At 43.1% G+C, this 113,940-nt stretch overlaps 1 protein-coding gene and 1 long non-coding RNA gene across 3 annotated transcripts; both read right to left on the bottom strand.

Moving 5' to 3' along the window:
* Positions 1-9,169: 9,169 nt before the first annotated feature.
* Positions 9,170-79,105, bottom strand: GFOD1 (Gfo/Idh/MocA-like oxidoreductase domain containing 1). Of its 2 annotated transcripts, XM_013194354.3 has the most exons (3): positions 54,796-54,907; positions 48,068-48,213; positions 9,170-16,615 (listed from the first exon to the last, which is right to left on the bottom strand). In XM_013194354.3, exons 2-3 carry the CDS (start codon positions 48,081-48,083, stop codon positions 15,696-15,698), a joined length of 936 nt encoding a protein of 311 aa, XP_013049808.2. In that variant the 5' UTR covers positions 48,084-48,213; positions 54,796-54,907; the 3' UTR covers positions 9,170-15,695. The 2 variants fall into 2 exon arrangements, with proteins under 2 accessions (XP_013049808.2, XP_047931535.1); XM_048075578.2 differs by lacking the exons at positions 48,068-48,213; positions 54,796-54,907 and adding an exon at positions 78,695-79,105.
* On the bottom strand, positions 63,867-78,686 carry LOC136790108 (uncharacterized). Its single transcript, XR_010829376.1, has 2 exons — positions 69,456-78,686; positions 63,867-69,422 (listed from the first exon to the last, which is right to left on the bottom strand). It is a non-coding gene; the product is annotated as an uncharacterized lncRNA (long non-coding RNA).
* Positions 79,106-113,940: the final 34,835 nt, after the last annotated feature.

Raw genomic sequence — 113,940 nt, 5'->3', positions numbered from 1 at the left:
GAGTATAAATGCATTTGTATTTTCTAGTGATAGGTCTGTATTGCAAAAGTGAATTACTCACTGACATATAAAGTCACATGAGAAGTAAGCCAAAAGGGCATTGCTAATGGTTTTCTTTCTTGCAAAATATGAACTGTGTTGCGCCCATGGTTCTTGAAAAGTAATGCTTTTGCTCTTAAAGCTGGAATAATTTGATGGGAGTTTTGTGCTGTTGAATCTTGGAAGGTGTTTTGGGCTTTGTTCTCTCATGTATGCCTGACCTATCTGAATTGCAGATGGTTACTGGAAGCACACCTTATTGTGTGAAATTACCAAAAGAAGATGAAAATGCAAAGCAATGGAACATTGATTTTACACAGCACAGAGGTCCATATTTCTATGTCATTAAATGCATACTGTAACATACAAAAAATAAGCAAAGTTTTCAGGTGAATTTCATTTGCTCTGAACTAACTGAAGATTCACTTCTTTCTTTTAAGGACACTTGGCTGAGGACATCTTCACTGTATATCAAAACGAGTGCATACTTTCAGTCTGCTGATGCACCATCCCTTGTTCCTATTGTAGTAGGACATGATTAATGTTTTGGAATGGAGTTATAAATTTGGTAATTTCAGCTTTTCTAATACACAATCTCCTGTTTCTTCAGGAGCCTGATCAGTTCCAGATGGTGAGTAGGGCTGTGTTAATGGAAAGGACAATTTACTTACACATTCACAAAACCTTTTCATTATGACCATCAGCAGATCGAGAAAAGCTTGGCCCCATTTCCTGGCCAAAACAGCATCATTCTGCTGTGTACATTCTACCTGAGAGAAGAATGCAAATGTTGGAGCTATAAATGTCTCCAACTCAATCCCTCATTGAAGTGAGATGAAAAACAAAACAAAACAAAAACACTCTGGGGTAAAAAAATATCATAAAACACTTTGGCAGCAAAAGGGAACCTGGCCTTTCATTTCAGCATGGCAGCACCAGGTCTGTCTCCAAGCAGACCAAACACTATCTCTGTAATCATGAATACACATCCCCAAATGGCAGCAAAGTAAAGACCCACAAGGCCAAAAACACCTGATGAGCAGCTGAACTGGGAAAGCTGAGTGCAGATGTGTCCTACTTCTCTGTTTTCCCTTTCTGTCATAGAATGAGAGCACTTCAGAGAAGAAATGCTTTTGTCTGAAGAAATATGAAAACTGCAAGACAATTACTAAGGGAATAGCAAAATGCAGTTGCTCACTCCAGTAGTAAATGGATTTGTTTTAAGATCATGTTAGTGATTTTTTAGGATGTCTTCTGGATTCCAATCATAACTTGGATATTTTGCTTAACCTCAGATATCAACTGTGCATGCCCTGATTCTTCTACACACCTGACTAGTAGCTGAGTTCAAAGGATGTTATTGATGTTTTTGACTGAAAAAAGGGTTGTGAGTTTTTAAATAGTAAAAAAAAACATGCTTTGTTCTGTCAGTTAGCATGGCATATTTGGGGCACAACGTAATAACAAATAATTGAATAGTCCCAAATAATCTTTTCTCTGTTTGGTTTCTCTTTAATTCAGATAGGACAATGAGATGATAATGAGACAAATGTTGGTCAGTTTAGGCACATGGGGAAAATTAAATGACAGGCCTTGAGAGTCTTAATGAAGAGATCATGCATACAGATCATGTATAGCTATTATGATTACGCTATATGGCCAGAGATGGAGCAAAAACTGTGGCAATGTGAAAGTACTTGCCACAAACATGAGACAGCAAGTTGGAGTTAGGACCATGTTTTATCCTTACAGCACTTCTCCTTGTATCAAAGCCAGAAGTGTGCTTAGAGGCTAATCCAAGGTCACCAGCTGGCTATGGAGGTTGGATCTGCATTCCTCATTCAACCAAGCGCTCCCAAAACTTTAGGGCCTGGACAAGCTGCACAGTGCAGTGGACTGAAGGAGGAGTTACAAAGGGTTTGACTCCTCTTGAGTCCTGTGACCCAAGATGAAGGTGGAGACAGTTTGTTTCAGTCCCTGGGAAGATCTGAAGCAGACATTCTCTACTGCGAGCACTTGGCCAGGGTTTCAAGGCGGCATTTTAACAGCCAGGTCCCAGCAGTCAGTGTCGCTCAACCATTACCACCCTTCTTTGCCAGCACCCACAGTGAGAGCAGCACTGGGTGACCATGCTTGAGGATTTGGCCATTGAGTTCAATAGCCCGTGTTATCTGATAGCTCTAATATAACATTAAAAAAATAAAAATCAAAATAGCTCCAATCTGCTCCCTAGGGTCAACAGCAAGAACCTAACCCAGTGACTTCGCTGGGATCACTAGTGAGGGGTGAAAGGCTCAGATCCAACCAAAGCCACACAGCATACCCAGAAGTGGTACCCCCAAAGAGTAATTTGTCACTTAATCACCTTCTTTCAAAAAGCCTGCCTACCAAGGCGGGTGGGGAACCTTGTACACAAGCTAGCTTTTGATCTCGGTGGAGCTCAGAGGACTTTGCTAGCACACTCATTTAAAGGATTGAGCAGCAACTAATTAATTACTCTAAATTATATCAGTCATGGTTTTGAGGCTTGTTTTAACACATGAAGACAAGCTGTTAAACCGGAATGGGTGAGTGGTGTTTGTTTTGTGATAAGACAAAATAGTCTCCACCTCCCTCCTGATCACGGTTTTCTCTCTCAGCCTTCTAGGTCCATTTCTCATAGTCACTAAAAGTAGTGCCAATGTCCTGCTTTCTGGTTGCTGTCACGGGGAATAATGGAAAACTGTAAAAAACACTGAACAATTTACCTCATAAATTCCCAAATTACACTGGGATGATTGTCTTCTGCCTCTCCAGGTGATGATTTGCTGCTATTAGCGCTGAGAATTTACCAGTGGAAAATAAAAGGAATTACCTACGAAGATGTTTTTTTTTTTTTAAACCAGAAATCCTTGCCAAACTGAGCAATGTGAACTGTAGGGTTAACACCCTTTCTTGAAATGTCCAACAGAACTGTGGAGTGACTTGGACTTTTCCAGGTTGATTCATTGTTTTAGTGATTTCCTGGTGAGCACATAGATCTGCTGCTGATTTTATAAGCTTGGTTTTAAAATCAATGCTTAGAGAGAGCAGTGTCTCTCACCTTCCCCTCCACAGATAGGGCTGCATAAAATATATTCACTTAGATAAAGCTGCTGGTATTGGCTTTGGTGTTATTAGCAGTTTTATAAACTGATGGATTTGAACTTAGACTGTGCAGACAACACTAGCTTATTTGGCATTCACAAACCACAGCAGCTAATTAGACATTAATTATATATGACTGTATTAATTATAATGTATGAGAATTATATTAAGCTTAAGAACTATTTAAAGGGAACTAGAAATTAAAGCAGCAGGATCTAGTATCTGAATGTCATAGATGTGCTCTGTGTGGCCTTGGAGAGCATGGTTTACCATTTTGTCTCTAGTTTTCAAAAGACAAGGTTAAAATCATGAATGGTGTGTACCTCCTTCATAAAACCACTGAGATCCTGTTACAAACACAAATATCTCCATACGTATTTTAAAATAGCAGCTTGCGATTTCAAAACTTCCAGTTTTAAAATCTTTTTTAATGCTAAACAATTCAGACCCATCAGTCCATAAAAGGAGAAAAAAATAACTACAAAAAATGCCATTAAAAATACTAAGAAGCTGCAAGTAAATAAAAACTGGTTTTAAAAAGAAATAGTATTTGCAAAACTATTTCCAAGCAAGCTGAAATTCCATAAAGACCTAAACTCCTACCCGGTCTACAATGAGAAATTTTACTCTTGGACATTTGGAGGGCCTTCTGACAGCAACATTTCAAGTCATGGGTTCAGCCACAGGGAGAAAGCAAATCTAATTCAGAAAAACAAAAGAAACAAACAAACAAACAGGAAATTAATAGAAAAGAGAAATTCTTCAGAGACATCCCACCAACTTCACCTCTGCCTCCACCTTGCCAGCTGCAAAATGGAGATAATCACAAAAGCTCGTTTTGTGGGGACTTGTTAATGTTTACAAGGTACTTCAAGCATGTGAAAACAGTAAGCTTTTAAGGAAGCAGTTTGCCAAATGTGGGTGGGTAGTTGTGAACTTTGTCTAATCAGCAAGTGACTCAGTCCCTTTTCCATGGAGGCCCTGTTCCTTCTGTAGTCCTAAACAGAAATTATTCAGAGCTAGCAATTTCTGTAGCCAGAAGGGCAGGGTGTCCTATGGGAAACTGATTCCGCTGTTATGGAAATGCAAGCAAAAGGCATAGAACAGGAAATGGAAAAATTGTCTATTTTAACCAAAATACGTTCTGCTGAAACAGCTCAGCATAGTTTATAGCTGAACTTCCTAGCTCTGGGACAGAGATAGACTCATTTTTAATGCAGTAGTTTTCTAATACCAACATCCTCCAGTTCTTCCAATTAGCTCTCACATCTAAGCTACATCCATAGTAGCAGATAAAGTGGCCTGGGGCCACCTCTCTCTGGCACCAAGGCCAATTCGTACAGAATGGCCCACATCCCTATTATTAATTTCATAATCTCCAAAAGGGGGTGGTTACAAGCAACTTGCTTGGTGGGAATAGTCTCTGCTGTGTGCTAACTTCCAAACAGTGACACAGGAATGATACAGAAAAATATAAAGTGATCTAAGCCAAAAATCATGCTTGGAATGTTTCTAAGAATTTGACAGGACAGAGAAATAGTCGTCAGCACCTGGGAACGTTTGTGTTTCTTGCATTTCTTGTGAATCTGCCCGTGTGATTACCTTCCCTCTTGATCTGGCGAGTTTGTCACGGTAAGGAGTGTCGTCCTTTTTCTTTTCTTTTTTTTTTTTTTTTCTTAAACCAGATACTTCAGAAGTTATAACAACTAGCACCACTGAAAAGAAATGTTAAAAAAATAAAACCTAGCAATTTAGGAGCAACAGTAGGAAAAAAAAGCCATCAAACAAAATGCATTATGCGTTTTGTAAGTTAAGCTCCATTTCCAGCTATCTCTGCATTCTTGAGGACTGAAAAGTAGGTGTGAGCTTTTTCAGGTTCAGCTGAAATGCTGGGTAAAATGTATTTGCACAAGCAACAAAGCCAGTTGCGTTCAGAGGCAGTCATCATTGCCTGGATGCGATATAATTTCTGCAAAAGCCTTTAGTGTGCAAGATTTGATTGACTGTAAAAGGCAGAGTTATTAAAACAGATCAGAGCAGACTCTGAAAAGCTTCTCTGAGACTCTGTATGTACACCACTTCTGCAGCATAGATAACTGTGCATCAATGTCTGGAGGAGAGGGCCTCCACTTTCCTAGGAAACATTTGCTTATATGTATACCCTTTCTTATGGAAATGCAGAACCTAAAATTTTTTTCACAGAATCGTCTAGGTTGGAAGAGACCTCCAAGATCATCTAGTCCAAACTCTGCCCTAACACTAACAAGTCCTCCACTAAACCATATCACTAAGCTCAACATCTAAACGTCTTTTAAAGATCTCCAGGGATGGTGACTCAACCACTTCCCTGGGCAGCCCATTCCAATGCCTAACAACCCTTTCAGTAAAGAAGTTCTTCCTAATATCCAACCTAAACCTCCCCTGGCACAACTCTAGCCCATTCCCCCTCGTCCTGTCACCAGGCACGTGGGAGAATAGACCAACCCCCACCTCGCTACAGCCTCCTTTAAGGTACCTATAGAGAGCGATAAGGTTGCCCCTGAGCCTCCTCTTCTCCAGGCTGAACAATCCCAGCTCCCTCAGCCGCTCCTCGTAAGGCTTGTTCTCCAGACCCCTCACCAGCTTCATTACCCTTCTCTGGACTCGCTGGAGCACCTCCATGCCCTTCCTGTAGCGAGGGGCCCAAAACTGAACACAGTACTTGAGGTGCGGCCTCACCAGAGCCGAGTACAGGGGAAAAATCACTTCCCTAGTCCTGCTGGCCACACTGTTTCTTATACAAGCCAGGATGCTGTTGGCCTTCTTGGCCACCTGAGCACACTGCTGGCTCATATTCAGCCGACTATCAACCAGTACTCCCAGGTCCTTCTCTGCCAGGCAGCTTTCCAACCACTCATCTCCCAGCCTGTAGCGCTGCTTGGGGTTGTTGTGCCCCAGGTGCAGGACCTGGCACTTGGCCTTGTTGAACTTCATACAGTTGACCTCAGCCCATCGCTCCAGCCTATCCAGATCCTCCTGCAGAGCCTTCCTACCCTCGAGCAGATCGACACATGCACCTAACTTGGTGTTGTCTGCAAACTTACTGAGGGTGTACTCGATCCCCTCATCCAGATCATTGATAAAGATATTATAGAGAACTGGCTCCAGTACTGAGCCCTGGGGGACTCCACTAGTGACCGGCCTCCAACTGGATTTAACTCCATCCACCACAACTCTTTGGGCCCAGCTACCCAGCCAGTTTCCAACCCAGCGAAGCGTACGCCAGTCCAAGCCAAGAGCAGCCAGTTTCTCGAGGAGAATGCTGTCGGAAACGGTGTCAAAAGCCTTACAGAAGTCAAGATAGACCACATCCCCATCCTTTTTTTTTTTTTTTTTTTGGACTTGTTTATTATTCTACAGTTACTATACTGAATCTTTCATCCAATGGGGGGAAAATAAAAATCACATTTCTGGCAGTCAGGCAACCTGGCAACCTGGTTTCTATTTACATTCTGTTATTAAAGTGATCTGTCATAAATTGCTGTTGATAATGAATCAGATCAGGGAACAGATCTGCCTAAAATCTAATCCAGTGAAAAAACACGTTTTGGGTTTCCAGCTAAATTGGATCACATGAACCATATGGCTGCACAGACACTCTCTGGTGCCAGTACTCAGGGAAGGCAGGAACAAAGCTGGGGCCAGGAGCGAGGACTGGTGCTCTCCATCTGCCAGCAGCCCAGTCTCATCTCTCGGGAACCAGCTCATGGAGTTGTAGCTGCAAGTAGAATGCCACAATTGTTCATTTTATAGCAAAGATGTGGGGCCACACCAAGATTTGTGGTGCTCAGTTCACTACTTGGAGCATTCCCAAGGGGAAAATATATTACAAAAAACAATAAATATGCAGGTGATGAGCATTAGCCAGTATTAGTGGGCCTCCTCCTGGGGCTGTGTGATGGAGATTTTCTTCTTCCACGCTGAGCTTGATGGCAGCAGCAGTGACCAGCACAGGCATGTGGGCCTGAGCAGGCCAAGCAGGAGGTGCTGTGGGTGCTGCTGGGCTGTGGCAGCCGTTTCCCCGGCCACCAGCCTCAGGACAGGCTGCAGGAGGCACAGCCATGCTGTCCTTCCTCCGTTGGAGCCAGTCTGGAGTATTACATGGGGCAGAGAAGGCCCTGTTGTCCTGTCCATCCTTTATGTCCGCACTGAAATGCCGGTATCACAGCAGCAGCACAGCATTACAGAGAGCTTCATGGCCACCCACCACCCGACAGCAATCAGTCATGAAGGTGTTCAGTGCTGCTTCTCTTTGGCACAGCAACATTTTTTAATAATCCCTGCCACAGCAAATTTTTCATTCCCAAAGAGGACAATGCAATGCATTTAACATTTGCCTGATTAATGCTTATGGCTACAAGCCACCCATTGTTTTTACCACAGAGTTGCTCATCAGCAGGGGCTCTGGAAAACAGCAGAAGAAGCTGGTGGGACTGTGGAAGCCTCAGTTCACAAAAGCTATGGAAAATGGCAAGAGGTTTCCCTCCCCACATACATTTTCACATTTTACCTACGTTTAATAGCAGAACTCTTACCTGGGTTCATAAATCTACACATACATATCTCACTATACTGACCCACATTTGAAAATGTTTACCTTCATGTTTCTATAGCCTCATTAGTGTGGTATTTTTATACCCGCTGTCACATTTGCACTTACCTATATAGTTAAGTACTATGTGTGCTGAAACTGGGTACTAGTAACCCCACTGTATCTCTGACATTTTCTTTCATAGGAATTGTTCCCCTAGGTGCTGTTTTCCAAATATTTTTATGTTTTAGCTTTTGAAATAGAAGTAGGCCTGGTGTTACTATGAAGTTGACTGGAAAGAATATGCCATAAAATTTGGCCCTGTTCTATTTCAGTGGCTAATTTATCAGTTGGAGACGCTGGTCTGGAAGCCTGACTGAGCAAGGTTATGCTCAGTCTTTCTGGGCACCAATTCTTCCTTGGCCTCATGCTCTCCTCCTCTTCAGCCTAAGAAAACAATCTGTATGAAAACTGATAAAAGCGCGTTTTATGTGTATATAAACATTGGTACATTTTAAAAATATTATAGGTGCTATGGTAGTGGTAAAAATTACAACCAAGCTGCATTTCTGGGTTGAAGTAAATGCTATACCCTCTCTGTTTATTTTCATATATGTAAAAGTATATATATATATATATATATGTACTGTTCACAAGATCGTGTGATATGGGGGTGTGGGGGTGCATTGTAAGTGGTTGTGATTTCCCCCCCATTCACAGTTTGGTGCCCCAGACTCGCTGTACTGTCCTGGTGCCTACGAAATGAGTGAGCACTGGCACGAGCAGAACCCGATGTCATTCTGCACGCTCTGCTGTAAAACAGAAAACGCAGCATAAGGAATGTTGTGGCCTTTTACAGTCAGTAATAAAGGCAATGAATCCTTCCTCAGAGCCTAGAATTTCCCACTGCTTCTTATGATCTTCTGCTTTGTACTTGGTGAGGTTTTATCCAGCATCAGAGGAGTTAAAAAGGCTGGAGTTAAAAGCTCCTTAGGAGGTATGGGAGTGAGGGCTGGGTAGGCATGGGGAAGTCACTGGAGGCAGCCGAGGATGAGGAAGGCAAAAGCATCCCAAGACACCCATGGGGAGGTAAGGAGAAGGGCCCTGAAACGATCTCCAGGCTGTGCTCTTTAGGGGTGTACTACACCCCCATTTTGCTATGCCACTGGATGCGCTGCCTTTGATGGCACCCTTTGGCAATAAAACAGGCTGTCTCCCCAGGACATATCACGTAGCAGGCATTAGTTCAGGCCTTGCTGTAGTGTTAAGCCCTCAAATAGCTCAGTGCTAATTCTGTCTTCCCTCTTTCCTTCCACCACAGCCCCCACCCCCAAACACAAAGACTTTTTTCTCAGATGTGCTGAACTTAGAAAGCTGGTGAAAGTGATGGTTACTACCAATACAACTGCGGGGAAAAATGACAGGCAGCTTGGATCACATCCTTTTATGTCTTTATTTGCCAGTTAAGATCCTTTTAATCCATCAATGTAAATATGCAGAACACCAGAAAACCATGTTTTAAGCAGCGCATACCAGTTGGCTGAGAATAAACTAACTACATTCCCCAAGCAATGTAAAAGTAACGATGCACATCATCTTCCAGAAGAAGAAACAAACAGATATTGCAGCTGAGAGGCACAGCAGGCAGCTTCCGTACAAAGTAGTTTGGCTATTTAAAATGCTAGAACCAGTCCTTGTCCATTTCTCCAACCCCACCCCCCGCCCCCAAAAGTCCTACTATAATTTAAACACTTTTTTTTTCCTATCTACATAATATATAAAATATAAACTCTGTTTACTTTTAACACTTATTTTTCTTGATAAATAGCTCTTTAAAATATCTACTGTACATATGCCCATGCGTTGACATTTTATATATATAGTATTTATATATATGTCTGAAAAACAATAAATATATACTTAATATTGACACAGCAACAAACTGAACATACTTCCATTTTCAAAATCAAATAAAAGAAAACCAGTACAGACAGAAACAGTGAGTGTAATTTGTGAAGTACGACACAGCAGGGAGCTTTGATTCCTGCCCTAGCTGGGCATCAGGTATGCCATGTACTTGAGTGGTTTGCGTTGTCGACATCTTTAATGAGTTTGTATTAGCAGTTACTTCAAGTCATATGTCAACCACCCTGTATGCCATGTGTAACACAGACTGAGAGTAAACCTAGTGGGAAACAAGAGAGACCCGCCTCATGACTTGCAATAGAAAGAAAGAAGGGGGAGGCAAGCAAGTCTGACGGATGATGTAAAAGGAAAAGGGAGTAATGGATGGTAGCACACTTCTGCAAGGTCATAAATGACCACAGTAAACACATTAATAGATTTAAGTGCTTTTAAAGACGATGGCTGGCACTGCTGCAAAAAGTTTTTTGATCACCTACAGCCAACACCGTGTAATGAACCAGTTTTCCCTCTGCCACAAGAAGACACAAATGAAACCCAGATGGCCAAATTCAGATGCTGGAATGGGGTCACTGCGTAACACCACAAGACTGCAGGTTCAGAGCCGAACCTGCCCAAGGGCAGCTGAATCCACTGAACGTGGATGGGATTTTTTAAAGTGTGAACTTAAAACAAAAAACCTGCAACCCCAAATGGTTAATTTCACACATGCCAAAACGTAAAATGGATTTTTTTTTAAACTTCATTTCAAAAGAGTAATCTTTAAAAATGGTACTTAATCCCAAAAGAAAAAAAAAAAGAAAAAAGACCACCTACAAACATGTTTTGTGTTCAATTTTGGATTGACTATAGCAATTTTGTTTACTCATTTAACTGAAAATGATGAATAGAAGCTATTTCAGTTTGACCTAAGCTGATACCCTTCACTTGCCAACCCCGTTGCTTTGTTTGGCAGATTTGAGAAAGTCATTACTTGCCTGGGCTCTGGCTTCATACGCTCAGTAAGTCATGAGGTTATGACAAAGGATCATGAATGCAGCATTAGGTATAGTCCCGTCTACTGAAAATTTCTTTTCATGAGCAAATGGAAGTGGGCAGTTATTGTTAAGGGGAAATTGTTTTTATTGGACAGACTTCACCAGCAGCTCAAGAGAGAGGAAATTTAGAAGCAGAAATGACTGCCAATTATTATTCAGTCATACATCATCTCTAAAATTTACAAGCTTTGCTCCCCACAAGTAAAAACTTCAACAACGAGAAACTGCCGTCCTGAATAATCCTGCCATTTCACAACTAGTCCTAAATACCCTGAGAGCACTACAGAAGTCAAACAGTCCAGTGTTGTTTCATACGTACTTAAAGGTACTTCACTAGGTCACTGGAGCATCAGGCCAATGTGTTGGGTATTTGCACAAAGCCCAAAATCTACTGGATGCTTTTAAACCATTGTAAATACAGAACAGTGAAGAGACTTTGTAATTTGTGATACTTTACACTGAAGGTAATAGATAAAAGTCAAATCCAAAATTTCTCAGCAACAAGAAATTGTCATCAGCAATTTCTGAATCTCTGTGAAGACACAATACTATGTTTATCTTTACCCATGAAATAAAATCTGCTTTTTTTTGGTAGTCATTTTCAATTGTCTGGGTCTTTTCCCCTTTGTATGGACACAGAAATGAACAAGGTAACAAAGAATTGAACTATCTTTGTGCTGTGACCACACAGAGCAGAAAAGCCTCTTTTTTTGAATGGCTGAATTTCCAGGACAGCTGTTAACTCATACAGTCACTGTGATTCAAAAGCTATCCAAAAGAAGGAAACACTAAGAACAAAGTGGAGAGTGCCTCTGATTGCCCTGTGTTGGCTGGGCAGGAATTTGTCATGCTTTCAGCCAAAGCAAAGGACGAACTCTGCAGCAGTCCATCCTGAGCCTGAATTTGTCTATGCAAGCCCTGATTCTCTGCCTTATAGGCTGCATGGGTAAGGACCTATCGTCTCTACTCAGTATTTTGTATCTAGACAGCCAAAGTACTACTAATTTAAAACATGCAAGATATTAGATATAGGAAACCCTAAAGCTCTTGCAGAGTTCTTCATCTCCACGTGGAACTTGAACGAGGTCAGCACTGAGGATGTGCATGCATCTACCAGGAGCACAGGACAGATGCTGCTTCGCTAAGGGCAGGTCCCCTCCTGGGGCTCCCAAACACAGAGGTGGAGCAAGGCTGCTGCTCTCACCCTCAGGCGGAGCAGATCTCACCCTCAGCACCACCAGCGCATTTTCCCATTTGGCATGGGCACGTAGGTACCAGGCTGCAGGCACACCTTCCCTCTACTCGCCACTGCAACTACCGTTCTCCCTGTTGCACCTGGAAGAGCTTCAGCTCTCCCCTGCTGTTGCACAGGGACACAGTGAAGGGCTGCCCTTCCCCTGCTGTGGAGCCCATACAATTCCCACTGAAACTAGGACATCATCTCTCAGCTGACCATCCCAGCACTGGAAGAGACCTCTGCAGAGCAGCAGAGCACTTCACCCGGGCTCTCCCCTTTGGTTCTTTTTGTCTTTGGCAACAGACCATAATGTTCAGTATACAATGTGCACAGGTAGATGGCAAAGGAAAGAGCCTCTCAACAGGAGCCCTAGGAAAGAGGAACGAACATTTCTCATCTAGTGTATGAACATGCTCGCTTGGGGGCTACTGTAAATTCCAGCAGTAGCCTCAGTTTGGCTATTAGGCCTGCACCAGTTCTAGCAGCATTCATCTCAAATCTTGTGGCACTGCATTAACAAACAGCCTTAAAAGTGCAATTCCAAATATATGCTCCCTGGTGTGGTACCGCTTTTGAGTTCAATCAAGTACATCTCTTCTAACTCCTGCTCAAATTCTTAAACCCAGCGTGAACTCCAGAGGCTACTTAGGGCAATTCATGTACTTTCAACTTTACCAAAAGGGCAGAAGTTTCATACTGCCAAGAAAGATCCCAGACTGTAAAGTAACATTTATTTTTAGAATAGTAATACTTGTTCTTTAAATAAACCAAGTCCTTGCTCCTCTTAGCCAGGTGGAAGTTTAGTATCTTCACAAGCGACACTATAGCACTTTCACCTCCTTGAGAATGGAAAAACTGTCATACAACCCTGAACGTATGCAGTTACTGCTGCCGTCCCAGTGAGGTAACAAGTTCACCTAAATCTAGCGTAAGATCTATGCTGCTGGCAGAAGAGGAGGTCCCACCCTGCCCCTGCTCATCCTGGGAGCAGCACTGTGCTCACAAAGGGAGTTGTACAGGATTTGATAAGCCGGTACTAATACCAGCATCAGATGGCTATGTAAGCAAATCATTAGATTTTATTTCTGCTAAGCAGCAATATCTGCATGGGTAAGTCTGTACAGGGGATTGATGATGTGTGTCACCTAAAGCTTTGGATCCAGGACAGAAAGGTCAAGCTCAGTAGTACTATCCCTATTCTCTGCGTTTTGCCTGGGTTCACTGCAGAGGGGTTGTCTATGATTCCAGCGTATCTTCTTCCAGCTGGCATCACAAAACCCAGAAAGACACAGAAACAAATAAAATGCAGATAGGAAAAGCTGTCCACATTTGTGAACCAAAACAAGGTGTGAGGACACGAGCAGCAATTCCAGCACAATGGCCAAACCACTAAGAAGCAACATTCACTAATATTTTGGTCCATGCTTAGTTCCAGTTTGGGATGATATTTAACTAGACATATGTTTTCTTATTCACCGGGCTTAGATTCATGATTTGAAATTGCCAGCATTTTCAATAAAGGGTTTGTGCCTTACAATATAAAAACTCTCCCTTGATCCCTTTGGTGCTAATTCAATTTTTCGGGAGAGAGAGAGGATTTCTTTATCGAATTTGATCTCCTGTATTTTTCTGTGCATTTTTAAGAGCTAGAACTGTACAGCATGGTATACCATGACAATTACAATGGGAAATTCTAGTTGGCACAGACACTACTACAGGAATTCTCAGAGAAATCAATTCTAGGAGAAACATCCAAACTTGTCAAGAGCTGCTTCCAAGAAGGAACGATGAAAGCTTGCCCGAGGCCTTAGCAGAAGTGGTGTGCCCCAGAGACAAATGCTAGAACTGGCAGAACAATATGGGTAGAAGCAATTCTCCGTTTGGTTGTGGTTTTGTTGTATCACATCATTTCTTCTTTAGTCATGTCCTTACACTTCAGGGAGTATTTAATGAAAAGTCACAAGTACACACCCTTTAAAAATTAAGCACACATTAATAATTTTGGGGTGGGATTCAAGTTTCCTGATTTGCAGCACTAAAAGTCAGAACAGGACAGGCAGGAGGATACAGCAATCAGAGGAAGTCATTTGAAGGAGCTCTTCAGAAGCCCTTAGTGCTCCTAAAAATACTAAAACTGTTAGTGCTTTTTAAAAAAAATCTAAATTATTCTGGTTGTTCTCTTTCTAACCTAAGATGGCAACAGTAATCTAATGACCTTGAGAAAGAGAGTCATATTTTCTCTTTTAATTTACTGTTCATTCAAATGTTTTCCTCTTTTCCCTAGTCAAAATTAACAAAAATAAAAAATACAAACTGAAAAGGTTTTCATCAATTTTAAAATGATTTAATGCTATATACTTTTTCTACTTCTTTCCTATCTGAAGACTTAGTGCTGTACACACATAAGCACAGGAGCAGCTTTATGCAGAACAGCAGTATCCCCATTTACTGGGATAACACATGTGCCTTTCACTATATTCTTTTAAGAACTGAAAGAATATATTCTTTCATGACTGCAATCTAAAATATTAAAAAGAAAGACAGGTCAAACATATCAGAAGAGTTTGTCCACCCCTGCACTGATGACAGGGAACAATTACTACAGTACCAATAGCTAGCTACTTTAAGCAGGTAGAGAAGTGAGGGTCTTAAGTAATTGTTTCCCTGGAAATGACAGGAAATCTCCCCCCCCCCCCCCCCCCTTTTTTTTTTTTGACTCACACCACTTGGTGAACATGAAACCTCCTGGGTTGAGCTATGTGAAATTAATTGTTGGTGTAAACGTCTCAAGTGAGAGTTCACAAAGCTTTAAAAGAACTGTCTAAGCATCAAATGGTTTTCTGTTGGATTTCTATTTTCTGTTTTCCACCTAAAACCGAAATGCGAGATGAATTCACTCAAAAGTGAGTCCCAGACACAGGAAATTGAGTGTAAACCTTCATAAGACCAGCCTGAGTTCAGCTGCATAATAAAACCCACCAGCACTACTGTTTCATGCCACCTGATATTCACGAAGGTTTTGCACAACCCATTTTCATCAGCAAATCTGCACAGTTAATGCTGCAGCTTAATGTGAGCTCACAGAAGAACCTCGCTTCCTCAACACCAGGGCATACGCACTGTGGTTGAGGGCTGCTTTGTAAAAGCCACGTTTTTCTACTTAATTGTGCTTTAAAAGAAATGACAAAACAACTAACTAAACCAACACATAGAAGCTCCTAAAAAGCTGTATGAAAAGTGAGCTGCCAAGATTTTCTATATCACCCAACACTTTCACACCAAGTCCAGGTACTCTGTGTGTTGGTTAGAGGTGCAGTAGTACAGCATGGTGGTGTCAGCTGTCATGGTAGGAACCATTCATGTCAGACACTACAGAAAATTTGATGACATGACAGTACCTTCACAGCCCTCTGGTACGTCAGGAAAATCTAAAAGGACCTTCCCAACCTTTCACAGTAAACACAACTGGATAATCTGAAGCACCTGCAAGCAGGAGATGAGTCCATGATTTATCTTTCCAATCAGACAGCTAATACTGTTATTAAAACAGTTATGTCAGCTCTTAACTCTCCTATCCATTTTGGGCATTTCTTTCTTACCACTTTGGCATTTAGCCACCAACAGGTTTAGTTGATCCAAACACCGTATTTCCTCCCCCCTGTCCTCAGCTGTTTGCAAGATGCCCAAGCCCTTCACAAGGGCTGAGTTACCATTTCCTTTAAGAGCTGTCTGGTTCCTATCCTCTCCTAGGAGCTGAGTGGAGCTAGCAGTACAGAGACATCCTGCTCTTCCGCATGGCTTCACTGATTAAGTATGCTGGACTCAGTTCTGGCTCCTCGGTCATGATTGAAATGTTCTGCCACTCCCCCAGCTGGTTTGACTTTTTAATGGTGTCCACCACACACAGGGCATACAGACAGTCGTCAAAGGTGGCAGCCATTGTAAGAGGCCTCCCGTCCCAGGTCCTCCTGTCGTCCTGGTCCTCAAATGCCTGCCGGACAGCTTGAACCATCTTAATGGTGCCTCGGAGGTACGGGGATGGGATGTCACTGAATGCTTTCTCTGGAAGTAAGGAATTGCTGACCGGCGTGGAGTCCTTCAGCAGGAGCTCCCGTTGAGGAGAGCTGTTGCTCTGTCCATAGAGATCAGTGCCTATTACAATCAGCCGGCCTGCCGAACCCACCACAATAATGTCTTGTTTGAACTCCCCAGGGACATTGAAGTTGAGCGTCACTGTGCAGCACACGCCACCCTCCAGAACCATCTGAAACGTACAGAAGTCATCACTGGTGATCTGCCGTATTCCCTTGATGTGGTCCGTCTGCTTCACGAAAGTCTTGAGCAAGCCATGCACCTTCACGGCCTTCTGGCTGGTGAGGAAGGTCAGAAGGTCAATAATGTAGGTGCCAACTGAGTGCAAACCTCCGCCTCCCATCAGGTCATCACAGCTCCAGTTGTACTTTTTGCCCAGCAGGCTTCCACTGTGAACCTGCACCTCGCACACCAGCAGCTCCCCCACATAACCCTCCTGGATCAGCTGCTTCATTTTCACAAAGGCGGGCAGGAAGCGCAAGACGTTCCCCATGATGCTCATGAGCTTTGGGTAATAATGAGCTGCAGTCATCATCCTGAAGGCATCCAGGGGAGTTGCTGTTCGGTCACAGATGACATTTTTTCCAATGCCTGAAAAACATTTACAAAAAAAGTCAACAACAAAAATATACTGATTGAGTAAACTCAGAGAATCACAGCTACTCTTAAAGACTAAGTCAAGGAGAAAGATCCTAGGAATAAAATACTTCAATATTGTGCTAAAGGTACAAAGATTCCCTCTGGCATGCATGTAACAGTTTCTTTAGCACCACAGTGAAAATGCATTCCTTTTTGTTCTTAAAATGCACTCCTGCCTAAAAATAGCATGAAAGCAAGGGTCTGGACAGATAAGAAAGTAAGCTAAGATAAAGTGGACTACTACTCCACATTTGCCACCTTCTGGGAGCTGGCACAAAACTAAATCCCTCAACTCTGCCATCTCACAGATGTCTCTTCTGTGATATCCTGCCTATGAAGGGTGCTTCCAGGAGCTGAATCTGAGCTTCACATTCAAAACCCTGAGGCATACGAGTCACACAACCTCATGTCCACAGTAATTTAATGTAGGTACACTAAAAAGTCTGGGCTGGTCTTCTCAATGGTCTTGTTCCATCATCCTTTCCATTCAGACTGCTTAAGATGCTCTCACTGGAGACAGGGAGAGGTACTGGACTTGTTGCATGATTTAAAATTTTAAACTTTCTTCTTACAAAATGCCGTGCTATTCTGACAATGGCAGGCCTTTTTTTGAAGGAGTTCTGCTAAAATGTCATCAATGCATCCACAGTGCCACGGGAGAGACACAATTGCTTTAAAACAGGTCAAATATAGCTATGACAATCTGTTCCCTCACAGAATTGCCCATATGTGCACAGTGTTTACTGAAGCTTGCACAGTGATCCTGTTCTATCTGACCATCAAGGTGTGCAGTTGAATGCAGTGCAGGCTGAGATGCCTTAATAATGGTTTTATTATTGATTTTTCCTTGTCAAATACTTTCATTCTGTACCCATACGCACACACAGTGACAGAGAAGCAAAGTAACAGCCACAGGCCTATAGTAGTAACTAGCTTGCAGAGAGCAACATGGGATGTGACCAAGGACAAATTACTTTGCACCTTCCCAGGTTCAGCATTAATTGACCAGAGGCATCAGACCAGGGGCATCTGTCACCAGCATAAATGAGCAGTGTCTTTATATAAGGCCTGTACTTTATTTAAGGCTTTTGACATGGCATAAAAGAAAAAAAAAGTTTTAAAGTCTCCACTTGCCTTTATACTTGCATATGTACATCTTTTTTTTTTTTTTTTGCTTAATGAGCAATATTATGTGAGCCATACAACACCCTACAGCATTAAATATGATCTTTGCCTTGGGAACCTGGGGCTATAGCTGGGCCTGACATTTAGAAGGGCTGAATTTGGATCCTGTCTGCTGGAGTCCAGATTAATGAATCTGGTAAATCACTAAATCTTTGTGTTTCGATTCCTTTTCCCTTAAGACAGGGGAGAAATTCCATTTTCTTTAAAGAGATGTCGTGAGGATAAAATTTTTCATGTTTTGGAGCTGTTTGGATGAAGTCATATAAATACAGACGGATGGCAAGGATCTGTCTGAGCCCGCTTATATGAATATTTAAAGCCTGACTGCAAGAAGAAGGGGGTCACAGTCCAAACATTCAATAACCAGCTTATCCACACTGCCTAATTCCCAGTCTTTGTCTGCTCCTATTTGAGTAGCTGAAACTGGAGTGAGGGCTTTCACCACTGAAGTGGCACTCACATCTAGTAACAGACAAAAAGGGAAAAATCTTCCTTCAACTTGCTTCTGTTTACCTTCTACATAATCAGATAAGTACAAAGATACTCACTTTCCTCTCATACTAAATAGGAATCCTCTACTCAACGGCCATGGTCTTCCTTTCTCACTTTTCTTTCTCATCTTTACAGACTACTATTGGTGACTGAGTTGATATTTTCAGTCTTCTAGCACTCTTTTTCCTGCTCCTGAATAATATTTTTCTGCATGTCTTTGATATCAGAGACTGCATTCATCCACCTGCCCTATATTCCCCTGATAGCTCCAGCTATGCCAGGATACAGATCACTAATATAATAGTCTTCCTCAAGTTACAGACTCTTTGCAGAGAGATTTTAGTCTGGCAAATTAGTTATCAAAATAAGAGAAATCTTAGGCAGTCAAAACTTGCCTACAGTCAAATCTTCCTGAAATAGCTACTTGTTCCCAGAGAACCCCCACACCCTACAGCATGATCTGACCTGTTCACTGCTGATCCACACATGCAACTTTCTGCTCCAGTGCAGCTTGTATCATACTGCTTCTGAGATGTCTCCCACATCTCATCTGTGGTCTATGCAGGCACTCACCTCTCAAGATATGCAGCTCTACACGTGCATGTGAGGAAAAGGGTGTCCTTTCACTGGGCACTGGAGCCTAGGGACAACCTTTTGCTGTGTGCTCAGTATCATGCACAGTGGGGGCTTGGTCCTTGACTGGCAGGGAACACTTGGGGCTGTCATAATCTAAGTACCGAATTATGATTATAATGATAATAATTATAATTATAATGATTATAAATATGAGAGAAAAAAAGAAAAAAAAGAGAAGCTTATGGGATTTCACTTTCCTTATATTCAAGAAAAATTGTTGTTAGGATCAATGTAAGTCAGGCACACGTGCAAAGAAAAGGGAAGAGCCCTAAATATTTCTATGGAGACAGGGAAAACGTGGAGTTCTGTATTTACTCCTTCCACCATTTCAACCTTTTTGAAAAGGTTGAAACCTGTTAATTACAGCAAATCCAAAATGCAAATGTTCCTAGAGCCTGTGCATATGCTAATAATACATGCTGTGCTCTCATCCCTGTCAGGGATTTAAGCAGACTTTTGCTTGGTGCCCAGAAAGCTTTTATACTCCATTAAAGCTTGTGCAAGGCTCTTCCAGCATGACACTGTTCAGCACTTGAGCATGTGCACACTACAAATCTTTGTCTTCTCTGTAGCTGCAAATCTGAAAGCAGACACATTATCTTTCTTGAAACATGGAGAGAAGATGAAAGGTTTGCTTAATTTAATTTACAGGAATACTCTGGTGTTTTTATGCAACTAGACTAAGAAACAGGATGATCAAGTCGCCATCGTTTTTTTGCTCTCCTCTCTGTGCTCCCTTCACAAAAGGAGAAGGAAAAAAGGCACCTTCCCTTTGAGCAACTCTAAAGCAGCCACATGCAGACCAGAGAGCAGTGTGAAAGGAAAATCACCCTTCTCAATGCTGACAGCCTGGTGCAAATGTGTGATTCTGCCTGCAGGTTCTGAAGGAGCATTCTTGTGCAATCGACCTAGACACAATATCCACACTCCCATTCTCCTGGCCTAGGGTTGGGGTATAATCCTGGCCACTTCTGGACAAGACTTCCTAAGAGAGGTGCAATTGTTACCACCTGTCATTCTGTAAATGTGTTTTGCCATTTCACACATCTTTGACAATCACGCTAGAGCAGACAGAAAGAACATCAGTTACATAAGAGCAGGGAAGTGCAGTCAGCTTGTTTCAGCAAGAAAGCACAATATGTTTATCCATGGTGATAAGCAAGAGAGTCAAAAACATCTCATTGTATGAAATGATACACATCCCTTTCCTATGCATTAAGAAATACAGTCTGGGATGCGACATTTCTCTATCAGGAAACTCCTGAGTTGATTTCTCGAGTTCTTAGGCTAACTGAAGAAGAAAAATAGCCTAAGTAAATGTTATTCCTGTTGAGTGCTCTGCATACCCTTCACCTCAGTCTCTCTGCTTGGCCATCCTTCAAAAAGAGACAGCGCAGTGCCAGCCAGGTGGTTAATGTGACATGGGACTTCTCTGATGTGGCACCAAACAGGGGAGAGCTCACTCCTGCGCCCAGCCTGAGTCCAAAGATGCAGTTGGGGAATGTGGGGAACTCCTATAAAAGTTCCCAGGAGTGCAGGTTGACTCTCTGAATCTACATGGCAGCTGTGCCTGGACTTATTAGCCTCAGACACTCTCCATCCCCTGGTGCTCCAAGCACAGACAGCCAGAAATGTAACGAATCTGCATTAACAGATCTTTATCAATGACATAGACAACGGGTCAAGTGCACCCTCAAAAAGTTTGGAGATGACACCAACCTGAGTGGTACAGTTGATATAACAGAAGGAACAGAAGCCATCCAAAGGGACCTGGACAAGCTTGAGAAGGAGGAGGTGTTCAAGACCAGGTTGGATGAGGCCCTGGGCAACCTGATCTAGTAGGTGGCATCCTGGTCATGGCAGGGGGGTTGGACTGGGTGGTCTTTAAAGTCCCTTCCAACCTGAGCCGTTCTATGATTCTATGATAACAGGCACCATCCTGTGGTGCCAGTGAGCCACATGTGCCCACATGCGAGGGGTCCATGAGATGGGAACTATATTTGCCCCAATAGCACTGCTCCCCTGAGACCCTCCAGCAGCAAAACAGGAAAAAGGGATCTGGTCCATCCATGAGATAGACCAGATCCCAAAGCCAATGACTTAGGTACAATGTGCTCTCACAGTCCTTAAAGATGTGGAAGGACGTGAGTTTGAGCAAAATGACACAGGAGAATTTGACTTGTAAGTCTGACGACTGCTTGGTTCCTTTTTAAAATGAGCTAAAGTTTCCAGAATAGGTCCACACTACAAAACCATTACTAACATTAGTATTTTCTCTCTTCTCAGTGTCTCACAAGGAAGGCTAAAGGCTAAATGGCCCACCTTGACTATCCTTGATCTTCTAAATAAAACCTCAACAACTTATACACCAATCTGGATTTATTTTAAGAATATTATTTAAGAACAGTGATCTCTGAAGGCGTGTATCCAACCAGTTCTCTAGAAGCAGCTAAAAAACAAGAAGAAAATTTTCTATGTTATCATTGCTGCTACCATTGTTTTGAATGAAGATTTATCTAGCATCTTAGGCTGAAAAGTCAGATTTTATCAATTATCTAACAGTTTGTCACCCACCTCACAAAAATAATTTTTGTCAGGAAGTCATGTGATTATTTGCAAATTTCAGCCTTCATTTCAGAAAAAGGAAGCCCTTGTGATGTGGAGATAATTTTGAAAGCCAAACAGCCCACAAGTGAGTGGCAAGTAGATACAGGCCGGGGCAGCAGTAGTTGATTTTTTTTTCTATGCAAGTACAGGGAAGAGTAAGGAGTTAGATTAGAAATTTAAATCTAGATTTTGAAATGCCTGGGGTCTGCAATTCCTCATTTCACAGAAGGCTCTAACCCCTCTCAGCTGCCAGCAGCCCAAGCTGCTTTGTCCCTATCATGCCCCCATGCTATAGAGCCTAAAAATGAGCAGAGCTCCTGGGCCCAGGACTCGGAGGGGCGTACAGCACTTCTATGAGGCGCAGACTTCACCAGATCTGCAATCTGCAGTGTCAGCTTGTTTCCCCTCTGCTCTGATTGCTTCAAATAAGGACAGCCCTATTTCCACAGCAAAATAATAATTAAAGTGTCCACCACTGTCTGGAGCAAGGCTACTTCTCTATCTCTTTGGCCCAGGACATGAGGCCCCAGTACAGTATTTTTTCTTCCTCCTATTGACAAGAAAATCAAAAAGGACTTTATTTGGAGTCTGGGCATATAATCAAAACCTTCACCAACACCAGAAAGATTCATCAGTTAGCAGTTGCTACCTATTGCTCTTTGTCAGGATGGGACTGAGAGAGAAAGGGGAAAACAAGGTCTTGCTGGCCTAAGCTAAATTAGTCAGCACAAAAATACATTTATAAAGCTAAAGGAGAGCTGTTAACACTCAAGCAATAGTCTGAGAGTTTCAGCAAATATAGGAGTTGTGGAAGAGCATGCTTACCAGCTTATTTCAAATGGATGATTTTAAGCATTTATATCGGATTATAGCATCTTCTTTAAAATGTTTTTGTTCATTTGTTTTTAAAAAGCTAATTCAAAATTGCATTCCAAAGAGTGACAATCCACATTATTATTACTACAAACTATTGATATGGTTTCAATAAAGAAATATGGACACATTTTTCTTCACAGATTTTGCCCATTATAGATGCTGTTGCCTTCGGCTCCTATGCAGAATCAGAGGGAAAATCACTTTTGGCACTCAGTTCTGATCACAGCTTGTAAGACACGGTACAGTGATATGTGTTATATTATTAGTACACTTATTATTAGCCGTAATCAGATCACAGTTTCAATTCCAATGCACTTTAACGTGGTTTGCAAATACAAAACAGTATCACCTAACACATGAATGAGGAGTAACTCATTTACATTTTTCCAGCATTGTACTATTGACTAATTAAGCTGAGATATACAGCTGCTTTTATAAATGTGCCCAACTTAGCAAACAAAAAGCAGAAAACCTAGTTAAAAAGCTCTACTTTGCTGTAAATCAGCGGTTTGGGCCATATTGATGAAAGACCTTTCCTTGGGAAAACATCAAAAATCATTGTCAAAACCAATGACTTAAATCAAAAGTCACTACTTCTCATTTGAATTGTTGATTTACAGCAATTTGCTCTTCTGCACAAATGTACACATATTGTCAACTCTGTGGTTCTGCACACAAACCATCTCAGAAGCCACATAAGGCGCCAGGAGCCAGTGCATGGAGCCTGCACAAACATCAAATTGATGTTTGATACAAGCTGAGCATCAGTAGAGCCGTGTATTTTGCATATTCCCACATAAGACAGAGATCTGTTTGCAATTCTAATCATGCTAGTGTACTGTGCTACTGCAGCCCCCTTAGATATTCAGAGAATGCCTTTCCATTTCTACCTTGCATAAAAATTAAATAAATTCTGGCATATACCTACACACAAAAACATTCAGAATTGATTTTTCCCTAGATAATGTCTTCAGAAATCCTCACAGCTATTTAAACCATTGCCTTCTATTCTTTTCTTTCAAATTTGCAAATACAACATTTGACAGCTGTAATTTAGCCAGGACCTCAGAAGTCCTTCTCAGCTACCTACATTGACTCATGAAAATACTTGAAGACTCTAAATAAAAGCAGGGGTTGTTAGTGAAAAAATTCTCTTTCCCTCACAAATCCATCACATCCTAAGACATTCAGCAGACGGGGGAAGTGACCTGAGCTGCAACTGCCCTGAACTGTTGCCCCCAGAACTGAAAGCAGATGAGAGCAGGTTATTTTTGCTGTTACAGACCTGTCTTCAACAGAACCTCAGAACCATGCTCCCTTTCATCTGAAGCCAGAACAAACCAGTTCAGTACCGATCTGTATTTCTAGCACAGGTGTACCAGAACGACACACAACATTCAGATTGCCTCTTGGAAATTGTATGCAAATACAGAGTTTGGAAGCTGTGGCTTTTACAGCCACTTTTCATTTACTGTAAGTTTTGATATCTGGGCAGGCTCTTCAGTCTCTGAGATACGGTAATCATGTAGTCAGTTTAACATGCTACATGCACACTAAACCATAAACTACTACATTAGCACTGATTAGCACATGATTTTCTGATGTGCTCTTCAATCATTGCAATGCTACTTGGTGAGCATTACCCCCTCTTAAATACAAATCTGCAAACTGCCCAGTGCCAGTACTCTTTCCCCACTGAGCTGCAGATGCTGGCCATAAGGACACTTTGGCCCCTGTTGAAAGTTTCTGGAGTCAGACCAGATGGGCTGCAGGGGATGCAGCAGATTCAAGCAGGAATGGGAACAGAAGGAAGGATGCTACAAGGTGGAAAGAAGGATGCTGGAAGGGGATGGGAGAGGCTGCAGCCAACAGCGCAGAGGAGTTCCGGGCACTCCAGGCACACAGCATGCCCGAGTGGTATCAGCAACATTCCCAGTCATCAGCGGTGCATCCTAAAAGGCTCTCCTTCAGTGCAATGCTCATGAGAGTCCTGGTAGCATCTTTTCTGCAGAAAAAATAACAGTGGAGCAGGAAAGAGGAGATTGCAGAGAAAACAAGAACCCTTCCGGACAAGAGGAAGGGATGATGACTAAAAAGCTATCAACATTAAAATGCTGATACATGTGCTAGTTAAACTATTGCCCAACACATGCATCACACTAGGGGAATACAATATTGGGACTGGTTGTTCTATGGGGCTGATACTCTTTTCTGATGTATTAAATGTGGGGATGAATGAATCACATACTGTAAAGTGATGAAAAGCTTTTGAATCCCTCAGAAAATGGTATAAATAAATGTGGGTATGTACATTTCTAGCAGGAGCAGTGGCGAAACTACTAGATTGCTGATCTGCCTTTATAATGAGGACTGCATTCTAGGCCTCCTCATGAAAACAATCAAGCAAGGTTACTGCACAGCTAATTCAAACGCCTTTTCACATAGGACAAGGATTTTTTCTTACACGTATAGGTGTCTCCGCTCCTATTAGATGCTGCCGCTGTCGATATTGTGATACAGTAAAAATTACAGTGACAGTAATAACAATGGTTGTATTTATCATATTCAGTGCACGATCTGTCACCCAGTTCCTTAAATGGCTCAGAAAAAAAACATTTATTTCAATCAATAGATCTGCCAGGGGAAAATTGATGGCAAGACAATGTCTCTTTGAGGAAACCTTATTTAACAAAACTTTTGACTAGGAGATAAATCTGGATGATGAATGCCTAAGACTGGCATTAGTCACAGCTCTAACATTGGCTAAGACGATTTTTGTTAATCACAGATATGTATAGCTGCTGCAAAAGAATCAAGTTGCTACAGCATAATGAGTCATAGCTCATGAACTGATTCATATTAACAGGACATGTGTGTATTCCTCATCTGCTCTAAGTGTGAGGTAAAATAACAGCAACTTAAGGAACATATTTTACTTTGCAAGTGAAACAGGCTGTGAATGCACACAGAGTAATACACCTCGCCACAGACAAGCAACAGCTCTTTTGGACATAGCAAACCAATTGCTTCTGCAGCATTTACAAACCTTGAATCTCTTCCTCTGCATCAAAATGTTATGATGTAAATAAACACCTGCACTGTTATATTTCATAGACGACTGGGATGAGACGCACTCCACAACTATTAGGTGAAAGATTATATACAGTAAATGTATATAATGTTTATACATGTCCAACCTGTGCACACCATCACCAGAGCCAGGGTCTCGGTTCACGCCTCTCCTTCTGACCCTGGTGATTCTGACACTGTGATTCCAGGTTTCAGACTCTAGGTTTATCCTCACTGCTATAACCTCTTTTCCACACAACTGCACTGAAGACTAAAACCTACGTATTCAAATAAACAGAGTAAAACTGCTTGTGACTGCCTCTGCCTCGGCTGTGCTGCATCCATATGTTAAACCAAAGTCCACTCAAGTGACTACGTGCATGGTAAAAAGGAACACCTTGCAGAAACGGAGCAGTTGCTGCTGCTAGTGACACATGGCTGGCATCTCAGCCAACAGCTTAGGTGTCACCCAGCAAAGGAGGCATGCACAGCCCACATGAACAGTGCTCCAACATGAACAGCAACACAGCTGCAAACAGTCTTGACAAGTAAAAACGTTCATCAGCTGTGAGTTTGCAGAAACGGTATCAGCGGGGTTAGTGGTCTGCAAAACCAACCTAGGAAAAGTGAAGAAAGAGAGGAGATTGTTTTTTCTTGGAATAAAAAAGAGATGCTGGGATCTTTGTAGGTAGCTGAGGAAAAGTGTGGTGCCTCAGCTGGGCAAATATACCTGCTGGCCCCAACAGATTGTAAGGATGCCTTCAGGAAAATTAGCACCATCTAAGCAGAAGCAGGATGAGAGAAGATCATAACGATGGTATCAGTCTTCATCATGTATTAATACCAGTACCAGCCTTCATTTGCACAGAGGTAGCAATTAGGATATGGATTAGGGCAATGTCTCTGCATATGTTGCTGTTGCTGTAGGTACAAATGCTGCTGTAGCAGTGCTCAAGGATCTTTGAAACAGATATGGTCCATTTTGGGACTGATGTTGTACAAGCACAGTACAGATATGCGACCTCCCCTCCAAAGACCATATGTATCCATACGATTGTGACACTGCGCTGACATGAATTTAAGTTTTCTAGTAAGTCCACAATAATTTTGATTGCTGTTAACATGGTTAGTCATGGACTTTTCAACTACAGCCTTTGACTTGGGAGTATAAAGCATGTGCATCACTGAATCCATAGGCAGCGTACTTGAGAGCAAGGAAAGCAACCAAGTCTAGCATTACTACGTATGTCAGCACACTTGGCATGGCAAAGCAGAAGTCTCCAGCTCATTCCTAACATTTAGGAACAAGAGTTTAACACTTGAATCACAGCCCACCCAGCCTGTCATTCTGATCACTTCTCTGCAGACATTTATGCAAATAACAGCAAAGGAGACTGAAATGAATGAAGCACTCCATATATTTTTAACTATATACAAAACTTGAACTGCTAGAAAATTTAGAGAAGTTACAAATACACCCTGACAAACTAACTAGTTGCACACCACAAAGAAATGCTCCCAGCTTGAGATTACCCATTTAGGCATCTGAAATATGCTCAGACTTACACTCCCTGAGCCCTCCTTCCATGCTTTCTGTGCTCGCATGTGCACTTGGGAAAAAGTATATGGGACAAACCATGCTGGCTTTCCCAAATTTCTGCTCAATTTTTATGCATCCAAACCCCCACCAAAACTGCTGAGTACTCACATCCCTTTTGAGAATTTCCCTTCACAAAAAAACCAAAAAAGACTCCCCTACATACTGAGATAAACTGAGAAAGGAAAACCATTCTACTTAGACCTTATTCAAGCAAACACTGATTAATTTCTATGGGATTTTAATTGTCTAAATAAAAAACTCAGTGAAAATCTCTGTATTTGGTCCTTTACTTGTTCCAATTACTCTAAATTCCTCTATTCACCTTCCAGAACAAAATGTATGGCATCAGTCCAGCACATTATAATACCCTTCTCTTCCATGGTAATGAAGTCACAGGGCAATCACAGCCCATGCTCGATTGCTATTCTCACGAGGCATTATTATCTGTCTTTAAATAAGTTTCTTTTTGCATTAGCTTACAATAGCTAAATGCCCAGCTGTTGTAAAGGTTTTGGTAGGATTAGAAAATCAGGCAGTTCAATTTTCTCTCAGCTTTCCTTTCCATCACAGAATTGTTTACGCTTATTGAGTCGGATAAACTTATGGCTGATAATTAGAGTTAATTTTCTTTATGTTTCTCTTTCCTACCCTTTCTACCCCCAATAAAACTAGCAAGTTGTAATCGGTGTTAAATGAGAAACTGACAAAAGAGAAACAACAGACTAATGTCTGCAAGTAATTAATGCAGCCATTATTTTGGCAGTTTTTACAGGATTTGGGAGGCTTTAAGAACATTGGAAAACTACATCTTGTCAGCCAGGTGATGGGAAATGTGTCAGGAAATCCAAGTTTTAAAAAAAAACAACAAGTTGTAGCATCAGACCAATCTGTATCTCACACAGCATCACTATGCAGCACAGCATCCCCCTGCACCCTCCCTGCACTTGGCATTGTTTTTCTTCAGTAAGCATTCAGTGACACTGTGTGAGATGCATTGCAGTTTCTAGTATGATTCTTGCTACGTGGTGATTTTATAGAAAGCATGAGCTTTGCTACCTATAAAACCCAGAACATTTTTCCTAACCTTATTTCTCTCCAGTATTTTTAGCTGGAGTATTTCTACTTCTTGCACAGTGAAGTTTGAAGGACCTCTGTGCTGAAGCAAATCAAATGTGTGTCAGTCCTGCAGTGTTAGGTGAATGGAGCATGCATTTGACCTAATTTTCTGATTTGACTGGTTAAGATAAATTCTAAAATCATTACTCGCTTTCGTAAATAATGTGTTGACTACAGGCACCAAACTGCCCAACTACAGAATGGGATTGGCTATCTTGGCTAGACACATTTGCAAACTGCACTCCCTCCACACTTCTGACTTCGGTATATATGCATGTACAGACACAGACACACATGTCCAGAGAAAGGAATGGAAAGCAGAGTTCTTTACAAATTCCGAGATACACATATATGCCAGGTGGAGGTGTGCAGTACTGTTTCTTCTGCTCAGTGATGAGTACACATAGTATAAAACAGCAGAAATTGAAAATGTCAGTTTACAATTATTGGCCAAATATTCCTAGAGCCCATCAGACTGTGCCTAGCAGTGGAACCAGATCTTCTGGAGCAATCTTAGTTACACAGGGATGGGAGTGCCAGGTTGCACAACGTGTCTTATTGAGGAGAATAATCTCTCATTTGCTTCTCACTCATCAAGTCAGCAGTTCCCCTCTCTGCTCACTGAGTGGCATTAGCATCGGGACTGGAAAGGCTGGCATGACTGCTCCTCTCAAGAAAGGCTGCAGCAGAGGGAAGACAAAAGCTGGGAAGCAAAAGGCATCCAGATCAGCTGGACCAGCTTCCCAACTTCACCCAAAGGGCTGAAGGGTGCCTTTTGTACCTCTCCTTGTTTCTGGTATGCCATTTCACTGGGATCTGGTAGATTACAACAGTGCAACCACACCAGTCCGGATGTGAGACAGAATTTTCCAGAATGTCACCAAAGTTTGCCTAAAACTATTTATGAATGAGGCCATGGCTTGATTCTTTGGGGCTTCTCATTTTTGTTTCACAGTCTAAGTGATCTGGGCCAGACCAGTGGTGGTTTCTACGTCTTTCCAAAGAGAAGAGACCACAATGATCAGGACTACAGAACACACAGATGAAGAAAAGTTAGCTTAGCCCACAAAAGAAGATTGAAGTAGTTTAATTAAAACACTAACTGTAACAAAATCTCTCTTTTGGGATGCTGTCAAGCCAAAAGACGTGTTCACAGAAGTTGATGTTGACAAACACTGTTCTACCAAAGTAATTCCAGGCCCACTTCTGTTTTGATGTTAGTGAGAATTTTGATAACGTTTCCAGTGGAGTTAGCACCAGGCCTTACCAAGCTTTGTGTCAGATTTACCTCAGCTCTAATCCCCTTAATTAAAGTAGTCATGCTGTCCATTAATTTGGCTCTTCAAGCAACATGATCAATGGAACAACAAAGAAGAGATTACAGGCAACCTGTGGTTTAAACTAACTGCACCTTCATCAACTTTTCAGCCAAAGCTATTTCATAATTAAGTTATCAGGTTTTAAAAGACTTCTAAATAAATTAAAAGTCGCTCCCCCTCCCAAGACAGTGGCCTTAGAATAGGGGTATATTTTTGGTTAAGATCTTATTCCTGCCAGAGGGAACTAAGCACTGTTAAACAGAACCCATTCTGAAAAGCAGAAGCAAGGATGGATCAAAGTGAATCAGCAATTCTAAATACGTGAGACGCTGACATCGTGCTTCCCTGGCTCCAGCCCTGGATCCGTAAGAAAGATGGATGCTTGATAAATTACTCCCCAAGCTGCAGAGCTTACACAAGAGGACTCAGCCACAGCCCAAACAGCTGACTCAAAGAGCAGCAACTCATCAGGTTCAACCTGCCTGGATTCCAGATTGCCCTATCTGCAGTCAATCTGCAGGCTAATCCTCCCAAAAGGGTTTCTTGGAAAATGTCATTCATACTCCTGCTGGCTAAGTGTGTGCTGGACAAGACACGGCTATGCTACAGTAGCAGCTCAAACCATAATTCACTATTTTTTTTCCACAGTTTGCTCTAATGGAGAGTGGGAACTCTTTCCCACTGCTGTAAATCTGCTGAAAACAAGTCAATGCTGGAACATTTATCTGTTGTGTTCAGCAGGCTGGATCCAGCCAATTATGGTAGCCCAGCTTAAGGTGCTCTTCATCATCAATCTGGCCATCATCCTCATCACCTGCTTTTGATGTATTTACATTGTAGGAAACCCTAGGTGCTCCACAAACACACAGTGGAAAACAAACCCCTATTCACAATGGGCTTTCTTTTACCATATAGGTGCTGAATACCCACACCAGAATGAAGGGCCAACACAGGCAGTTCCTCTTGCTGTGTCACCTGCAGACAGACTTTCTGCTATGGGAGAACTATGGTTCAGGTTGCAGGGCTGTATGCAACCTTGTTGCGATGTAGTCATTCTGACCTCATCCCTCTGAAGCCCCAGGAGAGTTTGAAGCAGTAGTCCAGGGGTAAAAACTTATGGGGATGAGCCCTCCTGTACATCTTAGCCTGTGCCGTGGTGGGTGAAAGAAATGAAGTTTGTACCCAGCTATACTCTGGCAAGTACGTATCTGACTTGATGAAAAATTAAACACCTGTAAAGTAGGTCAATAATGCTTAGAAAGCACTTGCACTGACGTTTCCTTTCAGAACCTGCATAACACTGATCTTCAAGGAAAAGAAAGGCAGAAAGGACAATTCATTTTCAAGTGAGTAAGAATACCTTTTCTTCTGAACCAGCAGTATCCATCTAGAAGCCTAAACCTCTTCGACTATTACATTTTTTAGTCACAGATCTTGTCAGTTTGGCTCAAATTCCCATGAAAACAGCCGTAGATTTTCAACCTAATATCATTTTCCCCAAATAAATGTCATTTTCTAGCTGTAGCCCCTACAAAAGAATGAACAAGAGCTCAACGAGAAGTCTCAGGGCATAAACAGTTTTCTCTACTAGTCCTACTGAGATGTTAACTCTGACTGATCTTTTCACACAGAAAACTCACTATGACCAGGATGCCCAGGGTTGGGATGCTAGAAAGAAGCTTAGGCTAATTAATTGCATTTCTTTTTCTGACTGCAATGTTTTTTTGCCCTGCTGGGTAATGTACTCAAAGGCCAGCACTGGTTCCTCTGATTAGCAGTACCCCATTATGAAATCAAAAGAAAAGCTGCAAGCTAGAGAAAACTAGATTTTTGTTAGCATGGATTTACTCTTGGCAAATAATTATAACTGACAATGTTAAAAGGAGATTGAATTAACTACAGCAGACAAAATAAATTTGGAGAAAAGCTTTCAATAATTACAGTGCATATGTCAAATGGAAATGACTCCAATTTGCATAGCTCTGCAGCCACATTGTGCAATATTTCAAGTGGCTTCACAACAATATGCTTGTATCTTTAAGATCATTTAATATAGTCCAAGGTTTTAATAACCCAAAGACATGTCAGTCACTACAGACTAAAAGCTAGCCAAGGTTTATTCTTTTTTTTTAGGCTGTATCTACAAACAGTCTGTTATTATTCTATAATGATGCATTAAAAAACCGTACCATCCCCACCTCCAAGCATACATATGGTTTTACTGTTAAAATGTATTTTATAGTGGTTTGGCTCATTCCTATACGTCATCTTTATACCAGTAATACCAGCCATGTTAGAAGCTGTACCACCGTAACTCTGTATGTAGAACATCCTATCCCACATCCTATACCAGGACTGGTTTACATGCAGGTCAGACAAGAAGCTCCTTGGGAAGCTTGTATTATTTGGTATGTCCTTCCGTCTGGATGAAGTTTCCAGTTAGAAACCGAAACGCAACTGCTTGTGGGTGGATTTAGACAAGAGCTTTGCTACGAACTCCAACTGAAGAGCACAAGCTTTTGAGATATCAGAAAGGACCCCTCTGTGGCCTGTGACACAAGGGTCCCACTCAGGCTTTGTGTGTTGAGCTGATTCCAAATTCCTTGTTTGCTTAGGAATGGGGGAAATTTAATAAAACCACCCCTTTATTTTTCCCTTCTGAGTCCAGCCTATTTACCCTTGAACTGGGAGTCCACATATATCAAACAGAAGGCTCTCTAGGACACTCCAGAACTGAGCTTTTTTACCTCTCAGTGTCATCATCAACATCTACCTTTACTGTAAGTTTGTACCTGCACCTGCTGCAGAAAAAATTGGAGTTGGATTTGTTCCTTTGCAGGAACAATAACAACCAACGAGCAACTATAGTACTATTGAAAGCAATCCTGGGTCAGTTATGGACTACAGTTCACCCACAGATTTCAAAGCACTCCACAAAGCTCAGCAGGTACCATCCCTCCATCATAAAACAGAGGAAAGAGCAATCAAGATGTTTGATGATTCCTTCCAGTACAGATAGTGTGAAAGTGGCAAAAGCAGCAATCATATCTAACCTCATCCTTCCCTAGTAACCTTCCTACACCTGAAGGCATCATGCCATCCTACCCAGTCTCACAACCTTGCCATCATTTCCACTCTTCTTGAAAAGAAGCAAAATCTGCACATATCTCAAATTTTTATCTTAGAAATTGGTTTCAAAACCAAACCTTATGATTGTGGAGAAAAGCTTGAAATGTGATGCTACTTTACCAAAGAAACTAAAAACACAGCATGTTTGAAGAGAACTTCTAATCATTTCAATTCATTTTTTAACATCTGGGAGTCAGATTACTGCAGATGGAGGGCACAGTTAAAGGTTCGTAATATCTGAGCCACCTTAAGAGAAAACTTGTCATTAAAAATGTGCTGGCCAAAAAAAAAATTGTCCACTCCACTTACTCCTTTTACAAAATAACACTTCTTATCACTATGTACTTTCTTTCCTCCCTCTCTAGAGCCCTGCTGCAGGCAGAAAAGCATGGCAACATCTCTGTAAATACAGGCAATGTACTACACAAGGGACTAGCACATGAGTTGCGAGGAATTAGGAGTTGCAACAGAAATCCAAAATTCTCAGTTATGCTGCTGCTGAAAAGCCCCTCTTTAAAGGAAATTACCAAAACTCCCTAAAAATATAATAGAAACACCACCAGGCCGTGGTTATAGCCATGCACAGACCACCAGTCCATCAGAGCAGCCTCTGCCTTCCTGTGTCATGGCAGATGTCACATGTACATGTTTGGAGAGCCAGGCGCAGGGTGCAAAAGATTTATTTGCAACATACTTTTTCTTCTTCCATTTTCAGCTGAGAGTTAATATTTACCCCACCTAACTAGAAGCAGAATGCCAAATGCAGGAGAGGCTGATTTCTCTGTAGGCAACTCACTGCAGGCAAAAGCTCACCCTAGTGACTCAGTGCACCACGAGGTAGGTGCCAAAACAACTACGTGAGCTTTCATTAGGAAAGCTTCAGGAAAAAAGCAGCATGTGGGGAGCTAGGCTGTTCAAGCAGCAGCATACAGCAAAGGGGGGTTTTGATTGCAGCAGTCAGCATCTCCTACCAAACACTACACTGCCCCTGCAAACACCTACATTTTCTGCCAGGGACGTTACAAGAGCTGGCTTTGCCTCCAAGGCAGTACACGCTAGCAGAATTAAGGGAAGCACCCAAACAAGTCCAAGTCAGTTTTCCAGGGTATGCCAGCTGAGCTATTTTACCAAAGGTGTCCTTACCTTCCAAGGGCATGTCAACACTAAACAAGATGTGTTTCTTCCCTCCCATTCTTTGGAGAAATATCTGCTCATAGGTCTCCATCTTCTTAAAGATGATGGAAGAACAGATCAGAGAATGCAAGGTCAGACATGGTAGATGGATGAGTATTTCTCACAGGAAAATACAGCCAGAGTACCTTTGCACCACGTTATCTGTTTACTGAGTGCTGCTCGCATTGTTTGCACTGCTACCTTGGAAGAAACTTGACCTCATGGATCTGAACAGAGATATATCCTGCAGCAGGGATCCGGTGGTGAGCAGAGGCTGGAGCAAGGACTAGAGACAACACGCTGCTTGACCTTTAGGGATTTCACATCTACTGCCAAATAACTGCATGCATGCTGTGTGCTCACTGGATATACAGATTCTATAAGAGAGTTTTTGTCCACTGTAAATATATTTAGTTTCAAAAATGCTTTTCTCTAAACTGTTCATCTAGTATTTGTCCTTGAGACACAGCAGAACATAAAACTTGGCAACATGCTGTGACAGGCTTTCTGCTGCAAGCTTCATTTTGCACCAAAGCAACCCATTTAACAGAGTTTTCCATTTCTGTAGGATGTCATCACACCAATGCAAATCTCTCTAGCTCGGACAGGTCTTTACTGTTATAGGTGTGGTTTCCCTATAATAAAATTACATTTAGCACTAGAATATTTGAGGGTGAACAAGGCACATGCCTGTGCTGACGCCAATGTTTTTTACAACAGAGCAGGTTTCAGTTGGCTCTACGATGCTGAAAAGAAGCTGGACTTCACAGAAATTTGGATGGTTCCCTCCTGAGTCACATCCACTTGGGCTACCCTTTGGAAAAAAAACATGTTGTCTGTTCTCAACAAAACAGACCCTCCTAAGTCTACAGAGAATATTTTGTACTCCAACTGTTTGGTCCATGGCTTCTGTTGTTGCTGGTTTTGGTTTAGTTCATCTAAAATAATCCCTTCCAAAGTGAGAATCAACAAAACACAGGAATCCAGTCACCTGGTCACAATACCCTGCTGGTGGTAGGCAATGGCAGCACCTCCTCATCTCTTGCTCTTCTGCTTCCATTTCAGAAAAAACTCTGATGCATCCTCTCGTTTACAGGAAGCAAACATTGCCAGCGTTTGCGTTCACTGCAACACTGAAGAGTTTTCGTTGCCATGCAAATAACCCTCTAAAGCACAATAAGCAATGATCACATCCAGACAAAATATCAGCTGCAATATGCCTTCGTTTATCCACATCTGCTTCCTGAGCTGAGTCAGTAGCCTAGGAAAAATTGAGGGTAGGCAACGAAGCATCCATTGCAGAGAAGGTAGGAAGGCAATAAAGAAGCTGGTTTCCTGGCTTCTGGCAGTACTGTACAAAGCCAGGAAAAAGTTGATGATATTATATATTATATCAAACACAGAAAATGAAAAAAGGATCAACTGGGGGGGTGGAAAAGTTTGATTTAATACAGTCTCTAACTTAGGAGCAAGTTTTTTTTTATTATTATTTTTTTCAAAAAAGCCTGACAATTTCGCTAGTCATGGAGAACAGCTAAAAGGAGGAAACATATCAGGCAACAGCTGTCATTCACAGCAAGGACCTAGCAAAGGCTTAGCATTCCTGCACCTCCTGTCCCAGTGACAGTTCCAGAACAGCACACCTCCAGCTGTCAGATGGAAGCAATTATTAGTGTGAGCAAAGCTCCTCCTAGGAGGAAACAAATGAGCCTCAGGCACAACCTGATTAATGACTGCCCCCATGCAAATATGTAAACAGCCACATATTTGCTACCTCAGCTTAGCAAAACATTAAAGCTACGTGATTTTTATCCACTTGTTTATGCTGTTCTACCAAGCACTGGAATTACAGAGGGGATCTGGCCTCCCATTGAGGCCTGAGGGTGGCTGCAGAAGCAAAAAGCACAGAGCTCTGCTGTCCAGCTCTCCCCACCTAACTGTATTAAAATGCAGTGTCTGTCAGGGTTTCTTGTTTACTTGCTAGATGTAATTGGTTTACGCCCTCCAGTCCAAATTGCACATGAGAAGTATATTACTGCCTTCTCTACAGTGAATATACCAGGCAATGCTAGTGGCTTCTGCCTCCAAGTATCCCAAAATCCAAAAAATCATTTTTACTGATTATGGATACAGGAGAGATCTCTGCAAGGATCTGAGACGGCTTTACTTACGCGCAGTTGGAGGAACTGTTATTTGTACTTCCCAGAAGTGCATCAGGAAAAGCTTCTATTAAGATACCTCAGTTCCCTAATAGATGGGAACTGAGCGTGCTTCACTGTTCCCAGGAGGATTTCAAAACTCCAGCTGGTCTGAGCTTGGAGCATCCCTCCGGTTGTCCAAAGGAGCTATAAAAACCTCCACTGCATACCACAAGGAGTTTTAATCTCAGCCCTCTCCATCAAGAAAACCTTTCAATGCAGGTATGGAAACTTTGGTGTCTGCCCTTATACTGCAGTCCCTTAGGGTTATCCTGGACCTGCATCAGGAGCACTCAGAATTTCCCCCGAAGGAATTACATGGTTAAGTCCTGTCTTCAGCACTGGGCTTTTTCCCTCTGTAAAGCATTTCACTCAGATCTGGAAGTTTCAGCTGGGCAGCCCTTATCCGCTCTGTGGCTATTTGTCACAAGCAGCCACTGTGATTTCTCTGACATTCCCAGTGAAGCTAACACGGAAGACCACCTCAACACAACACATGCAAGATGTCCTCAGGCAGAACGTGAGTCCCAGCATCACAGAGGCAGAGGTCCAGAAGGGGCCATCTCACCGCTCCTTGGGCAAGAGCCTGCTCCAGTTGCTTTGCTAGGGCTTCACTTGACTTCCCAGACAAAATTACCCACAGCTTCTTCTCTTCACTGCCCTCTGGAAGAGCTGCTTGTCCCCATTTGCCCCACCACTGTCACTTCAGATCAAAATTAGTGGCAATGAGAACTCTGATGCATGCAAATGTGACTTCTGGCTGCTCAAGGCTTTTATGCTGCCATTCGGGGCCAGCTGAAGCCTTCACTAACCTCTTTGGTGCATATAAATGTATGTGGGCATAGAAAAGGGACAAAGCTTCTCCTCAGACCAGAGAAGAAACCATACAAGCAGGGACCTCCAAAGTCGCATGACGAGAGTGTGATGTATCAAGCACTGGTTTGTCTCGGCAGCCAGCTCCTAGCAATGCTTTACCAGATGATAAGTATCACTGATGCAATGCCAGGCTTCCGGGCATGTTTTAACCACATGGAAACTAGATCTCTTGTGGTCATTACACTGTGCCATTTGATCATGCTGGAGAATTAGAAAGAGTATAGTTAGCCAGTCCCACTGAGGAAGCCTTATGCCACCCCTACAGCTGCATATGGAGACAATACATAGCATTTTGAGGCTCTGCCTGCACACTTCAGCAAGTGCAACGCTTCATCCCAGAAATGGTTTCAGCTCACAGTGAAGTGAACTTTACAGCATCTGGTGTAACAGGCTTTTTCACATTTCACGCTTACCAATCCTTTTGGGAATGTTTGGGATAAAACATTTCTGTATCTATTATTGAGCTATATGTCAGACTTTTTAATCAAGTTTCATTCGATCAAATCCTTACGGTTTAGACAGTGAAGATATGAATTGGAGACTAAAGAAACTAACAGAACAGCTTAATAGAGGGGATATAGCTTCCGTTTCTTAACAGTTGGCAAACAACCTACAAACTAACTCAACCATGAGAAAACTTGAGACGTTCATTTATCTGTATTTTTTTAAGACAGTGAGATAGGACTAGCCACAGAATCATTTGTGGACTAATTTCACCAAGAAACAAAGTTCATGGGATCACACTTTGTGCACATTTGTTTGTAGGCCAGTATGTTTGTGCATCAGATTCCTAACTTTTTAGCATGCCCAGTAATTCCGGATAAGAAAAAGGAAAAGAAAGTCAGGTTTCATTAGTTCTGCTATTCACAGAGCTATCTGAATCCAGCTCAAAGATGTATCATGACCCCTGACTAAAGGCTACAGCTGTTCAGTAAAGCATGTCTTTATCTTTGCAGGTACAACGTATTACAAATGCAATGTGCCACGATGATAAAGCAGCTAAAAAAAGGGGGGGGGGGGGGGGGGGGTGGAGGGGGTTGATGTTCCATTCTCTTCTAATAAATGCAGTTGTTCTGACTTGGAAGGGATTTAGATTGAGCTTGCAGAGGTGCCGGTCAATACGCCAGGTGCCAGGCAGGGAAGAGGTAAGCTGTACAGGCAGGAAACAAAAAACTGCTAATGTGTGGCCTTTGCCTGATTCATCTTGAGTAACCCAGGAAGGGTGAATGTATCCAGGCCAGCAAAGCCAAGCTTGTTAGAGGAAGTCAGTAAGCACTGTCTAGCTGCAGGGAGCTGGACCATCACCTGGATACGATGCTCAAACACTGCTTACAGAGATGGTAGAAAGCCACACCCTGTAAGATGAAAAGAAAACAACTGGCAACCTCTGCATGCTGGCAAGGGAACTCATGCAATTGGCCAAGACAAGATACTGCTCCTTGAGTTGAAGAGGAAAAAGTGTCACTGAATATTTCAAGAAGGACTTTAAGAGTCCTAGTTATATAAAACAAAGTTGATGTCATTTAATAGCAATTTCTTTCAGCTTGACCTAAATCCTCTTTCAGAAATGCTTGTCTCCTTGTATGTCACAGCACTAGGAATACAATAAGCAATAAAACAAAAAAAGGATGATCAGAAGTCAAATTCTAGATTCTGATTTATTCAGTCACGAGGGCCTCAGAAGATTTCAATCTACAGCCAAACTCCAAACTGCAAGATCCCACGAGCATTCAGTCCAGCAAAGTCAGAGAAACAAGAGGAAATCTCAGGGCCCAGAGTTCACGTTCACCAGCCCCCCACCCCAGTAAAAGACCCAGCGCTGTTAAAACAAAATACATAACAGCAATACAGATAAGTGTAGTTATAGTATAGGTATGCTGTGTCAGATCAAAACCAGTCAAAATTTACAATTTTGATGAATTAAAGGAGTCTAAGGTGTTCCTTCATAACGTATGCTAGCATGTGTACGAGCGAGACAGAAAGGTGACTGAGTTAAAACACACGCCAGGTTTCCTACTTACAATGCAATCAGATTTTCTTCTGAGAGGTGGAGTTCTCCAGAGGAAGGTGCAAAACAATGAACAGTGAGACACCAGAGAAGGTCCCACATGCACTACCAAAGCTTTAAAGCAACCCCGGCTGTGCCAGTGTCACAAAATCTGCCAGCATCTTTAAAGGCAGCTCTGCAGCACAAGAGTGACATGAACCTGTGAGAGAAACACATTTCCATTCTGATTGCCTAGCACATGGCAGAGATGTGAGACCAGACACATATTTGGGAGTCAATGGGAACTGTCACATCTCCCACTTATGGTGAGGAAGGCAGCACTGCTAAGGGGACAAAGGCCTGCACAGCATGCATGCTGCCTGCTGGGAAGTAACATGCTTGTATCACAACTGAAAGCCAGCATACCAGGTTTCTAGAGAAAAGCACTCTGAGTCTTAAGGCTATTCCCCAGCTTTTTCAATAAGCACAAACACAAAAGAGTGGAAAAGACATCACTTCCCCCCCCCCCCCAAATCCTCAGAAGGCGGGGTTGTGTGATCCTCTCACAAGGAGGATCCTAAAAGAGCAAAAAGCATGCAGCAGTCTTGCCTAACGATCTGTTTACTCTATTAATATACAGTGACTGCTCCAACCATGAAAGCAGTTGCTTTCTGCCTGGAAGATGACCCAAAGGCCACAAAAGAAGACAAAAATTCATGGCAAAACAACCCAATAACATGTACTGAGCTCCTCACGATTTTCCAAATGGCCATAGAGAGGAACTGACAAAAATGAGAAATTAAATGAAATTATGTCTACAGTCTGTCAACTGAGAATCAACAGACAACCAATACCTGTTGTAACTTATCCTTGTGGTCCACAAGGACAGCACGCACATCAGAGAAGGAAAAGAACTACAGAAGAAAAGAGGGAATTCATTTACTCACACAGCTTGGTTGGACACAGAGGATTTGTGACCACGCGACACACATACACAAATGTGTGTGTCCATGAAAGACCTGAACTGCAGGGAAGAAGAAAAAGGAGCCAAGATTGCCATAAAAGCTGACTATTCTTTTGACTTTATGAATTTTATAAACCTTTTGACTTTATAAATTTTATTAACTAGTTTGGAAGGAGGATAAAAGTTCTCTTTTTTTATTTCCCACTCAAAAGAAGCCAGTCACTTTATTTGGGTCACCTCTGCCTACGTGGGGGTAGGTTTCCCTTCTGCAATGCTAACTTAGTTATTTATAAAATCTCTGAGCACTTTCATCATTACCAACCACAACATCCTGCAAAACAGCAGATAATCATTAATGATTGGTACAGCCAGTGAAAAAAGGTACAGAGAGAGTACAAGTCCCGGATTCATTTCTGCTACCTTCTGCCATGACAAATTTAAGCATCTAGTCTAAATTAATCATCACTCAATTGACAGAAATACACACCTCCAGAAGGCTGTTTACCTTATCTAATTTAAGCAACATTTTAGGATGGAGCCTGCCTTTCCACCATCTACCAAGACAGCCTTGGTACCCAGTCAAGACTAGACATGTATCTTTTAAACCAGATGCCTAAACAAAGACTGTTAAAGTTAATTGAGACAGGCTTCCACTATAAAGGACACAGAATATCAGCTGCAGGACAGAGAAGCTGATTTGCATCTCCCAGCTCTCAGGCTAATGGGCAAACTATTAGAAAGTCCCTTCCTGACCTGCATTATTTCATAATGCCTATTTGTCACATTTGTGCCTGGGCACAGAGGACACCTATAGAGAGAAGAACAGCTGAAAGTCACTCGCATGGGAGCTGTTCAAGAAATACAGGCTTTTCATTCAAGGTTTTGCTTACAGGATGCCTGCCTCCCAAAGCCCACAGCATTCGTGCCAGTCCTTCATGCCCAGTGGGTCACTGCAGGGCTTGACAGTGCTGGGGTGCTAAAGCTGGACTGCTCAGACGTGCAGTGGTCCAGTAGGTACACTCGGCTGGACAGCTGAAAGGAAGATGACTGGCAAGTCCAATAGTAAACAGAGATTGAGAGTTCAAACTCAAGCCTAAAAAGAGAACTTAGAAATGCTAACCCATGTTTAAGTGGTATATTTCTATGTCTTTGCCAATGCTTTCATGCGAGTTAGCCAAGTGCATCTTAACAGGCACAGAAAGATGCTCAGCGTAGGCAGAGGCCATGAAAAAGACATCTGGTCCAAGCTGTTGTACAACTTGCCTTCCTAGCTGGAGACATTTCAAGAAGAAATCTGAAGGGTGGATCAGGAAGAGAATGCACTGGGGATTTATTTCATCAGTAGGGAAGATGATGTACAGGCGGGCTGAGCTGAAGGCAATGACAGCACCGCAGTCAGGCTCTGCCATTCTTCTCTGCAACATCCCTGCATCTGACTTACTATCAATAGGCAGCTGCTGCAAAAACTGAAGCTCTGTTGAAATGACAACTCTATTAAAGGGGCAGATGGTCCTACAAGCAAATGTTTCACTAAGGACTGGGTAGGTATCATCAAACTCCTTTCTCAGTGACTCAGATGACAGCTGATGTCCCAGGAGATATTTCACAGAGCTGCTGTACTATGTAGCCAAGGGGCCAGGAATATTCCTGAACATGACTTGACTTAAAAATATAATGAAGATAGTTGAAACACAAGCCTGTCGGTATGGTTAGAATACTTGGTAGCAGCTTTTATGACAGCCATGGATGAAATGTGCCACTTTTGGAAGGCAGCCAAACTTCTTACACATGGGAGTACAGCTGCACCATAAAGCCTCTGTAGCTTTTTGGATAGATTATCATTCATAACATAGTGGGAAAAGGCAGAAAAATTAAATGAGGAATGTGCCAAATGGACCATATTTATCCTAGAAAAGTGCTGATCTTTTTGAAACACTGGAAGTGTGATTCATAGGACAAGTTTTACTGGACAAAATTTTGACTGTAAACTAGCTCTCCTGTTATCTTGATAGAAAATTTTGAAATTCAAACTAAATATTGATTTATGTTGTCATTTCTCCCTGCACACAAGGAATTTAGAATCAAGTAATGCAATGCCTTTCACATGTAATGCTTTTTTCAGTTTTCTCCTTGCCAATTAGAAGATCAAACTTAATATCCTCAATTATTTATAACTTCCAATAAAAAACATGGAGATTCTTGGAGCATAGGTCAAGAGGGTAAAACTCAACAGCTGATCTCTGCCAAGAGCTATGGCCTCTAAGGCTTTCAAGAAAACATCTACCAAAAACAGCATACAACTACCCTGGTTCAAAGTGTGCAAACAACATTCAGAGGATGCAGAGGCTGAAATTCACATAAAGATGATCACCCAGTAAGAAAATGGGTTCCTTCGCTGTTCCAGAGGGAAATGCCAATGACAGCCACGACACTGCTTACTGTGCAAAGTTAACCCTCCATCTGCAGGGAGCAATGGCACATAGAAGGTTGACAAAAATAATCATTACAAAACTGATCATTAGATTTAAAAATCCACGTGGCCAAGCTTAGGAACCCTCAGATTCATTTCTGATCTTAAACCATTAATCGTAAACCATTATCTCAGTCTAGCTATGAATTTTGTACAAGGAAATTCCTGCAGTTCTTCCACAGAGGTAAGCTAGTCTTTACTCTTCCTTTTTAAGGCATTGACATTTACATTGGCAGGACACAAGGCTACCAAGAAGACCCTTACATCTAATATGCACATGTGTATGTACACAAATAAGCATCACGGGTTCAGATGCAACAATGCTGCTTACTGCCGTGAATAGTCCCTGCAAATTCACAGGATTGTTCTTGGTAACAACACAGCTGGAAATGTTCGCAGGGCTAGAACCATGTGTTAAACCATTTTGTTCAGAAACGGAGGTAGTGCTGTCTTATTTTGACCCACCCTATCTTTGTTTCTTCTCTAACGTGCCACTCATATTTACAGTATGAAACAGAAAATACATTACAAACTGCTATTAGTTTAGTGTTTTTACGTTGACATGTATTTGCATGTCAACGTCCACTGAGCATTCAAACTGGTAGCTTTGGTGGTTCTTCTGTGCAGTGAATTCTGGAGGGTCTTAGTTCCACCTTCAAGCTCCATCTTCATGAAGACTAAGGGCCTCTTGAGTATTTCTGCTTTCTGCATTTAAAGCAGGATGAACCACAAAAGTTACACAGATGGGCAACTATGATAATTAAGGGGACAGAGGAGCTGCTTTATGGAGAGACTGAAAAGTCTGGGAGTCTTTTGCTTAAAAAAGAGAAGTCTGACAGGGGATACGATCAAGGTTTACTGCAGTGGAAATGGTATCCATAGGACTGCTTTTCACTGCATTTAATAATGTTAGATGCAGGACGCATTCACCTAAGCTAGCAAGAAACCAAACCATTTACAATTATTGAAAAAATTAATAAAAGAAGGCACATTTCTACTGAGAGGGTAGTGAACTTCTGGAATCTGTTGCCACAGCAATGACCTGCAACATCTGCCCCAGGCAGACAGCATCAGCAGGTTCAAAAAGGGATTAAACAAACCCAGGAACAATGAGTCCATAAACAACCAGAACAGGCAGGCATGTTCCTGATAACATACCAAATACAAGAACTGTGTCTGCAGGAGACTACAAGGGAGAAGACTGCAGGCAGCAGCCAGGCCCCTGCACTCTCACTGAACAACATATCCAGTTCCAGATGTGAACCCAGGTGTGACACACTTGGGTGTTTCTTAACCTGATTATGCCTGATTGCTAGGTGGCTGCTAGTTTGGGATTGATTTTCACAGCAACCATTAACTCACTTGCAGTTGTGGCTGCTCAAGAAGTCTCTGTCAAAGGGCATCCATAAAGGCAGCAGCCAATATTCATGAAACCTACTGAAAAGCAAGACTATAAAGTTTTTTTTTTTTCCTTTTATCATTCTGCAGGGAGACAGGCTTATACCAAAGCAGCCTGATTAAAGTTCATTCCCACCCTTGAGCGGTCCACATGACAGCCTAGCTTTGCAGGAACACATGTTCTCCGTGGCACAGCAAGCAGCATCAGGATGACATTAGGAATAGTAATTACAAACATGCCTGCCAGGCCTGGAGCTCACATGCTCTGAACAATAAGAGCAGGAGGACACTGAGAAGGAACTTCAACAGATGTCTGATGACATGGAGGAATAGCTCGCTTGCTGACTCCATCACTGTTTTTCTATTGTAATAATTACCTGGCATGCAAAGCCTTTGTACATGCTTTGTACAAGCCTGACACTGTCCATCCTACAAAGAGTTGTTTATGCTTAGTGGCCTTCCATACAGATGACTGGCATCAGTGACAGGAAGAATGATTTTTGTGTGGCTCTCCTCATTCTTATTTTAGCTATCCTTCATCTGCATCTAATCTCTTGGCATAATGGTAGGGGCAAAGAATAGGTCGGTAGGAGTCTTACTGCAAAAAACCAACTCAAGCAAACTTCAGCTTAAGTTTTAGGAAAAATCATCTTAGTCATATCTCTTGTTTGCTGTCCACATATTAAATGGATCTTCAAACTTTGGCTCCATGTGTAATTTGGTCATATGAACATTCATGTGAAGCCAATTTGTTCAAGCTGAAGAACTTTACTGTTAAATCCAGATAGACCCCGAGACAACAAAAAAGACTGACTTCTAAGTCATGGTGAAAGGAGTGTGACCTACATAATTGAAAACTCTGATTCATCCCACTTTGGACCATCTTAAACCTCTACGGTTTACTGGCTTGTACTTGTGTTTTTTCACTTTGTGTTTTTTTGTTTGTTTTTTACTTTACTGGCTTGTACATGTGTTACATTAAGAAGAATAAACAAAGAAACACCTCATTGCTTTTGGGTACAGAGGTTATTTAAAATGGAATTGCTTTGTAGTATGGGAACATAGGACTCTATCCTGATTTGGTCAAAGTTGAAGTGAGCAAAGTTTGTAACTTGCTATGTAGCTAAAACAACCCTTAACCAGCTCAAATGCAAACTTACTAAGATTGTTTATGAAGTGACTGACATTTCAAGAAGTTTAGTACTTGCAGTACCCAAACCAAGGTCAAGTCCCTTTCATTTATTTTCCTCTTGGTCACACCACTGCACCCTCACTGGTATCGCACTGGCAAAGATGACAAGAATGAAGCCACCCCCCTTCAGAGCTGGTTAAAACACACAACACTTTTTGTAACTAGTCCCTGAGGCTCCCTAAGCTCCCTGGATACCAGAGAAATACCTATGACTTCCTTTGGATTCCTCCTGATTTCCACCAAAGAATCAAGACCTACTGTATCACCTATTGTCAGTAGGAAGATTAGCCCACTACTACAAAAGAATGAATTAAAGGAGGGGATCATGCATATATTTACATTGTAAAGGTTTTCTGCCTTGCTCTAGGCAGAAAAAAACATCAGGGTTCCACCACATGTCTGTGAGAGGTCTTGTTGCAGCAAACATAGCTGTTCTTAAGCTAGTTTTACCCTACTTAGTGAGGCAGGCTCATGAAGAGGCTTACCACTGTCTCTCCAGTCACTGCTGCTGGCATATCTCTCTACTACCACCCCGCCTTCACCTCTCTGTGCAGGTACCATCCTCTTGGTGTGTCTACACAGCATACGAAAGAGTACGTAGACTTCCTGCAGCCACCTCCAGGCAGGCTTTGAAGAAGTCACAGCAGGCTTTATCATGGGTAGCAACCTACCAGGTACCAGCCTACCAGGTATCGTTCATACTACCTGTTGTCTTGTGTTCCACGAAGCCCATGCTGCTATGCCCTTACTGATGTCACTGTCTGTACTATCGTACCACTAGCACAGATACACCCGCCGGCCACGCAGCATCATCGCACCCTGCTTGGGTAACCAGCACCACGTGAGCTCGGGCTTGTCTACTGAATCCTGCCCTGACCAGCAGAGGATTCCTGGGCAGGACTGTTGTGAAAAGCCAGGCTTTTAGAAATCGTGTCATAGGGAAAGGTACAGTTTTTCCTGTGAAATTGGTGACCCTCTGCTGTCGTCATCATCAGTACATGTACACATATTCTGTGCTGTAGATGGAAAACAGTATAGATGGACAAAAATTCTTCTTTTTTTTGTTCTTCCCATTTGCTGTTTCTGCATTTAAGGCCACCATATGCATTATCAGCCCACCTCCCAGAAACTTCTGCAGGGTTTTCAGACAGCAACACTGGCAAGAAAGACATCTTCAAAATAGAAAAATGTGACAAATAAGAACATAAGCTAAGGTAGGACCTGTTTTCTTCTTCCACTTTATGGAATACACCGAGTTTGCATTGGGCTCCCATGTGCGGAACACAACACAAATATAATAGTTGATAGCCCCAAAATAACACCCACAGGGGAGACTTTTAACCTGTTTTCTCCAAGTTGACTCAATTCCCAGGAGATAGTGCCCCTTCAGTGCCAGGATGAGATCCTCCTCCTTCCCATCACAGCAATGTCAGTGTGTAAAAAGAGCCGCCATCCTCTTACACCATGCAACACTTGTCACCACCCACTCCTCCCACCTCACAGCTCCTCAAGACACTCATTTCTGTTCCCAGAATATATCTTCCAGACAGAATCAAAAGTGATTTACATCTCAGCAGGAAGCCTACGTCCTTCCAGACACTACTGGCTTGGTTCCCTTTGTTTAAACAAAAGATTTTCCCCAAAAGCTACATGGGCTCTTTAGTTGTTTTGTTCTGTGGTTTGCTTATAGAAGTCTCTTGCTGGAAGTATGCAGGGCTCGCTCTGAGGCTGCTCTAGTTGGAAGAACAGACAGAAGAAACCTCCTGATGATTGAACATGTATTGTTCATATGGATATGAGGTGATAGATAATTTGCTTCTGCCTTGCTTCGCTGACTCTTACGAATGCACTGCCTTGAAAATGCTCTAATGATGAAAGTTACGCCACTAGAAGAGCTGGATGGCTTCATGCTATTTCTTTCTTCCAGCATCAGAATATGTTTCTGCACTAAGATTTAACTGATTTTGTTTAACCTACAACTTCCTCCTGGCCTGTCCTTGTGCTCAAGGTCATAAGGAACATATACATTTACTGACTTTGAATACAGTCCTTTGGCCTTGAAAGGAGACTACAGATGCTACAGGAAAATAAATAATGAACTAGTTTAGGTCACTGACCTTCTGAATACAGCCTACAGCAAACCAGGGAAGGTAAACCTGGTAAGGCTTACCAGGAAGGTAAGCCTTGCTCAAGGCTAAAATGTTTTACAAAAGCTACCATAATCCAGGGCTGACCAAATCATATGGTTCTACATCCTGCTAGTCCCTGCATCACATAAAAGCTTCCAAAGAGCAAACAAACATCAAAAGAAACAGGGCCAGCTATGAAACTCCCAAAGTATTCCTGTTCCCTGAGCTCCCGCCAGGCACTGTCTCCTTCTACAAGTGATGCCTTGGAGACACAGAAAGTATGTACCAAGGAGGAATGTCATGTGGAAGCTGCAAGCACTGCCCAACTTAGCTTACCAAGAGAGAAGAACCAAATGCCAAACCCCTCCAAAACTGTTCTGGATGCAGCCCGGGGCAGCAGGCATCGTCATTAAAGCTGGTGTCTCACCCAGCCACCCACCTCCTGCGCAACATGGCCCACATGGCAGGGCACCAGAAAAGACGTGGCATAAAAACATCTTTGCTGTAACACAGAGCAGGGCTCTGCAAGCTGAACACATCAGAGCTGCTTTTGCACTAACATTAATCTCTCTGTTTAGTTACTATAGCAAAGCATTTCTTGGCAATTCACAAGAAGCCTTTGTTGTCTGTTTCGCAGCCTCTCCACATCTGAAGGGCTTAACTGATTCCCCATGCACAGTAGGCCTTTTCATGCCATGCACAGACCGGTTACCACAAGAGACACGGCAACCCAAAAGCTGAAGAGGAAGACGTTTTCATTTCAGCACCTAGATAACACACAAATAATGGTAAGCTTCTGCGAGCAAAAAGCAGGAACTGCGGGCAAAGCCACTGCTGTGTTTTCTTTTTCCCAATTTGTTTCCTGCTGGATCTCAGAGAGCGCAAATCACTATGCTTGATAAAAGCTCTACAGTCTTTTTGTTCAAGAGAAAGAATAACTTAGTTCTACTGTGCCAAATTCTGGTTTGGAAAATTACCATTTACCTACCCGTGAACTTCCCCATAATGACAGCAAGCGTAGTACTCCCTCCCTTGACTCAGCGAGCACGGGCAGCGCTCCTTTGTGCCTTTTGACAAGTGGCACCTTTCAGCTCTGCAAAGCCAGCAGTTCAGAAATTGGTGAATGAGCTCCCACTGTCCGTGGAAAAAAAAAAAAAATAATAAAAGATCAGAAATACCCTCATAAATCCCAATGCGCTTTACAACATATGTATTTGCCAGATTCAAATGAATTATGAGAAGGATTCACACTGAATGCAATCCACAGAAGTGTGAACTGTAACAGCAGGATGTATTCAGTTTTTGCCTTAAAAAAGGAAATGCCACCTGACAGCTGTTTTTCCCACGAAGATGTGTTCTTACATCTGCAAGCTACGGTGCAAAATTTCAGAAGTGACCTTCCGTTTCTGTATACCCAGAATATTTAACCACATAATTGAAAGAGTACATCTCTCTGGCATAGACATGGGTAAGGGAACTTCAAAAAGCCCAGCTTCATAAAGTCCAGCTTCATAAAGCCCAAGATCTCCCCAGGTTATGGTGGTGCTGCCAGCCCTGCATAGCTCTGCTCACTCTGGACTCCTAGGTCTCCTGGCCATCTGACAGGCCTAAACAGTAATTTTTTTCCTGTATTTTCACATCCAAAGATTGGAAGGGACCATCCCATCATTTCAAAATGCTATCTACAGACAGTGGTTATTAATTGCTTTCTGAGACTGGACTGCACTGTAATAACAGCTAGCAAGATGCCGCAATGGTTAGTAATGACAGAATTATTAAGGCAGGGAAATGAGCAGCAATAATGATGAGGTGTAAGGACAATCGCTCATTGAGACGGCCCCTCCGTTGTGTTTTTTTTTTTTTTTTTTGATCTGATGAATGCTACTGACCTCTGTACAGGGCTCAAACACCTCATCACGTTTTATTTTATTTATTATTTTTTGCTTGCTTCAGCCTGATGCCTCTTCGTAATGAACGGGAAACTGCAATGTTAAAATCAACAGTTCCAGGAGCAGACACTGATTTTGGATGACTCTGAATTTAAGAGCTCAGCACAGGATCCTGCAGCACTGCTGTTTCAGGTGTTTTGAGCGATGAAATGAGCGAACGTGTTCCACAGCCATTGAGATCAGGACCAAGGGATCCCCCTCCTTCCTTACCATTCCCTTTAGAAGGGAACTCCACTGCCAGTGGAGCTTGGTTTGTAAAAGTGGAAGCCACCAGAAATGCCATGAAGCTGCCTGGGGACTCCACGTAAAACATACCCAGATATCCTGGCGATGGGTTGCAATTCATCAGTCTAAGTATCAACAGACAGACAAATGGACAGTCTCATCTCTGCAAGGCCAGTCCCTATGTAACAGAACTAGTGACCTACAAACCCACGCTTTAACCACAAGACCATACCTCCCTTTTACTCATTAAGTCATCCTCTGTGACTGTCAGTGATGATACAGCATATTCTTGCCGATTCTCCAAGGTCTTAAATGACTCAACTGCTTTAGTTTGTATGTGCAGTGACACTTTCTATGACTATATTTAGTTTTAGAGAGGGTCTGGAAAAGTGATATCACACGGGAATGAGGAAGTATTTATCCCCCAACTGGAAACACATGATGATGATGTAAAGCTACTATTTGGAGAGCTCTATTTATACTGTTGTTTCCTGAATCTAATGTGACTCAGAGAATCTCCGGACACAGCATGGTATCACCGCTGTATTCTGCTGCAGCCACTGACAAAGTTTCGCAAAAGTTTGACTAACAGCAAGCTACCACTGCTCTATGAAGCAAGGCTGAGCAACAGATGCTGAGGAAGACTCACCAATCTAAGAACATTTGCTTCCTGGATAAAAAAATAGCATTTGAACCTGATTTATTTGGTTGAACTTTTCCTCCTGTGACTTCAAGTCTCCTGACTCATGAGTCAAACACCCTCTATGGAAAAAAAAAAATGATGCAAAGTCTATATAAAGACATGTAAGGGGAAAAAACCACCTTTGACAAATTCTCTGCCACAATGAATCCTCCATTAGTCACTTGGTCAATGGATTTAAACTCTGTATAATTAATGGTAGACCAGTGACAGAACTATATGGGAAATACCTAACAACCACCATATAATAAATATGCAAGGACAGTTAGTGCAGAGTGAAATCTGATTTCACTAACTGTTGCTTGTTGTGATTTTTTTTTTTTTAAAACAGATCAACAACTGCTTTCCCAAAGACAATTCCTCCTGCTTCTTGACAAGTCAGGCATTTCTATGATCATCACTTTTTAGAAGTACTCCGTGTAAGGCTTACAAAGGCAGAGGAGATCCAGCTGCAGAATAAGTTCCCAGGAGTAAATCTTGAAAATCTGGCCTGAATGTTTCCCAAAAGGACCGCTAACCTTTTTGCTCAGACAAGAACATGGCTCCAGTTAAGGGAATGATATTCAATTACTTCCCCTTCTTTTTACTTTTAAAGAAACAAAACCAGAGCACAACTCTGTACTCTGAGAGCAAGCAGACAGAAGCTCTATGGCCATGACTAGACTGATGTAGCAGACTGAGGAAGAACAGAGAAAAAGACGTTAGGAAGAAAAACAAGAATCAAAATTTCACATCTATGAGTACCAGTGATCTGCACTGAATTACATCAAGCCAGTTTGAGATGACAGAAAGGTAAACTGGCATTAGCATTCCTAACAATATTAATATTACCTAACATTTTAATTAATATACTCTAATCGCTCTTGCAAAGTCGAGGCAAAATCCATCAGCAAACACAGGATCATCCAAGATGAGAGGTTCCATGAGCAAATCATCATCTAATGACTTTAATACACTATGTGGATCTTTCTCTAATATGATCCTCTATTTCTAGGCCAGCCTTGTCCCCGGAACTCATCCGTATCTGCCTGTAACAACTGGATTACACTGTACACAGTACTGGTCTCTCTACCAGTGTGTGGGTAAGTCAGAGCACAAAGTGACACCCAGTCAAATTGGCAGCCATTTTACACTCACTTTGCACAAAACAGCCAAATGGAATAGCGAATCGAGCCATACTGATAGTTTGCATTTGGCTAAGAGCTTATTCACCTCTTCAAAAGTTTAATATTAAACGAAACGAAACCACAAGGTGACTGAACGATGCTACACTGCTCAGTTCTTAAGGGCAGAAACTCCCAGTGATTACAGATACAAGCAGGATGCCTAAATACAAAATAGGAAAAAAACAGGGGAAAAAAAAGAGAGGCTCAGTAAAGAGGGGATCATAGCAATTACCTTCCTCAAAAGTGTTTTCTTTTTGCCTCGGTCATGCCAGGAGGAAGTAAATTTTCTTCCAAAAAGGGAAAAAGAGCTGGGATAAGTCTCCACAAACACCTCCAAAATATTGTTTAAACTTCAGGACAAATGGGAAAAAAGGACCAGCTACCTGAAAATCCTCATGTTGCTGTATCAGTGAGCAGTCCTCAGTGATCACACACAAGCAAGGGAGCCATGTGGCCCGGGGTTCTCTCCAGAGACACCGTGGATGTAAAGGGTCCCCTGCTACCACCCAGAACAGCCTTACATTTCTGCTTTCACAACAGCTCCCGTGCTAGCCCCCCAGCTCTTTGCTGGGCCACCTGTGCTCTTTTATATCCCTCATAGTCCCCAACCTAGAGGAAAAATCCAGGATACGTCTTGCTGCTGCGCCCTATTCAGTGTCCAATCACATTCCCTATGAAGATGTAAGCCACACCTGCAGGCAAGATCACAGCCAGCCAGCACCCGGGTAAGCTCCTTAGGACAGCCTGAGAGGAGTAACAGAGCAAATTTTGTATTTTAACTGGGTGTATGCTGACTAAAGATTGGTTTCTGAAACATCTGCTTATTTACTTCTTCACCATGAAGTACGGCTTTTACATCAATATTGCATTTCCTCAAGAACTGCGTGCTATTGGTAAGTGTTTAGGGTTTTACATTAAGAAAAAGCTGCATATGTTTCAGTCTTCAGCAAATAGTTTCTCTTGTTCCCAGCCCCCTTTTCTTTTAAGTTTTGGCAATCAAAAACTTAAGACAGTTGCAAAATGCTTGCAATATAATCAGAACCAGATGATCTCCCTTAGCCACAGCTCGCTTGCTAAGCAATCCCACACCCCAAAAATATATAGTCTAGAAAAAAAAAAAATTACAATATCAAACCCACTTTTGTTACTACTGACATCCTTAACAGAAGAAAAAAAACACTGCACTCCCATAACTGAGCAGCAGTGCTGGCAGTGAGTGATTAATCGCCATATACGTTCCTTGTCTCATTCCTGTCACACACAGTTAATTCAATTGTTTGCCAAGAAGTGAATGCTAATATAACCGTTGATTGCTTATATTCTGTATTACAGAAACACTGTAACATCATTAAACACATAGCATCCAGCATCACTAATGTGACCTGACAATACTACAACAGCATTAATGCAATTGTTCAGGTTTTCTCCTGAGACATATAAAAGCCTTAATTTTTATGATTGTCCAGACCTGATTTCTCTTGCTTTACTCATACGCTCCTTAACATTCTCTCCAATATTCTGTGGTCTACTGTACCCTGAGCAGCTTTTCTTCTCTGCAGTTTATCTCTGGATGATCTTATCAGCAAATGAGTTCAGTTGTATCTGAACTGATGATGCACAGATGAACAACTATTTCCAGACTTCTCACTTCCAGTGCTCAGTGAATTGTTGGTCTGTTTTTGGGACAGATCACCCAGAACTTCCACCCTCTGGCTCAAGCACAACACAGTAGAAGAAAATGTTTTACTTTCCATCAGATTTCACCTCTTCTTACTTTTCATCCTGGAGACAACTCAACTCAGCCCTGTATCACCAGCTGTCCCCTTGGACATGCACTTTTTAGGTCTGCACATCTGGATTATGCTGAATGTCTTGCTTAGGCAGAGCTTCTCCTAATAGCTGTTCCTGGTATTCCTCAGCTCCACAAGAGGATGCTTTTCTTCCAGACCAGAAACATGCCTCTCTGCCATTTTTTAGCAAGTGTAGTGACTGGACAAGGGGTAAAAGTTTTAAACCTAAAAAAGGTAGGTCTAGATTACATATAAGGAAGAAATTCTTTACTCAGAGGGTGGTGAGGCACTGGAACAGGCTGCCCAGAGAAGCTGTGGATGCTCCATCCCTGGAGGTGTTCAAGGCCAGGCCAGATGGGGCTTTAGGCAGCCTGGTCTGGTGGGAGGTGTCCCTGCCCATGGCAGGGTGGTTGGACCTAGGTGGTCTTTAAGGTCCCTTCCAACCCAAACCGTTCTGTGATTCTATGATTCACTTAAAGAGGGTTAAGCTAAGAGAAAAATGGGACCACCATTCCCAAAATTACAAGTGGAGTAATTAGTAGCAGAAAACACACTTTAAACTTCTTTGTCTATTTTAACAGACAAGGTAGATGGGGCATCCTGCAAGCACTTTTTACGCAGCATCTGTGCAATTCCTCCTTCGTCAGGCTTCTAGCACCTGACATTTCAGTTACTCTGGTGTTGTTTCCTCAACTCCTGATAAAGAGAAACTTGTTCTCCCCCTTCCAGAATGCTCCAGTAGAGATCACTTTTCCAAGCCTGTCACTATCACCTCACTGCTGTCTGCACCAGTTCTCTTCACATACTTTTGCATCAAACATAAGCCTCTTATCTTTGGTTTCAATGCTTCCATCACTTATCCTCACCCTATCTATCATTTCTCACTCACTACGGAGATATTGATTCCTGCTTCCGATCAGCCTGGGAAGCCTTCCACTATCACTCAACTACCAGACCTTCCAACAAGCATTTTCATGCTTTCCTACCCCTACTGCCTTTCTCCTTCATTTTTTTGTGTGTAAACTTCTCAGCACCACCTTTATCAGACCTGACATCTGGCATGCAAAATGCGTAATGCTGTTGTCTTCTCTGTCCTCTCCCATGTATCATCTATAACCACATGTTATATACTGATTTCTCTTAAGAGGAAAAGCTCTGCAGACAAAATCAGATTTCTGCTCTGTGCTGACAGTGCCTAGCAAGGTGGAGTCCTGCTCATGTGCCAGGCATGGCCTACAGCATGGCAACACGTAGCACGACAATGAGTGGTAATGTACAGTAACAGTGAAGACCTAACGGACAGCCATGTGCATCTTGGCTTGTTCTGGATATATTAAGTCTGTGTACCAAAAGAGCTGAGAGGTAGAAGTGAGCAAACAAAATACACCACTATATTTGCTCATCTTGGTTATTTGGGTGTAAACCTGCAATTTTAAAATAAAATAAATATTTTAGAATGTGTATCAATTTAATTCAGTTAGCTTACTAGTAGCCACCCACAGGAACAGGAAACTAGCACAGTCTAAACTCTAGATTCATTCTTAAAACCTTTCCTAAACACTCACAGATTCCCCAGCCTGTCTGCTATGAAAAGTTATATTGTTAACATGCTTTATTTTAGTTTAGCTTATTTCACTTTTCTTACTGGAGTAAACCACACTGGTGTAAATCCATCTTTATAACCATATAACTGCATTGATATTAGTGTTTCTGCTAGTGTAACTATTTCAGGTTTCATAGCAGCTTAACAAGGAAAAGTGAAGCCTAACTGTAGCACATTGAGTCATAATCTCACGTATAAAGGTACCAACTACACTATAGAACACCAGTACTATAGTATTTGGGGATAGCTTTGGACTGTCAGGGTAGAAAGCAATGATTCTCACCCTGCTTTTGTTCCTGTTGGTATGCTCCCACCTCCTGTACTGGGGAACCTGGATCCTCTGTAGCAAAGGTCCTGAAAGCCTGAGATGCAGAAGACATTTCTCCTGGATGAAGTATGCAGAAAATCTTCCTCATCTTCTGTGTGTTGAGAGGATGTAATCACAGCCAAGTGTGGTCCTATCTATTGTAAAATGTCAAAGGCTTAATCAACCACCAAAGGAAACTTTTTGCTTTTCCAGACGTATAAACCAAGCATAGATTAACCATCTCTGACTGTGCAAGATATTTTTAATCCAGGCTTTTAGGTGACTTAGCAGCACTGGCACAAGCCTGAATGGCATAAAGCATCAGAAGGGAATTTTACTGCAGTGTCTGCTCAAAACTACATAAGCTCTCAGTAACACTCTTCCAGCATGCGCCAGTGAAGTGGAACGAGCTTTAGCACGGTTCATTGGTCAGAATCTGAAAAAAAAAGTAAAGAACAAAGTCTGCTGAAGTTTCTCTATGTTTGTCTCACCCACTAAGGCTCCCATAACGCTCAAAAACTAAAATAATAAATAAGTGAAACTTGAAGAAAGGCTTGAGTGCATGAAAGCTTGTTTTTCCCAACTGCACCCATTGGTCAACTTTCCATAGACCTTAGATCACTTTGGACCACTAATTGTACACTGCCAAACAATCAACTCGTTTGTAGTAAATATATGGACATTGCTATGCACGTGGCTCTCCCACATGCTAATGAACTTCAGCAAATCGTATTCTTTCAAATTAGATTATTAGAATCACAGAATGACAGAATGGTTTGGGTAGGAAGGGACCTTAAAGACCACACTGTGCCAACCCCTTGCCATGGGCAGGGACACCTCCCACCAGACCAGGCTGCCCAAAGCCCCATCCAGTCTGGCCTTGAACACCTCCAGGGATTGGGTGTTCATCCTCATCCACAGCTTCCCCGGGGCAACCTGTTCCAGTGCCTCACTGCCCTTTGAGTAAAGAATTTCCTCTTAATGTCTTATCTAAATGTACCCTCTTTTAGTTTAAAGCCATTCCCCCTTGTCCTATCACTGCACTCCCTGACAGAGTCCCTCCCCAGCTTTCCTGTAGCCCCCTTTAGGTACTGGAAGGCCACTATAACGTTTCCCCACAGCATTCTCTTCTCCAGGCTGAACCACCCCAACTCCCTCAGCCCGCCCTCATAGGAGAGGTGCTCCAGCCCTCTGATTATCCTTGTGGTCTTCCTCTGGACCTGTTAGAGTACATCCATGTCCTTGTGCTGGGGGCACCAGAGCTGAACGCAGGGCTCCAGAGGTGGGGTCTCATGAGAGCAGAGCAGAGGCGGACTATCACCTCCCTCGCCCTGCTGGCCATGCTGCTTTTCATGCAGCACAGGACATGGCTGGCTTGGAATTGAGAAAGGAATTGGAATAGTCCTACCATCCCATCACCACCTCCAGTTTCTAAACTCAATTCAGCTCGCACAACAAGCCCAGCGGTATTCCCTGTATTTTAAGAATATGCTAAGCAGCACAATAACACCCTCTCTATTATCCTTGCCTATACAGGCCCCAACACATTTTAACTGAGATGTTAATTATGCTGCAACTTAAGTGGACATGTCTAAACAGGAGGAGCTGTTTTCCACATAGTTATGAATACACAACAAAATCCTACTGCAGACAGAGCAAAGCCATACTTTTAGCACTTGTGAGTTGATTACAGGAAAACCTAGCAAGTTGTCTTGGTAAGCCTGACAATTTGTAATCATTATAAGTTTTAATATATATTTTCAACTCAGTTTTCATTACTTTAAATATGTTAAAATTGTTTTCCAGCTTGACATATTTCCATGCTCAGGGCCATGTAAGCCCTCAAGACAAAACCCCATGATTTATCTCAGAACAGAACGTCACTTTTCACCATCTCATGAAGATAATGTATTTACTTCCATTCCAAACTGAGCTAGTTTGCTCCAAGGCAAACGCACTTCTGAAAATTACGTCATTTTTTGTAGTTCATCAAGCCCATTGTTTCCAAAAGTAAATAGCCGTTACCCTTGCTGATTGCGTAATCACTCTCCTTCCTTAAATCAAGGGCTTTGAAGAGAGGGGAAAGGCTGCCTGGCTCAGATAGCCTCAGTGGGAAAGAACATCCAGCCTTTGTGCTCTTGCATTTGCAGGAAGACTTGCTCTTGTTTTTATTGCAGATATGTTGTGTTTTGTTTCCCAATGAGAAGAATTATCGGAATTCAAGAGAATGAACAACCACGGTACAATCCTCCAGCAGGGTATGGAAGCTCCCACACCACTCTTGTTGGCTGTTAAATTGTCTTAAACAGCAGCCTGAGGACAGCACAAGAAGCCAGATGTCAGGAAAGAGTAAAGTTTAAGGAGAGATGTGCCCTAGGAGAGGTTGTGGATGTTGAAGTCTCTTGCTCTAGTTCCCTTCTTATACACAGGCATTAAAATTCTCCACCAGATCTCCTAGCTCCAGCCAAAAAGCTGTGCTCAGCAATGCAGACTCACCTTTTGCCTCCTCTGCTGTGGCACATCTACGTGAAGGAACACAATTCTCATTGGCAACACAGAAAAAAGTTTTTTGGCCGAGTTTAAGTCACTTGCAAAACCAGCTCCTGGTAGAACATAACTACATCTGACTTGAAAACACAGTTTTGTGGTGCTTTTAAATCACTCAAAGAGGACATTAAATCCAGTAGCCCAGGAAAACTCAGTGTTGGCTTCCCTGCTCCCACCGGAGTTAGGGCCAACGAGGCTGAGCACTGCTGACTGCTTCTGAAAAGCACATCCGAGGACCCGGTCCAATCAGGCTGCATGCACTGGACAACTCCTGTAGACTTCTAAGGACTTTGGCTCCATCCCAGACCACATCAGCATCCCCCAGGCCCACATGTTTTAGTGATTTACTGCCCAAGAGCTCTCCAAGTTTTCAGTGACTCTGACTGAGCCAGAGTAAAATGTGCTGTTACTTAAGATTATTTTCATAGTGCCTCTGGTACCTTTGGGAATTAGTTCTTTTCTACTCTGAGTAGCAGTAACTGAATGAAACTGCTGCTTTCCATGGGCTACTTAAAAGACCCATGCTCTCACTTAATGAAGGGCTAGCAAGCAACAGCCACACCAGATTATGTACTCTCACAGGTTTCACACCAAGCACAGCTTAATTTATCCACAGAATTTGTGCAGTTCAGTTAACAAGTAGGCGTGTGTTGCTCCAATTACCGAGAGCCTTATGGTATGGAAGATACCCGTGCCTCTTGCACAGCCACATATTAGCAAGTGACGCTTATTCAGAAGGCTGCATGTAAACTGCAGTCCAAAGGAAAATGTCATACCTATTAATTAAACTACGAATAGATGTCTGAAAGAACTATTAGATGGCTAAGAACTTCAAACCACCAAATCCAAGAAACACCATGTAACGTGCTGCAGGGAAGGATAACCAAAGCACTGCTGGTGTACACACCCAGATGTAACTCTGCTCTACTAAAAATGTAAAAGGGTTTCTCCATTATACCAAGGATGAAGATTTTAGATAATGACATGGAGACAAAGAAAAAATAAAAAGGCTTTCACTATAATTCTTTTTTCCTGCAATCAAAACTAATTATTATTCACTAATGTTCAGAGTTCATTACCATTTGTCTCACAGTTCAGAGTCCAGTTTCAGAAGCTGTCAGGTCTGACTAACCCAGGGGAAACAGCGCCTTGCTGATAGGTACCAGAGAGGCATTAAGCTGACATATTTACAAAGACTGTGAATTATACATGAGTTTCTGTATGAACCAGACAGGTTTAGTGCACCACACATTCTTCATGTATTATATTTGGGTCTCATAACACAACAATTGCAGTTTATTGTTCTGTGAATTTAATGCTGGTGGAAGCATGAGAGTGGCATCCCCAGGGGCCCATCTGCTGCTCCTGCACAGAGCCCAGCCATGAGTTTTTCCACAGCACTCACATCAGTCCAGAAAGAGCCAAACATCTGGAAGTACAGGGAGTTTGATTTCCATGTTCAGTCAGTCCTCAGCGATCATTCTGGAGGAAAGAAATCGCCAGCTCCATACAAAAAATTATCCATACATAAAAAATTGCCATGGGTCCATATACTTTATAATGTGTTAATACGACTCGGGGAACACACTGACGTGTCCCCAGCATCCAATACAGCCATACTAGTGTTTAGCAGAATCCCATCTACGCTAGCGCTCTCAAAGTGTTCACTAAAAAAGAGCTGTATATTTAAAATACCATGTCCACCCCGGGCTTCAACATATAGCAAAATAGATGAGTTTCTTAGTGTAAAGCTTACAGATCCTCTTAGCGTGCAGTATCTAAGAAAGCTTTCTGAAAGGCCAGAATCCCCCTTCAAGGCTGTTCTGCCTCAGTGCTGTAAAATTTCAGCTTCAGTTCAGGATACAGAACAGTAAACAGTTCCTGTAAAGTGCATGACAGTCTTTAAGCAGCTGCATCCAATCACCATCCTTTTCCATCACCTCTCAAATACTGCTAGAACACCACCCACTTGAATGGCAAGAGCTGCTGCCAGACTTGAAAAAAAACAGACTGAATTCTCACTGAAGAGACGAAAAATCAGAGCTACTATCTCCTGCCTGACATGACTGTAATCAATAGGTGCAACAGGCTCCAGCATCATCCTGCAGGATGGCTTCACATGCAGCACAGTATGAAAACACATCACATCCTGCAGACCACGTACAGCAGCATGGAGTGAACGCACAACCCCTCCACAGCACAGTCATTCCAGAAGTTTTGAGAAGACACACTGCAATTTGCTTGTGCCTGCTTCTTTCATGATTCATCCAGCTCCACAACAGTAACTGCCGACATTCAGCATTGTCTTTGCAGGCCTTAATCAGTTTAAATGCCCTGATGGATCTCCATCTTCGGTATCACCCCAGAATATGGACTGTGACCACAGGCTCAGACATGCTACTGCATCATGCAGGCAGCTTCTCTGCTTTTCACAACACTATTTGGGTATGACTTACACTGGAATGCATCTTCAGGGATTATCTACCCCCAGGCTTCTCCACCATGATGATCTAGCCCTCCAACCCATTTCAATGTTATTTGCACACGATTCAAAAGATGTAAGTCATCAGTAAAAACCAATGTAATTTCAGCAAACACGCTGAAAGACAGGTATAACACACTAATGCAGAAGCCTCTAATAGAGGTAGATGTGAACCCAAAGAAGGAGAAATAAAGGACTGAAGAGGACTCATTAAGGTGTTACAAGTGGAAGTTACGTGGAAATAATGCAACTGAATTAAGAATATGGCCTGACTACAAAGCTGCCACTTCCAGTGGAGTGACCCACCTGAACTACAGCCTGGAAGGTGACAGAATCCCCACACCGAGGAAAACATTTAAAATTTGGTGAATCACAAAAATACGCTATAGGGAAAACTCTGCTGTGTGCAGGACACTGCCTAGGTGACCTCAACACTTTTGTCTATTCAAATGCCTATGAATGTATGAAGCAATAAGAGTTTGTCTATTTGAGACATAACACCAAACCTGAACAATTGTTTTCATGACAAATCCATAGCAGCTTATTCCAAAGACGTAACATGACTAGTTTTTCACGGATGCCACAATTATGCCAGCTCTCTGTTTGAACATTCCTTTTTTTTTTTTAAATGAACTGCGACATCACAAGAAAAGGCGGTCATGGGACTAAGAATATTACTGCTCACCTGTTGCAGCTAAAATACCCACTGCCACACACACAACACTAAATAAAACTTGGGAGAATAATTCAAATCACTATAAATCTGCTCTCAGTCTCATCATGGTGTTTTTAGCAGGTTTTGCTCATGGCACATTAACAGTACAACTGTTGTAACCTCAATACTTAGATGGCAAAGTAGTGGAGGATTGCAAAGACAGAAATCATCATTTTAGCATTGTTGCTGGATTAAAATCAGAGAGCAGGACAACTACCAAGGAAGCAGTCAGAAATTGAGTCTCCAGGAGTGACAAACACAGCATGAGGAAAATTGCAAGGGCCACTGACCAACTTCTGGAGTGTTTTTTTTTTGTTGGGGGGGGGGGGGGGGGGGGGAGGAGGTTGATTTGGCCACCTCAACTGCTCTAAGTCCATTTTCCTGTATCTACAGACTCCTCTGTGACAAGATGCTTCACAAAGGAACTGCACACAATGCCAAGTTCTTCCACAAGCTTTCCACACCAATACCACAGCTCTCAGTATGAACGAGAGCAGCCCTCTGCCCGCTGGCCAGGCGACGGTCAGCTGAGCTGTAAGATTTCAGACCCAACATCATAAGCCTGTTATTGGATTTGCTGAATTCCTGCTGGGTGAGGTATGCTTTCTGCAAGGTTATGATTCAGAAATGCAGCACTGAAGGAGGCCACAATCAACAGCTTCTAATAAAAGCTACTGTTATTTTTCTTTCCCACAAGTGAGGTAGAGGAGGTACAAGAATGAGATGTGTTTGAGCACACAGTTAGTGCACAGGTACGCTTGTGTCCAGGCAGCTTTTTCTTCTGTGCTGCTTTTCCGTGCTTCAAACTTTTGGTCCCCACTGACCATTGTATTCTAAGCACAGCATTAACAAGTCTTAAGTGAATTCAGATGGGCTTCCTGTAACTGCTCCTAAGTCCCACATAAACAGGGTTTAATCTAATTACATCAGCAGCCTCCCCTGCTCTTCACTCCACCCTACAAAGCGTACACCCTCCTCAGAGGGCCAGCCAACCAGATGAAGCAAGCACATTTCTGCACGTCCCAGTTCAGTGCTCAGCGAGTTTATGCATAATGCACACTCTGTTTGTGCAGCTCCAAGGACCCAGTTCAAATCAGCTTGTGGTCTCTGAAATCATTCTCAGCACACTTGTCCAGTCTCTTTGGTAGGCAAATTAAATTTCTAAATTGTTCATGCTCACTTCAGGCTTTCACTCCTCTCTGCTATACATAAGCTACAAGAAAGACGACATGATTCTCTGGTCATTCCAGTTCCATGCTAGTGTTACTTGACTGACTTCAGTGGATTTACTCCTTGTGTATACCACTGTGACACAGTGAGGTTCAAAGATGGTTTAATGGCATACAGGGATGTACCAGCAACTCAAAAAGGAGTCAGTAGGAGATTAAGCTGCATGTAGTATCATCAATGCCTCCTAAGCAGATGGCTGAGCAGAAGTATCAAAATCAGGGCTAAAACAGCCATTTCTTCCATGGTGTAGGGGTGGAGTGTGAAATAAGGAACAAGCAGCAGAAGAGGGAGAGGGTGAACTCATAGGGGGTGAAATGACAAAATACTCCTACACCCTGCAAAAGAATCTTTGTAAGTTCTGGCTCTCAGCCCAGAGGTTTGACCCCAGAGGGTATGGTGTCAGTAGGCCAATGCAATAGCAGAAGCAAACCTTGAAATGTAATGTCAATTTCTTCTTGTAAATCTCATCTAATCCAAAAAAAAATAAATCACATGAGAAAGACTTGGATTAAAAAAAAAAAAAACAGGAGAAGAAGAACATAGTTCAGCTATACAGAGTCATGCAAACTCTAGAAATAGCCATGTTAGGAAAAGACTAAGCTGCTTGTCAAGTCAAGCAAGCCACTGTGACAGATCCCTTAGCTCTCCATTTCAAGGCCAGGATTCAGAAACGTGCCAGCGTGTGCTTTGAGCAGGGTGAGAGATGGACAACACTCAAGTGGCCACAACTCACAAGCACAAGGTTCTCAGCAATTTTTAATCCAGCAACCACCACGCAGTTCTGAAAAAATAAAAATAAAAAATAAAAATGGAGCTGTCTTGTATCTTGTCTCCCCATCTGTGTCAATTGCAAACATCTAAGTGTCAAGTTAAACCTAAAATACTCAATTATTGCATTTTTGCCCCTTGCAGACTGACTGGCTGCATTTAAGGGCAAGTACATATCTGCAGCCTACATGATGGTATCTCACAGACCCCACGCTGACTAACACTGCAGCACTGTACCTTTTACTCTTCTTCAAGCAAAGAATCAGCCATACCCTTACAGCTGTTCCTGTTACTGTTTTTCTTTTGCTTCAAGCCATACCCTTTAATTCACAAAGCAGAAAGACTGTCCCAAGAAAAGAACTAGATGGTCTTCAAGGTCCCTTCCAACCCACGCCATTCTGTGATTCTATGACAACACTTCCTGCACAACTGAAATGCACTGCAGGTGAACCACTGCCAAAACCAGATGGCATCATAACACAGGTATGGCTAATAGATACATCCTTGTGGTGCCTCATGGGAGCTGGGTGAGATGGCTGAGCAAAGCAGATGGCAGGGCTGTGACACAGAGCTGAGGGCAGCAACCAAGACCAAGCCCTGACACAACTCTGCCCAGCACTGCTCCCTCCCCAGGGCACAGGAGGAAAGATTTGTCCTGAGAACCCAAAACAAATGCCTGGGTTTTTCAACAAATGTTCACCCACTTTCTAAACACAGGCTGAATTGTCACCAGTTGGCTGTCTACAGTGTTCTTCAACAACTGACTCATGGGAAAGACAGCTCACATACTTGAAGGGACGTTTGTCTATGTGACAAGCAGACATACCACAAGTCACTTAAAACCAAACAGACCTTACCAGGTTTGGCAGAAACTTCTGAAGTTACTCAACAATGCTCTTATCAAATATCTCATGGTTTATTGATGCTGAAGCAGATATTCATTGCCACTGTTTAATTAACAGAAGCCCGTAACTGTGCTTAACTTCTCTCTGCCTTCCTTTTCATCTAGGAAAGGTTAACTTTTCCACACTGAGCCTTTTCCCATTTTCATCCTTCACTCACCACTACAGGGATATCCTCAGTAAGCGGCTATGTTTGGTGCCCAGAGCAATTTCTGCCTGACCAGACCATGTCTTGTCAAGCCCGCACGTCGAAATTCAGCAGGGGGCCAGTGGTGCCAGGCAGGTTGCTTAATTTCTCCACTCAGTCTTGAACTGTGAAGTTTGTCTCCACAGGGAAAGAGCTTTTACAGAGTCTTTCTCTGGGAAGCTCAAGCTGGCTTGAAGACAGGACAGTAAAGGGAACTTTGTTTCATGTGTTTTGTTTTTTTTTTTTTTTTAGCACTTTCACTTCCAAGGAGGGCACATTAACTCACTGCATCTCAGTGCTGGAGATGTTGTAGCTCTCCCTGAAGCCAAGGATGTCTTCCTTCTCCTCAGGCATCCCTCCAGGTTCACCCTCTCCCAGCCCAACACAAACCCTGCTCCAGGTCCATCCTCAGCTGTCTCCCCCCCAGCTGCATCCCACCACCTGCTTCCAGAGACCCTGCAGCGCATCCTGGGAGTAGCAACTTCTGCCCCAACCTTTTGGGGTGCGGGGAGCAGCGTGCAGAGTGGCAGCAGGAACGGAAGGAGGTGGGAAACGCAGCCCACGGCTGGTGAGGGGCAGAGCAGAGCTACACCCTCCTTCCCCTTCCGTTTGCCCCAAGTCCTATCACAGCTACATTAACTTTCCTTCCCTCCTGCTCCAGCTCCCTCCCACCCCCTCTCCTACCAACCTTTATTCCTCTGGCCAAATTTGTCAGCAACACGCATCTCCCTTTTCAACTTTCTATACGCATCTCTTTTTCCATTTCTAAGCAGGGAGGTATCTCATGTTCAGGCCACAAGAACAGCCTTCCCTTCTTATCATTTCACTGAAATGCATCCTCCTCTTCCAGTCCAACATTATCTGGTGTTTCCTAGCCCTGGGTAAGGGTGGATTTTTCAAAGACCACTACACCTGTTCAGCTTGAGGCTCTACACAGAGACGGGAATGGTTTCCCACGTTAGTTCAAGGAACCTGCAGCAAGTGTCGGGCTCCTGCAAAAGGAGACAAAGGGGAGATGAGAGCCTATGTGATTTCTACCTCTAACCCAGAGCTTGGATCACTGAACAGCCCAAGCTGTCTCCCCCTGGCATATGCCTCTTTTCTTTGGCACTATTTTCAAATGAAGGTAACAAGCCAAATGCAAGATGCTGAATATAAGAAAATCACGCAGGAAGCAGCACAGTATTTTCTGGTTTGACAAAAGCTTGCTGCTGTGCAAACTGTACAGCAGTATGGCACAGACATGTCCTACTACACACTTCCTTCATGAATGCCGATCTTTATCTCATTTCCAGTTTTTGCAGCTTAACCTTAACTCCAAGACAAAACCTGGCAATTAAAGTATCAGCCATAAAGCAAACACCAACACACACCACCACAAACATCAAACATATTCGTTTAAAAAACTCAGTCTGGCCTTTATTTTCTAATCTCACTGAAGTCCCAGAACAATGCAACTGAATGGGTTTGGCTTTCCATTTTGTGTAATGCTGTGTTCAGTAGAAGACCAGTTTTGGGGGGGACTTTTGGACAAAACAAAAATTGCTGGAAATCAAGCAGCTTCAAACAGATGACTTTCTGCCAGTAGCAAATCAAAAGACTCTCAAGTCTTCTGATTTCAGGCACACAGAAGCTCTTCTGGGGTCATGACTGGGAGTCCTGACACACTCCCAGTAACAGTCAAGCTCTAGGCAGGCAAACTTGGAATATCTGGAAAGACTAAAAATTTCAGTGGAGACAATGAGTTCTCCAGAGCTGCAGACCTATTAGGATTTGACCTTTAAAGCATTTCTGCCGGAGTCCTCCTGGATGCCTCTCACCAACTAAGAGTCATCTCTGCACTGATGACTAGCAACACCTGCCTCTATTCCCCTGCTTTTCACCAAAAGAGACAGGGACAAGCTGCCTACGGGTCAACGGGCCCTATGGATCTATCCCACCCAAGCAGACCAACTCCTTCCTATACTTAACCAGAAATACCCACTGCCGTACTGAGGCAGTCCGCAAGAGGAGGAGGTCCAAAGCTCAAACCCATGGCATGACAGGCCACAGTCATTCTCCCTTCAGCACTTAAAAGTATAAAGCACACCTCCAGTAATTAGAAGTCATTTTCACACCGAGCTGAATGAGTCTATGATCAGAAAACACTGAGTTGTTTTTTTTTTTTTTTTTTACCAGGATAACACAGGAGCAGTCATACACAAATACCATTCCAAATACCTTTCCAGGAAGGAAAGAGGCAGTAGAGGACAGTCTCCCCCTTTCACATACTCTTCCTTACACTGTTCAAAATCCTCAAGGATGACAGCATGCAACATGCTGAGCCAAGGACTGGCAATACTTGATGACCCTCACTCCTCCTGCCCTAACCCAAGCTACGTCTCACTTTCTGGAAGCATCCTGCAACCTAATGTTGCCTGCAATCGTTCGCCATTGAACATGCTTTGAATCATGGGGCTCTGACACCAGCAGCTATTGGAGGCACTGCCAGTCAACCAGCTGCTGTATAACTCCTCGTTGGAGCTCTGAAAAAGCACAGAAGGAGAAGGTTATTTTCACAACTCTACATTAAGAGCTGTGGGACCTATGAAACAAGGAACAAGATTCCCACAGATTCCTGGCACCAGCTGCCCAAAGTGTTCTCCAGCTGCTCTAGCTCTTCGTAATTTAATCCCAAACACTGGTAGAGCAAAGAAGAACAAATGCATAAATATTTTCATGGGAGACAGCCTGAGTTGCATTGCCGCACCGGTAGATACAAGTATGAACATCATATATTAGATTGTTCTAGAAAACCCAGAGGGAAATCTCTGATTATTCCACACAAGTTGTGTTTCTGGCTTGTATGCCTGAAGAGCAACAGACGAGTTGAAAGTTGTTTAAATCCTACTAAGATGAATATTTGACTGTAAATACCTCATTTTGACTTATGGCCCCGAACTTCCACCACCTTGTACCCTGTGAAGCAATTCACAGCTACTTGGATGCTGAAGAGAAAAAGAAACAAGATCCAAGATCAACAGCTCCTGTAATTTCAAACGAACTTTTCTCCAACTTTCTTACATACATCATGTAAGGGATATCGTTTCCCACATCATCCGTGGTATTTTAATCAATATCCTAACTAGTGCCCACCTCAATCCAACTCACATAGTCTTGTAATTACAAGTTTAGAGACAGGACAGCACAGCTGTATTAAATTAAAACTGAGACTCATGGTGCAGTTTTCCAGTCAGGGGTACAAAGACTCTGTCTTAGTCTGAAGCTCATTTTCTGACTTTCCTTCCTCTGTGGTCATCTTCCTTCAAGAAACTACACCCACTCTTTGCTGCCAGCAAATGCAAGTAGCGCAATATCCACTCTTCTAATTTCCCTAATAATAGTTTCAGGCCCTAACAGGTTTTACAGGAATAAAAGAGTAGATAAAGGAAAAAAAGACAGAAAAGAGAGACCACAAAGTTACGCATATTACTAGAGGTATGTATTTTCTGAAAAACACTCAACTGCAAACTCACGTATCTTTATTTGTCAGCAGGACTTGCAGAGAGGATCACGTTCTGCTTTTCCTGCATTAATAGTCACAGTGACTTCACAGGCCTCACGCTGCAGCACAAAACCATCCCAAGTGCTTTCTAAACAGATTTTGATACACATAAGAATATGCACGTTTGCACTTGTTATGATCACAAGAATATCATCCATGTAATCTGATCAGTTCCTACATGCAGAGTTTCCAGCACCACACAATGCAGATGCAATTTAGGCTAGCCTACTTAGATCAGAAAGTTAGTTATAAAAACCCAGAAGTATTGGTCACAATCGTGCTGGTCCTGAGCTGCAGTGCAAACACCCAACACTGACAAGCAGGAAACTTTCAGCATGTGCGCATGATGGGAGGATTCTGGAAATACACAGTCCTCTCAAATACAGAGTGGAAGGCATGTACTGCCTTGGCAAAATACGTTATTTAGCAGCAAAAAACGAACAAACCAACCAAACATTTTTTTATGTTACTAAATTAACCCTACAGCTTAAATACTTCCCGTACAATTAATTTTCTTCTTTTCAGTGAAAGGATACAAAAGAGGAATTCAACCCCAAAGCAAGCAAAAGCCTCAAAATCCACTTCTTCCCCCTATTCATTAAATTGCAGTGTTCACAAAGTCAGTTAATATTGCACTTGCAGTGCATTTAAGATGCTTCAGTGGTACTTTTAATGTTTTGCCAAAATCAGATTCAAGGGGTAGAGCATCACCCCACAGTTTTCCTTCAAGCACCAATTGCTGGGAATGTTTGTAACCACTCTGCCTGTTTACTGACCCAATGAAATGCACTGACATGCAGGTGTAGCCAGAGAGGGAAATGCCTTGCATGTGGCTCTTTGCAACCCAATTCCATCTGGTGCAAACTCTTTGTAAGCACAGTTACAACATGTGGAGGCTTCGGTAACTACCAGCACTCTGCTGGTTTTTGCCCAGCACCCTCAGATTGTTGTGCCCAAACCACAAGGCCCTGGGCATGCAGCCTTGAAAGACTGGACAGGACTGAAAAATGCCAAGACCTGATATTAAACATCTTTGTACATTTGAACACTGCTCAACAGCAGTTGCAAATCTGAACTTGTTCACGTTGGCTTAAGACAATGCTCAAGGTTGTACTTGCAAACAACATTACGTACGTGTATGCTATTGTCTGTCTTCCAAAAAAAACAGCTCCTCCCAGTAGTTCTGAAAGGCCCGACACGTTTGCTAAAGAAAAGGTCTTCCCTGCATGCAGAGAGTCATAACATATACCAAAGAGAAACTCCGTACTTCATTAAAAATAAATACACAAACCTCACAGCTGCTGAGCCATCACTGTTCATAGCAAGCTGGCTTAATAAGATTTTTGTAGCATCTGTTGAATAAAGGCCCAACACTGGGAAAATGATTACTTTCAATAACAACCTGCAGAATATTCAGTGCCAGACACAATCCTACAACCGAACACAGTCACAGATCACTAAATGCCAGCTGCAAATCTTCCCCATCGAAGGAAGTCTCTACAAAATTCCTGTAGTTTCTTCAAAAGCTGCCCCACACACATTAAAATGGGACAGCAACAAGAGAAGCACTGACCTTATTTTCAACCTTTAGGGGTGTTCGCTGATGAAAAACTCAACATGAGCTGGCAACACGTGCTTGCAGCACGGAAAGCCAACTGAATCTTGGGCTTGCACGCAAGTGAGATGGCTCATGAGCATGTAAGACTTTCCTCATTTTAGGCACACAATGGATCAAAACACTCTTTCCTAAAAATTAATGATGGAGTCTAGCAAAAATTACAGCCCGTCTTAACACTTCAGGTCCTTGGTCCTCTCAAACTATGGAGCAGTCACAGACCATGTACAAACGTACTTTGGCTAGTCTAGCAAAGTAGAATGTCATCTGCACAAACAGAGCATCTCATGACACTGATTTTTAAGCAGAATTCTTCAGCAACATGAGTAACGAGCTCTGCCCATGCGTCAAGGATACAAAACTCAGGACACCTTTGCCTATATTTGGACAATGTTTTATCTTGTTTCCACAAGCTAATCTCAGGGAGTACAGTTAGCCCTCTGCCTTAGAAATGAGTCTTTATCAGAGCATCTCATCTTGTTTAACAATGAAGCGTCTTTCACAACCTTGAAATTTCAAGTTCCTTCAAAGCAAGTAACATGTCACAAAAGAGTTCAGCAAGTCCTGTCACGCTCATTCACCCACTGAGTTTCAGAGGCTGTGGCTAACATTTCTCTGCTCCAAATACTGGAGGTGTGACACACACCTCTGCTCCAAATACTGGCCATCTTATTTTTTACTCCTACAGAAATGCCACCATAACATGTTCTACAAGCACAACCATATTGAGCTGTGGAATTGCACAGATGTAGCTATGTTTTTTGTTGTTGTTGTTATTGTTGAACTAGTGCAAAAGAAGTTTGCAAGCAAATTCCTACTTATGTGAATTATTATGCCTGACAAACATTCCCTGTAAGGAATCAGGGATTTTGTCTTCAAGGAGACTACTGAAGTAAGCAAAAATTTGCAGAACTGTGTCCCAAGACTGCCACCAATCACTTCTTAAGTGGACACATGCCTTTGCTCAGAGGACACAGTTCTGCAAGGCCAGCCTTCCCTCCCTGCTGCGTGGTTAGATTTTTCTTTCAGACCCACCATGGGTTCTCTGTAACATCAACTCTTTCCTTTGATCCAGCAGAGTTTTACTTGCATTCAAAATGGAGTAAGCAGGATTAGAATCTGAGCTATTAAATACATCTTTCACAGACGTGTTTCTGCCATTTATTTTAATGTACAGGAGCTTGGCTAGCATTGTGGATACCTAATCACTTTCCTGATGTTCTCTAAGCAATTTTGTCTCCTCTTTCCTACCCTCGCATAAACCAGTAACAACTGCATTGTGTCTTATAGACTGAGGAAGTGAAGGAATGGGAGGGACTTCCAGGAATTTTTAATTTAAATATTTTTCACCTGAATGTTATTTAATTTTTATGCATATCTATCTACATATGTGTGCATAACACAGACATAAATAGATACCAAGAGAAGAAATTGAATGCTTGGTCTAGCCTTCTGTTTCACATTTTTAAGCAATGTCACTTCAGCACAGCAAGGATAAGTACTATTTTATGGTTCTCTGTCCTTGCTTGACTCTATTTGGATTTTGAAAAGCTCTCTATATTAAGGCTTCTCATTAGCTGTGTGAAGCCCAGTACCCTAGAGACAGTATTTAATTCAACTATGACCTGCCTTCTGGGCATTTCCTGGCAAATAATGACCAGATGGAAGCACTAGAGGCTGCCAAACATTCACTGCAAGGAAGTGCCAAAACAAGGGTCTTTATTACTGATAAAAGCTATGGAAACATCAGAATGCAAAACAAAGCTGCTACCTTTTTTTCACCCCCATCTGCTTCACTAAAGCTGTGATTGCTGCCGTGATGGAATTGAAGGCACCGGTTTTTATCCTGGCGTTGCACTCTAGCACAGTAGCAAATGGCCAAAATAATTTTGCTCCCTGTGTTAAATCATTATGTTTATTCTTATATTACTACCAATCGTTAGACCCATTTACTTGCCTCATTTGAAAGTTCCTCAGACCATGTTCTCATTTTCTGTGCTCATCACCATGCTCAGACTTAGGAGTCACGCCTGATAAATAACTTTCAACATTAGCCCTGGCTGTGCTGAAATGAAGGCTGCTCCTTCCAGCAGAGAAGAGGGGGGTATACCCTCATTCTCTCCCATGATCCTGTCCACGATGATACCATAAAATTCCTGTTAGCCTGTGGATCAGATTGCAGACCTGCGTCCGATGTAAAATCTGTATTTCTGCTACCCTGGATGCCAGTTCCACTGCAGCTACTGGAGGCACCCGTGGTGCTCAAGGATAGAGAACAACTTTTCAGCTTTGTTATGTTTACAATCACCACGTGCAATGCTGGAGGGATAATGGTGTTCAGCACCAGTTTTGCAGTAGAGTGAACCCTGTTCTTCATCGTCATATTCTTAGTGCAGCCACACTGCACTATATAGCCTGAACAAACACAGGAAAAAATTATAAACCCTTTGGGGGCTATTGCTCAAAGGCCTCCAAATTCACAGCAACCCAAAAGCCAAACTGTTTTCCTCCCAATGTCCACAAGAATAAACCACCTAAACTGATGCATCATCAGCCTTTATATGGAGTACAGCTCATAGAATCACAGAATATCCTGAGCTTGAAGGGACCCACAAGCATTATACAATCTAACTCCTGGCTCCCTGCTAGGCTACCTAAAAATCAAACCATATGTCTGAGAGCATTGTCCAAACACTTCTTGAACTCCAGCAGGGTCGGTGCTGTGACCGCTGCCCTGTCCCAGTGCCCGACCACCATCTCAGTACAGAACCTTTCCCTAACACCCAGCCTGACCCTCCCCTGTCCCAGCCCCATGCCGTTCCCTCGGGTCCTGTCACTGTCCCCAGAGAGCAGAGCTCAGCGCCTGCCCCTCCGCTCCCCTCATGAGGGAGCTGCAGGCTGCCATGAGGCCTACCCTCCGCCTGCTCTGCGCTGAACAAACCAAGCTGTTGTGACTTCAGCTGCTCCTCATACATTTTCCCCTCTAGATCCTTTACTATCTTTGTTGCAGTCCTTTGGACATTCTCTAATAGTTTTATGTCCTGCTTATACTGTGGCACCCCAAACTGTACACAGTGCTCGAGGTGAGTCTGCACCACAGAGTAGAGCGAGACAACCCCTTCCCTCAACCAGCCAGCAATGTTGTGCTCGATGAACCCAGGACACGTCTGGCCCTTTTGGCTGTCAGGGCAAGCTGCTGGCTCATATTCAACTTGCCACTGACCAGAACCCTCCGATCCCATTCTAAGGGGCTGCTCCTCCTGCTTCTCATCCCCGAGTCTGTATGTACATCCAGGGTTGCCCTGTCCCAGGTGCAGAATCCAGCACTTGTTAAATTTCATGCAGTTGGTGATTGCCCAGTCCTCTAATTTATCTAGATCTCATTGCGAGGCCTCTCCACCCTGAAGGGAGTCAACAGCTCCTCCTAATTTTGTATCATCTGCAAACTTACTTGGTGTGCATCTGAGTCCTGCATACAGATAATTTTTAAAAGCTGGCCCTAAAATGTACCAGTATAGTGATAGGTGGACCACACCAGCAGGATGCTACACATGTATATACAACCAACAATTTGCACCTACATAGGAAAGGGAGTAACCGTTATGCCTGTAGAGCAGCATTCACACCAGATGGACTTCTAATGGCCATGCAACAATTATTAAAGAAATCGTAACCCTCGCAGTCATAATTATACTGGTACAAAATCCATGTGCAGACCAGGCCTTAAATCAATTTGGGGAACCTACACAAGGGATTGTTCCTGTTTAATTATATAGCTATTTAAATCAATTTGTTTAAATCAAGACTTAAGACCTGAAATCATTTTCTGTAGGGACGGTGGTTTTGTTACATGCATGCATGCTGACCTTGTAAATTAAGTCTCTGACTTTGACAGCTCACTCATATGAGCTACAGGCTTATTGTATGAATAATAAACAAAACACACTAGGGTAATGCTTCTGCTTTGGTGGTTTGAGGAAACCAGAACAATTCTAAGCAACTATGGACAATGCTGTGGCAAACTGATAACAGTGAAGGGTGGTGGTGTACTGCAGCAGCCCACAGAAAATACCAGTCCCAGCTGCCTTAGAAATTTAACTCCATTTTAATCCTCAGGACTTTGCCACCATTACTGCTAACTGGGCAAAATCTACCATACTCACAGAGAAAAGGACAGTAAGTTGCAATAGGCCTCAGCACAACTTACCTAGCTCTCAAATAAGCAGACAGTACAATGCGTTTAGGCTCAGCTACCCATGCCTGGAGTCACGTTGCAAATCTCTTGTTATGTTGAGCCAGTCCTAAGCCTAAGAGGGCTTGGATGATGGGAGCAACACTGGGAAGCTTGGCAACTCCGTGATTTTATTCACCCAGCATATTTTCCTTTCTCTGCATTCATCTACACATTCTTTCTTAAATCTTCTATTTAACATTGTCCTGAAGCTCAAAACAACAGAGGCAGGACCAAGTCCTTCATCTGCAGAGCTCTCACTCAAGAGAAGTCCCTCATCCTTGACTTACACCACCCACCACTACAAGTCCCAAAGCCCAGCAACATAAAAGAAAATCACTGAGATAAGGGCGTGGGGAGGGACCAGATAACTCAATACCCCAGCAAGTGCTACGGTGGCCACTACTGATCAGAGAAGAGGCACAAAGCCAAGCGAATAAGAAAAATAATAATAAAAGATCTGTTTTCTGCTGTTTTCTTTGTTATAGGGCTCCATCAGCAAGGGACACAATAATTTACTCCAGAAGTTAAACACTTACAATATTTAGCCCCGGCACAGCTGTAGCTGTATAAACATATCTTCTCATAAAAGAAAACCACGTTACACATTTTCTGCTTGTTCAACAGCATCCACAATACCACGGTCCCTGCAGTGCACTCTGCAGACATGATTGCACGATCCTCTTTTAACAGAACTGGAATAAGCATACCTTTTTCTGTAACTTTAATTAAATGTGAAAAACACTAAGCTACCACTTGAATAAAGCTGGTTTACACCTTTAGTTTCAATTTTGTTAGCAGTCTTTAGCTTAGAAAAGCAACTAAGCTAACTAAACTCTTTACTTAGTACTGCAAACCAAAAATGGCTCACCCAAAAAATGAATCATACAACCTGCTGCCTGTGTGATAGCTACTCTACAGATTGTGCCAGTATGAGAAATCCAAGAGGTGATCCTCACTAACACAGCTGTGCCAACAGGTACGTATGTTTACACTAGTACAAGCACGCTTTTAGCACTAATAACTGCTTTGTTCATAGGAGATGGTTTTGCTATTTCCAGCCCTTTCCTAGCTAAGGCTACTTCCTTCAGATAGATCTTTGCCAGCCATACCAGCAGCTGTGCCTAGAAGAGCTACATCACTCTTTCAGCCATTTTCAACACCAAACCAAGATACGATGGCATTGCTAATGCTCCTGTGCTGCTGTTAGCACTGACAAGGATGCTCTGGAAGGACATGTGATGGAAATAGCTCTAGTGTCTGCTAATCTCCAAACAGCAGACAGCACGAAAAATAGTTGTACTTGCCACCACTGCTAACACCAATGTAAGGCCTGAATAGTGAGAGACGAGTAGTGTTCAAAGAGCAGAAGAACAGATAGCAGCCTCAAGACCTTGCCTACAAAAAAAAAAAAAAGTCCCCTTTCAAAGAAGAAAAAAAAGTCTGATTTCTCATCAAAATATTACCATGCTGACTATGGGCTGTCTAATGAAGCCTGACAAATCAAACACTGGCAATTCCAGATGTTACCACAGCCGTCCCCTCATCTGCTGAAGGTCAGAGCCCCAGCAGCGGAGCAGATGAAAGCAGGGTGCCCATGCACCCCGCATTGCTGGTCAAAGGTAGAAGCATGGCTGAGGACTTAGGCAGGCATTTGTTTCAGCCAAGACAGCTACAGGGCATGGTACTCTCTGACAGATCCTCACCTGGTTTAATGCAAGCACTTCGATTGCAGCTGGCTGCTCCTTAGTCTAGGTAAATTTGGATGCGTTACTGCAGTACAAGTTCAGCACCCCAGTCCACTCCATGCTGGGCATCCAGCCTACACTACTGCCACAACAACTGAACTGGCATTTATTTTCATGAAATACAAGCAGAACAAGACAATTGGGAAAAAAAGGAGAAGTGTCTTTGATTTGAAGGCCAGGAAGGAAACAAGTTTATACCCAATCCCACAGCATCTCAGGAGGAGTTTTACAGGAACAGCACTGGAATTAAAGGTCTGCTGTACAGAGAGAAAAGGGCAAAGAAAGAGCTGGACTATCCTCTGCATTTTTTTTTTTTAATGCACATGGTCATCACTCAAGTGGGATGAAGGCTTGCAGCTGACTGCCAGCACGGTCTTTGGAGTCACTTTCTCATGTATGCCATGTGCAAAAAAGGCATTGTAGCCTTTCCTAGCTCTGCAGACTAAAGATACTGACTAAAGATACTGCTCATGACACTTCATCTGACTTTTTCTTTTGCAATAAGATGTCCATAATTCACATTTAATATGCTGCAAAGTCATCTGCACAAGAGCTCATTCTGCTCAATGTCACTGCTGGTAGGTCAAATTTAAACTCAGTATTGCAGGACAAACATCGCATTACTATTAATAATAAATAATTGTGGTAGTATTTTACCTTAATAGAGCATCTTATCGCTTTACAAAATCTGGACCACAAAAGCAGGTCCACAGCTAGAATCCTGCAACCTCTTAATGATTTGTATAGGTGCAAAGGAATGAGCAAATGAATTACAGATTACGTCAGATCTGTGGATTACTTCACTGTAGCCGATGATCCTCCCACTTCAGGGGGAGGTCCAGCATTTCAACATGGGGCTCTTGCGAACACCTTCCTGACAACAGGCCTGTACTGCTTGCCTGCATAATGGGACAGTGAGGATCCCAGCAGCACAATTTATGTTCCTCTCTAAATGAAGATGCTCCCTCGTGACCACAATCAAGTATAGAAGCACCAGTCAGCAAACAAATTTAAGGGATCTTAAGAGGAACAAACTCTGGTGGACAGGGAAAGTCATATCCTGCCTGCACAGTCCACAGGTAAAAAGGGCTCCTACCTGGCACTACTATGATAAAAACATTTCAAAAAATAACACTGTGTAGACACAGCTGTGAATAGGTACAGTGAATATTCAGGACATAACTTAGCATTTCTGCCCATAACTTAAGATGAGACAGGAAGCACAACCACAGTCAACAGGGTAACATCTCCAGAGACATGCTTGAAGAACATCTGGCATTTGGTTCTCCCCAAAAGCAAAACATTTGCTCCCCAGAAACATTTACATGAACCTCAGGAATAAATTCTCTTCAGTTGAGTTGACTTAAGCACCAATGCAACCAGAAGCACAGAAATGGCTGCAACTTCCCCTAAAACTTAAAGATGAAATACCATCAAGGACTTCTCAGGACCACCTGCAGCAAACCATTTCACGTGATGCAGCAGCTATTTAGCCATACAGAGCAAGTTTCAGTCAGGATCTGAAGTCGTATTTAATTGAACAGGGGCAGAGGGAGAGATTATGCTGAGAAATTTCACGTGTTGACAATTTTGCATGAGGTGAATCAGTGACACTGTACCATCTGAACCAGGACCTCTTCAGATGCTAAACACAAGTAAGGATCCTGGTGACACATTTTATCTTTGCTTGCAAACACATCCCCCATTCCTGGTCAGGCTTGGGACCCAGCTGTATTGCTGATGCACACAGGCATGGGAAAAGCAGACCACTGGTGGCAAGCACACCAAATGTTTCTACTCAGTGAGAGGAGAAAAAACACCCTTACTCAAACACTCAGACTGTTTTCTACGCTCATCCAAATGCGCACCCAAATGTTTCTCGACCACCAAGCAGCAAGTCAGCTGGGACATCAGCTTTGCATTATGCAAGCACCTAGCTGTCACAACTACAGGGAATTAGAACAAACAGCAATACACAGAGTAACTCCTAGCAAGCTGGACAGACCAGAGGCAGGAAAGAGAAAGGCTCCGATAGCCCCATCTTGTAAAAGCAAACAGGAATTAGATTCCTTTCACAGAGAAGCAGCAGAGAACACCAGTGCCTTTCACATAAAATGCCACAGGTTTTACTTTTGCTTTGGGTCATTGTCCAAAACAGCCCCTCGTTTCAGGTTCTCTCTTGAACTTGCCCAGCACTGGTCTAGCTGCTAAGCACTGCAGAACAGAGCCAGACCCAGCTCGGGAACATGTTTCTAACAGAGGCGAGCAGAAGATGCTAGAGGAAAAGTTAACGTGCCAAGTTTAAAGCCCTATTTCCCCCCATTTTCTACCTCTCAGCTTCCAGGAAGGGATATTTTGGGAACTTCCTCAGCTAGGGTTGTTACTCACACTTTGGTGTTTTAGCAGCATGCCTAAAACATATTTACAAGCAGCAATACCTGCCTACATACCTGACATGGTAGTGAAAACAAAGCAACTGCGTGCTTCCTGTGGCATTGTCCAAGCCCACACACACAGCTGCATGGACACCTGCTCGGCCCCACTGCTACCTTCAGCACCCGAAATAGGCCAGCGAGCTGAAAGGGCTGAAAATTCACCATGCAAACACAGGCACACGATGGAGACACCAGCAGCTGCTTCCCTGTGCTCTTTCTTTTTGATAATGAAACCGCCCCACATGAAAATAGAGCTCTGGGCAACAAGTCACTTTAAAAAGTAAAATACAGGTTAGAAAATAAAATTAAAAAAAAAAAAAAGAATTGGGCCCTGTGTCCTCCCAGGCCAGATATGCCTCTGTCCACACGTAACCCAGACCAGGGTGTATCAACAAATTATCCACACCTTTCTTCAGTCTTTTCTGCTGCAATGCAGGACATAATTTTCAGTCCTCCTGAAGCCTCACCCTGTGAGTAAAACCTTCGGTTTCTCTGCCCATGTGCTATCACTAGCTGCCATACCATGCCTCTTGTGCGAGACCCCAAGAGAAAAACAAACAAACCAAAAAAAACAAGTTTGTTTGCTTTTTTTTTTTTAAAGAAAAAAAGACCCCCGTTCTTTCCTTATGATAGAAACTAATGTTTTTCCAGCTTTTGTTTTCCTCAACAAAGGAGGGACAGCATTGCCCCTCCTTACCAGAGGATTTTGAACCCTTCCCACTTGATGAATGCATTGCACTCCTCCCCTCGAAATGTCAAATCCAGGGGCTTAAAGCAAAACCATCACTCCCTGGTTCGCCGGTTCCAGAGGCATGAAGCACAAAGCAGGACCGGGAGAAGGAGCCGGGAGCTGTGAGGTACTCCTCTCAGCAGTTCGGGAACTGCCACTCTTGTCCCTTGCTTGTATCTGTGTCAACACACAAGAACTTTCATTTTTGCAGATCCAGTGCTTAAATTCAGAAATCAAGCAGTAAGAAAAATCACCTCTGAAATAGCTGGGGGAAAGAGGTGCCGATCAGTCTGGATATAATAATCCTTTGAGTATGCACTCTAAAAAAACGTTGTGCATGGCGTGTTATAGCGTGATTAATCGCTATTTTATGATTACCCCATGTGTTTTGGCCCATATTCTACTACCCGTAAGGCATACAACTGGCCAACGTTGGGGGTCAGGAGGGACCCCAATGGAGTGGCGATGATGGGGATGTGTGCGTGGCGCAGTACCACCTTCCTTTTGTTGTTCATCATCCCTCTTTCCCTCGCAGCCTGCTGCTCGCAGGTTGCATCAGCGAGCCCCCAGCAGCACCTCTCCCAAACCCCCGACTCCCCCATCCGCAACACCCAGCGGGGCACAAAGCACCCGGATCCCCTCGTGCGCGGCAATGCCGGTTTTTTTTGTTTTTTTTTTTGGGTGTGGGGGGGGGTTTCTCCGCTTTGCTCCTTCCCCCCCTCCCCCCCAAGAGGAGCTCACCCAGCGTCTTGACGGCCACCTGGCGGGTGAGCGGCGGCGGCAGGTTGATGCACACCAGGTCGACGTCGTGGTGCAGCAGCACCTCGTCGATGCGGCTGGTGTGGAAGGGCACGCTCAGCTCCCCGGCCAGCTCCTCCGCCTCCTCGGCCGTGCGGCCCCACAGCGCCTTCACGGCGAAGCCCTCCGCCTGCAGCAGCGGCACGATCACCCGCGCCGTCAGCCCGGTGCCGAACACCCCCACGCCAGGCAGCATGGCGACGGGACGGGACGGGACGGAACGAGCCCTCAGCACCCTGCCGCCGCTGCTCCGGGCGAAGGGGGACGCAGCCCCCGCTGACTGCGGCCGGCAGCGGGCCCCGGCGCCCCCCGGTGCCTCAGCTGCGCGGCGGCCGCCGCCATGTCGCAAGGGGCGGGGGGGGGGGGGGGGAGAAGAGGGAGGGGGGGCTCAGCGCCGCGCCCCCGCCATGTCGAGCACAGCCGCCCGCGGGAGGGGAAGGGAGGGAGGTTGGGGGGAGGGAGGGAGAGGGAAGAAGGCGGAGGCGCAACCCCGCCTCCAGCCGGGCTTTGCCCCGCCCCCGCCTCTCCATTGGCTACTGCTCCCTCGTGGCTCCGCCCCTCTGGTGCCCTTGGAGGCTGAGGGCGCGCGGAGGGCTCGTCAGGGTTCCTCAGGCTCCTAGAGTCCCCGGCATTCTTTAGGGAGCTCCTGCATTTTCGCAGGGACGCTGACTCTCCCCAAAATGAAGAGGTTTCTGCTGCCTCCCCAGGAGGAATGTGCTGTAGTGTCCTCCTCATAGAATCATAGAATCATTAAGGTTGGAAAAGACTCCCAAGATCATCTGGTCCAACCATCTCCCTACCACCAATGTCACCCACTACCATGTCCCTCGGCACTACGTCCAACCTTTCCTTGAACACCGCCAGGGACAGTGACTCCGCCACCTCCCTGGGCAACCTGTTCCAATGCCTGACTGCTCTTTCTGTGAAGAAATGTCTCCTAATTTCCAAACTGTACCTCTCTGGTGCCACGTGAGGCCATTCCCTCTAGTCCTATCACTCATCACCTGTGAGAAGAGGTTGACCCCCAGCTCCCCACACCTTCCTTTCAGGTAGCTGTAGGGAGCAATAAGGGCTCCCCTGAGCTTGCTCTTCTCCAGACTGAACAACCCCAGTTCCCACAGCCGCTTCTCACAGGACTTGCATTCCAGGTTCTTCACCAGCTTTGTAGCCCTTCTCTGGACACACTCCAAGGCCTTGATGTCCTTGTAGTGAGGGGCCCAAAACTGAACAGAGTACTCGAGTTGTGGCCTCACCAGAGCAGAGTACAGGGGGACAATCACTTCCCTGTTCCTGCTGGCTACACTATTCCTGATACTATTCCTGATGCTAGTCCTTGTTTGTAGGCTGCTCATAAAAGCCCCCCCCCCAAAAAAAGTCATAGATAGGTGAAGGTTTGCCTGGCTGCTTGCAAAAATCGACCAAAAGTCACCAGTCTACAGGTCTGGAGGAGATAGGTGAAGGCCCAACAGAAATTGGTGTCATATTCCTATTTGTAATTATAGACTTTTCATTATTTTAGTGAGGACAAGTTTATGAAGATCTATATCAAGTTACTGTCTGGAAAAATTTTCAGTAAGGCAATTGAAATGGGAATTGAGGACTAGGGAATGAAATTATTACACTCTGCCAAGTCTATCATTTTCCCAGAGAGAATTTTTGCTTCCTTTACTTTTCAATTTTATTTATTTATTTATTTATTATTTATTTATTTTCAAGTTAGGGTAACATAGTTTTGCAGAGTTACACTGAGCAAGCAGCACCTAGCCTGGAGAACCCCAGTTAGCCAAGCCAACCCCAGAAAAGGTGACAACTCCCAATCTGAACTGGGGCTGCATTTCCCCCATGTGCTGCTGGGACTCGTGGGCATCCCCATGCCAGTTTGTGCTGGAGAAAGGTGTGATTATTGCTCAATTAACTGCATGAAACAGGGCAACCACCCTATATTTGCTTGTCCCTGTGAGCACCCAGAAGGGCTGAGGGAAGCCAGTGCAGGATTATTTTGAGTAACATTGACTGTGTCCTCTCTGAAATACACACAACTGCCAAGATCGGTGACGGCAGAATCTGTGCTCACATCCACAGCACTGCTTGTACTGGCTGCTTTCTGCTGACTTTACTATCAAATCCAGGCAAGATTTTTATTTATTTATTTATTTATTTGTGCAAAGCAGGAGAGGTTAAGGCAGCACCAAAGTGCTCTGCTTTGAAAGCACGTCTAACCAGAACTGAGGCTTCATGGGCTGCATGTATTCCAGGAACCTTGAAGCCTCCAGTGTTTCGTATATCTTCAATATCTTTCCATTTCTAAGTCTGCCAGTCTCGTCAAGAGAGCCAGCATTTCGTTCTTATGGTTGCTACAGCTTCCTTCGAGGAATACATATGCACATGGACTTCTGTGACAGACGATAATTTAGATCTTCTGTTATGTTTTTCTTAGCCTGAAATAAATTATTGGCATAAAGCATAAAGTTGCTTGTAGAAAATAATAATAATAATAATAATAATAATAATAATAATAATAATAATAATAATAATAATAAACTTGACAGGCTCACATGGCCCTTTTCTGATTCTAAATGCTGTAAATGAAACCAACTTGCAGGAAATAAGAAAAGTGTTGCAGTCATCATTTTAATCCTATTACATATTTCAGTTGAGTTCTGCAGCTCCAGGTCACTATGCTATATACAATGAACAGCTAGGTACATCACCAACTTTATGTGAGAAATCCTAACTTAATATCTCCTCTACAGAATTCTGGTAGTGTTGTTTGCAAATATTTGAAACCATCTTTTCAGTTGGATGCCAGATATTTTGTGGTACTTTCTATAGGACTATATTGCTTTCTTCTTTATTACATTTTGGGAGTATAAAAATCAGAAATCCTTGGGGGTTTTACTTTTTATTTAATTATTTGCACTCAACTTTTATTTAGCTTTGTATATAGTTTTATTATTATCAGCCTAGCTAGTAAATCGAAAATACTAGACATAAAAAGATATAGCAAGGTATGAAAGGATCAATCAAGCATACGTGATGTGCAAATGCTTGTTATCAGTTGGCTTAAGTAAAATGCAGAAAGTTGGTGGTCTTCCAGATCAGCCCTTAGCAGATAAAAGTCCTCAATCTACTTTTCAAGTGTGTGAAGGTCTTCCCACATGTCACTCAGGTTTCTGTCCAGAGCCCACTGAAGTCACCAGAAAGATGTAGATCCATCTGATAGAGCAGTGGGATCCCAAACTCTTTCATTCTTACTTCTCTGCACTTAAATTCTGCTTTTTTTTTGCTTTTTTTTTTTTTAACATTTATACTCAGACTCCACAGCTGCATTTCTCAAACATCTCATACATCAGCCTGAACAATAGAAAGAGCTGGATAATACATGGCTTCTGCAAAATCATGAAATGGAGCTCACTGTCTCTCCAAATACGTCTCAAATCCCAGGACTCCAAGATTAATTAACTAATTTCTACATAAACCAAACATGAAGCAGCAGTGAGTTTTCATTAACTAGTTGGCTCCTGATGGGGAATGAGGTTTGTGTTCTCCATCACTGGACTACTATAGCTTTGAGACTGGAAATTATTTGCGTAGAGATAATAGTGCTTCAGAGAAGAGGAAAAAGCGGTGATTCAGACCTCTCTGGTTCTCCCACTCAGCTTTACTGAGTCATCCATAGTATTAGAAACGATCTGTGAGCTGCATTGCTCAAGTCCTTTTTTACATTTAACACCACGTGATTTGCAGTTCTCAGGCCAACTTAAATGTGATCTTGCAGACAGCCATACATGTTTTAGTGTCTCTTTGAATGTGTTTCTATTGAGACAAGCCACAGTGGGTTCTTGCTGTGGGATATAAGGCTAGGAACTGCTTTAACATTTGAGTATTAAATGGTCCAAAGTGCAGTGGAGAGCACTAGACAAAAGTAGAACACGTGCTAGCAAAAAGCTCATAACGCATTCGGCCATACATCGATCTGGTCAGTGGGTGTTTTGCTCATACCTAGACTTGCGGAGCCCATTCAGTGCATTTTAAGAGTTTATTCTTTCCCAATTGCCGAAGTCATTCTTTACAAGATTTGTATGCTGAGTGTGGATGGCCTGTAAGAAAACCAGCGAGTCTTCAAGAATCTACATCGCTAACAAGATTCTTCTGAAGGCATTGGTACTCTGTTCATTAAGGCATAGAGAAGGATCTAAGCAAGTACAGTTTCCACTCTTGCACAATATAAACATCCTATGAAAGAAGACAAGTGTGAGTATTCCCACTTTAATTGCATAGAAACTGGTGCTCAGAGAAAAATGATGTTCTCTCTTGGGTCCTCAATTTCTGGGTGCTTGAGACCAAAATGCTAGTAGACCCTTGCAATTTTGGCCTAGCTGACTTTTGAGAGCTCCTACCAGGACAATAACAGACCATTTTCCTGGAGAGCTCAGGCTGCTCCAGATGTTCCTACCAGGCAGCCAAAGACCCTGGACAAATGCAATGGACTGGGCAGCAGTAGCTAAAGGTTACTAAGCTGCCTTAGCGAAGTCATCACCCCTGTCATACAGAAGCAGACACGTAGAGCAGAGGATTCTCATGTTGGTACTTTGCTGGAAGAAAAAAAAAAATTAATAACAGGGTGAATGAGTCATATTGAAATTCTTAATTCTGAAAAATGGTTTTGAGCCTAAGCAGTAGTTTGTGCCACATCACACCTGTTTAGTGCTGTGCAAATAGCTGTAATGTACTGTAGAAGTTATTATTTCAGGGATAGAACATTCCACACCATTTGCATGGCAGCTGAGATGTTTCTTTGGGATGAAAACAGCAGAGCATCATCACTTCATTAGTCACGTGGGAGTGCGTGACAGCAAGCACGTGTAATTTCAGGGCTTCTCAGCCTTCCCATGCAACACGTGTTTTGAAAGAGTTCAGTCGAGTGGGAACTCACTTTGATAGAGGAATGCAGCGCAAGGATGCTCTGCGCTGTGGTCAGGCAGTCGTCCCCTTGTCAAGTATCTTCTCTCTGGAAGTGGCCAGGACTTTAGCAGGACTTGCAAGAAGCCTTGAGGGAGACAGTTATGGGACAGGTTTTAAAGAAAAATGTATCTGTTGCAGGAATCATTTTTAAACACCCCACATGTTAAATACTGCAGATTTTGGAGAGCCCTCCAGCACACTGCAAATCAGCTCTACTTCATGATGGGAAACCTGCTGCTGCTTGACAAAGACCCAGTGATTCAACCTGGGTAGGCATGAATTTCTTTGTACTTGTTGCAACAAGCCCAGGCCCCGTGTGAGCTGAGAAGATACCGAGTCCCAGGAGTATCTGTTTCCTGGGAATAGCTGAAGCCAGCTAATTACCCCTGAAGAGTCCCTTCCAACCTGAAGTACGATCCTATCATCCTAGACAGCCTTCCTCACTTGTTTCCATTTCGATTTTGAATTTATGGCACATAAATCTGTGGGAGTATCACCACGGGGGTTGACAAACCCTGTGGTTGGTGATAACATTGGACTCCTGACGATGAAGCCATGAGGAATGTAAACAAGTTAGAAGGAACAAAGAACGGTGATTCAGGAGACGCCTTGCTGTCTCAAAATGCTTGTTCTCCAGCCCTTAAGACAGGGAAGTGGCTCAGTGTTTGCTGTTGCCGCGCAAAGTTGTTAACCAATAGTTAACAACCTGAAACTGACTCCTAACCAATGGTTAACAACTGGTTAATGGTGCTAGTGGGAAAGTACTGCTTGTAGAGCTAATGGTATAAGAAGGGAGCCTGTCCTCAGTAAAGGTAGCTGAAGTTATTGATCCTAAAAGAAACCCTGGTGTCCATGTGGTCATTACACCACATAAATTGGCTTGGTACTGTGACTATTTTTAATCTGAATAGAAAAACAAGCTTGTCAATGAGTCCTTCCTTTTTATGCATTGAGAAAAAAATGTTAAGAAAAATAATTGGTTAGGTCTACTCCAGTACCATAGCATGGACAGGATTCATGCAGTTTTCTTTCAGATATTCTTTCAGATTTCTTTCTGCACTGCTATTGCTTCCTTAAAATCATGTTCTTTAGAACCATACTACGGTTAAATATGAGGCTTTAGATTTTCCAATTGTACCAATGTGAATGTGTTGAAGTTTGGCCTGTGTTACCTGGTCTGTGACCTTTTTTCATTATATCAATGATGGTCAATCATGTGTTCTTTATTTGTGCAAAGGGTAAATTTAATCCCATGCAGTTTCTAGGCTACTGGCTCTTTGCAAAGTCTCCTTTAGCTGAAGTAGTAAAACCATTATTTGGCGTTCTTTCCAGAGGCTCTTTCTTCAATCCAGGTGAATACTGAGCGGCATAACGTCCGCAGCAAAGAAGGTGAGCGTGGTCTGCCTCAGAAAGGTGCTCGCCTCTCCCACTGGGAGCAGGACGCCTGGTCCACCCCACCTTCCTGTTATTCCTTAATAATAGCTCAGGGCATTAATTTGAAGCAGATGTTAGGCACTTTCCTTATCCATCCACCCTAGAAGACTTTTCCTTCCCCCCTAAAAGCAGTGCCTGTTTGCCATGGCTAATGTTGAGTGCTGCACAGAAGCGATAGCCCACCTCCCTGCTTTATTCCCACATAATCCCACATGAAGGTTGTGCAAAGAAGCAGCCAGCTGGTTTTTTAATCCATTCCCTTCTGGTCAACAAAGGTATTTCTTAGTTTTTTCAAAGCTGAAGACTTCCTTCTTGAAATTAATCATTTCCCCTTCCTCTTTCGCCTTGCCCAGCATGTGTCGTCATTCGGCATTGGTTGCGTGTGTTTTGTAGCTTGTTCCTTCCTCCCCCAGTAAGCCCCAAGGAGCACAGTAAGAGCTGTCAGTCTCCAGTACCCAGGCCAGAATTATAACCCACGAGAAAATCGGGACAGGGCTGCTCTTTCAGACAATCTGCAAACTGAGGGAGGCAATAAGGCACTATATTTAATGAGGTTGCCTTTTTTTCAGATGTTCTTTGAAATCGTAACAGCTTGAGACTGACTCCTAACTACTCAAGGTAAACAGACAATTTCCACACTAGAAATTCCTGTTAATAAATAAGCAAGGCTTGATCTGCCTCCTGAAATGAAAATGCACTTAAGGAGTGCATTCAAAGGAGCTTTATTTAAGAGGAGAATGTTTCTTCCAAAGTATTTTAACAGCTCAGATAACTGCATATCATCAGGCTTCAGATATTAATCAGTGGGAATAACACAGATACTTACTATTTTGAGAACTGGTTCAGCAACCGTGGTTTATCAAATACGCCCTCATGAAAGGACTTCATGATTTCTCACCGCAGCGAGGGCTGCAGCAGGGAGCTTCCTGGTGCCACACACCTCCCCTGTAGTGCACATGACATGCTTCAGCTATATGCTCCTATATGCTCCATCTGCATGCCTGTGTTTGGATGTTCAAGGTCACATCACCTTTTAACGCGGGGCAAATGACCAAAAGTTGATGAATGAGGATTGTGTAGTAATAGGAGAATATTTCTTTGAATATTAATCAGGCTGTGTTATAGGGCTCAGCACTTCTAATATTAGAAGAGCATATCAACAAAGAAAGTAGGGCAGATTTATTAAGGACATTATGGAGTCTAATACGGTACACATCAGCCTAGTATGTGATGTCCCATATAGTATGTGGGACACTGTTAAGATGTATGACTTGACTGTGCTCCTATTGTTCTTGTAAGAAGCAGGACAAAGGAGGGTATTAATGCAGTAGTGCACTCACAGGGAGCATTCAGTTACATGTCCCTGTCAGATGCATCAGTTTTATTATTTACCATTTAAAGCTAGACTGGTTTTAATCACATTTGGAAAGCGTTTTACAAATCCAGGTTAGCACATTTACCTTCAGACTTTATACTTAACCGGATTTGATTCCACAGAGAAACAGTTTTAAAAGTAGTAAATATCATGATGGGCAAGATTCAAAGGCAAATCAAAAATAAGCACAGAGCACTTGCTGTAAAATCATGCACATCTTGAAAGGCGAGCTGCTCTTTCATTTTGTTTTATTCATTTCACACTTGATAAAATGCAGAACACAATGAAGGGAAGGAAGAGCTCTGTGATCTGAGTGCTGGAATGTGACATTCTCATCTTTGCATTGTTTTTATCATTTCAGATATCACTGTACTATTCATCTGGCATAGAAAATGGCCCAAAATTAAATTATGACTCATTTTCATGACAGCTGAGGAGGAGGAAACGTTAACTCTTTTCCCACAGTAAATGCCCTCAGCCTAGATTCGAAGTAGTCTTGTGTGGATGCAAATCCCACTCTTCTCTGTGCTAAACTCTCCACATAGGTGCAGGCACATGGCTGCACAGTCCTGCAGTTGTGCCTTTCATCCAAGGCAAGCAAACCTACTTCGAGTCAGTTCCGCCACATCACACTTACAGTAACATTAGCCAGTAGCCAACACATTTTAGCAGCCCAAATGCCGTCCCCCATTTCTCTTTATCCTCTGGGCAGTGCTTCTCCCTGGGACCGCCGCAGAGCTGGAGCCCTTCCAGCTGCTGTGAGAAGATCTGGCTGCAGTGGGCATCACAGTGTAGTTTGGAAAGTCTGCCACAGGCACGCAGGGGAACTACACTGCACATGGACTGGGTCGGCTTAGTACAAGGTATGGGCAGGATGTGCAGCACTGGAGTGACTCCGCTCACACCCATGTGATGGTTTCACAAGCATCTCTCTGGTGTGTGAGATCTCTGGGGAACAAAAATGGAATGGATGAACAAGGGTGAAGGGTGTTGGAGAGGGGGAAGGCCAAGCAGCCTCACTTCCAAGAAGGGCAGCAGAGAGAAATGTGAGGTGAAAAGGATGTTTGCTAGAAGCCCTTTGGAAGGGAGGGCTGGGAATGGATGGAGGCGAACAGAAACTGCAGCCCGCAGCAACACTGCTAGCATGTGTTGCCTTCCTCCTCTCTCATGATCACGGAGACACTCAGCTTGTTGCCTTCTGCTGTGAAAAATGACCTGGGTGGAGAGATTTATGTGCATGGGATTTAAGCAGTACTTTAATTGTCACTTAAAGGAGAAAGCAAGTGACCCTGGTTAAAGTGATCTGCTTTCACTCCTGCTTTGCATTTGTACTTACTCATTTCCCCAGCTGGCAACCACTGAGATTTCTCCCATAGCACCTGAAGCCTTTTGCTATATCTCCTGCTCTCTTGTTTTGCTAATTTAGTGTGTGATATGTTTAATTACTTAAACAACGTAAGTTTTTATTCAAACATTTAATGGTTACTTTTATTGTATCAGAAAATGGCAAATTATATTTTGTATTTACTAGGTAATTGAATTATTTACTTAGGAGTATTGTCACATTGTCTTTGTATAGAAATTATGCTATAATAGCATACAAAAAGGCAACGTTGTTTTCCATTATTAAATAAAATCTTATTAAATGCTTTGTTTATAGAAGAAGAAGGTATCAAAACACATTCTGTATTTAAAGTCGGCTGAATTATTGAACAAAGAAAACTGTCATTCAAGAAATAATCTCTTAACCAGGTGGGTAAAAAAAATAATATCCATCTTTTTTCCACCTATAATTAATTTCTTACTTCTAATGAGCAAGTCATTGACCGAGCTAAACCAAAGACACTGAAATGAAGGAAATATGTTTTCCTCACTTGCAGTAAAGGCTCCCAGTGCAAAAGCCTTGTTCATCTCTTCAGAAAATGGTTGCTCCAGGAGTTTACTTGCTGACCTGGCTCCCACCTCAGTGCTCTGCCTTTCTTTAAAGCCTTTCTAGCAAATATGTTGCTAAAGCACCGAGCTTTTATTTTGATCAAGGACTGGAGCTCAGGTCTTTCTCACGAGCGAGTACCCGGTCTCCTGAGCTGCAAAGTTGTGGTTAGCTTAGGCAAGATGCTGATGTCCCACACCAAGTGGGAGGGAGAGGCTGAAAGCTGTGGGAGCCTCAAGACAAGAACACCCTCCCAGAAGGTAGGAGGTGGGATTTTGTGTTCCATCAAGGCAACTGGAGATTTGAATTTAATTCTTCTGCAACTTGAACAAATGCCTTAACTGCAGAGTTTGTGCTTCAGAGGGAAAACGCCAAACACCTCTACACTTATTGGGGTGGTGGGGTGTCAGGTGTAGTTAGGTCTGAGGAGGGCTCCAGATGCAAAACAAGTTGGGAAGCACCCTGGAGGCATTTAGACACAAGACATGCAGCTCAGCTGTGTCAGGGACGTGTATGGTTGTCTGCATGGACAGCAGCAAAAGGCCTTGCATCGAGAATGATTATTCTCAAATCCAGAGCAACTTACTTCTCTGAGGAAAAAATCAAAAAGCTATTTTGTCCACTCATCGCAATAGCTTTTATTTGCAACCAAATACAATTAGTGATGTTCAGTACTTGTATTTTCCCCTTTTTGTATGCTTGTGATTCCATGTATGATAATTTCACCTTGTTTTTAAATTGTGGTTCTTCTACAGATCACCTGTTGGTATCTTATAGACCATTAGTAGTTTCCAGACTAGAAGTTAGAGAACATTGGCCCTGGGGTCCCAATTGCTGGGAAGTTAAGTGCACAGAAAAGGTACGAGCACAGAAGGTTAAAACACAATTTTGTGACTGCCAAAAATATTAAACTTAAGCTGCTATCTCTCAGTCCTAAATATAACTCAGAGTATTTTTCCATGTTATAATCAGCAGATCCTCAAACAGAAATCAGATCATCTTCTCACAGCTTATCCATGGGGCTATGTTTACTGCATTTGCAATAATTTTGCATTCCCATGTCTGGTAGAAAAGCAGTTTTGAAATCATGAGTTCCCAGCAAAACTTTAATTAAGAGCCAGCATTAAGAAACCTCCAAAGCATCCTTGACCCTGCTGACTAGCTCCAGGTTTACTTCTCCTGAATTAGACTTGTTGCACAGCTGGTTTATGTTGATTTTTTTTTTTTTTGTAATGTATGTATTACAACCACCCTGTTCCCATAAGGATGCATAGATGATTTGTAGCATGGTTCTCCACATGGTTCTTCTTCTCCATAACACTCAGATGTATTGGCCACTTCCCTCCATTTTGGGGAATTCAGATTAATTCTGGACAAACAACACAACCTACAGAGAAATCCCTATGTGGTCAAGAAGACTTCCAGAGGTGCCAGTCAGACTATACTCAGTGCCTGATGCTATAGAGTACTTCTGAATTAGAACTCATCACTGGATAAAATGATGTACACAGCTGAGGATCTGGAGTATGCAAACCAAGATGGTGAATTTCTGGTCTCTTATCACAAGAAATGGAGTCCCACTGCCCCTGGAAAAATATTTTTAGCCCTTGTGCAGACAATTTATAGATGAAATGCAGAAGTTGTCTGCATGCTCATAGACCTCCAAGGGAGGAGTACTACTGAGTTTTTCAGGTTTTAAAAAATGGCCTAATTTCCTCTCATAGCTCTCAAAACTCTCTCCTGATTTCCTGACAAATATTTGCCACATGGATCAAATAGCAACTTGCTTGGCAAAACTGACATCTTACTAGGTTCTGTGTCTGCAACTGCTCAGCACTCCTTCAATTGGCTTCTGAAAACCTGGTTCAAGCAGGCGATTTGCTTATATTCAGATTATCTTCAAGGCTGGGAGGGCTTTGCCATGCTCAATATATGAGCAAAAAAAAGTCTTTTCAGCCAGAGAAGAGATTTATAATACATACAGTCATTGCCTTTTAATCACCCAAACCTGCTGGATAGCTCAAGAGAAAACAGAAATCAGCTGGGCAGGAATGGCCGATCAATATGGGGAGGAAATTTCTCTGCTCTTTATAGGAGGCACAAGGGAAGGGAAGGGAAGGGAAAAGAGAGAAACAAAGTTTGCTGCCTTACAGGAGGAAGATGAAGATGTTCAAAGGAAATGTCAAGTGAGACAGGAAAAGTCAGGACCTGGAAAAAAAAAATATCTTTGTTTACAAGTTGCCTCAAAAAGAGATGGCATTAAAACAAGCACCATGCAATAGAGTTTTATGGCTGGCATTTGTTCCCTTTTTGCTATGTGGGAAGCAAAACTCAGAAGAGTTTTTGCCAGGAACAAAGTGTTTGAAGAATCTCATCTCACGAGGAATTCACCATTTCTTCAGAGCATTGCAAGCAGCTCTTCTAGTTACAGGAACAGTCATGGAAATTTTGGGCTTCCCTGCAGAGGAGAAGCCAACCAACCAGGCTCTGGCTGCTCAGCAATCACACTGAAGCTCCTTTTCAGCACACCCTTTTCCCTCTCCAGCTGCAGAACCTGGTGTTGTGCACCTCACCCTTACTTCCTTGGCAAAGCAGACTAGAGCCAGCTGATAGCAATCCACTTCTTCCTAGCACACATGTGATTTCTGATCAAAAGCCAGCAGCTTGGTTGGCAGGAAAAGACTGAAAAATATCATTGCAATTAATGTGGAGAAACTTGAAGCTGTAACATGATCAGCAGTTCTGCAGAATGAAACATGGAAGTGCGAAAAGATGAAGCAATGCTTTGCAAGCCCTATGTTTTGCTTTGCTTTGTTTTGTTTTTCAGGGATTGATGGACAATTTATAGTAGACTGCTTGGATGGGGAGATTCCTGTGATTTTAGGTCAGGGTCTGAAATGGCAGAAAGTCTGCTAGATTGATATTGCAAGGTGGATATCAGAACTGCAGAGTGTCTAATGCTGCTGGGTTAATGAACACGAAACTCTTTAATGGCAATCCGCCTGTGGTAGGGTTTCAGAGTCCATGCCAAATTCAGAAGCAGAAAGCAAGATCAATACGGAGCAGAGCACCAATTAACATCCCTGGGCTTCAAGTGCATCCTTCATTCGTCCTCTAAAATTTCCTTTGTCTCTGCCACAGTTCAATAGAGAGCACTGAAATTTCCCTCTGAGTTATGAAGCAGGTTGCGAGGAGAAGCCATACAAAAGACATTAGAGTTTTGTGTCAATTATGCACAGGAAAATAATATTAAGTTTAAATACACGGGGTTCTTTGCCTCAGGTCAGAGATTTACTTCAGAAACAGACATGATTTGTAAAGCAAAAGCTTTTTTCATTCTGAGAGAGATATTTCCTTAAAATACAGCCTATTCCCTTGTATATGTGATATGGTCACATTAAGCACTAGGGCAAATACAAATGGCAGGGAAGACAGAAAATGCTGAGGTCAGAGTCCTTTTCTGCAAGCCAGCAGCTGCAGCTCCAGCATCTATCTCTATTCCTGTTCCCCCAGGTGCCCCTGGCAAACATCTTAATATACAAAGTCTTGGCCTGAACGGGGGATTTCATGGGTTTATTTCCATGGGAGATTTGCCAGCAAGCCTTGCAGTTGCCAAGGATGTGGCCCAGTCCTGAGCAAGCCACCAGCCCCTTTCTGCCCACACCCCCAGCTTCAGTAATAAAAACACTGCAGAGGAGCAAAGTGTGAACATCTTGACTTGCACCAGGCATCCAAAACAGCAGCCAAAATACCAAGGAATAATAAAGGTGGAGTGCATTTAGCAACCTATTCACTGCCAGCCTCACTGCAACAAACCCACATTGCTTCTGGGTGCTTTGGGAACTTTATGGAGCCAACTGGAGCAATTTCACCTATGCAGCAGCCTGCCCTGTATATCCCTCATTCCCTACACCTCCCCTCATTGGCTTGGACGATCTCTGGCAGAGGCAACGCTCACCCAGGTGCTATTTTTCCAGGGGACAGGAGAGACATGCTTTTTTGTTATTGCTTTTTGTTTGTTTGTTTGTTTTTAAACTGCAACAGTCAATCTTGTGGTGGTTTTGGGCACAGTGCAGACCCCACCAGCACACAGGCAAGATGTATATATATATTTTTAAAATACATTTTTAATGTAGTTTTTATATATTTGTGTAGAGTTATCTAAGGAAGTGCAGAGTGCAAAATGGAAAGAGAAATAAGACTGGTGGATGGTTCAGAAAATGAACACTGGAGCACTGCAGTAAGAATTGGGCTGCTTTGAGAACAAGGTTACATGTAGATCCTGGATAGATTGCCGAGGTGCATAACAGTGTAGCATGGTTTACAGAAAGTTGTCTGTCAAATATGACTCATGGGGAGACGCACCACAGCTTTCTGAGGGGAAGGAGCTATTTACTTGGCAGGGCACCGTGGGCTTTGCAGCAATGTACAGGTAACAACTCAGCTAGAAGTCTAAAATTTGATCAAACCTGATAAAAGCAAGCTTATTGCTATTTATTTTTCATTAGGTGCATGACCTGAGCAAAGCCACCTTCCCTTTTTTTCCCCATATCACATCTTGTTTAAGTTTGTAGCATGTTACTGTGGTTCCACCATGCTGCACCTGTCGTGGCATCTTATGATTCTGAAGAAAGAAATTGTATTTGATTTTGTCATCTGGATTTCATTTATTGCCCGAGATGGGTTGCTGATGCTTGTGCACTTTCCTGAAGGTTTATATGAAAACAGCTTTCGAGATGACGTACAACGAGGGGTCAGGATTTCTATCAGGAGACCTATTTCTAGAGCATTTTACCATTTACAAAAAATTAACTCCAGCCAAAAAGTAGTCTCTGTAGGCTGTGTTGATGAAGTTTTCAGCCTCAGAGCCCCCTCCAGTGTAATGCTATGGTAATAAAGTTTAATGAACATGATTGCAGAATTTGTAGTGGGCCAGGAAAAGTACTAATGCTGCGCAGTTTTCCTGTCGGTCCCCAGCCAGGACTCTCTCCATCCATGCGACTAGAAATGTCCCTCTCTGGTGTTCTGCCAGCTTCTCACCCTAAAGCAGCCCTGGTAAACGCCATCGGAAATGAACACCAGTGTGTTGTGAATAAATGTTGTGTAGCCCTATTGCCTACTCTGAGACTGCCTCAGAGGAAATATAAGGCTTGCACAAAGGCACCTTTGCCGAACACAGTGTGACCATAACAACTCCCTTTCCAATGGCAAATTCTTTCGGCTCAGTTCTTAAGTTTTCTGCTGGATTCGCCCAGGCCCAAAATTGCACTTTATCCTCTCTGGATCTGCAAATAAACACACTGACAGCAATTTCAAAATCGTTCAGTGGAGATTTAAACTTCAGGAAGGAGTTTCCATCCCTTAGGTCTCTGCAGAGTGAAAGATCTCAGGGCAAAGACCAGCACCCAGTCCATTGCCACCTCCATCTGCCTTAGGAGCTTCAGACCCTGCTGTGGTTTGATAACACTAACACTACAACAGCAGAAAAGTATACCCCAGCACTATACAATTGCTCTTCTTGATAGAAATGTGTTTATAGTCACAGAATCACAGAAAGGTTGAGGTGCAAAGGGACCTCTGGAGCCATCTGGTCCAACCTCCTGCTCAAGCAGGGACACCTAGAGCAGGACCATGTCCAGGTGGCTTTTGAAGATCTGTGGTCTTTTTTCTAGTTTTCCCAAAGGGACTAGCAAAGTCTGGTTCCTTGCCTTCCCTCTGCCCCCTTGTGCGATACAGTCCCATGCCCTCACGCCCCCCTCCATATCCTGCCTAAATGTTCTGCCCCTTCTGTGTCTCTACCCTTTCCATCACATGCTAGAACTGGCCAGGGGCCATGCCAAAGACACTCAGGTGGTTGGCAGATGTCAAACAGACTCTGCTGATTTTTCCCTCTCACCTCTATCCATCTAATGATTTTCAACAACCTTAAAGAACTGAAACTGCTGAAACATTTACTTCTCTGGGAAATTCAGCTGAAGGTGACAGAAAGTTCAAATCTTCTTCCAGAAAAGGGAACAGCTGGGTGGTCGTGGCACAACTGCACAAACCATGACACAGTAAGGACACAGCTGGTGCCTAATCCCCAGCCTGGGGGGCTGGAGAAGGCATAACCAGTGCGTGACAGCACTTTGGTTATTCTCAACTGGGCCCCCAACCCCTGCAAGTTACATGCAGCCAATGTGCTTAAAGCGTCTCTGCACCTTCTTTAAGTCTGTGTGGGCAAACCCCGGTGCTGCCACCTCCCCTGGCTGGGTACTATGCAGATGGCTCTGTTGTGGGCACAGGCAGTGGAGTGCAGTTGGGAACCTCAGACTAAAATTTTTTAGTGAACTATCCTGTCTCTCTTGCCTTACGCAAATACATAAGCCAAAAGCAACACTGAGCATTGTTTCCCATACCAAGGGAACTCCAGGAGTTTAGGAAAGTTTCCTGACCAAGAAGAAAAGGGACATTGAGAACTAAAGATCCCAGGCTGCTCCAGTTCACACCTCTCACTGGGGCAGTTGGGTGGAGGTGCCTCAGACCCCCTTTGTCTGCCAGGAGACAGTCCTGCAAGTGCAACCCTTCTACAGAGCAATTTTGAATGGGTTAGTGAATATTAGTTTGCCCAGGCATGATGATTAAACCAAGCATGAATCTGTCTTGTCTCCAGAGACACCTACAGGAAAGCTCACTGCCTCATTTTTCTCCTCTTCCATAAATGTCAGAGACCCTCAGGAGAAATTAACAAAAAGTACCTTCCCCTTGTGTTCTCCTCTGTAGGAAAATACATGGATTTCTGAGGGTTTTCTTGGCAAGATCTGCAAATAGATTTACTTCTGATCACAGCCCTCAAAACTCATGTTGTTGACAGATCTGTCTGTTGAAAAGCTGAAAACCAGAGACAGGAGTGCAGGAACCCAGAGGGGGTCAGCTGGCACAGCACAGCACCAGTCAGGAAGAGAATCTTCTCAGAAACCTTCATCTCCTTCCAGGCCAACATCTTCACAACACTTCAGATGTTCCACTCTTCCTTTTTGTAATGTTAACACCTGGCATTCTTCTTTTTTTTTTTTCCCTTCCTCCCAACGATGCTGCACAATCCTATTTCCCCTTAGATTCAATGGAAACAAAGGGCCTGCTCCACCACACTGCTGGCTACAGTGGAAGTGAAGCAACCCATCACCAGGCAGCGCAGGGCAATACAAGAGTCACTCCACAGATGGACCATGCCACATCTGGGTGGTAAAACTCATCGCAGATGAGTTTTAATTTTCATGCACATTTGACAAAAAGGGAGAGAATAATGAATGACTCAGAGTGAGAACAAATCTGTTGTGGAGTTGCTATCTTGGATTTTAAACCAAGATGCCAGTTAAAGATTTGAATGGGATCAGTTGCAGTAACACAGCTAAACAAGATGCAGTTAATAGTAGGCTGGCCTCTCTTGCCCTTCTTCCACAAAACCTCTTCTTTTTCAGTGTGCACTTACTGCTCAAGATTGGCTCTAATTAGGTCTGACTTAACGTGGTTGTTTAAATAGCTAATTCTTCCCTTTCCTGCTGTTTCTAACACACACGTAGGTTGACAGGGAAGGATTTGAGTGCTTTTAACATCCTCTTTTAGCGGGTCTTTCGCTCAGACCTTACAGAGAATGCCGTCTAAGGAAAGCTGAGTGTCTATATGTGCATATCTGAGGAACACGCCTGAGGTTAATTTCAGATCCTGCAGGGAGTCCTATGGGGTATCTTCTATAACTCAGACATATCTCACAAAATCTATGGCTGTATTCTGTCTCCTTGTAACATGCTGCTCCCTAGAGAAGCTGGTACTCAGTGCTAACAGCTAAGCAAAACAAGAATAATTGCAGGCTGCTGCCACCTCTGCCTCAGAACATCTACAGCCTTGTACTACTGACTACAGGGAATATTTGCTTGCTTGCAGGGTGGAACATCTAGCACACTGCTCAACACCAGGGATGCATAAAAAATGGAGAACCAGAAAGATCATTTTCATGGCAGCTTTATGGATTATGAAACATCTGGAAGATTTTAGGGTTCCCACTCTTTGCCCATTGTCACATTTCTTGGGTTTGTACCCCCCCCCATCACAAATAATTCCTCTCCCTCCCAGTTTAGTCTTCATTTCTGTTTCAAGAACAGATCTTGGGTAAGCACACCAGCCTCAGTCTCACCTCAGAATATTTTAGGTCTTGTCATGACACCACAGACTAAAGGGAACCTCAGCAAAGGGAAATTTCTGTACAGAATGTGAAAGCATTTACTTTGTTCCCACTGCTTTTCATCTATTTTCTCTCCTGTTGGTGTGTTTTTCTGCCCTGCTGGCTGTGGTGCTGCATACTGACGGAGCAACACCTGGCCCATCCCCGGAGGAAGCTGTGTGAGGTTTTATTGGGAATTTCAGCACATCCAATAACTTTCCTACCTATGGGATGCCTTCAGGTAACAGCAGATAAAGCCATTTCCTACTGCTATACCACTGCTGTGAGCGCATCACCTTCAAAGACATATCCAGCATCCTCTCCCTGGTTATATACTGCAAAGCTATAATGTTTATCTGTTTCTTAACAGATAACATTTATAATAAGTGCTTGAAGAAGGAGGCCTGTGTGGCTAAATACCCTCTGCTTGTGCTTCAGGCTGACCAAACCTGCAGATTTTGTTTCTTGATGTAAACATGCACAAGAGAGAGACTGGGCTGGTCTTCAAATACACTTAGGAAGCGGGTTCCTTCGGGGGGTGGGAGGGTGGTATAGGAAGAGTGGCTGGGGCTTTTATTTTCATTCTTCACATGATTATTGTGAGCTCCTTAGCAGCGCTGGCATGGGGCTGTGTAACATGCCTGGAGAGAAGGGCAGCGTGCTCACATCCCTTCACTGCAGAGGTGACAGAGAAGCGGCCAGGCTGTTGGCTTCTCCTGGGCAAGCTCGTGGTGGTGCACGCCTGGTGGCTACAATAAAACTCATGGCACAAGCAGGTGAGCCCTCTTCGTGGCTCCTCACCCGTGCCCATCCCTCTGCCAGGCGGAGCAGCAGCGTGGTGGGAGCGGCACGGCCGCCCTCTGCCGGCAGCAGCCAGCAACACACACAGAAAAACAAAAATTGTTAAAATAAATAAATAAATAAAGCGACAAATTTATTATTATTATCATAATCACCACCATCATCATCGTCGTCGTCGTCATCATCATCGTCATCTCGTCATCCTTATTCAACATCATCATCATCATTCAATATCATCATCATCATTCAACCCACAAGAGCAGACCGCAAAGGCACACAGGGAACACCCTGCTTTCTTCTGGATTATGTGCGCAGCCGAGCGGGGTGTTTGCACCTCAGCACTCCTGAAGCACAGGGGGGGTCCTGCAGTTTTCGCCCCCCTGTCAGCCTGGCCTCTCAGGCAGATGGGGACATGCCAGCACGGGGATCTTCCTGGAAAAAGAGTGGAAGAAACTCCACACAACAAGGAAATTGTGAGCCAGTGCTTTTGGCGAGCGCTGTTGACCTTTTGTACCATAAGGCTAACAGAAGCACCCACCTGCCTAACCTCACCTCCAAAATCTTGAATCCTTTCTTTGTCTTTGAAAATTAAATGGGATGCATGTTAGGTATTAATACTAAAACTCAATTCAACTTAATTATAGTACTTGCAGGAGAGGATCTCAAAATACTATGCAAACACTAACATTTAATGTAATGATAGAAGGGAAATACCTTTATCCTACCATAATTTTTCTCATGATTTTTTAAAAAGAGTGTAGTGTGGGGAGCTGCTTTGCTTACCCCTCACCTCTTTATTTTCTGTGAAACCATGTCCAGGAATAGCCACCTAGTAAATGATTCAGCTTCCTACTGGATCTAATGTGTGCTTATTCCAAAGTCCAGTCTTTTTGCTGTATCCCCATTTATTCTCTGAAAATGTTGAAAATTTATTCTAGTTGGAGGGCTAGAGGGCTTCATTTGCAAGGACTTGAAAGAAGCAAAACTAATAACCACTGGAAAGAAAAACTTGCATTAATAGGACACTTTTTATAGTAGACGGGAAACAAAGGGATGCCTCTGTTTCAAAATCCTGTACGTAGGGTAGGGTTACATGTTTTGTTAGGGTGCATCTTTTAATAATCATAAATTCTGGTAGCAAATAAAAGGCTATGGTGAAAATGTGTGGTTAAATGCAATGTATAGTTGCCTGTCAATCAATACAATAATATTTTCCATTCAAAGTACCTAGAGAGTTTGTCATATTTAACAAGTAATTTAGGGAATTTCAGAATTTACTGCTTACCCAGTAAGCTAGGTATTCTTCATAGATATTAACAAATGCTGTTTCAGGAAGTGTTAAATTAAAATCTTAAGTCAGTGCAGTAACCCCTGGGATAAGCACTGATTTAGGTTGGTGCTTAAATTCTGTATGTTGGTGTCATATAAATAGCTGTCAGATAAATTTCTAATTAAGTACGTCTGTGTGATTGCTTATGAGGGCTCTATCAAAAGTTTATGCCACTCTAATTATTTTCCATTGAAGTAGGCAGTAATTAAATAGGTATTAGATTGATGCCACTGAAATATCAATGAAGTAACTTGTTAATTAATGTTTATTTCTGGTAACTTTATTAGGTATTTAAGGTGTCCTATATCTTACCTGTTAGCTGACATCTAAATATTAAATAAGAAATATAGCTTAGAAGTAGCTAATACTAGAAGAAGCCCATAGGAAATCTATGAAATGTTTATCTCCTGATTCTTTCTTTTTTTTTCCAGTTATGACTATGAGAAATTCCTAGTCATCAGTATAAACATAGGCAAAGCCCTGCATCTGGAATGGAATGGCATGGAATGGCATGGAATGGAATGGAATAGCATGGAATGGAATGGAATGGAATGGAATGGAATGGAATGGAATGGAATGGAATGGAATGGAATGGAATGGAATGGAATAATCCCGTGGAACTATGCAAGCTGAAGCCCGTTTTCTAGAAAGCAGCCATGTATAATAAGACCTGGGGGCAAAAATGGTCCTGGTGGGCTGCAAGTTGAGCATGAGCTAGCAGCGCACCCTTGTGGCAAATGCAGCCAGCCGGCTACTGTGCTGTATGATAATCACGTAGACAGCAGGTCGAGAGAAGTGATTGCTCTCCTTAAGAGCAAAACTTCGGCACTTGTGGTCTTCCTAGTATGGGATCCAGCTGTGGGCTCTCCAGTACTAGAAAGACCTGGCTGGACTGAGTCAAACAGAGGACCACCAAGTTGGTCAGGAGGTGGGAGTACAAGACATACATGGAGAGGTAAGGGCACTGGATTTGTTCAGCCTCAAAAAGAGACAACTAAGGAGGGATCTTACTGCTGTCCACAACTAAACAGAGGGTATAGGGAAGACAGAGCTAGAGTCCAGTGTAGAAGGATGGAAAGAAACGGACACAAGCTGAAACACAAAAAATAATTACTAGATATATACAAAATAATTTTTACCATAAGGATGGTAAAACACAGGCAGAGTTTGCCCAGAAATGTCTTAGACTCTTCATTAAAAACTCAGCTAGACAAGGTCCTGAGCAACCTGTTGTAAATGGGCATGCTTTTAGTAATGCATGCTTTTAGATAATTTGTCAAGATCACCTCTTGATATGCCTTCTAACCAATGTGATTCTACACTTCATGGTCAATTTAAACAGGCTATGCTCTTGACTTGATTTTGTCTGTGAGCCTTAACAGTTCTTTTTTTCATAGTTAAACAGTTATCAAAAGTGTTTCTAGAGATCAGTTAATCAGGTTCTATCTTAGTATTGCTGCACAAGGACATCTTGGCAGTCTTGACCTCTCTTCAGTCTCCTTTGGAATAGTTTATTCTCCATATCATCTTAACAGTCAGTTTTATTCATCTTTCTGACTGTTGTTCGCTAGTATTGCATGCAGGCTTCAGAAGCCATGCACAATTCCATTAATAGGCCAACATCTGTGTTTCATTTTTCTTTTTCAAAATGACCATGATCGATTAAATGGTAAAAGAGGTAGTTTGGCAGTCGTACTGAAAGTGTTCAAGGCTTATAGCTTCTGACACTTGTTTAGTTCCAAAACGTAGTTGTTAATTTATTTTTTTAATCCTGATACAGCTTTTGTATTTTTCTGATGTCCACCATTCAGTAGTTTTTACTCATTTATGGGAATACCATCTTCTCATAGAACAGAATAGATCGCATGAAACAAAATAGTTTTTATGATCTGGTAGGACCCCAGAAGCCATATATGCAATTTTCTAACTCATCACAAGTCTGTAATTCTTCAGGTGCTACAGTGCTGGCAAATTTAAAGACTCTTACAGATATATTCAAATACTAATTCTGGAGATAACCTTCCAGATTTTTTAACAGAGGTTTTACTTTAAATGAATGTAAAATAATAATAATAATAATAATAATAATTTTAAAAAAAGATTCAAAGATTTTTTTTCATAAAAATGTCTAAATTTAAAATCATTCAGAATGGTATTGACTTTTTATTGTCATCCTTGAAGACAGAGCTCTCATTCTGAGGCAAATGAAATATTCTTTGAATATTGCCTGATATTCAGTTTCATAATGATGCAAATACATTTAACAGCCAAACAGCTTCTATCATCACAAATTTATTACAACAAAATCACTTGATTCTGTGGAACGGGCATCTTGAGAATAAGAAAAGATAATTTTCTTAATTAATTCTTAATTAATTCTTAAGATAATTTCCAATTTTCTTATAATGGAGATGTTTGTTAATTTGGCTCTCTGTCCAAGTTTACCTCTGAGAATTTAAAAACAGTTTGTCAATCTGGTGTTTTTCTTAATATATTCTGGTCACAAATATTTCTTAGTATGTTCAGGTCTTCATTCTGCCTGTAATCTTTAGCATATTTACTCTTGTTAGCACCTGTGCAATTGACAGGGTAGCCTGGAGCTTCCTGCTTCTGCTAGTTATAGTTCTATATGATTTGAGAGAATACTGTTAGCACTCACTTCAAAATGCAGATCTTACATCCCTTCTCCAGAGCCTTGTTCGGTTCTGGAGTATGACAGCTGCTGTCAAGGGCTCTTCTGAGCTCTGGTTGCAGAGAGCCTGTCAGGTTTCATAACAAGTGCAGCACAAGGGCAATAGCAGCTTGCTATTTACCCAAACTGGAAGCACAGGGAAAAGAGACCTCATACTCTACTTTTACATTGTTGTCATGGTGTCAAAAATTTTAAAAATAGCTTTGGGCTTTGTCATGATATAGAGATCACAACAATGGGTTTGTAGGATTTCATAATATACAAGGACACAGAGGCTTCATTTTCATAAATTTCTATTTATTATAATTACCACAAATCACCGCTAGCAAATATACTATGATTAAAAGGGAGAGCACATATTTATATACATATACACACACACATATATATATATATAAAAAACATGCTTTTTGGTAATATTGGTAATAGCTTTAAGAGAATAGCACTAATAGCAAGAAGTAGGAAGGCAATTAAATGTCGTAAAAATTAGTAATACAACAGTAAATATAGATTAGCATTATAGGTTCAATAATTTTATCGATATTATGTCAGTGAATATAATTATTACACATGACAAACATATAAATACGGTAACAATGGCTATACGTAGGTTATACTTATCAAGACTATACTTATGACAGATTATGTGTATATACATCAAAAAAATTACTGGTACAAAGCGTACCAAACCAATCCCAGAAGTGTGTGTGTGGTGGTGTGTGTCAAACCAACCACAAAAATATCTAATTAAGAAAATCAATCTCAAAACAGTCCAGTTAAGAAAAATCATCACTGAAGAGCCCAATCCCCAGAAGTGAGTCTGAATAAATAATGAACAAAGTCTCAGTTTGAAGATCATCTGCATCACAGAGTTTGGAGTTGAGCAAGCATCTCCAGTGAAAGTTCAATTTGTTAAGGAAATCCTGTAGAAAGAAAAGTTTGGGCAGCAGAGGAAATTCTTGGAGAGAGCAGCTCTCAATTTTTGGTAGGAAGCAAGGCATTTCTGTGTCACAGAGACAGTAAGAAAACATAGGACAGCACCTTGCAGAGCAGCCAACAGATGCTGCTAATTTCTGCTTCATGTGAGACAACCAATAGGCAATGGTGTTTCCTGTTCTTTCAAACAAAATTTTACTTTTCCCAGACTATTTTTTTTCCTTTTCAGGTGATAAATTACTGTTACAGTTCCTTGTTTTTGCCCTTATTGATGGTATCTTCAGGCTGTCTCTCGTTCTTAGGTACCCAGATGCAATTCAAAGAGGCCAGCTGTGCCTTTCAAGGATAATCCTGGTTCACAGACCTATTTCCTAGTTTCCTTCTTAGTCTTTTGCTTTTCGTTTGTAGTATCAGACTAAGTATATAAGGAAACACAAGCTTCCAACCCGTAATAGTATTACAAGTTGATGTAAGCTCCCTAGAGCTGCGGGTGAAGAGTGCTCCTCCACAACCCACATTCTCTGAGTGAAACTTACCTTGAAGTTCAATTTCCAGTTCAAGGTTTTGGTCCTTTTTCAAGAAGACCTTTGGGACTTCAGCTTATTCTCCTGAACAGGCATTTTGTTCTATTTTTCATTTCAGTGGGCAATGCTGCCTGCAGCACACTGCAAAGTCCACATGCTGCCCAAGGAAGTTGGGCAGTTTGGGTCAGTGTGCACAGGTCTCTTGGGCAGACTCACAGGACTGGTCTCTTTGCCTGGGACAGGGGTTGCTTGTGGGGTTTCTTGGTAGCTTTCTAGGCTTGGGCCACAGCCCTCCTGCATGTTATAACTCTTAAGCTGCTGACATTACATCATCTGAACAGTGTAAGTTAAAATCTGTGGGCAGTCTATAATACAGTGGTCTTTTAAGTGTCACAGACCGATCAGTAAGGAAGAATGGGAAAGGTGCAAACGTTTCAGTAGTTTAGGAAGATGGCAGTGTACTGACTCGCTTCAGCAACTATAACAAGGTCAGACTGGTTCCAAAACTTAAAAATAATTGGTAAAGAAACTCTTGGCAAACAAAACAAAGCAAACAAACAAAAGATCACCACGTAGATGGAAGCACAGATCAAGACCTTAGTGTCTTGTTATGTTCAAAAAAAAAGCTGCAGACTTCAAAGAACAAGAAAAGTAGGGACAGGACCAGGGATGGCTGTACAGATTTTTAAATCCATGAAGTTTAAACTTATAGAGAAGGTTAAAGGATTTTGCCCAAACTGATGTACTTCAGAAACCTTTAATTTCCCCTACTACTATGCTGATAGCTCTTTATCTGGTTCTAGCATCCAATCAATGATGATAGATTAACTGCTCTTTAGTACCATGTATTATCTACGTGCAAAACTAGTCTCATACTATAAAACAATAATTCTATGCCTTTAGTAATAGAAAACATTTATTCTAACATTTATATTCTGAGCCATTTTATGCAGTTTCTGGACTGAACAGTTATGTGGGCCTTTTCTGCACTTACTTAAATATCCAGACATCAATTCCTGCATTTGGAATTTGGATTCCAACGCTGCTTTGCCTTCTCCATTACTGCCACATCAAAAGCTTATTTGTAAGACCTACCACAATTTCATGTAATTATTCCTCTAAATTACTGTGCTAGTCTGAGAAACTTCACTTGTTACTCATTTTCCTCATTGGCATGTTTTAACTTTTTAATTATTTACCTTTTTTTCTAAAAAAAAAAAAAAAAGCTTACCTACTTTTTAAAAAAAGCTTTCCAGCTTTCCTAAAATAAGAAATCTTGGCACACAAATCTTTGCTTTACTGTGTGACAAGAAGCAGAACACATTTCTGCTATTCCATCTTAGAGAACTGACAGACTTTTTCATGCAAGCATAGTTGAATTTTCTACCACCTAACTGTTCAGGAAAGGGACTTTTGGACCCGCTTATTCCCTGCAAACTCCTTTCTTTTTGGCAAAGGTTGAGAGATTTTTGTCAACCTCAGTGACAGACTTCCTTCAAAAAAACAAACCAAAACAAAACAATTTGAGTGGTTTTGTTTACTGGGAACAGTTGTCCCCCTGCAGTTGTTCTACACAGGAATAAATAGCCAGTAAACTGTAACTTCATCAGTACTGCTGAGACCTGTGTTAAGACTTATGCTATTCAATTTATTACTAATATAGCAAAGTGATAAAATTTACAGTTTTTGTTACGTAGATAAAGTTAGTTCCAGTTAGTTTGCACATAAATTTAGGTTGAAGATATGTTAGTTCCATGGTTGTTAAAACTGAAGTAGATGACAACCATCTAATGGAATTAAGTGACTTGGTGGTAAAATGGCAAGAAGTGCTGTGCCTACCAATTGCAAAGTAAAGCCCTCTGGAAAAATATACACAATCAAGTGTTCTAAATTAGCTGTTACCACTCAGTAAAGACCTTTAAATTTTTGTGGATTGTCTCCTGCTAGTATCAGTTCAGAGCCATCAGCATTTTCAGTCCCAAAGCACTTTTCCAGAAAAACAGGTCAAAGTGGCTGTGTGCTAGTTTTTCTGGGAGAAGTGGACAGGTACATAATCATTACAAAATTTTAAATACTTAAGGTTTTGGGTTTCAGTATAGCAACTTAGATTGGAGACAAATTCAGTAGAAAGCATATGCTGACTGTAAGTTTGATGAGGTACTAGAATGCAATGGAAGTAAAACAGATATTTTGAATAAAACTATGAAACGTTTAAATTAGTCTCACACTCTATCAAGCAAGAATTCTTAATGGTACAAAGCTGTCCTGTTAATGCTGATGGTTGTGAGAGGCAATTAAATTGTTTTTTTAACAAAAAAATAAAAGAGTGGAAAAGTAGTAACAACATCTTTACACCCGTACATTAATGACACAATTACAGTTTTCATCATTCTTCTCAAAATATAAGGAAAGCGGATTTCTGTATGAGGTGCCAGCTTGGTCATAACACCTACTTTGATGAACAGAAAAATGTTGGACTGGTTGAGGAAAGATACTCAGAGTTGGGAGAGACAGCAAGGCAGTCTGGGCAGCGACTGTATAGTCCTAGTCTTAAACAGAAGTAAACAAAAAAAAAAAAAGTTGTCCATTAATATCTTTAAGATTGTTTTATGTAGTTATTTTATACAAGAAGGATAATTTCATTAGGTGCCATCAATGTGAAAACATTCAAGTCTTCTATAGACTGTTCTTTCCTAATTCTGGACCAGTTGTGAAAATGTTTAATTTTGCCAGCCATTAGCAGACCCATTTTTAATGAAAGACAAAGTAAAAAAATTATTGAACGGGGGCTGGGTTTCCTTCTACTACTAGTAGACTGTTGTCTTGTTACTGCTTACGCAGTGTCCCATTTTGCACACTAGCCTTATTAAATCCTGGTTCTAAACACAGATTGGTGGGCAACAATGTGACTTTCTCATAAATCATTCATTAAACAGAATGACAGAATTTCAGAATGTTAGGGATTGGAACCGACCTTGAAAGATCATTTAGTCCAATCCCCCTGCTGGAACAGGAGCACCTAGGTAAGGTCACACAGGAACGCATCCAGACGCGTTTTGAATGTCTCCAGAGAAGGAGACTCCACAAGGCCCCTGGGCAGCCTGTTCCACTGCTCTGTCACCCTCACTGTGAAAAAGTTTTGTCTCATATTTAAGTGGAACCTCCTATGTTCCAGCTTGCACCCATTGCCCCTTGTCCTATCATTAGATGTCACTGAGAAGAGCCTGGCTCCATCCTCCTGACACTCATCCTTTACATATTTATAAATGTTAATAAGGTCACCCCTCAGTCTCCTCTTCTCCAAGCTAAAGAGACCCAGCTCCCTCAGCCTTTCCTCATAAGGGAGATGCTCTACTCCCTTAATCATCCTCGTGGCTCTGCGCTGGACTCTCTCAAGCAGTTCCCTGTCCTTCTTGAACTGAGGGGCCCAGAACTGGCCACAATATTCCGGATGCAGTCTCACCAGGGCAGAGTTGAGGGGAGGAGAACCTCTCTCGACGTACTAACCACAACCCTTCTAATACAACCCAGGATGCCATTGGCTTTCTTGGCCACAAGGGCACAGTGCTGGCTCGTGGTCATCCTGCTTTCCACTGGGACCCCTAAGTCCCTTTCCCCTACGCTGCTCTCCAACAGGTCAGTCCTCAACTTATACTGGTACCTGGAGCTGTTCTTGTCCAGATGCAGGACTGTACACTTGCCCAGACACAGGACTCTACACTTTCACTTGTTATATTTTATTAAATTTCTCCCCACTCAATTCTCCAGCCTGTCTAGGTCCTGCTGCATGGCAGCACAGCCTTCCGGCATGTCAGCCACTCCTCACAGTTTAGTGTCATCAGCAAATGTGCTGACAACACACTCCATTCCCCCATCCAATTCATTGATGAATATATTGAACAACACTGGTCCCAGTACTGACCCTTGAGGGACTCCACTAGATACAGGCCTCCCACTTGACTCCGTCCCATTGACCACAACCCTCTGGCTTCTTCCCTTCAGCCACTTCACAGCCAACCCCACTACCTGATCATCCAGACCACACTTCCTCAGTTTAGCTGTGAGGATGCTGTGGCAAATGCTTTACTGAAATCAAGATAGACCACGTCCATGTCTTTCTTTTGGGAGGCAGTCTTCAGGCATGGTGTCAACTGCCTCTCCCTACATGATCTCATAGGCAGGCCTTCCACCACATCCTCACCTACCTCTCCTTTAAGATCGAGGGCCTCAAACCTATTACAGAAAGGAACCTGGAAAAGCGAGGTAGATAGGGATGGGGGTTGCCCATGATGCCGAAGTGGGACTCGCTTCCAACCGTCCTCGTCTTTTTGGTCCACTCCCTCTGCCCAACAGCAAAAGGGCAGGGGCTCCACCACCTTCTGAGGGGCATCCCCCCAGTGCCCTGGCACGCCATGGCATTACTCCACCAGGCAATCTCCTGCTCACACGCCCTGATGCTCCACAGTCTCCCTACCTACTCCCTAAGCTCAGCCGCCACGGCGAGCAGCCCTTCCTCCTGAGCACAGGCGGTCTCCCCGCTGTCCTCCCCGGGCAGCGGCAGGCTCAGGCGCTCCCTGCAGCCAGAGGCCTGAACAGCCACGTCTCTGGGCGGGCCCTGCGTCTGGGTCGCCACAGCCTTTTTGGAGCGAGCGCTCTGCCAGGCGGACACCGCGGTACGCGCGTGGGCGACCGCGCAGCCCGCCAACACCTTGAGCCCAGCTCCCGCGCCCCGCCCCACCAGCTTCACAGCGCCGCACACGCGCTGCCGGCCCCGCCCCGCCCTCCCGGAGGCTGTTCCTAGGCAGAGGGGGGGAGCTGTCGCCGTTGCCCTGGCAACGCCCACTCCCTTCAGCCCCTCTCGCGAGAGCCGGCGGGTGCGGCCTGGCCGCGGCGCTGCCCGGGGCAGCACATGGCGAAGGAAGGGCCTGAGATCCCAGATTAACGCGTGGTCGGGCGCTTGAGTTACGTTCAATTTCAGTTATGACAGTGCTGGTTATTTCCAGTTCCATGTTCCTTACAACTCTTAAGTGATATTTTAAATAGAATCCATACTAATGTTATTCTCCCTTTTCTTCACCCTTTCTCTATAGTCCTACTCCTATTAATTTTCACTGATAAAGCTGAAACGCTTACAAAGGCACTCCCAGTGTGTCACTGCTGATACCAATGCTATATACCTTGTCAGCTCAGATATAACTATCACAGTACCATTACCCGTGTCAGCACTGAAATGAAATGCTCTTCTGGGAATCCACACTTGCTAAGATTTTTTGATCACTGTCCGAGGCAATTGGTGGGGAGCGGGAGGGGGAGAGGAATAACACAGAAGAATGGAAGTTGGCAACAAGTCCCAGCAGGAGGAAGTCCTCTCCCAAAGCCTGAGGTACGCTTACAGACCTGCTTCACCCCTCTGCAGACTGAAAAGCAAAAGACCTGTTGCAGGGGGAGCAGAGCTGAGTAAAGCAGCCCAGTCTGCTACCTGAATCACAACCAGTGCAACTAAGAAAGGTGACAGGCGATGGTAATGGGCGATTCTTCTGAGAGGTACAGAGGCATCCATCTGATAACCTGACCTGCTCTTGAGAGAAGTTTCCTGCTCACCAGGGGCTCGTAACAGGAATGTCACCAAGAGACTGCCAAACCTAGTACAGTATAAGGACTATTATCCACTGCTGCTGTTTCACATGGACACCAATGATGCAGACAATAGCAGTCTGACGAGAATCAAGAGGGATTACAGAGCCATGGGAGCACCAGTAAAGGGCTCAAGAGCATAGGTAGTCCTTTCATCCATGCTCCTAATCAAAGGGAAGGGGATTGAAAGGGCCAGCTGAATCTGGCAAATCAACAGATTGTTACAGGACTGGTGCCGCAGGCAGGGCTTTGGCTACTTAAACCATGGGAACCATTAAACAGTTAAACCATTAAACTCATGGCTTTGAGAAACCTGGTCTGCTGGGGGCTGATGGGGTCCACCTGTCAGAGAAGGGGAAGAGCATCTTTGGTCATAGGCTTGCCAAGCTGGTGAAGAGGGCTTTAAACTAAAGTTGCTGGAGGAGGGGAACCTTAATCCATCCCACTCCTTCCAGTTTGATGCTGGTGTCAGTGATGCCCACCCAGAGCCTGGAGAAGGGTCACAGGTCAGCAGGAGAGCACCTGAAGAGCAGCACAAAGGAATTCCAGCCACTCCAGCAAGTCAGCTTCATTCAGGGGCCCAACTTAAATGTCTCTATGCTAACACATGTAGCATGGGGAATAAACAAGAGGAGTTAGAGATGTCTGCATGCCTGCAGGGCATGCATTGGCATGCCTCATTGGCATTACAGAGATGGTAGGATGGCTCCCATGACTGGAGTGTTGGTATGGAAGGATACAGGCTCTTTAGGAAGGACAGGCAGGGGAGACAAGGAGGGGGCATCTCCCACTGTGTCAGTGAGCAGCTGGAGTGCATGGAGCTCTGCCTGGAGATGGATGAGGAGCTGACAGAGAGCTTGTGGGGCAGGGACAGGGGACATTACAATGGGAGTCTGCTACAGGCCACCTGATCAAGAAGACCAAACAGATGAGGCCCTATATAGACAGATAGAAGCAGGCTAATGTTCACAAGCCCTGGTCCTCATGGAGGACTTCAACCACCCTGGTATCTGCTGGACTGACAGCACAGCATGGCATAGACAGTCCAAGAGGTTCCTGGAATGCATTGATGGTAACTTCCTTCTCCATGTGATAAAGGAGCCAATGAGGAGCGGTGCTATGATGGACCACATTCTCACCAACAAGGAGGGACTAGTGGGGAATGTGAAACTCAAGGGCAGCCTTGGCTGCAGTGACCGCGAAATGGTGCAGTTTAGGATCCTGAGGGCAGTGAGGAGGGAGCACAGCAATCTCACTGCCGTGGACTTCAGGAGAGCAGACTTTAGCCTCTTCAGGGATCTGCTTGGTACAGTACCATGAGGCAAAACCCTGGAGGGAAGAGGAGCCCAGAAAAGCTGGTTAATATTCAAGTATCACCTCTTCCAAGCTTGAGAGTGAGGCATCCCAACAAAGAGGAAGTCAGGCAAAAACACCAGGAGACCTGCATGAATGAACAAAGAGCTCTTGGCCAAACTCAAGCAGAAAAAGGAGGCCTACAGAGGACGGAAGAAGGACAGATAGCCTGGGACGAATAGAGAAAAAGTCATCCGAGCAGCCAGGGATCAGGTTAGGAAAGCTGAAGTCTTATTAGAATTAAATTTGGCCAGGGACATTAAGGGCAACAAGAAAGGCTTCTATAGGTATACCAGTGATAAAAGGAAAACTAGGGAAATCGTGGGCCATCTCCAGAAGGAAGAACTGGAGAACTGGTTACCCTGAATACGGAGAAGGCTGAGGCACTCAACAACTTTTTGCCCCTGTCTTCACCAGCAAGAGCTCTAGCCTTATAGCCCAAGTCCCAGAAGGCAAAGGCAGGCACTGGGAGAATGAAGAACCATCCACAGTAGCAGAAGATCAGGTTCAAGACCACCTAAGGAACCTGAAGGTGCACAAGTCCATGGGACCTAATGCGATGCATCCAAGGGTCCTGAGCGAACTGGTGGATGAAGTTGCTAAGCCACTACCATCATATTCGAGAAGTTGTGGCACTCTGGTGAAGTTCCGCGTGACTGGAAGACAGGAAACAACCACCATTTTAAAAAACAGATGAAAGGAAGACCTGACAGGACAGTCAGTCTCACTTCTGTGCCTGCCAAGACCATGGGGGCAGATCTTCCTGGAAACTATGCTAAGGCACATGGAAAACAAGGAGGTGACTGATGACAGCCAACATGGCTTCACTAAGGGCAGATCATGCCTTACAAATTTGGTGGCCTTCTATGACAGGGTTACAGCACTGGTGGATAAGGGAAGAGCAACTGGTATCACCTAGCTGGACTCATGCAAAACATTTGACACTGTCTGGCATGATATTCTTGTCTCCAAACTGGAGAGACATGGATTTGACAGACAGACCACTCAACGGTTAAGGAATTGGCTGGATGGTTGCACTCAAAAAGTCAGTCAATAGCTCAGTGTCCAAGTGGAGACAGTAACCAGTGGTGTTTCTCAGGGGTCAGTATTGGGACTGGCTCTCTTTAACAACTTTGTCCCTGACGTGGACAGTAGGATTGAGTGCACCATCAGCAGATCACCAAGTTGTGTGATGTGGTCACCGTGCTGGAGGGAAGGAATGCCATCCAGAGGGACCTAGACAAGTTTGACAGGTGGGCCCATGTGAACATCAGAAGTTCATCAAGGCTGAGTGCAAGGGCCTGCACCTGGGTCAGGGTAATCCCCAGCACAAATACAAGCTGGGTGGAGAATGGATTGAAAACAGCTCTGAGGAGAAGGACCTGGGGGGGGGGGGGGGGGGGGGGGGGGTTGTTGGTTGATGAGAAGGCAATGTGTACTTGCAGGTCAGAAATCCCACCTGCATCAAAAAGCCTGGGCTGCATCAAAATAAGCATGGTCAGCAGATGGAAGGAAGTGATTCTCCTTTTCTCTGCTCTTGTGAGACCCTACCTAGAGTACTGTATTCAGCTCTGGGGCCCCCAGTATAAGAAGGACATGGATGTATTGGAGCAAGTTCAGAGGAGGGCAACAAAGATCATCAAAAGACTGGAACACCTCTTCTATGAAGAGAGGCTGAGGCAGTTGGGGTTGTTCATCCTGAAGAAGAGAAATCTCCTGGGAGACTTTATAGCAGTCTTCTAGTATCTAAAGTTGGCCTACAGGAAAGCAGGAGAGGGACTCTTTGTTAGGGAGTGTAGTGATAGGACAAGGAATAATAGTTTTAAACTAAAAAAAGTAGATTGAGATTGTATGTTAGGTGGAAATTCTTACTCAGAGAGTAGTGAGGCACTGGAACAGATTGCCCAGAGAAGTTGTGTATGCCCCATCCCTGGAAGTATTTTAGGCCAGGTTGGATTGGGCTTTGAGCAACCTGTTCTAGTGGAAAGTGCACCTGTCCATTAAAGGGTGATTAGAACTTGATGATCTTTCAGGTCTCTTCCAGTCCAGGAGCCCCTGGACCATGGGCAGAAGGTGTGTACATGGTTGTAGTGCAATTAAGCCCTATTAGTGCACTCAGGAGCATGACAGAAATTTTTGCATATCATTAACTCTGCTGGTTGGAACAAAGCTGAGCCTCAGAAGAAGTTTGCCTAGTTTACCCTTTTCAACAATAGTGCTGAATAATTTAGCAACTTTATATGAAATTTGTGGACATATGTTGTTTCTTTCCATGTTTCTTCCATAACTTCTGATTATCCTGAGGACGAGTCCAGTTAGCAATTAGATCTATTTCTCATTTGAGGAATTTCTCAGCTAGCTTCTTGTTCTCTGCCTGATATGCCTTGTATTTTGGAAACCTTCTGTATTAACTAATCTCAGTTACTGTCTAGAAAAGTGAAATCCCTGTGAGAGGCTCCAATGTCAGAGAATTTCATGTGAAAAAACACCGTATTGGCTGATGCAGGCAAACACATACCTTTGCACTTTGCTGCTTATTCATGTTTTTTTTTTTTTTTCAACAGATTACACAATACACATCTTTTTCTATTGTAATCTGAAGCCAGAATTCTCTGAAATACTGCTGTTTGTCATGGCACCAGAGAAGTCTACCCAACTTCATGGACTAAAAATCACAATAAATTATCACCATATAAACTAATGACAGGACGAAGTGATCCAACTCAATCTAAAGATTTCTAGACCTCGGAAAGCTTTTACAAACCAACAGAACTCTTGAGTTCTGCTCTTATTACAGAATCCACTTGAGTTTACTGTCATGCAAATCCTGTCCATGAAATAAAGGATTACAAAGCAAATCCCAGTCTTTTTAGAAATCTGTGTCGTGATACCAGCACATGAGCTGATACATCATTATTCAGTACACATGCTGACACCGCATGACACCTGATGACATGCGTCCCAGGCTTCTGAGGGAACTGGCTGATGTAGTCACAAAGCCACTCTCCATCATATTGAAAAATCATGGCAGTCAGGCAAAGTCTGGGAAGACTGGGAAAAGGGAAACATCATTCCCATTTTTAAAAAGGGTAGAAGAAGATTCCCATTTTTAAAAAGGGAAGACCCAGGGAACTACAGACCGGTGAGCCTCACCTCTGTGCCTGGGAAGATCATGGAACAAATCCTCCTGGAGGCAAAGCTGCAGGACAAGGAGGTGATCTGGGACAGCCAGCAAGGATTCACCAAGGGTAAATCATGCCTGACCAATCTGCTGGTCTTCTATGATGGAGTGACTGCATCAGTCAACAAGGGAAAACCGACTGATGTCATCTACTTGGACTTCTGTAAAGCCTTTGACATGGTCCCACACGACATCCTAATCTCTAAATTGCAAAGACATGGATTTGAAGGGTGGACTATCCGGTGGATAAGGAATTGGCTCAACGGCCACACCCAGAGAGTAGTGGTCAATGGTTCTATGTCCAGGTGGAGGCCAGTGATGAGCAGTGTCCCTCAGGGGTCTGTCTTGGGACCAGTGATTTTCAGTATCTTCATCAATGACATAGTGTTGTGGTTTAACCCGGCTGGCAGCTAAACACCACACAGCCGTTCGCTTACCCTCCCCCCTCCCTCTCTGGGATGGGGGAGAGAAACGGGAAAGTGAAGCCGGTGAGTTGAGATAAAGACAGTTTATTAAGACAGGAATATAATAATAACAATAATAATAATAATAGTGATAATGATAATAGTATTAACAATAATAATGTGTAAGAAAACAAGTGATGCACAATGCAATTGCTCACCACCCGCTGACCGATGCCCAGCCTATCCCCGAGCAGCCGGCCCCCCCACCCCGGCCAGCCACCCCTATATATTGTTTAGCATGACGTCAGATGGTATGGAATACCCCTTTGGCCAGTTTGGGTCAGCTGTCCTGGCTCTGTCCCCTCCCAGCTCCTGCTGCACCCCCAGCCTGCTCGCTGGCAGGACAGAGCGAGAAGCCGAAAAGTCCTTG

This window comes from Anser cygnoides, chromosome 2, assembly GCF_040182565.1.
Source record: "Anser cygnoides isolate HZ-2024a breed goose chromosome 2, Taihu_goose_T2T_genome, whole genome shotgun sequence".
Taxonomy (NCBI): domain Eukaryota; kingdom Metazoa; phylum Chordata; class Aves; order Anseriformes; family Anatidae; genus Anser; species Anser cygnoides.
The sequence above is the reverse complement of the archived record's forward strand: the minus strand, read 5'-3'. Positions and strand labels throughout refer to the sequence as shown.

What these genes read in the sequence shown, in the direction of transcription:
- GFOD1 (XM_048075578.2), bottom strand. Translation starts at nt 78,947, where the DNA reads ATGCTGCCTGGCGTGGGGGTGTTCGGCACCGGGCTGACGGCGCGGGTG. An exon ending in GGTGGCCGTCAAGACGCTGG is followed by an intron (nt 16,616 to 78,694) that starts GTGAGCTCCTCT and finishes AATGTTTTTCAG; the next exon opens with GCATTGGAAAAAATGTCATC.